This window comes from Lontra canadensis, unplaced genomic scaffold, assembly GCF_010015895.1.
Source record: "Lontra canadensis isolate GAN:19392208 unplaced genomic scaffold, GSC_riverotter_1.0 scaffold13, whole genome shotgun sequence".
In the NCBI taxonomy this organism is placed as follows: domain Eukaryota; kingdom Metazoa; phylum Chordata; class Mammalia; order Carnivora; family Mustelidae; genus Lontra; species Lontra canadensis.
In genome coordinates this window covers 26120253-26264431 of record NW_022631007.1, presented here as the reverse complement: position 1 = coordinate 26264431, position 144179 = coordinate 26120253, and the positions used below count along the sequence as shown (strand labels likewise).

The 144179-nt window shown below is 37.6% G+C and overlaps 2 protein-coding genes across 4 annotated transcripts in view; both read left to right on the top strand.

Moving 5' to 3' along the window:
• Nucleotides 1–4108, top strand: part of ACVR1C (activin A receptor type 1C) — a 71052-nt gene extending 66944 nt beyond the window's left edge. For both annotated transcript variants that reach the window (XM_032857853.1, XM_032857854.1), the window contains exon 9: nt 3517–4108. In XM_032857853.1, the coding sequence (XP_032713744.1) occupies nt 3517–3642 (126 nt within the window). In that variant the 3' untranslated portion in view covers nt 3643–4108. The remainder of the gene's footprint in view (nt 1–3516) is intronic.
• Nucleotides 4109–42639: 38531 nt separating this feature from the next.
• CYTIP (cytohesin 1 interacting protein) lies at nt 42640–115760 on the top strand. Of its 2 annotated transcripts, XM_032857852.1 has the most exons (10): nt 42640–42753; nt 43697–43793; nt 44288–44390; nt 93254–93303; nt 93514–93568; nt 98621–98723; nt 98934–99027; nt 101913–101982; nt 111831–111897; nt 114499–115760. In XM_032857852.1, the coding sequence occupies exons 3-10, from the start codon at nt 44388–44390 to the stop codon at nt 114954–114956; spliced, it is 900 nt and encodes a 299-aa protein (XP_032713743.1). In that variant the 5' UTR covers nt 42640–42753; nt 43697–43793; nt 44288–44387; the 3' UTR covers nt 114957–115760. The 2 variants fall into 2 exon arrangements, with proteins under 2 accessions (XP_032713743.1, XP_032713742.1); XM_032857851.1 differs by lacking the exons at nt 42640–42753; nt 43697–43793; nt 44288–44390 and adding an exon at nt 85798–86096.
• The last annotated feature ends 28419 nt before the right edge of the window (nt 115761–144179 follow it).

Sequence of the window (144179 nt, the reverse complement as noted above, 5' to 3'; positions counted from 1 at the left end):
TCTTACATATGTTTTATCTGTTATAATTTTGAGGTAAGTATCGGGACGATTTTCAGAGACCATACAGTTCTACTGTCTTCATCTAGGCATCCAGTTCATTCCACATGTATAAGTATATGTCCTTGTATCAGTCTTCAAAAAGATTTTATTCCTTTCAGCCATATGTACACAGAACACCAAGATAAGTGGCAGCAACACGTATCCCAGTGACTTTACACAAGACTGTTTCTTGCTATGGACAGTCCCCTATGGGTCAGGCAGCTGTGCTCTCTGTGGTGATTCAGTGATCCAGGTAACTTTGATCTCGGGGTGCTGCTATCTCAACACAGTTTCCAAGTGTCTAGGTCAGGAAAAGAGAGGAGCTGGAGGGTCACCCATGGCTTTTAATGCTTTGGCTTCAGGTGACTCACCTCACTTCCGCTCATGATTCACAAACCAGAGTCAGTCACACGGCCCGATCTGCCTGCAAGGAGACTGGTAACTGTAGGAGCACAGACAGGTTTGGTCGTCAGTGTCCATGCAAGTGTTGCAATTTCGATCATCTTTACAGTTCGTACATTTGCCAAAGTTTGAGCTTCTGTTTTTAAATCAGAAAAGCTTCCTCATGGCAGAGACCACTGTTATCTCCTCATCTCCAACCATGCATCCAGTAAGCATCATGTCATAGGCATAGATTGTTTATCCCAGTGCTTGTTCTGCCTTACGTGAAGCGAGAGACTTTTCTAGTTCCCGCAGGAAGGAGGGGAAGAAGAGGGAAAGACTGCAAACCATCTGACTAATTCCACAACTGTTTTTTGGCTTTACTCTCCCTCAACCCCATCATTACTGTTATATTCTACCATATGTAATTGTAATATTTCAGGTCTTTTTATAGTGACATTTTTTAGCTGGACTTCATCATAAGGGTTATTTCATACAATACTTTTTCTCCTCATTTCCCCTCTCCTTCATGTTTCATACAATTCTTTTTCTATTTAAGGGAGGAATTATGTCTTGATGTTTCTATTTTGTATAGATATCTTACTTACATACTTATTTTAGAAGCAGAATTTGAAATATTTATAACCAAATTGAAATTAAATTAAATTATTTCTATTGATAATAAATTTATGTATATGAAAGAATATGAAACATATATATAACATTTAAGCATAATAATAAAGTGGCAGTCAGTGAATTCACTACTAAGTTTAAAAAATAGAACAAAGGTCCCATACTGCTCTGAGAGATTACTATAGATTAGTAATAGTGATTATTTATTATTGCTTTGTTTTTCTTTAGGAGAAAAAAAATATATATATTTATGTATAAATATGTATATATAAATATATATATATACTCATGCTAAAAATATATTGTTTACTTTTTTGTAATTGTGAAACATATTTTTTTTTTTAGATTTTTAAAAAAATTTATTTATTTGAGAGAGAGAAAGAGAATGAGAGAGAGAGAGAGAGAGAGAGCATGAGGAGGAGGAAGGTCAGAGGGAGAAGCAGACTCCCTGCTGAGCAGGGAGCCCGATGCAGGACTTGATCCCAGGACTCCAAGATCATGACTTGAGCCGAAGGCAGTCACTTAACCAACTGAGCACCCAGGCGCCCTGTGAAACATATTATTGAAACTTACTGTAGATATTCTTCTTAATTTCTATTCACTTTGATTTATATATGTAGCTATAATCTGTTCATGCTCATATCAGTGCAGTAGTCCATTATATGAGTAGAATACAATTTTTTTTCTTATTGTTGATTGTCTTATGTGTGATTTTAATATTTTTTAAACAATGCTGATATATATACATATATGTATATATACATATATGTGTATATATATATGCATGTGTGGGGGGAAAATGTCTTAGAGTATAAAACTGTAGATTCTTTTGGGGTGTCCACATAGATGATCATATCTCCAAATAATGAGAGTTATGGGACGAATTCTTAAGCCTTTTCTTTACTTCTTCTTGAGTTTCTAGGACTTCCAGTATAGTGTTGCTTAAAAATTGGTAATGGATATCCATGTTTTACTCCTTAAAATTTTGTACATTTCTCCTTTGAGTATGCTGTTTGTTGTAGGTTTTGTTTGTCAAAACTTTAATCACGTTAAATAAAAACTGACTTTGTTTGATAAAAGCTTTTTTCCTACCTATGAGGTAATGATATAGCCTTTCTAGTTTTGTCTCTTAATGTGATAAATTGCGTTTATAAATTTTCCACTGTTAAACCAATCATACATTCCTAGAATAGAACTAACATAGTCATTTTTTATGTGATCGATTTTGTACATTGCTGATAAAAGCAATTTTTGTCCATTTTAATCCAATATTTTAGTTCTGTTTTATTCTGTATTAATCCTACGTATTAGATACTAGTGCAATTTTATACCACTATTACTTATTTAAACTTAAGAAGATATTTATCATTTTCTTTGTTCAACATTCCTTTTTGCCTCTCAGAGCTTCCTTCTAAGATCATTTTCTGATTTCCTAATGTGCATTCTTTAAATGTATTTTATTTAAATAGATTTTTTAGAAGGACCTAGAAGTGATGAGTAGTGATGTTGAGCATCTCTTCATGTGTCATTCTAGGACATTAATTCTTCTAGGGCATCAATTCTAGCATCTAATGTTTTGATGGATTTGATTTTACTGTTTGTTGTTTCAATAGATTCTTGCTTATGATACTTTATTTTCTACTGCCTTGTGACTTTTTGTTTTGAGCTTAGGCTTATTGTAGAATTTTAAGGCCTGCGCTTGATTTTTTTTCTTACCAAGAGTCAAGATTTAGATAATATTCTTTACAAAATTCCTTATAAGACTGATTCAACTGTATATTCAGGACTTTGGAAACAACTTGACCTGATACTTCCTGTGTGTTTTGGCTGTGTTTCCTGTCTTTCCCATGTTGTTCATCAATTCTGAAATTCTAGACTGTGAGATCAGCAGATGTTACCAGAGTGGACGCCTGGTTCAGTGATTTCTTCCATCTCCGGATTCCTGTGTTCTCTGATTGTTTTCCAGTCTGAGTATTTATCTTATTTGTTTAGCAGTTCACTTATACTATTTTTTGATTCAAATTTTTGATATTTACACCCAGGTCATTATTTTATTATGGCATAAATTAAATGTTCAAATGCACAAATCTTAATATGCAGCTCAATGAATAACAAAAAGAGTATGCATGTATGTACTTAATATCCAGATCAAGGAATTTGCAACTCATCCTGTATGCCTTTTTGTCTTTCATGTCCCTTCTCAGAAGATTTTAAAAGAGAGCTACTCTACCATATTCCCAGAAATCAGTGGATCGAATTTTCAATTAAAAGTTAGTCTCCATAAGGTTAATGTGTGTGTGTTGACTGGATTTTTAAAGAGGTTTGGTCCTGATCTTCTGATACCGTTTTAAATTTACTATTTCTTCATCAGAGCTTAGCATCAATTCCTGGGTTTGTGGTTATGCTTCTCTTGGACTGTGTTTGTGTGACTAGCTAAAGTGTTTGATATTTTCTCTCTTAAAGGCCCTCCGAGTCATGGGGAGAATAATGCGGGAATGTTGGTATGCCAATGGGGCAGCCCGCCTAACGGCCCTTCGTATTAAGAAGACTATCTCTCAACTTTGTGGCAAAGAAGACTGCAAAGCCTAATGATGATTCTGTTAAAAAGAAATCTCTTACAGCTTTTTTTTTTTCTCATTTTCCCTCTTTATGTGAATGTTTTTGCCTTTTTTTGGTTGTTGTTCTACCTCAAAGATAATGCAGTACAGTATTTAAGGGCCCAAAGGCAGCATGGAAAAAATAACTCTGAAGTCAAGCATGGGCAGGAATTGACTTCATCCCATCTCTGTGTTGTCTTTAATTTTCTTTTGAAAAGCACCACATCAGTTCATCTTTTTATTTAATAAGAGAGATATTGCAGAAATATAAAATAAGCTATATAAAACTAATACAAGTCATTAAGATTTTATTTTACTTGAATCAAGAACACATGAATGAAGAAAAGGAAATGTAAAAGCTTTTTTTTTTCTGAGATGAAAACACCTTCATTAAAAGTGTGAACTAGAGCAAGTTATATCTCAGCAGAAGTTTAGATTATATAATCTGCTGTTTTCTTTTCTTTTCTTTTCTTTTTTTAACTTAAGAAGGGTCTTTGAAAAAAATTACATATTGCCCTGAACTTCAGTGTCTAAAACACTTAAAAGGGGAGCCATTCAGTTGGAAGATAGAACTGAGGTCCCAGTAGCCACTGGCTTGGCCTCCTTTCTACCTGCTATCCTGTTCTTCATAACCCACTACCACAGCAGCCCCCAAAGCAGTATGAAAGCCACTATGATTGCTACTTCCTCCTATTTACAAATGAGACATCGGACAGCTTGGATATTGAGACTTCCTGAAAGTCACATAACCAGTGGTGGAGCTGGCACTAGGTCTAAATCTTGTGATAACCCACAGTGTAGACTTAGCTAACTTCCTGCTTTCCCATTAATTCCCATATAGTACTTTTCTCCTTATGCAGAAACAACAGCTTTCATGATGGTATTCATGGTTTAGTCAAACAGAAGACCAACTGGGTCACTCTGCACAATCATAATGGGCCTGCATGAACTCTGAGGACAATATCCCTTGACGTTTTCCTCATAGAAATTTCATAGTCTGACTATTTGTGAGATAAATATTAAGGTTTTCTGAATACTTCCAGAGATTAATCAGGTATAAAGATGCATTGTTAGGAGGGGTCCTTAAGATTTATTTCAGAGGTTCCCACTACTTTTGTACATACACGCTTAGAAAGAATATATAGGAAGTAGAGGGAGGAGGAAGTAGAAAATATTTTGAGAAAAAATAAGAGAACTCTTCAGTAACTGTAAATAGCTATTTCCCTACCTTTTCAAAATGAGCAAGTGGATGCAAAAGAAGGCTCATGGTACTCTTGCTTTTATTCTACTTCCTGTGGAGACAGAAGTGATGAATTCTGAATAATACTTGGAACACTGAATCTTTCTTTCAAATCTGTAATTCTACTTGGGTAAAGGAGATTTAACATGGTATCTTTTGTTGTTCTACAACACTGTTTCCTAAGCTCCTATTCTTAGAACAATCTTCTGTTGAGACGTTCCAAGACCAAAAGCATTCTTTGATAGATTCTTAAACAGTGATAGTATACATTAGCATATCATGTACTTTGAGGAATCTAGCAATAAAGAAATGTTGTGGGAGCTTCTTTTAATTAGATTTCCCAAATTATTTGATCATGGAATCCTTTTATTAAGAGGAGGGAAAACCTTTTTACTATCCCACATTTTAGTGTTCTACAAAACATAGCTTAGGTAACAGTGTTCAAAAGGATATAGCTATGTATTTTCGTGCAGAGCACAATCTAGTGATTATAGTTCATTTCACTATGGAAATACTTTACTGAACCCACCTTCATTTGATTGGAATGAAGATAATCAAGGGCAAATATCTGATAGCTGTGGTACTCTCTTTCAGGCAGTCATCCATTCATTAAATAAGATAGGGGACCCCATATCTTCATTGCCATAATATTGGGGTCAGTAGAGAACAGATGCATCATAGGTTCTGCCCTCAGGGATTTTAGAGACTCATTAGGAAATGGGAATAATGATGTAGGTATTGGTTTGTGAGAAGGAAATAAATTGACAATGTAGGAAGTCTTGAGTTCCATATGATAGTGGGTTCTGGAAGTTATTTTCAATTTGCAAAACATTTACAAGGTATATCTAATGGGCCAGTGAAGACAATCTAATTATATAATCAGTTTTTTAAAATGCATATGGGAAAGGATTTTAAAAAGAGCTTATGTGAAGGGGTGATCTGATTTCTTATAGGTTGTATTTGAATATATGAAAATGAAATTATTTATTTACTATGGTTGTATTATAGTTAAATGGCTGTTGAAATAAATAAGAATAATATTTCCTGTTTTATTCACTTATGTTGGGTGAATATACTTATTTCAGTGTTTAGAGAATGTTTTAACATTTCCATTTTCCTCTACATTATGTTTTATAATTTATTTGGGTGTGTCCAAATAGAACTGCATATTTTTATTGGTTCAACTTTTATTCTAGAGAAATTTGTACATTTTGAGATGTTTTTCTTGTTTTCATGTTAGTTTACTGTAGCTTCTAACTGACTGGTCTTACATCTTAATTACCAAACACACTTCTTAAGAAAAGAGGTTAACAAAAATGATAAAAAAGATAAAAGTTCTAATTTTTCTTAACTCTCAACATGATTATAAATAGAAAATGCTCACAAGAACAGGATAAAGTTTAGAGCATAAATTTATTGTATATACCTATCCTGTTAAACTTCATATTATTTGTTTTTGATGGAGTGTCATTGTGTAATATTTATTTCTTTTGAATTGTGTGATAAGCAAAAAATATTCTTAGGCTCAATGTGTCAGTGTTCTTTGCTCCTTTCAAATATTTTGACTTTGGGTATAATACAAAGCTTGGGAAATTGCTATTTATGAAATGCCAGTACTGTATAAAGTGGTGATGGGGTTTCTATGCAGCATCACTTTTTAAAATAAGAGAAACATTATGTGTTGTCAATATTACAGCATGAACTTGTTGCCTTCAAGCTACACGTTTAAGTGTGTAATTGGTACGAATTCTGTTGTGTGCTTTCTTCTTTGTCTAAAATATTTGGCATGTCACATCTAGAATTCTTAATTTATGTTCTGACTTGAAAGTTAAGTGAAACATGACTGTGTCGTGCACTATTTTAGGCATAGCACTTGCTTTTCATCTTTATACTTTCAATTAACTTTGCATTTTAAATTTCCATGATTGTATGAAAATAGTAACCTGGTTGCAGTGTCTGAAGACTTCAAAATCAGCTTTTATTTTAAAATGAATATCTACAATAGATTCATTGGGTTATAAGTTCCATAAGAATTTATTATTCTTAATATTCTACTTTAGTAGAATATTAAACAAAACTACTACTGTGCTGAAATTTTGCCACCATGTGACTTACTGGGGCAGAGAAAACTCAGGGCTGTCTTAGAGTTTACGCAGAAATACCAGGGAACCTACTGAGAAATCATCTGAAAGCAGGAAGCCCACGTTTGCCATTATATCAAGTTCAACTTAAAATTTCTTAACAGGGAATATTTTTTGATTACTTATTTAAAATATATAGAGAGGGTTTTTTTTGTTTTTTTTTTTTTAAGATTTTATTTATTCATTTGAGAGAGAGAGAAAGCACTAGCTGAGGGGAGAGGCAGAGGGAGAATCAGACTCCTTGCTGAGCAGGGAGCTCAATGTGGGGATCGATCCCAGAACCTTGAGATCATGACCTGGGCCAAAGGCAGATGCTTAACCATCTGAGCCACCCAGGGACCCTGGAGATGTTTTTTGTTTCAATAAATTTATTTAAAGTATGGACATTTTATTTCCCATCAGGAAATTGAGAAAGTAACAGTAACAAGTGAGTCAGGTTGATGGTGGGTGATTATTTCAATAAGCATCACTTTAAGTAAATTTACAAATATAGCATTTTAAATCACTTGAAAATATTTAAGAATTCATATCTTAAAATGGTGTCATTGTGGTTTTTGAAGATATTCTAAATACCTTCTTTCATGAAACATGCTCCTGCTGTGTTTGACACTGCTCTCTATTAGCTCCCTCCATAAGGTAATACCTACAGGGACTTTGTGTACTATTTAGTGATGACAGTCATCCCTTTGCTTCTGACAGCTTCTTCTAAACAGAAGAAAAAATGTTGGTTGCAATATAAAAGTTTCATTAAAAATGTTAATATTAAATAGAATTTCCATAATAGGCAGTTTTTCAAAGTATGTCAATGCAAATTTTCAATATTTGACACTCTTTTTTTCTCCTAGCTTTGCTTTTATGTTTTGTTATTTTTCTCACCTCCTTTTAAATTATTCCCTACTGTTTTCCAAAATTATATTTAGTCCCTAATTTAAAAAGCAACTAGACATCATTTAGCTTAATCACTCTAATATTTAGCCTTCTAATGAAAGGGAATCCTTTGGTGGTCTAAGTTATTTCAGATGTGTCACAGACAAAAACAAAAACCAGAACTTGGAAATTATAAAGAATGTAAGAGGTTTTATAATTTAATTTCCATATATTATAGATAGAGACACTAAGGATCAAAGGTTACGTGACTGCTTGTTATTAGCAGAACTGATTGGGAAACGCAGTGGTGACTCCCACCCCAGGACCCTACTACAGTCAACATTTGCTAATTAAAAAATGATTAGCATGCCTCTAAACCTACCTTGAATGTACACTGATAGAATGCATCATTTAATGGTGTTGATCAAATCTCACTTCTCTCTCTCTCTCTTTTTTTTTTCCTGCTAAATATTTTGCTCACTCCTAGTGGGGTCAATGAGAAGAGCTAAAACAGACCAGGGAAAAGTTGTAAAGTAATTGTCAAGCTAGGTAGGCAACCACTGAAGTACTGAATAAAATTTAGGAATTGGGAGAACGTAGTCTTTCTTTGTGCAAGTAGCAAGTAACGATGAGACACTTCATGCCTCTGTTTCTCCCTTTTCGGTAACGATTGTTCTTTTTATGCCTGGGAATGGGAGCGAGAGACGATTAGCCTTTGAATCTCAGACCATGGCTAGTAGCATATTTTCTTCTCTCTTCTCAGTTTCTCATTACTTTTTCTTCTGCATTCATTTCTTTAGATACATTAAAAAATCTTTGCCGGATACCATCAGTTCCAGTCACTCTGTAATTTCTGTTCTTCTAGCCCATGTTCACATTTGCTCCACATTGAACTTCCTGGCAAGATTGTAATTTGCCATAACCACGTGTGAGAGGTTTCGTCTTGTGCCTTTTCCAGTGGTTTTTCATTTGGGCACAATGAAGAGAGGATTTGTTAATGGCAGAGAAAATTATCTTTCACATTTTAAAAAGACTACCAGTCAAATTACATTCTAGCTTTTAGCTAACATACAAGGAATGTCTACTTTTGCCTTAATGCCAAATTCCGCTTCAAAGATGATGACTTTGGACAGAAAATGTGAAATTTTTGTCTCCTAATGCAATTGCTAAATTTATTTCTGCTGCTTCATACAATCGCTTTGTTTTGCTTTGGTCATCTTTTAAATTAAGCTGTTATGGCATATGGTTTGTAAATAAGATTGTATGGAAATTAATTATCCCCATTTTAAACGCCCTCGATTAAAAGCTTCCTGTACTTCTTAATTCAGATATAGATTAACACAACATTTGGGAGGATAGGCACACTGTCTCATCTTAGATTTTAATATATTCTGATATGACTGTATTTTCTTACCGCTGGTCCCCGTTATTGTGCAAGAAACTTTTCTCTGCAGATCTAACAGTTTTAACTGCAAGATTTGTACATGGGCTACATGAACCTGAATGTCAACAGTGCCACTGAGAATCTGAATATATTAGGAAATTGGCCTTCTACTAAGTGTCGCCAGACTGAGTAGGCTATATAGTGTCCTGCATGAGTCCTCTCCTTTGAGGGGCAGATTGGAGCTGAAATCTAACCCGCAGTTGGCTCCTCAACTCAAATATTTTTATATTTTTCAGAAAAATATCTTACATGCTGTGTATCTTCAGAAAAAGGGTCCCACTTCTACAACCTCAGAAAATGATCATTAAATATTCCAAAATGCTTCTTGACATCTGCAAATTGACTAGAGAACCTAGGGGAAAAAATTCTGTAGATTTTCATCCTAGTATTTCTAAAAGAGTGAAAGAGACCGTGTGTTCAATCTGTTGATTTAATTTTTCAACCCAGATAATCTGAAGCAAGACATGTGGGCCCTCATTTAATATCTCTGTTGAGTTTTCCTTCCATGTGCAAACTTGTTCATTGACTTTGTTTGTGAAGAGGTAACTACATGCCTAAATTCTGTCTAACTAAGGCAGGTATAAAATGAAATTTACCAGTATCTCCATTTCCTTCAGTAGGCTAAAGACAAGTAATTAAATATTTTCCAGAATCCAACTCTATTTTTCCTATTTATATAAGGTGTGTTTGACCCAAAATATTAAATCCTAGTTTGTTTCCACAATCACTAGTGTCAAGCTCTTGTACTCTTTTGAACCTAGGCTGGTGAATATTATTCAAACTTGATCTGTATTTGAGGCTTTAAAATGTCCTAAATACAGAAAATTAGATTCATATCTCCAAAAAAAAGGGGGATTTTGGATTGACTTTCAAAGTACTAATACTAATTATACTTTTCTTTTGGTAGTGTGACTCTTCTTATACCTAAGAACATATTACAAATGTCAAAACCATTGCATTTTGACATTGCAAAACATGCCTTGAACTCTTGAACTACTGTGAAAAGAATCACTGTTGTAAAGACTTATTGTAAGCTGGCTGATATTCATAGATATGTAAAAAGTATTACCCTTCAACAGACAGGCCCAAATGAATGTACATAAGGAATATGAAGAAATAAATTAGGTTTTAAAATGAGAATTGGGCAATAAATTGTATAAAAAATGCAGATGGTGATTTTAGAAGTTACAATTTTAATTGTTGAAGCTGAAGAGAATTCCAAATTCCAAAGAGAAATGAATGATATTCAGATGTTTCATTAGCTTCTAGCTTATGGAAATATGCATTTTGTAGTAATATGTATACTTATTTTCTTTAGAAAAATAGTATTTTAGAATTTAGTAAGAACTCAGTGATAGCCTTCATACCAAAATGTTTAAATCTACTAACAGCAAGTCATAAAGTATTTATTTTAAAGCTTTTTAAATATTATTGCATAACTTTCAGCTGCCTCCAATGTAAATACTTATCTGCCTAAATGTTATATTTTTATGTATGCATTTCTGGAAATGTATTGTTTTGTAAAGTGGCAAAGTTAATAAATCAATCACTCCTTGCACTTGTTTCTGTGAAGCATATAGAGCTCTATTTTAAATAAAAAGAAAATGTGTCATATTTTGGTTTCTATGTTCTATTATTTTAAAATTGCCTTTATATTTGCCTGCAGTAAATGGAGGGGTTTTGGAAATTTAAATGTTTTTTGCAAATGGACTTTTCCTTCCTCCCTTCCTTCCTTCCCTCCTTTCTTCCTGGAAGAGGAACCTGCTTCTTCAATAACCATTTCTCTATGTGAAAGTTAGCACAATGGTTTTTGTCTTATTTTTCCTGTAAAGTAACAATTCCTTGTACTTATTTAGGCATTTATTGAACGACTTTGGGGTAAGCCTACTCTCAAACAGAACATAGCTTCCTTCACATTTAGATAAAATCCTGAGCACTGATGTGGTCTATAAGCACCTTCAGGTTATGGAACCGGACAACTTCTCTGCCTTCATTTCTGGTACCCCCCACCTCCAGACTGCTCTGCAGTCTTCTGTTCCTTGATGTTCCTTGAACTTGCAATACACCTGCCTGTCCCAGGGGACTCATTCTACTCCCTCTGGCTGGACTATCCTTCCTGCAGATAGTTGTAAGTATAGGTCTCTGTTAGTATACCATCACACCAAATGGGCTTTTTATGCCATGCTTTCCAGAGTAGCACCCTTTATCACTCACTGTCCACTTAGCCTGCTTTCTTTTTCTTTATGGTACTTTACATTAACTGGCATTATATTATATCACATACCTTGATCTCTGATATTAAGGATCCTTGCACTTAAGTTTGAGGATGCAGTTTTAAACATTTTTTTTTTAAGATTTTATGGATTTATTTGGCAGACAGATCACAAGTAGGCAGGCAGGCAGAGAGAGAGGAAGCAGGCTCCCTGCTGAGCAGACAGCCCGATGTGGGGCTTGATCCCAGGACCCTAAGATCATGACCTAAGCCGAAGTCAGAGGCTTAACCCACTGAGCCACCCAAGTACCCCTTGAGGATGTAGTTTTAAAACATGAAGAATTATATATTGCACACAGTAAGAAGTACTCTGTGGCAGTCATTATTTACCCATTTCCTCCCCCATGTCTCATAAACCTTAAAGGATAGTTACAAACTCAATCAAGAATAGTTTATCCAAATTCATAGTGGCTGTTGCAGAATGACATGAAAAAATTAGGTTGTGTGGTTTATACATTCAATCCTACAAAGGTGGATTTTTTCCGGGCATTAGCGTAGAGAGGCAAAACACTGCATTGGTTTTACTTTTGGTATCGGTTCTTCTGTTCTTCCACTTCGTTTTCTTTTTCTACGTTGAGGGCAATCTTATTCATGTGTCCTCATTGCATTAAATAGGTACTAACCAGATTCACACTTAAATATTCTTCCCCAACAATCATTAAATCAGGTTTTCATTTGGCTTCATGATTAGATTTTTCTTGGAGTTGTAGAGAAAAGCAAAAATATTATTTTTGTTAATCTGGATTGTGAAACCATGCCTGAAATAAGACAAATACTTTTGTTTCAGCAGGCCTGGTAGTAGTTGGTTTTTTCGGTTGTAACTTTGTAATAACCTCTCAGCATTTTTATTTTTTAACACTAATGTGAGCAAAAGTCACAATGATGAAATAATTTACCTAATGAGTGAACTTAAAAGTGGATAGTCAACTTTTGTTCCCTTAGGATAGATTCTTTGAGTTTGGGGGATAACTAAATCCAGGCTGTTTTATGGGGTGTTCTGCAGGTGCGATTTTAAGGAAATGTTCAATGACTTTGAGCATATGCTGTGGTTAAATAGAGTATTTGAACTTTGAATAGTTTCTTTAAAATCTGTTTAATGAGAAAAACTTCTATAGAGAAGATTTTTTTTCTTTTTCTTAATGCTATATGTAACAAAATTGTAATTACTATCAATCATTCCTATAGTTAAAATAGGTTCAAATTCTTTCCCTCTCAAATGTTAGTCAACAAATCTTTATCCAACGTTGCTGCCAAGCACATAGTATCATTGCAGTTGATATAGGTGCTACTAAGAAAACAATATGAAATGCTCCTGCATTTCAGAAGATAATTGGTTTAAGAAACACAAGGCAGGCACACAAATAGCCTATCTAACCTCAGAAGCTAGTAACAGAAAAGATGTCATAAGGAAAAAAGTTATTAAGGCTGAGTGTGGATACAGACATTAAGTGATCACAAAGACATAGCAACGAGGTATGAGTTACATTGGAATATTCAAGAAAATTAAGGAGTTGATACTGTAGGATGGGAAAGATTTTTGTAAGTGGAACAGAGAAGTCCCTGGTAGGAAAAATGTCTGAAAAAAACGGCAGGGATGATCAAGGCAGTGAGTAACTTAGAGGAGTAAAACAGAGGGTTTTTTATAAGGTTTAGATTACGGCATTTAAACTTGATCTTGCCTTTGAGGGAGACTGAGATTTTAAAGCTGCAATGGTAATGGAAAGTTAGGACAGGCATACTTCAAGAGACTGCGGGTTTGATTTCAGAACATTGCAATAAAGCAAATACCATAATAAAATGAGTCAAAGAAATTTTTTGGTTTCCTAGTACAAATGAAAGTTATGTTTACACTATCCTGGAGGCTTTTGAGTGTGCAATAATATTATGTCTTAAAAAACAATGTAAATACCTTAATTGAAAAATAGTTTATTGCTAAAAAATGCTAACCATCATCTGAGCTTTCTGCAAGTCCTAGTTTATGACCGCAGATCACCATAACACATATAATAATAATGAAAAACTCTCAGATATTGAAAGAATTATCAAAATATGGCACAGAAGCACAAAGTGAGCAAATGCTGTCAGGAAACTGGCACCAATAGACTCCGTTAACACAGGGTTGTCACAAACCTTCAATTTGTAAAAAGCACAGTATCTGAGAAGTGCAATAAAGTGAAGCACAATAAAACAAAGATGTACTTATATTTAATAAAGGAATTTTAAAAGTTACCTTCTTAGAAGATACAGCAAAGAGACTCGGGGCATCTGGGTGGCTCAGTGGGTTAAAGCCTCTGCCTTCAGCTCAGGTCATGATCTCAGGGTCCTGAGATCGAGCCCCACATCGGGCTCTCTGCTCAGCGGGGAGCCTGCTTCCCCGCCCCCCGCTGCCTGCCTCTGCCTACTTGTGATTTCTGTCTGTCAAATAAATAAAAATAAATCTTTAAAAAAAAAAAAAAAGAGAGAGACTTGAAGATTCCTCCATTACCTTTCCTCCCTAATTGGTGGATATTTAGAGATAGCAATGGGTGAAGAATTTCTTTTTTTAAGGATTTTACTTATTTATTTGAGACAGAGAGTAAAAGAGAGCATGAGAGGGAAGAAGGTCAGAGGGAAAAGCAGACTCCCCATGGAGCTGGGAGCCCAACGTGGGACTTGATCCCAGGACTCTGACATCATGACCTGAGCCGAAGATTGTCACTTAACCCACTAAGCCACCCAGACGCCCAGGTGAAGAATTTTAAGATGAGCTGTACAGTTGGTGTGATGTAGGTGTCTTTATATGGTGCTTTTTTCTACTCTTTCATGTGTCTTAAGAGCAGACTATATTCACAAGAAAGATTAAAAAAAAATGAAAGATTTCATTCTTACAAACTTAGTTTTATTGCAACTATGAATTTTATCTCTCTCTCTCTCGCGCACGCGCTCTCACACACACACACACACACACACACACAATAAATCATTTTAAAAGTTCTTCCTCGTAATTCCATCTCCGCATGAAAAATTTCCAGGTGCCACTGAACTGTGTGCAGTACATTTCAAATATAATCAAATTGGGTTTAGAAATACTAATGGTGATTTCATAGAAGAACCCTTGCTTCAGCAACTTAGGAAATTACACTTGATTTTCTTTTGAGTGTTACTCAATTGTGCTTGAAATTGTTCGTTTGAACTCTTCTAAACAAGAAGCAGGTGGTTAAATGTGGGCACTGTTTAACATTTACACAAAACATTCCAAACACAATGAACTTTTGCCCTTTGAATGTCAACCGGCTTTCTTCTCTCTCATAGCCTGTCCTTCCTTGGCTATTTGATTTGACCTCACTACATCCCTGAAAGGAGAACTGGTTCAAAAGTAGTTACCTGCTAGAAAGCATTAGGCTATTTTTATAATCTTCCAGCTACAGCTTTTAATGTGGCAACTGCTGGCTACTGAAGCAGTTTAAGAAAAAGGAACTGCTGAGTTGGACTTTTCTTTTTTTTTTTTTAAACAGTAAAACACAAGGTGACACAGAGATATAAGTGAACCAGAACCAGGAAATAGAGCCAAGTTATGCACAGAGCAAAAACAAGGCTGCAAAACACATTTCAATTCTATACCGCAATCAAGATCTTTGCTTTTATATAATACATGAACTAGTTCATGAAATGTACTTTTCTCTAAGTCAGCTTTTCCTTTCCCAGAAATACATGAGTGATATCATGAACTTCTTACTGAGAATCTATTTGCTACAAAGTACTTAGTAAATACTCCCAATTTACAATCAGGTAGGAAAATGACATTCAGAAACATAGACGTGACTATTTCTTTGCTGCTTCTTTCTTTCCAGAAACACACTTTTGTAGAAGTAGGGAACCACTTTCTGATCCCATCTCCTTTCTGCCCTTTGACTTCTTCATCCACTGTAGTGAAACTTTTGCTCTCATTACTCTTCTATCTGCCTTCTCTATGATCACAAAGGACGTTATATAGCTTAGGGCATCATTAATTTATCATAATCTACCTTTAATACTGTCATGTCATGATATATATCAAGTAAGAATTTTACAAAACACATTTTCATTTTCTCCCTCTTGTCCTTTGTGCTTTTGTTGTTGTAGAACTTATTTTTTTATATGTTATAATTTCACAATATACTGAGTTATTTTTTCTTTAAACTGTGAATTATATTTTAAATAAATTAAATTATAAAATTTATTTTTTGTTTTTTAAGATTTTATTTATTTATTTTGAGGGGGTGGAGGGGCCCAAAGGGAGGGAAAGGGAGAAGTAGACTCCCACTGAACATGGAGCTGGTCCTGGGGCTTGATCTCACAACTCTGAGGTCATGACCTGAGCAGAAACCTACAGTCAGCTGCTTAAATGACTGAGCCATCCAGGTGCTCCTAGATTTGAGTTTTAATCTGATATTATGTTTTTCAGTCAGAAGATTTTCCATTAACATTTCTTATACATGGAGGAACCAGATTTCCTCAGCTTTTGTTAAACCATAAATATATTTTATTGTTGAAGAGTATTTTCACTGGACATAGAATTCTAAATTAACAGAATTTCTTTTATTGTTTGAGTCTTTTCTGTCAGTGCTTTAAAGTCATTGTTTTGTTATCTCCCTGTTTGCATGGTTTCTGATAAGAAAGTCAGCACTAATTCTTGTTCTCCCTCTGTATTGTGGCCTTTTACTGCTGTCCTAAGATTTTCTCTTTTCATAGGTCTCTGCCAATCAAATTATGATGGGCCTTGGTGTAGTTCTTTATTTTTATTCTACTTTTGTTTCAGTGAATTTCTTGGATCTATATGTGTACAATTTTTATTGAACCTGGAAAATTTCTGATTCCCATAGTTTCTTTGGAAATTTCCTACCCCACAAACTGACTTCTTTTTTACAGAGACCTTCAAATACATGCATATTAGATATCTTGGCATTGCTCTGTTGGTAACTGAGTTTCTATTTTTTTTTTTTTCTGCTGCTTTTTATCTCTCTGTTTTTCAGCTTGAATTGTTTTGATTGCTTGTGACTTCAAGGTCATTACTCCTTTCCTTTGCATTTTCCAATCTCCTGATACACCATCCTTGCGAAATTTTCATTTCAAATATTATATTTTTCGCCTCTAGAAGCACCATTTAGATCTTTTTTATATCATATCATTGTTTTTATGCAACTTTTAGTCCTTAAGTACTATAATACTGTTATAAAGTCTTGTCTTTGTCTTCCTCTAGTCCTTTTCTTTTCTTTTCTTTTTTCTGAATTGCCTTTTCTCTTGTTTATGGATCATATTTTCCTTATTTGTATGTCTAGTATTTTTTTTTTTAATTATATGCTGGACATTGTATAGGTTGCATTATTGAGTGTCGGGATTTTATTTTCATTTTTTCCCCTGGAGATTTGAAGTTTGATTTAGAAGTCATTTAGAATAGTTTTATTCTGTCTAGTCGTGTTTTAATACTTGTTAGGGTTGGGTCTAGAGTAGCCTAATCCTAGGGCTAGTGAGTATTGTTTGTTCCAGTTCTGTGAAAAATGCTGGTGTTATTTTGATCAGGATTAAATTGGTTGTGATTGGGGCACCTGGGTGGCTCAGTGGGTTAAAGCCTCTGCCTTCAGCTCAGGTTATGATCCCAGGGTCCTGGGATGGAGCCCAGCATTGGGCTCTCTGTTAAGCGGGGAGCCTGCTTCCCCTTCTCTCTCTGCTTGCCTCTCTGCCTACTTGTGATCTTTGTCTGTCAAATAAATAAATAAAATCTTTAAAAAAAAAATTGGATGTGTAGATTGCTCTGGGTAGTATAGACATTTTAACACTATTTGTTCTTCCAATCCATGAGCGTGGAATTCTTCTGCTCTATTTCATAGTAATGGTGCTGCCAACTTTGGTTTTCTTTTTCAACACTCCATTTCAATATCCAAGGCCTTTTCTGGTACCATACAAATTTTGGGATTATTTGTTCCATTTCTTTGAAAAAAAATAGATGGTATTTTGATAGGGATTACATTAAATGTGTAGATTGCTTTAAGTAACATAGACATGTTCACAATATTTGTTTTTCTAATCCATGAGCATGGAATGTTTTTCCATTTCTTAGTATCTTCCTCAATTTCTTTCATGAGTACTTTATAGTTTTCTGAGTACAGATTCTTTACCTCTTTGGTTAGGTTTATTCCTAGGTATCTTATGGTTTTGGGTGCAATTGTAAATGGGATCCACTCCTTAATTTCTCTTTCTTCTGTCTTGCTGTTGGTGTATAAAAATGCAACTGATTTCTGTGCATTGGTTTTATATCCTGACAATTTACTGAATTCCTATATGAGTTCTAGCAGTTTTGAAGTGCAGTCTTTAGGGTTTTCCACAAAAGGATCATATCATCTGCAAGGAGTGAGAATTTGACTTCTTCTTTGCTGATTCAGATGACTTTTATTTCTTTTTATTGTTTGATTGCTGAGGTTAGGACTTCTCGTACTATGTTGAATAGCAGTGGTGATAGTGAACAGCCCTGTTGTGTTCCTGACCTTAGGGGAAAAGCTCTCAGTTTTTCCCCATTGAGAACAATATTTGCTGTGAGTTTTCGTAGATGACTTTATGATATTGAGGTACGTACCCTCTATCCCTACATTGTGAATAGTTTTGATCAAGAAAGGATACTGTACTTTATCAAATGCTTTTTCAGCATCTATTGAGAGTATCATATGGTTCTTGTTTTTCTTTTATTAATGTATTGTATCACATTGATTGATTTGCAGATGCTAAACCAACTTCACAGCCCAGGAATAAATCTTACTTGGTTGTGGTGAATAATCCTTTCAATGTACTATTGGATACTACAGGCTAGTGTTTTGGTGAGAATTTTTGCACCCATGTTCATCAAGGATATAGGTCTGTAATTCTTCATTTGATGGGCCCTTTTTCTGGTTTTGGAATCAAGGTAATGCTAGCCTCATAAAGTGAGTTTGGAAGTTTTCCTTCCATTTCTAATTTTTGGAACAGTTTCAGGAGAGTAGGTATTAATTCTTCTTTAAATGTTTGGGAGAGGGGTACCTGGGTGGCTCAGTGGGTTAAGCCTCTGCCTTCAGCTCAGGTCATGATCTCAGGGTCCTGGGATCAAGCCCCACATCAGGCTCTCTGCTGAGTGGGAAGCCTGTTTCCCCCTCTCTCTGCCTGCCTCTCTGCCTACTTGTGATCTCTCTCTCTCTCCCTGTTAAATAAATAAATAAAATCTTTTTAAAAAACATTTGGTAGAATTCCCCTGGGAAGCTGTCTGGTCCTGGGCTCTTATTTTTTGGAAGGTTTTTGATGACTGCTTCAGTCTCTTTACTGGTTATGGGTCTGTTCAGGTTTTCTATTTCTTCCTAGTTCAGTTTAGGTAGTTTATATGCCTGTAGGAATGCATCCATTTCTTCCAGTTTGTCAAATTTGCTGGTGTACTGTTGCTCATAGTATGTTCTTATAATTGTTTGTATTTCTTTGGTGTTGGTTGTGCTCTCTCCTCTTTCATTCATGATTTTATTTATTTTGGTCCTTTCTCTTTTCTTTTTGATAAGTCTGGCCCAGGGTTTATGAATCTTATTAATTCTTTTAAAGAACCAGCTCCTAGTTTTGTTGACTTGTTCTAGTGTTCTTTGGTTTCTATTTCATTGATTTCTGCTCTGCTCTTCATTATCTTTCTTCTTCTGCTGGGTTTATGCTTTCTTTGCTGTTCTTTCTCCAGCTCCTTTAGGTGTACAGTTAGGTTGTGTACTTGAGACCTTTCTTGTTTCTTGAGAAAATCTCATATTGCTATATACTTTCCTCTTTGCTGTGTCCCAAAGATTTTGAACAGTTCTGTTTTCATTTTCATGTATTTCCATGAGTTTTAAAAAATTATTCTTTAATTTCCTGGTTGACCCATTCATTCTTTAGTAGGATGCTCTTCAGCCTCCATGTTTTTGAGTTTTTTGCATCTTTCCTCTTGTGGTTGAGTTCTAGTTTCAAAGCATTGTGGTTTGAAAATATGCAGGGAATGATCCCAATCTTTTGGTACCCATTAAGACCTAATTTGTCACCCAGGATGTGATCTATTCTGGAGAATGGTCCTGTTGCACTACAGAAGAACATGCATTCTGTTGTTTGGGGATGGACTATTCTGAATATATCTGTCCATCTGTTCCAGTGTGTCATTTTAAACGTTTATTTTCTTGTTGATCTTTTCTTAGATGATCTGTCCATTTCAGTGAGGGGGCTTGTTAAAGTCTCCTACTATTATTATTGATGCGTTTCTTTGATTTTATTATTAATTGGTTTATATAATTGGTTGCTCCCACGTTAGGGGTATAGATATTTAAAATTGTTATATCTTCTTGTTGGACAGACACTTTGAGTATGATATAGTGTCCTTCCTCATCTCTTATTATAGTCTTTGGCTTAAAATCTAATTGATCTGATATAAGGATTGCCACCCCAGCTTTCTTTTGCTGTCCATTAGCATGGCAAATTGTTATCCACCCCCTCACTTTAAATCTGGAGGTGTCTTTGGGTCTAAAATGAGTTTCTTTTAGACAGCATATTGATAGGTCTTGTTTTTTTAATCCATTCTTATACCCTGTGTCTTTTGATTGGGGCATTTAATCCATTTACATTCAGGGTAACTATTAAAAGATATGAATTTAGTGTCATTGTATTGTCTGTAAGGTGACTGTTACTTTATATTGTTTTTGTTCCTTTCTGGTCTGTTCCTTTTAGGCTCTCTCTTTGCATAGCGGACCGTTTTCAATATTTCCTGTAGGGCTGGTTTGGTGTTTGCAAATTCTTTTAGTTTTTGTTTGTCCTGGAAGCTTTTTATCTCTCCTTCTATTTTCAATTACAGCCTAGCTGGATATAGTATTCTTCATATTTTTCTCATTTAGTACTCTGAATATATCATGCCAGTCCTTTCTGGCCTGTCAGGTCTCTGTGGATAGGTCTGTTGCCAATCTAGTATTTCTACCATTGTATGTTACATACCTCTTGTCCCAAGCTGCTTTCAGGATTTTCTCTTTGTCACTGAGACTTGCAAGTTTTACTATTAGATGATGGGGTGTGGACCTATTTTGATTGATTTTGAGGGGGGTTCACTGCACCTCCTGGATTTTGATGCTTGTTCCCTTCACCAAATTAGGGAAATTCTCTGCCGTAATTCGATCCAATATAACTTCTGCCCCTCTCTCTCTTTCTTCTTCTTCTGGAATCCCAGTTATTCTATTGTTTCATCTTATGTTATCTCTTATCTCTCAAATTCTCACCTTGTGGTCCAGCAGTTGTTTATCTCTTTTTCTCAGCTTTTTTATTCTCTATCATTTGGTCTTCTATATCACTAATTCTCCCTTCTGCCTCATTTATCCTAGCAGTAAGAGCCTCCATTTTTTATTACACTTTATTAATATTTTTTAGATTGCAACCTGGTTAGATTTTAGTTCTTTTATTTCTCCAGAAAGGGATTCTCTCATATCTTCCATGCTTTTTCTGAGTCCAACTAGCACCTTTATAATCATCATTCCAAACTCTAGTTCTGACATCTTACTAATGTCCATATTGATTAGGTCCCTAGCCATTGGTACTGCCTCTTGTTATTTTATTTAATTTTTTTTTCCGAGGTGAGGTTTTCAGCCTTTTAATTTTTCCAGATAAGAATAGATGAATGAGAGAACAAAATACTAAAAGGGTAGCAACAGCTCCAGAAAAATATATGCTAACCAAATTGGAAGAGACCCAAAACTGGGGGAAGATTAGAACAGAGACAAACACTTGACTTTGGGTCTATTTTAGTCTGTTAGAAGGAGAAGCCTCCAAATATTTTAAAGAAAGGAAAACTTATACCTATACAAAAATAAGGGTAAACACAATAAAGGTAAGGAATATGACTGTAAAGATGAAAATTTTAAAAAGATTCTAAAAAAGGAATTGATAAGATAAGAAAGATAAGAAGTTGGTTGAAACAAGAAAAAAAAAAAAAGAGGAAAGGATGTGATCAGGCTGGAGACTAGAACAGAGCCATGTGCTAGATTTAGGGTATACTTTGATCTGTTAGAAGAAATTGTATCCCTAAATTTTAAAGAAAGAAAAACCTATATGTATACAAAAAATAAGGTTATATACAATGAAAGGATAGAATATAACAATGAAAATTTAAAAATATTTTTAAAAAGGCATCAATATGTTAAAATAGTTGAAAATGTTAAAGCAGGAAAGCAGAAAAAATTTTAAAAATAGAATAAGAAAAAATAAAATTAAAAAATTTAACATTGAAAGACTAAAGAATCACGGGGAAAATGCCATGAATTCTATGTATGTGTTGCATTCCCCTAGCTCTGGAGTTCTGCAGTTCTCATTGATTGATAAAGTTGGTCTTGGCTGGATGTTCTTGCTAATCTTCTGGGGGATGGGCCTGTTGCCATGATTCTTAAATGTTTTTGCCTCTGGCATAACTGCACAACCCTTGCCAGGGGCCAGGCTAAGCAATCTGCTTAGTTTTGCTCTCAGTAGCTTTTGTTCCATGAATGCTTTCTGTAGAATTTTGGAGGACAGGAATGAAAATGACAGCCTCTTAGTCTCTGGCCTGGAGGAGCAGAGAGCTCGGGGGCCCCACTCCTCAGTGCACCCTCAGAAAAAAGCAGTCAATCCCTCCCGTGTCCCTGGTTTCCTACCACACTCTGTGCTCACCCAGGCTGTGACCAAGCATTTCTGTTTCTGGTGTACAGCCCCGTTTGGAGTCTCTAAACCCAGCAGATTCCTGCAACACACTCCTGTGCAACTCCTTCCGGATGAGGAAGGAGGGCATCTCCCCAGATCTGCTGCTTGTGTGGGGTCCCTGCTCAAAGAGCAGTGGTCCTACTGTGCCTTGGACCATGATTTAAGGTAACTCCAAGCTGAGAGCCCCCACCTCAGCTCCATCTCTGTGTCCAGCTTCCCTGCTCCAATACCTACAAGCTCTGCCACACTCAAGACACCCCTGGTCTTTTTGTAACCCCGTGGGTCTTGAGACCACGCTGTCCCCACAAGGGCTCCACCCTTCCACTTGGCCTCCAAAGTGACATCCCTCAGTGGAGCAGACTTCTAAAAGTTTTGATTTTGCACTCCACTGCTCTTTCTTGCTGGGAGCCAGCCCCTCCCTCTGCAGTCGTCTTCCCCTATATCACCTTGGATTCACTTCTCCACACATCCTAACTTCCAGAAAGTGTCATTTTTCTGTTCCTAGAATTGCAGCTCTTCTTCTCTTCCATCTCCTATTGAGTTTGTAGGTGTTCAGAATGGTTTGATAACTATCTAGCTGAACTCTTGGTACCCAATGATACTTAGATCTATTCCTCCACCATCTTGCTCCTCCCCCAAGTCATTATTCTTGTTGATTGTCTCTGTTCCTTTCTGGTCTTTGATTCTTTTGGTCTCTCTTTCCTGCTTAGAGTGTCCCCGTTAGTATTTCTTTCAGAGCTGGTTTGGTGTTCATGAACTCCTTTAGTTCTAGCTTGTCATGGAAACTCTTTATCTCTCCTTCTATTCTGAATGACAGTCTGCTGGATAAAATATTCCTGGCTGCATATTTTTCCCATTTAGCCTGTTGAGTATATCATGTCACTGTTTTCTGGCTTGTCAAGTTTTTGTGGACAGGTCTACTTATAACCTTATGTGTCTACCCTTGTAGGTTAAGGACTTTTTGTCCCTAACTGCTGTCAGAATTCTCTTTATCTTTGTATTTTTCAAGTTTCAGTATGATATGTCTTGGTGTTGACCTGTTCTGTTGATTGTGAGGGGAATTCTCTGGGCCTCTTTGACTTACATGCCTGTTTCCTTCCCCAGATTAGGTAACTTCTCAGTTATAATTTGTTCAAATAAAACTTCTGTCCCCTTTTCCCACTCTTCTTCGGGGACTCCTATGATACAGATATAACTGCACTTTGTGGAATCACTGAGTTCCCTAATTCTATATTTCTGATCTAATAGCTTTTTTCCTCTCTTATTTTCAGCTTCATTATTTTCCATAATTTTATCTTCTATATCACCGATTCAATCTTCTGCTTCTTCCATCCTCATCATGATTACATCCAGTTTTGCATCTCAGTTATAGCATTTTATAATTTTGTCTAATGAATTTTTAGGTTGTTTTTTATTTGTTTTTTTGTTTGTTTGTTTGTTTGTATTGGTTTTGTTTTGTTTTTGTTCTTTTTAAATCTCTCCAGCCAGGTTTCTCTGGTGTCTTCTATGGTTCTTTCAAACCCAGCTAGTATTCTTATGTCTGTTATTTCAACTTCTTGTTCAGATATATTGCTTATACCTGGCTGTGATTTCTTCTTGACTTTTCTTTTGGGAGAATTCATCCATCCTGTCATTTCCCCTAGGTTTTTGTCTTTTGCATATCATGAAAACATGTTATGTTTCCTGCTCTTGAGAGTAATACTATATTAACAAGGTGTCCTACACTGTCCAGGGCCTGGTGCTTCAGGAAGTGTTTCTGCTATACTCTGTGTACCCTCTGCTGCTGTATTTTGGCTGCTCTTTCTACAGGTCAGTCCTCTGCAGAGTTCCTCCTTGCTTGCAGGGGGCAGTGTTTGGACCTTAACTAAGTATGCTTTAATTTGTTTGTTAGGCTGATAAAAAAACAAAAAATATCCTGATCCAAGAAAAGAGAAGAGAAAAAAGACAAAAAAAAAAAAAAAGGCAAACAAACAGACAAACAAAAATCTAAGCCTGATTCCAAAGAATAAAAAAGAAGGAAAAAAGAAAAGAAAAAAAAAAGAAGTCTGATCCAAAAAAGGAGAAAAGTAAACAAACAAACAAAAAAACCTATAAAACTATAAATCTGATAACAAGGAAGAAAAAAAAGGAAAATAAAAAGAAATGAAAAGAAAATAAAAATTAAAAAGCAAGCAAGCAAACCTGTTCCTATTTCCACCAGAAGTGAAGATGATCTTTGGAGCATCATCAGCAGACCTGGTAGATGTTGAGGGATGGGGCAGAGGGGCCCTCTGTTGGTCTTCTGAAGGAGAGGCTGGCTGGAATGGCCTAGTAAGGATTCTCCTGCAGAGCAGAGGGGTGTGGGGTTTGGTGTAAGTGACACCAGCCTCCACTGGAGGCTTTCTGAATTCTAACCATGCTGCTGGAGCGGAGGGTGGAAGAAGTCTTCACCCTGCTTTCTCATCCCTGAGGAGGAGAACTCACAACTGCTGCTGCTCAGGAGACCTTCACTGAAAAGTGAAAAATCCCCTCCTGTGTCCCAGGCTTTAGTCAGATTCCTGACCTCAACCTGTCTGTGTATAGGCCGTCAGCATACTGGCACCAGAGCTCTCCTGTGTTCTATCTCTGGCCCATGACAAGGATTCAAAACTCCAAATCTTCAAGGGCCCCCATAAGGCACAGACCCACTCTCCTCCCCCAGAGGAGAGCCTCCTGGTATGGCACCATTCTGTCCCAGAAAAGGATTCTATTGTGACTCACAGCAAAAAAACTGCAACCAGGTTACCTTGTGCTCTGTGAGCACCTCTGTCCCCTGCTGCTGAACAGCTATCAATCGCTCCTGGTGAGCTCTTTGTCTTTGGAGAGGAAAAATACCCTTCCAAATGTACTCCAGGAGGGGAGAGAGCTCTTCCAGTATGACTGACGGGATCCCCTCACCACAGTGTATTGTGTAAAACCTATGCTCCACTCTCTATCCTGCTTTTTCGCTTTCTCTCTGGCTTCTGTCTGTGAAAGGGCTCCCTCCCCTTTACGGCCTTGTGGATTTTCTCTCCCCCAGTAGACAGCTCTGAGCCTCACATCTGTTCTCTCCCTCTAATTGTGCAGATTGTTTTCTTAATCCTCTGATCAACTTCCTAGTTGTTCAAAATAATTTGGTGTTGATCTAGTTGTGTTTGAGGGATGAGGCAAGCCCAGGGTCCCCCTACTACTCTGCCATCTTAACTCCTCCCTCTATTTGAGATTTTTAACTGTTTATGGCAGGAGGACAATTACAGTACCGACAGTCTGTTATGGATGGAAGCAGACGTCTTTAATTTTAAAGTTTTTAATGTATTATATATTTTTTTCCAATTATTTATCTAAAAGCTTATCATTCTACAGATTCAGATTCTTAAGACTAAATTAGGTCAAGTGCAATGGAATAAATACCTAACATAAAATTTTGGACATGTTCAATTGAATAAAATGTGTATGTAATATGAAGAGTGACTGAAGGACAAGAAATGAGAGAAAGATCACAAGAGCTTCATGATCATTTGTTCATGCTGAGGGGTTGGTATAAACAGATGATGGAAGATAGTGAATGATACCAGCTTTTGAGGAATGGGGTACTTGTCTACAGTGAAAACATGTCCAGAATTGTACCTCTGATGTTCAATTTCATCATAACGAAAATATGATGAACATAATATTTTGTACAGTATCTATATTACTTGGGTCTTTAGTATTCATTCTCTATAAATTTGCAATTTTTAACAGAATTCTAGAACAAAACCATTGATTATTATTCTAAATGAATGTAGGTAATTATATATACTTTTGACACCTCTACCTTATTTCTGACAGTTTTCTTTTCTCTTCTTTTTTTTTTTTTTTTCTCCTCTGTAATGGTGGGGGTTGGATTGGCAGGTGCCTGACATGGTTCTGAATGTGACACTTATGCTCCTCTTTATTGCTTCCACTTTTTCTTCTTCTCCTTCCTGATTGTGTGTATTCTTTCATTTCCTACCCTTTGTTACTCAAGTAGAAGTGGATATTGGGAATTACAGTGGTGAGAATTGGTATAGAAGAGGAAAAGGGTTTTGATTCATTAGTTCTTCCTTCGTGTCCCTTGGTCACTTCTGAATCATGATCCATATACATGGATCCATATAAATAGATTCCTAAAACCAGAGCTTGTTTATTGAAATTTGAGAAAAAAACAACTCTAGGAGCAGGTTGACCCAATCTCCAGGGGCTTTTGAAACTATCATAATATACCTTCTTTCATGTCACTCTTATGAAATAGGAATGGTGAATTACTGCAAATTGATTTTGTTTTCAGTTACAAGAGCTTATTTAGGGGCAAGATGGAACAAAGAGACAATATGTGTTTGCTTAAGAATATACAGTGCAGATTGATTGACCATAAAATTATATAAAATTTAACTTTTGTTTTACCAGAGCTTTCTCCTTCTGCTAATTTCTCCATAGGAAACATCTGTAAAATTGGCTTTTAGCACTGTAGGAGATAGGTTCCTTTTCCAAAAATATATATTTTTTAAATAGTGTACTCTATGATGCAGACTGTAGTAATAGTTTTAATTCATGTTTTTCCTGGTCATTGATATTTTAAGACTTTAATGGGTTCTCTCCATATTAAAAGATATATGTACACAGATGCATACTAAACAGATTTTACATTCAATCCAAGTTATCTTTAAAAATCATGAATATATGCCATGTTAAGGCCATATTTTGAGTGAAGATAGAAGAGAAATGTGTATTTTCCTTGAGACAGGAACTGACATGTGTTGCATATTTATTTTTTTGGTGTGTGTGTAAATTATTTTAACTCTTTGGAGGCAGACTGTATTTTCCAAAACTAGTGGGATATTTTTTGGTCTCACATGCCCTTCCAGAAACTTGTCATTGTCCCATCTATGGAATCTATTTTTCTGTCACTTGAACTTAGAGCTTACGTCACTATCCCAATGAAAAAATCAGCAGCAGAAGTGACATTCATGCCATTTGAGGCTAAGTCATGAAAGGCAATACATATTCTTTCTGGATTACTATTTTTCTCAAAATTTTCACTCTTGGAATTCAGCCACATAGTGGAAGCTTAGGACACATGGAAAGATCACGCATAGGTGTTCTGGCCAACAGCCCCAGTAAAACAGCTAATAGCCAGTATCAACCACCAGACATGTGAATTAAGAAGCCCTCAGGGATGCCTGGGTGGCTCAGTCAGTTAAGCATCTGACTAAGGCTCAGGTGGTGATCTCAGCTTCCTGGGATTGAATCCTGTATTGGGCTTCTTGCTCAGTGGGAAGCCTGCTTCTCACTCTGCCAGCTGTTCCTCCCTGCTTCAGCATGCTCTCTCTCTCTCTCTGGGGATTAAAAAAAAAAAAAAAAAAAAAAGCCCTCAGATGATTCTAGGATCCAGTCTGAGAGTCATCCACAGGTTTTAGGTCTACCAGTTGAGGTACCAAACCCATCATGGAGCAGAGCAAAATGTTTAATTCAATCCTTAGTCTTTGAGATGTCCCTACTAAGTCTGAGTTGAGCAGAGATGAACAAGCCACAGAGTCTTCCTCAAACTGCAGTTTTTTGAATAAAATAAATATCAGTCCTTTAGGCCATTAAGTTTTATGGTGTTTTTATAGACAGCAGTAGATAGCTGGAACACATTTTAATTTCAGGCAGTAAAGTGCGGCCAACATTAAACTTAATATATGTGGTAGCAGCTTTAAGACCAGGAGGCAGGCAGAAATAAGAAACATCTTTAAAAGTGTTAGTAAAATCCTAAAGAGGTCAAAGAGACCAATAAAGGAAGCCTCATTGACCTGGAAAGGCTGTTGGTAAAGACTCAAAAGAAAGAGAGGAAAATGGCATTGGAAGCTGGAGAAGCTGGAGGAAAGGGGACTCTTGTTACATAGTGATAGAAAGTTTAGCAACAATGTCTCCTGCAGTAAGGTGGAAAATAAGAAACATACCTATTTTCTAGCTAAGAAGATTTGCAGAAAGAGGGTTGAGAATGCTTTGCCACCTGTCTGTTTCTAACCGCCTGTAGTAGAATGTAAGGAAAAGAGATGAGCTAAAGAAAGAACTGTTATATATAAAGTCTCCAGGACTTGCTGGGTTGGAAAAGAAAACTGTTTCTCATTCCCAGCCTCTCCAGATGGCAAATGATACTAAAATTAAGATGTGGCTTCTGAGCAGAGATCAAATCCAGGGTGCTGTCAGGAAAACATGGTCTAAGTATAAAATCTTTTGTGAAAGCCTCATAAAATTTTCAGATAGTGCCTTATAGACCACTTCAAATAAACAAAAGTACCTCTAAGGATATTAAGGGGTGCCTTATAGACTCCTTCCTTAAAACAATAGGGTTTCTAAGAATATTAAGATAGATGTCTTTAAAGGGAACCCAAGTTAGAAAAAAAGGCTTATCTCAATAAGATTTGGACATATTACTTTTGTATAATGGGGTGGGTTATAAAGTGATTCATAAGAAACCCACAAATTGTTTAAAGGAATTTTGTTTTCTTCTACTAAAAAGGATAGAGACAGTACAAAATTAAGAGGCATTTGTATCCCCAAAAATCTGTGACCAGGAAGCAGATTAAGAAAATCACCCAACTACAAAGATGATCTACATTTTATGGAATAGAAAAGATAAGGTAGTGGGTTGAAAGAGCCAAAGGCAGAGCAAAGAACCCTAGAGACCTCTTAGGTGGTAAGACTGAGCCCTGGTCAAGGAACTGGTAACCGTTTCTGGTTTTATTTTAGAATAAACCAGTGACAGCTCTGTTCTATCTATTTTTCCCATTTGAATGTGCATATATTTAATGGGTTTCTTCCATATATCACATCATTATTGGATGTCAAGTGTGTGTGGAATAGAAGAATCATCTCTTTAGTTCACACATCTGTAGATCAAGAGGAATGTCATTCAAGGCTAAACCCAAGAAACCACACCCAAAGATCTTCATCTGATTTAGATGTCAAGATCCTAGATCTTAAACTCAATCCTGATGAACTTGATAGAGGGATCATGGTAGAGAAATGAGTTTATTTTGCATATAGATATGTGAATCAGAGTGGCCAAAAGTGGATTGTGGCAGATTTTAGTTTCTAAAAACAGTCTCCACAATATTTCTGGTCCCAAATGCTCTTCCAGGATCTGCCATTCACCCATTAATGGAATGCATATCCCATCCCCTGAAACTTGAGTAGACTTTAGTGACTACATTGGAGAGTAAAATGCTGCAAAAGTGATGCTGTGTGGCTTTTGAAGCTAGAGCATGAAAAGAAATGGAGTTTCCACCTAACTTCTTTCTCTTGGAATGGTGACTTTTGTAATCCCACGCTATGAGGAAGGCCAAGTCACAGGCAGAGGCCATGTGTAGATGTTCTTACTGATGGCATCAGCTAATATATCAGACAGCACCCAGAATCAGTTGCAAGACTTGTGAGTAACTGAGCCTTTACATGATTCTGCTCCCAGCCTTCAAGCTGCCCCAGCTGACATTGTGTGAAGCAGAGATGAGTTATCCCTACCAGACTTTGATCAGCTTAAAGAATTACAGGCCAAATATATATAAAGAAATTTAAGCCACTAGATTATGAGATGATTGTTATGCAGCAATAGGGAACTCAAATGAACACCAAGAGTACTGTAAGCTGAGTACGATCAGCTACTTTACAGATGAAGAAATATGCTAACAGCCACATAGCATGTAAGTGGCAGAGTTGAGTTGTGGATTCCAGGGTGCCTGAAGCCACAGTTTGACTTCTTTCCACTCTTTGACCCACGCCTTTGAGAGGGTAGAGGTTGATCAGAAGGACATTGAGCTGAACTAAAATGTTTGTTAAGCTCTAGCCTGAAAAGATTGAATCCAGTAGAAAGGTAACCTGCCAAGGGTTCAGGCCTTCCTTGAAAACAAGGCACACTTTGCACTCAAGAAAATTTATGGTCAAATTCTGCCCTTATATTTACGAGCTTCGGTGTGACCTCGAGAAAGCTATATAATTTCTCTGTGTTCAAGTTTCCTGAGTTGAGAAACGATGATATAATATCTGTCTTGCAAAATTGTTGTAAGGTTTACGATTGTTGTATGGAAATATGAGAAACTATTATTATGAGTCTAGATGTCTGAATGTAGTCATTTGAAAATCCTGCTGGAATATGGGTGGCACACATCCATTGCGCTCTGATTTCTAATTAAAGTGTCAGCATTGAACTTGGCTATTACCTCTTTTTCTTCTGGAATCCTGCTGCCACATGTCGTCTCTTTGCCTAGTTTCAGATACTCGCTACCCTCAGAGCCTCTAGTTATCAGAGTCTGCCACTTCCCCTATTCCACAAAGAGGTTCTTCATATCTCCTTCCCTTACCACAAAATTTCCACCTTGAATTTTAGCTAAAAGCAATTATTTGTTTAATGACATTCAGGTGCAAATGAGGCTTAACCCCATGAGACCTTTGCTCTTTAAAAGAACAGCTCATTAAATACTATGAATCTTTAATTGTTAGAAGTAGTGGGAGAGACAATTTTGTTCCCAGAGTTCTTTGCCTACTCTCTCTTTCCACCCACAATAAGCAAAAAATACTCCTGAAAGCTACTTTGTAACCTCTCTGCACCCCTTTTGGAAAACACTTCATAACCCAACAGGGCCCAATAGAAATAAATTGTTGCCTGGGGAGATAACAGAGATTGGCAGCAAAACACAAATGAACTTTATTTTTAATTGTGACATTTTTTCTTCTATTTCTTATTCCCCACAAATAGTGGATGGAGTTGGGTAGGGGAGGAGGCTACTATTTATTGATCACCTTGACATAGCAAGTGCTTTATTATGTAGCTCTCATTTAAAGTCATTGTCTGCTTGTGTATTTACTTTCTGGATTAGCTAAACTTTTTTCTCTTAGAAATATATTCACTATTAGTAATTATTTGAGCCCTATGAGACACTCAAGGAAAAGAAAGAAAGAAAGAAAGAAAGAAAGAAAGAGAAAGAAAGAAAGAGAGAGAAAATGAGAGAGAGAAAGAGAGAGAGAAAGAAAAAGGTAATTACGTTTTTCTTTTGACTATGGCAGAGTGACTTTACTCTATTTTGTTTGACAAAGGCATTTCTCTATGCTCAGCTGTAGAGGCTCATGTGGTAGAAATTACAGAGAATGAAGTGTATAACTGGAAGTTCTTTTGAACAGCCATTTGATTCACTACTTAGGAAATATGCAAGAGAGGTTTAAACCGCTCAGGATAATGAGGAAGATGAAGAAAGGGAATAGGAGTAGATAGAGCTTGTATCATACCACAGATATTTTTATTCACTGCTAGTGTTCTCTAAATACAAAAAAAAAAAAAAAAAAAAAAAGCCCAAAACTTAAAAGACATTATGATTGAATCAAGATATGGCAGTAGTTTGGCCTAAACAATATTGAATAATCCCATCCGAATCTCTGGCTCCATTTCCAGTCAATATAAAGTTGTTAATTTCATTGCATTTCCTTTGGATTTATTACTTCGAATTTTTATTTTGTTTAAGTGCTCTGTCTTAAAATAATTAAACCCACAATTTTATTATGGTAACTTGCCATTTTCTTTAGTCTCAATCTGGTTCCCTTTGACCACAGATTTCCCCATCCAGGGCTCATGTCTCAATAATGTCACTTTATAGTGCCAATATGTGTTCTAGTCTCAAAGTTCCCATGGATGGCTGTGTTTCAGAATTTTCTCGAGAGATTTGAAAATTCTGGCTTTCTAAGGCCCCTCCAAAGCTAGTGTACCATAATTCTCTTCACATCTGTCCCTTCCTTTCTATTCTCCTTACTACCTAATCCACATTTTCACTTGCTGGGTTGGCAATTATCCATTAAGCTGTGTCTCCAGCTCATCTCCTATCTTCCCAAGAATGCTTTTACCAGACTAATATTCCTAAAAGAATATATCACACATTTTGTTCCTATTTTCAACAACTGTTAATTTATTCCAGTTGCTCTCAGGAATACAATTACCTTTAGTCTGACATTTAAGGCTTCTACCACTTGTCTTCTACGTACCTTTCCAAAATATGTCCGTTTTTCACTGACTTGGGTTCTCTCTAGCATATAAGTTTGATGAATCTTTTTGTCTTAGTTTGGGCTGCTATGACAAAATACCATAAGGTGAGTACCTTAAAATCAAAACTTTGTTTTTCACAGTTCTGGATGCTGGGAAGTCCCACAATAAGGTGCTAGTAGATTCAGTGTCTGATGAGGACCTGTTTCCTGGTTTGTAGACAGTTGCTTTTCTAGCTGGAAGCTCTGTTTCTTTTTCTCTTCTTACAAGGACACGAATCCCAGCATGCGGCCTCCAACCTCATGACTTAATCTAAACTGAATTACCTCCCAAAGGCCTTGCCTTCTAATATCACCGCGTTGAGGTTTGAGCTTCAATATATGCATGTGGGAAAGACACAAACATTCAGTCCATAGTACTATCTTTCCTATTAAAAGGCTTTCTTCCCACGAGCTTTTTGACAACATTTTTCAAATTTTATGATGAAAAATCTTCAGGCTTACAGGAAAGTGCTAGTATAAAGAATTCCTGATTACCCTTTATTCAGATTCCTCATGTTAACATTTTACCACATTTGTTATGTCATTCTCTCTCTCTTTCATGTATATGGCAGACATGATGCTTTTTTACTTCTACCTACTTAATTATGTATCTCTTGAACACAAGGGCATTCTCCTAGATAACCATGGTACAGTGATCAAGATAGGAAATTAGCATTGTACAATACTATCCTCTAATCAACAGAAAATGAAAAGGCAAGACATTAAGTAGAAGAAAATATTGGCAAAATATACATGTGCAAAGACCTTGTATTGAGACTATTAAAAGACCTGTTATAATTTAACTATAAGAAGATAAATGTTCCCGTTAATAAGTATATGAGGAGGTACTCAGTATTAGAAATGCGAGTTAAAACTACAGTGAGACTGCTATACACTCAGTAAAATGTCTAAAAATATGAAGATAATATAACAACCCCAAATGTTGTAAGACTATGAAGTGATTGGAGCTATCATGCATTGGTTATGGAATATAAAATCATTCAGTCACTTTGAAAAATTTCTTGGCAATTTCTTAAAAAGATAAACAATAGATTTTCCATATGAATCATCAATTTCACTCCTCTTTAACTGAAAAATGAAAACATATGTTCACAAAAAGATTGCACAAGTATAACTGGTAACATTTTTAGGTATAAAAGCCAATAACTAGAAACCACTCAAATGTCCATGTTTAGGAGAAGAGATAAATTGTAGTCTACTCATACAATGGAGTAAGACAGTGAAAAGAGATGTGATTCAACTATATGATCAATTGATAGAAAATGCAAGACACAAAAGAATAAAAACTTTATGATTCAATTTTTATAAGTTCAAAATAAGTAAACATAACCTATAGTGATAGAAATCAGAATATTTCTTGCCTTGGCAGACAGTGCATTGACTGGGCAGGTTCACGAGAAAACTTTCTGGTGAGATGGAAATGTTCTATATCTTGATTGGAATGTAGGTTTTCTAGGTGTCTATGTTTGTCAAAGTTGATTAGCTCATGTGCATTTCACTGTGTCAGTTACACCTTAATAATAAATGTAATACAAAAGATGTAGGTAGGGTGCACTTGAACTACAGAGATAGTCAGAAAGTCAGGTTGACTGGAAGTAGACCTACTAACATGTCTGGATGGGAAGACCTGGGTGGGACTGGAGATTTCCAAAATTCAGGAGAGTGAAATCCCTACAGCAAACCAGTGAACTGAGTTCTCTTAGAGACACAGACAACCTTCTGTGTATTTGCAGGGATGGAAACAGATAGAACTCAATTATCCTCTATCCTTTTCATTTCCTGCCAGCCCTTTCCATTGCTTGAACCATTTGAAAGCCAAGAGGGCATGGTTGCTGTGTAGTATGTAGTCCCTTTTGGTCAGCTATAGTGTAGAGAAAAGAAAGAAGGAGATTTGATCTTAAGAAGAAAACAGAAGATATCTGCATTCACCTTGTTTTTACTCAAATTTAAAGGGCCTCATTTAATTGTCATAATGGTGGCTTGGCCAAGAGATTCTATAGATTGGGTGGCGGGGGGTGGTAAGTGAGTTGAGGCTACAAGAAAAAGTGATTGGAATGATTGGTTGTAGAATTTAAGCTGTTTAGTAATGGATATGAGCACATGATGGGTTGAGGGATAGGGTGATCCTGGTGGTATCAGTGGAGTATAAGGCCTGGTAGGGTCACAGGATTATTGGAGTTGGAGTACTAGAAGGGGATTTTGCAAATAAAACTATGGAGGGATTTCAATTAATAGTAGCAAAAATCAAGTATATGTCCATGGGAATCAGTGGGTAAGGTAGCATAGAATACAAAATGATTGCAGAAGAGGAAATCAAGGAACCAAACAATCAGGGTAATGGAAGAATTGTTTGCATATATCTTGAAATCATCAAGAGTTATCGCAGGATGGTGAGAGCAACAGAGAGTGAGGAGCTCAGAGTTTAAAAGAATGATGAGGAGTAATGAGAGGAGAACCAGAGATGACTGCAGTCAGGAGGAGAGTGGGTGGTATAGTCTGTTAACTTGAGTCATCCTTGATACCTACTCTTTCTCAGCCCCAGAATTAACCAATCATTAAGTCCTGTCAATCTATTGCTTTTCTCAATATTGCACTACTCTAGTCACCAGCCAGATTTAAAAAAAAAAATCATTTCTCCCTGTTTCAGAACACTTGTTTTCTAATTGGTCTTCCAGTGCGTACTCTTGCAGGTTTGTTTTCTTTGCTGTTATCACAGCAAACTTTTTTCAGTAAATATGATCGTGTAGTTCACCTTTATCTTCCTCTGATCCAACACTTAAAATTTTTGGTGGGTCTCTGCTAATTTTAAGTTAGGGGCAAAATCCTTCAGGTCTAAAAGGGTCTAAATGAGCTGACCTCAGGTCTACCCATCCAGACTTATCCAGTGACACATTCCTTATCACCTCTCTGTGCAATCACAGCAACTTTGCTGTTCTGTCCTCCAACTGGCTCTTTGCAGATGCCGCTTGCTTTGCATGGAATGTGCACTCCTTTACCTCCCTGTGTTACACCAGATTAATTAGGAGTCATCAGCTGAAGCTCTGTTCAAATATCACCTACCTAAGAAAATAATTCTCAATATTTCCCAGACTGGGTCAATGCTGGTGAGACCCTATATATATATATGGAACTGTATGAGTGTTTCTTAAGGATGACATCCAAAGGGCTATCTCATATGGGAAATACTTAAAATTTATATTGGCTTCTCCTTTGTTTAGGGTTATGCTCAGCTGGTTGCTGGGACAGTAAAGACCAGACATGAATAGGAGAACACCTTTAAAGAAGTCACAAATGAAGTCTGGTGTAATGGTCTCACAGCACAAGAGTCTAGTGGAGGAGAACTGGTGTGTAACTTTTTAAAAAAAATTATTTACTTATTATTTATTTGACAGAGAGAGAGAGAGATCACAAGCAGGCAGAGAGAGAGGGGAGGAAACAGGCTCCCCGCTGAGCAGAGAGTCCGATGTGGGGCTTGATCTCAGGACTCTGGGATCATGACCTGAGCCAAAGGCAGAGGCTTAACCAACTGAGCCACCCAGGTGCCCCAAGTATGTAACTTTTGCTGGAAGCTCACTCCAATGCCATTTTTTTATAGCTCAGTGATTCTAATTCCACACTGAAGAATAAAGGCTGACATTGAGCCACATGCTTTTGCTGGAAGTGTAACAGTTTCCACTAATCTAAACCAGTAGGGGCGCTGCAATAAAGGAAAAGACCAGTGCCTCCAAGTAGCAGCATGGGCCTTTAATAATGACACCATGTGGTACCATGTGGTACCAACAATAATGTAGCAATTAGTGGTCTGAAACTTCATCTTCATTAGCTTTGAAAACATACCAATACTGGTGATGTTTGCACAACTCTGTAAATGTACTTTAAAAATTATTGAATTGTACACATACAGTGTGTGAATTTATGGTATAAATTATACCTCAACAAAGTGATAAAAATGTACTAAGTAATGATACCAATCCTTGGTCCCATTATTTAGTCAATTATATCAGAACATCTGAGGCTAGGGTTTGGATATCATTAGGTTAAAATCTCCCCAGGAAAATTAAGCAATATCTAACAAAGGTTTACATGCATTTACCTTTTGATTTAATCTTGTTTCTAGAAAGTTGTTCTGAAGACAGCAATACAAATAACATGCACAATGTTATTCATTGGAGCACTGTTTGAAAATTTAAAATATGGAAAACCATCTAAATACCCATACATAAGAGGATAGTCAAATAAACTGTGGTGCATCCACACGAATACCACTGCCATAACAAATGGGAAAAAAAGAAAATAACAAGCATAATATGGAAATATTTGGCCTACAAGGCCAAAGACACACAAATATGGCACTCTTTTTAGTAAATTTGTTTTTCACAGAAGTTTGTATTAGTAATTCTGAAACTACATATATTCTAAAATTGAGTAAATAAGTAAATAAATTGTGGATAGTGAGAGCCAATTTATTACTGTCAGAGAAAGGAGTAACAAATGAAGAAAGAGGGAAGGCTAGAATGAATCCTGTGGATTAAGGTCATAGGGATGAGTTTTAACTAGTGGAGAGGGAGATACAGAGATAGATACAGATGTGTATGTATTTGTGTATTTCTGTATATATTTCTTTGATCTCTTCACTTAGAGGACCTAAAAACAATAACATCCCTGCAGCAATGAGTATATCTAATGCCCAAAACTTGGTTTCTAAGCACTATTTTTAAATAAAATAGCCGAGTCCAAGGCTGAGTGCAAGGTAAGCCTGGCTTGTGGTATCAGAAAGCAAATGTTTAAAACATGATGGAAGCATATTGAAAAGGTCAGATACCAACCTGAAGTAGTTCCCAACTGTCAAAGCTGGGAATATTGGATTATAATTCATAGGATAAAATAAATATCCAAGTCTGCACAGATAAAACACATAATTGAACAAATAACTAAATACATACAAAAGAAAGGGCTGTTTTTCCTTACAGTGAAATTCCAATGAGTAAATGTAATAAGAACAGTGGAAATATAAAACCGACATTTGGCAAATGCCACTGTAATAATTGTTTTAGGGAAACCTCAATGGATGCTAAAATTAGTGGGCAAACATATAATTAGAAACAAGATATTTGCATAATCTCAGAATATCTCACCACAAGATATGAATTACAAAGAAAAAAGTAGTATCCTTGCAGTGGAGAAACGTGGCAGACACTAACTTCACCAAGAAATCAAAATTAACATCACCAATAGCATGACACACTGACATCCTGGACTTCCTAATAGGATGGCCTGGGAAGGGCATGACACCATTTCTGTGGTTTCTTGTGAAAAGTACATACCTTTCATTTAATCATGAAGAGACATCAGACAAACTCAAACTGAAGAACAGTATCCTTCAACAGTGTTAAGGTCATAAAAGATGAAGGAAAAGAGACAGGACCAGTCCCAGACTGGAGGAGACTGAGAAAACATAACAGCCAAATGCAATGTGGGATCTTCAATTACATCTTGTTTGGGGATTGGGCAAGGCTCTCTGGAGGGCCAGGCAGGATTTGGTGCTTTTAGAATAGGTGATTGCTTGAGTAATTGAAAAGGTAGGGCCAAATGCGTAATCCAGAATGTGGTATGAGCCATAGAGTTTAAGAACAGTCTTGTGGCACCCTGTATTTTCCAGTGTAGCATTTATCAAATTATAATCACATATCTGTTTCTGCTACAGGAATATAAGCTCCATTAACACAGATAGGTACCCATCTATTTCATTCACCACTCTGTCCCAGTGCTGAATCCATTATTCAAAATATGTGCAGAAAAACATAGGCTCAGTCTTCGTTTGCTGGTCAGGCCCCTGCAAGCACATTTGTCTCTCAGTTTTACTCCAAGTACCTCCACTAGTTGGAATGCTCTGTTCACAGGTAACTGGGGGCTCTATCCCTTTATTTAATGCCTCTCCTTCCTTTGGATTCAAAGCAAACCCCATTTTTATTAGGCAGCATCTTGGGCTTTGGAGACTAGATATACGTATTCAGGTGCCTGTTCTTTCGTACTATAGCCTACAATCCACCTCAGGACTCTCCTCCTTTCCAGGCATGGCTACTTCAACAGTGACGAAAGGTCTTTGTATTTTTGAGCAGTGATTATCAAACTGTTTTAAAAATTTGTTGTTTTGTAATTATTGATGAATAGATTGTTTACTTATGTTTACAGGCTCTGTTTCTTTAAAAATTCATTGTATGATACTCAGATGTGTACATAAATAATACAGGTAAAATGGAACTACTCCCATCTGGTTGGAGGAGGGGAGTGAAGGGGAGTGAGCTGGGGAATAATGCAGAGCGTTCTCAGCTGACCACCCCATTCCCAACCACCACTCCTCTCTGGGAGCCTTTGAGGTATGGGAGACAAACCTTTTGTCCATAGTTTGAAATTCTGGGATTGCTACAATTTTGCTGCCATCTTTAGAAACACTGGTTGATATCTCCTGAGAACTATGGCACTCATCCTGCTCCCTTCTATTTTGTATTTACCATGCTACAATCTTGACTAGAAAAAATGGAGTGTATCTTTTTAGACCTAAGACCTAGTACAAAGCCTTCACCTCTTGGTTCACTTGATGAAAGTTTCTTGATGATGATCACAGGACCAGGATTTCCAGAAATTTTCCTGAGATGGCCCCAAAATTGGGCCTGGGGACAGAGAGAGGATTTTAATTAGTGGGCAGAGGTCATTATCTCTTATCAGTGAGGACTGTGCAGTAGTAATGTCAGAGGAGGTCATGGAACAAGAAACAATTAGGAGTTTTGGAGGACACCAGGAGATCTCATAGGTGCAAGATGGACTGAGGATGGGGGGCTGACAAGGTCCATGAGTGTAATAGCCTACTGCTACCCAAGATGGCCTAAATCTAGAAATGGAAGTGATCACCCCACGGTGACCTCTTCAGCAAGTTATTTGGATTCCAAGGTAATTGGAACTGGCTAGTTTCCAGGTACCTGAAAGATCAAATCCCAACAAAACATGGACAGGCTCCAAAGCAAAACTTTCCCCGACATTCCCCAGTCCTCATCTCTTAGGCCCTATTCTCGGCTCAAGCCTGAGTTCCTTTTCAGATCTAGATGAGACACCAGATCCAGATGAGAAAATGATGACGGCTGGAACAGCTGGAACGCTGGAGCACTCTCCACTAGGGAGTTGTGCTGGCTTTATGGGTGGCACAAGCTCACTGGCTGTTGGTGGGAGCATTCTGCCCTCTGCTGGATTTGGCAAGAAGAATGCATTTGCATTGCCTGCTAAGGAATTAATTAGATGGAAAGTTTTTTTTTATTATCTCTGAAAACAAATATTTGCTGGCATATTGATGAGGTTTAATTAATCAGGGAGCACATCCTTTAAACGACATGGTTTCCTAGGGGATTTCCAGGTATCCAGGAAAAAAATCCTTTTCATATGTCTACTTCCCGCTTAGAAAGCAGAGGTGTAAAATATACAGTGCAGACATTTTTAAGGAAATGTAAAGTCTCAAAGCCACATTTCTAGTAATTTTTAATGCATTTGTATGGTCTGATGTGATAGAACTTTGGAGTATGTTCGGACGGGCTGCTTGGGTTTAATTCTGCAAGATACTGAATCTCCCTGAAACTGAGTCTCTTCATGTGTCAGGGATCAAACCCACTTTGAAAGGTTGTCATGAGGATCGAGTGAGCTAATCACATATGTGAAAGGACTTGAGTGTGCCCGCTAACACCGTGGCATTTTATACATATGCACTGTGTGCAGGTTCACACAAGAGTATGCATGCACGTGCTCACGCACACTCACACACACACTCATGCACACACACATACACACACACGGTTCACACAAAAGCATCAAGCAATGTTGTTTGATTATTGACTTTTATTGACTTCCTGAAATTGATTCTGAGTAAAACTAGAAAAAGGACACCAATATTTCAAATCTAGAGAATGAAAGGAACCTTCTTAAACATGTTGAAAGAAAGCAAGATGCCCTTAAATAATTTTTGTAAGATGGCCTGGAGACAGAGCAACTTTTTGCTAAGTACTATTTACCTTCGAGTGCCTGTCATCATGTTCCATATAATCCATAAGAACATATGTATTTCTCACTTTCATAAACAGAAAAATGGCCAAAATGAAGTCTCAGGACAATCTCGTATAGGTATCCAATCCTTCCCTTCCTCCCTTTCCTCTTTTGTTCTGAGTCCTTCTTTATTCCTTACTGTCCTGTTCTTTTCCTGTTTGATTTGAAAGCATAAATAAGCTATTTCCACTAGCATTGTCATTGCTGGCGAGGCTGAGCCATTTCTTGTCCCCTATAGCAATTCTATAAGCAAACCTACCCTTTTCTCTTCAGTGCTATTATTACTATTGGAGTAGAATATGGTCCCAGCTTCTAAATCATTGGTCATCCAAAGGGTAAAAAGTTGAATGACAAAGGTGTTGATATTAATGTAGTAGCTCTTTAATTAAAAAACCAAATTTTAACTGAAAATTTGTTTAACTGATTTTATCCTCTCCATTAATATATCTACTTAATAAAGGGTTTTAAACCTCCCATTTGTGCTTGCAGCTGAAGAGCAAACCCAAGTAATTGATCTCCTTGCCAGCCTCAATAAGTGCTATATTGATGTTTTATAGAAAATTTAACTTCAAGAGAAATTTAACACTAGTTGTTGAAGACACAAAGGAATAAGATATGATCTTGATACATGAGATATTCAGGCTTTATTTACCTATATAAATAAATATGTGATAAGGTGGTGATGTGGAAATTGAGGAAGAAATAACCAGAAGAAGTCATTTAACCTTGAAGAGCGAAAAATTTTCCAGGTGGGCAAAGTGTGTGTGTGTGTGTGTGTGTGTGTGCGCGCGCGCGCGTGTGGGTGTGTCTGTGTCTGTGTGTTTGTGTGTGGTTGGAATAGTAGGCAGGGGAGCAGCCTTCAAGGCAGAGTGTACCAGATAAGGATGATATAGTATTATGGAAATCTGTGCTGTCGTTAGAATAACAGGGCTGGTGAGCTTGAGTCTAGAAAGGTAGTTTGGAACCAAATGAAAACCCTATTTAAATGCTAAGATATGGACCTTCAATCTCACTGGGTATGTGTGTTAACCAATACACTTGAGTGATGGATTGATACGATGCCTCTATAATCTGTTAGGGAAGTGTTTACTAGGGAGGAAAGTTGGGTTTAGGGTGGTATTATAATTCCCTAGTCTTTAAAAATACGTGTGACTTGCTGAGTGGGAACTGTACTAGCCTCTATGTTCCATGCAAACTGGGTTGAATTAGTGACTCCCAGAACAGACTCGAATCCTTAGCATCTTTAAAACACAACAGCTTAAATCCCTTTGGATGCATCAGAGAGTCATGCATTTTTTAAAAGTAGTTATGTCTTGTTAGTCTCAGATAACCATATACTCTAAAATATCTGGAATTCAATGCCTGAAGAGAAGGGTTTGCAAACGGCATAAGTCATTTCCTATATCCGACCTGCCATTTTTTTTCACGTAAAATAAAAAGGAGATCAAGAAAGGACCTGTGGATAAAAGCTTTCGGCTTTTCCAAACATGCTTGCTCACCTGACCAATCATTTTTAAAAAGCCAGATTTTTTATACAAACTGCTTGTCGTGGCATTACTGATCCTAACTCTACTTGTCTGACTATAGTCATTCCATAAACATCATGAGAGACAGGATTGCTTCCAATAAAGCTTCGTTTATGGCATCTTAAGGGAAGGCACTTTGAATTGATATTCCCAATCCCTATCCTCATAATGAGATATACCGGTAGCTTAAAAAATTTTTCTTTTGTATGTTTGCTCAGCACTTAGCTCATTATAGACATTCTGAAGAATGGAGCACATTCCATTAAACAATTTGAGCAAAAGTAATGTGTAAATAAGTATAAGTGGCATAGCTTGGTGCTTAGTGCCCCCGCTACAGCTGTAGGAGCACAGACCGTGTCTGTCTTGTTTGTGCCTCTGTCTCTATTCCCCGGCACATAGCAGGTGCTCAGTAAACACCTGAGGAATAACGAGACAATGCATAGACTCCCTTTCCTTGTGACTTGGCTTGCCATGGTTATCCTAAGGGCAAAAGAAAGTAATACTTGCTCTATGACTACTTGGGCTCATGAGTTAATGTTTGCAAAGAGCTTTGAACTTCTTGGGAAAAAGAATGGTGTTTTTGTTGGCACCGCGTCATGTTTGCAGTGGCTCATGAATTACTCCTCCTTTTCTTCCTCCAGCTGCTCGCACTGTGCCCTCCCCCAGCTCTATGCCAGGCCAGGATCTCACAGAGGACAGCTGCACTCCTCTTCCTGCCTTCCTCCAGCCACCTCCAGTACTCCAGGAGAGGTAGGGACAGAGCAAACACTGGCAAGATTTCTCTCAGGCCTCCTAAGAGACTCCGGGGTAATGGAATTCGGGTCAATCCTAAGGACTCTTAGAGCAGCAGGAGTAGAGAGGAATGCAGGTTCTTGTCCCGCCATGGAAGAAGCTGTTAGGTTAGACAGGCAGATCTGTGAGGACTAGATTTTGAAGGTGAACTAGAGGCCATCATACGGGCAACTAGGAGTAAGAGCCAGCACAAGTGGTTTCTTTTGTGTATATAGTTTTAAATACATAATACAAAGCTTTGACTAGTAACTGGCAGAAAACACAGTTTCATTACAAGGAACTCCTAAGACAAGCCCGATTGCTTTTATATGGGTAGAACTTTCGACTGTTAGGACTACTTTCTCTATAATTCTTAAATATTTGATAGTGACAAATAAAGGGGGTCTATTTCACAACAGATACTGGCTTCAGTGTTTTCCAATGTACTTATGACTACAAAAATCGTGTTTATTTTTAGGAACTCAATAATTAAGCAGTTCAAGTGTGATTTAGGAAACAAAGAGATTTTGATTTTGCTTTGTTTTGTTTTAGTAAGAATGGCTGTCCCTTATGAACAAATTCGAGAAAAAGAGGTTTGTGTTTTTGTTTTTGTTTTTTTCAGGTTACCATATATTGACTTTCAGCTGATCACACACAACAAATATCTCAAAGGAATGCAGGGAGAGCTGGTTACAGGCAGAATAACCAAATTGACTATCAGTGACAGGGTTTGCCTTAAAGGCAGGAACAGTTCCCATTTTCCACAACTTTGAAGTGACTTGTTTTCCAAACCAGCTCATGAGGTTTCCTCTGTGTGTGGAAAATTCTTTATTACATATATTTATTTTTTTTCCATGATACACATTTGTATGATTGTTCCTGTACAGGTACCAAATATGTTCTCTCTCTCTATTGTTCCTAGGGACTGGAAATGGATGTCATGTGGACAAAAACGAACCTGGTATCCTGTTAAAAAAGCCACATAAATGATGCCTGTTTTGTTTCCCAAAAAATCTCAGGTAAGTCTGGCTTTAGTTGACATCATGAAGTTAACCAAAAGTCTTATATTTTGTTTTAAAAAATTACGGAAGGGAACTTTTCCGCAATTAAATTGGGCTCAATAATCTGAAAACAAACACAAGCAGAGTTTATTGTATAGTTATATAAGCAGCATTGGAAACTCTGAGAGTTTAATGTCCCCATTAAAGCCACATGTGAAACATTTATTTGGGAGTGACTCCGGATAAGAAATGGTTTCCTTCTCCACTTGATTCATTATCAAATGAAGGACCCTGATTTTCCATTTGTTTGGGGTTTGAGAATCGCATAGGCATTATTGACTTTTTGTTGGTTTTTTTCCTCTTTATTTGTGAGGTATTTGATACTACGCAGTTTGCCCACATCGTAAAATAAACAGAAGAGATCCCCCTTCAAGGAAAGAGGAGGAGGGCAGTATGAATTAGGGAGAGATCAAGTTTCTTTTTCAGAATGTTAGTGTCCTGTGATATTGCAGGGGACTGTAAGTTCTCGGAGAGAAGACAGCAGGAAATCTTGGGAGCCCCAGCTCAGAGACCAGGAGGAATCACTGTCTGAGATTTGCCACCCAAAGTTCTATGGTAAGTTTGAGTTTGGAATGTGTGGGTTGATTCTCATTTTGTGTTATTTTCTTGTGGTCGGGAGAGGAGGAAGTGAACACGTTTTAATGAAGTGTAATATACTAAGATAAATAAAATATTGGAGGAAGTATTGCTGGGAATTCCTCATTCGCATGTTTCATGAGTAAACTGACTGACAATTTTAAGGTTTCTTTCCTAAATATTTTGGACTTCTACTCTTTGTTACTCAGTCTCTTTTTTTTGTTCTTGTTATTCTTGTTACTAGAATTCTTCCACTTTTTCTTTACTAATAGGGTAGGTGGATTTGCTAATAGGGTCAGTGAATTCCCTTGGTGGTGGGAATGTCTTCTGTAAAAGCAGATGTTAAGTTTGTGACAACCTGACTATTTTTGGTCATAGCTGGAAGGTCCAATAAATATGGGAGTGCGAAATTACATCAAGGAAAAGGGAAAAGAGAAGAGAATAGACTAGAAAGGTGGAAGTTCTTATGTAGAGAAAAGGAAGATGGTGAGGAGCCAAATTTAAGTTGGCTAAGCACTGGACTCAAAGACGATACCCTAGTGATGAAGAACGTGTAAGGCCACTCATGGAAATTCACTGTGTGTGTGTGTGTGTGTGTGTGTCCTTAACTTTGTATCATCTACAAAGAATAAACAATCAAATATTTATTGAACAGGGGCACCTGGGTGGCTCAGTGGGTTAAAGCCTCTGCCTTCAGCTCAGGTCATGGTCTCACGGTCCTGGGATCGAGCCCCGCATCAGGCTCTCTGCTCAGCAGGGAGCCTGCTTCCTCCTCTCTCCCTGCCTGCCTCTCTGACTGCTTGTGATCTCTATCAAATAAATAAATAAAATCTTTAAAAAAATTTTATTGAACAAAAAAGCTATCTCTTTTTGTAGCTGCTACAAGAATTATAAAGTTTAGCAAGCTAGTTGCTCTCGGGTCCTTTCTGTGTGATGGGCCTCAAGAAGGTAAACAGAACTCAGACAGAGGCAGCTGAAACCCAATAGAAGTTGCAGCCGAAAAGTGAGCGAGCAGTGAGCAGATCACCCAGTGCTCCCTCAGATCGTCATGAGGGCAGTCACACTTTTGGGTTACACCACCAGGGGTCAGGGCATTGTCGTCAGGGAAGCTTTTTTAAAGGACATTGGGTGTCAAAGGCACAGGGCAGTGGATCTCACACTTTTCAGAATGACAAGTGTTTAAGTTCCTGGGTCTTGCCTGTAGTGATTCTGATTCAGGAAGCTGGGGTGGGAAATTGGGGTGGGAAGTGGGGGAATATCCCTGGGAATCTTCAGCTTGTAAAAGAGGCAGGTACTGAAGGACCTCACGTTCCAGATAGATGTGTGGGGTTTCTCTAGCTTGTTAATCTTATTAGAGGACCATTGGTTCAGAGACCATCAGGAAGGAGCCTGGCTCTGAGAGACACTCACGGCAGGTGAGTTGAAGAGGTAGTGTCTTTGTCACACAGACCTGGGTTTGAATCCCCTGTGGCTTTGCACAAAGTGCTTTTCTTGGCTGAAATTCAGGTTTCTCCTTTTTAAAAGAGGGCAACCATATTGTTTACCTCTGGGATTTACAGAAAATAATGGACGCGAAGCACTTAGAAGAGTGGCACAAAATAATGCAATTAGTAAATACTACCACCTGCGGTGGGGAGAGAAGGGGGAATATCAGTGATAAGCCCTCTGTGGCCAGGAGAATGGTTTGGGGCAGACAGAGCTCAGGTGTGACCAACCAGAAGGCTAGTTCTTAGATCTTGGGGGTCCAGGGGCAGGTTCTGAAGATAGACCATAGACCAGAAAATGCATAAACATGAGGGTGGGAGAAACACTTTCTCAAATGTTTTCCAGGAGTGGTAATAAGGAACCCAGATGGCACAGTTAATTGGAATTGTAATTGATCCCCAAATAGTATTTAAGTCAATAGTTCATTGATTTTCCTCAGGAAAACCTTTATAAGAACTTCTAGAAGGGAACAAAGTGAAATGCATCAAATGCAGTGATTTGTTCATATCTGCCACTCACCCTACATGGAAGGAGTAATGAATGAGGAGAAAAATGGAAAGGAACAGGGACCATAAATCATAAGGCTGTAATGAAATGAAATCCTTTTCTGGTAATTCAGTGTGATGTCGGGTCGTACTGAACTGGCTGGCTTGCTTCCATGTGACTGTTGCCAAGGTACTCTCCCAAGATGAAGCGCGAAGGGTAGAGGAAACAAGCTGATGCCTTTCTTCAAAGACAAAGATAAAATTTAGAGACACTTAAGTGTACGCTGTGACTGAAACAGCCAACAAATTAATGGATGGGGGGAAAGAGGAACCGGTGGGAGTGTGATGCAACCAGACTATCCCTAGAACTTCCTTTCTACCCTGAATGCCCTTCTGATCCTGAGGCACTGTGATAAGGCATAGATGGTGAGACAAATCCCAGTAGCTTCATATTTTCACCTGGAAGATAGTCCCTAAACTGGGGTACCTAAGGTATTGCCAAAGCCTAGCTATTTTGAAGAATTTTGCTTATTCTGAAATACAAATTTTTCAGTGATTTTCCATAAACCCAAGTTTCAACTTAAATGTATTTTAACCAGTGCCGTTACTTCTCTGAATGCTACTGCTATATTCTCAGTAAATAACCTTGATACTGCATGACAATGACAAATAAGTGATGAAGAAAGAGATGTTAAGAGGAGTCACCATTTTGGGGGCTCTCATGCTCTCCTAGGTATTAGGCTGGTTTTATTTCCTCCTTGGTCCTTATACTGACCCTGTTAGGAGGCATCATTGTGGAGAATTTCTATGAAAATTTTAAGAAGTCACAGAAGTAGCAAATAGTAAAACTGAGGTTCGAATCCAGATCTTTCTAACTCTAAAATCCATGTTTCTAGTCCTGTAAGATACCGTATATCTGTCTACTAAGTGCATTTGTAGTAAGCCTGTAGAGATCGCTCCTTGATCCAGGGTGTTCTATTGTTCAAAAATACAATGCAAAGTGTGTGTATTGTCCCCCTCCTTCACTTTTCCCTTGTGAGCACTTTAAGGGAGCTCTTTTCCTAACAGCAAATATATATAAAATTTATTTATTTACTTACTTATTTATTAATTTGAGAAATGAGTTACTGACTGGTCTGAACTTGCTTGCTGGCATATACATGAAAGTGACAATTTTTTCTTCTCCAGTTACTTAAGCCTGGTCAAATTTCCCTTTTCCTTGGGCAGATACCATCATCTTTGTTTTTTCTATAAAAAAATGAAAACAAAACACACTGATTCTGTGTTACAAAAATTCAGTCTCGGGGCACCTGGGTGGCTCAGTGACTTAAGCCTCTGCCTTCGGCTCAGGTCCATGATCTCAGGGTCCTGGGTCCTCTGCATCTGGCTCTCTGCTCAGTGAGGAGCCTGCTTCCCTCTCTCTCTCTGCCTGCCTACTTGTGATCTCTCTATCAAATAAATAAAGTCTTTAAAAAAAATTCAATCTCAATCCAATTTAAAAGTTCTCTTTTGACATCATCTGTTAGTATAAGGTCTTAACATGGAAGGATGGACTGTGGTATGCCTCTGGGATACAAGGCTCTCTCTCCCTCTCCCAGGCTATAATTTGAGGAGATTTGGGACAGGGAGGAAGGAGAAGGAAAGGACGAGTTTCTTACATTTCATGGTGAAGTTTTCATCCTTCTGTTCAAGATTTTGACTCTATCTCTGGTTAATGTTGAGTAGCGGGTTGTGGTCCTGTGTACAGTAGGCATCCGTATGATAGTTTTCAGAGTGCTTTTTGGGGTCTCTCCAAATTACTGAGCTGGGAGATCCACCTCCAGTAAGATCTTATCCACATAACACCTCACTTCCCCAACCCTACCACCCAGCCTCCTCCTGCTGGGTCTTCTTGGTCGGCAGCCCATGCTTGCTCATGGAATATGGGAAGACAGGACCAACTAGCATCTTCCCCTGAGTCTGCGTGGTCCACAGGAAAAGGTTGCAAGTTTCCCCAGGGCTCTGTCCTCTCTCCACAGCTCTTTTTACCCTCAGTTTAAATAGATACAGTAAGTAAATTGACGAGGCCATGGCTTATGCAGATGTCAAAGTTAGCCAGGGCACACTGACATTCCCTTCTCACAGCCTCCCTCCCTGGATTGAAGAATAGTTCTCTTGGTGCCTCCTGAACTGGGCTCAGCAGTGAGAGTGTGTCTTCAGGGAGTGGATCAAATATCAGCACTCTCTTCCACCCTCATCAAGGGGCCCACACAGCTTTGAAGACTTGCTACTTCTCTTTTCTGGCTCCAGCCATGCTTTTAGACTTCCCTGGGGAAGGGGAGGGCACAGTCTGAGGTGGCAATCGAGACATTTACCCTCTCCTGCAGGTAGCCTGGAAGGAAATGGAAGCCACAGTTGTTCTCCAGCTTCTTTATCCCAATATTGGAGTACTAATGAGTCATTGCAGGGTGGCAGAAAGACTTACACTTAACAGCTTTGTTACATGTGTATACTTCTTGGGGCAAAAATTAATTAATTGATATAAAATGAAAAATGTCTTCTTTATAGAAGACACTGTGAAGACAATGAAAAGACAAGCCAAAGACTGGTAGAAAATACTTCCGAAAGACATATCTAATGTAAGACTGTTAACCCCAAAATACCGAGAACACTTAAAACTCAATGATAAGAAAATGAACAAACTGATGAAATAAATGTGCAAAAGATTTGAACAGACTCCCCTTCAAAGAAGATATACAGATGGTGAATAAGCCTTTGTATGATGCCCAATATCATATGTCATTAGGGAATTGCAAATTTAAACAACAATGAAATACCACTACATACCCATTAGTACAATGAAATCCAAAACATTGACAACACTGAATGCTGGCCAGCATACGGAGCAACAGGAACTCTCATTCATTGCTAGTAGGAAGGCAAAACGGTACAGCCACTATGGAAGACAGTTTGGCAGTTTTTGACAAAATTAAAAATACTCTTACCCTCAAATGCAATGATTGCTCTCCTTGATATTTACCTAAGTGAGTTTAAAAAAAAAACACAAAAAACTTATGTCCATAAAAATCTGCATAAAGATGTTTATAACAGTTTTATTCATAATTTCCAAAGCTTGGATACAACTAAGGTGTCCTTCAGTGGGTGAATAGATAAACTGTGGTATGTCCACACAATAGAGTATTATTCAGTACTGAGGGGAACCTGGGTGGCTCAGTGGGTTAAGCTTCTGCCTTTGACTCAGGTCATGATTTCAGAGTCCTGGGATCGAGCCCCATAGAAGCTTCTCCACTCAGTGGCGAGTCTGCTTCTCCCTCTCCCTCTGCCTGTGTGATATCTCTAATAATAATAATAATAATAATAATAAAATAATATTATTCAGTACTAAAAATACTCATTAGCTAAAAATATCTCTAAACATAGCTAAAATAGCTCATTAGCTATCAAACCATGAAAAGCAATGGAGGAATAATAAATGCATATCACTAAGTGAAAGAAGCCAATCTGAGAGGGGCACCTGGGTGGCTCAGTGGGTTAAGGCCTCTGCCTTCAGCTCAGGTCCTGGTCCCAGGGTCCTGGGATCGAGCCCTGCATCTGGCTCTCTGCTCAGTGGGGAGCCTGCTTCCCACTCCCCTGCCTGCCTCTGCCTACTTGTGAATTCTGTCTGTCAAATAAATAAATAAATAAAATCTTAAAAAAAAAAAAAAGCCAATCTGAGAGGCTACATACTGTGTGATTCCAACTATATGACATCTTAAAAAGGCAAAGCTATGTGACCATAAAGAGATAAGTGATTTAGGAGGAGGGAGGGATGACTAGGTAGAGTGCAGAGGATATTTAGGGCAATGCAACTAATCTGTACATATTACAAAGGTAGATACATGTCATTAGGGTTTTTTTCCAACTCACAGAATGTATAACAGTAAGCGTGAACCCCAATGTAAACTATGGACTTTTGGTGATAATGATGCACCAGTGTAGGTTCAGTAATTGTAACAGATGCCCTGTTGTGGGACATTGATAGTGGGAGAGATTGCCCATGTGCAGGGGCAAGGGGTAGAGGAGAACTCCATACCTCCTGTACAGTTTTTTTGGCTCTAAAAAATAAAGTCTATTGAAAATTAACTTATATTAAAACTATTCTAATAAAGAGTCACAGGTAGCCAAAAAAGAGAAATCTGCTTTCAAAATGCATAACAGATTTCTTCACATCTGTACGGAACCAAGTAATCTGTTCTATGTTTGGCTATCCCTTGGACAGAGAATGCCTAGCAAATGATAGATGCAGTTTAGTCTTCTACCTCCTCTCTGTATTTCATGCTAGGGGATGCTGATCCTGAGATGACTAGGCAGCAGCACAGGTGGAGGGGTACAGACACCTCTTCCTGGAAGCCTTCTCTTCGATAGTGCAGCCAGCCAACCTCAAGGCTGCGGAGAACTCTGCATCAGTTACAGTTCTGAATGATGTAACTCTACAGTGAGTCATTATTACCTAAAAAAATGACAGCTGGGATTCTGTTTTCTTAGAACACTCTTTTCTCTGTTCATGACTTCAGTTGGTCTTTAGTCGGTACGAGAAGCCAAGGAAGACGGAACTGAACTGTTAAGTCAGACATGGTATAGCTCTGAGATATTTAGTCACTTGTGCCAAACTGGCATTTGGCTACAGTAATTTTTTTTCACATTTAGTGTGGACATCCATTTTGTGCTTCAGTCTCTCAGACACCCACTATCAACATGAGATGTGGCACACAACTAATGAAGAGTTAATATCTGGTGATTTCCTACAAGTATCTCTAGGTGATGGGGTTATAAGTGATTTTAAATTACATTCATGCCTTTTCTGAAAGTTGTTCCTATAGTGACTATGTATTGTTTATCATCAGAAAATAAATAAATCTATTTCCATTTGAAAACTTAATGCAAGGAAAAACAGCTAAAGTAGTTATGAAAATTTTGAAAGATGAAGGTTACATGGGCTTGCCCTGTTAACATCAAAGAAGGACAACAACTAGCCTGCACTTTTGTGACACTCTCTATGTTTCCAGCACTGGTCTGAGCTCATTATTTTACAAACTAATGTAAGCTTCAGAACCTCGTGAGGAAACGAATATTGGTATGCCCATTTTACAGAGAAGGAAACTGAATCACAGCAAGGCCATAACCAGCCCATCGTCAGTTAGCTAGTAAGGGGTAGAATTAAAATCTGAGAACAAGCACTTAGCTCCAGAGCAGAGTTCTTTATCACTCTACTAGGTTACAAAAAACAAAACAGTAAGAACAACATTGCATTAGCTAAAGATCGGAGCTCTTAATGTAATAAAAATAAATAGACTGGAAATAGAATGTAGAAAATCTTAATAGGAAAAATGAAGCACCATAAATCAGTGAAACAGAAGGTGGGTAATTTTGCAACATTATTTGGGGAAAGTAGTTATTTAGACTTTAAATATTCAGTTTAGCATACCCCCCCTCCATAAAAATAATTATCCATTTTATCCCAAATAAATTCAGGAGTTAAATCTAAATAGTTAAACCAAAATAACTTCGAAGAAATATAGATGAGTATCATCTGATCTCTGGACGAAAAAGGATTTTCTAAACTTAAAAGCAATTACGAAAATCACAGAGGAAAATACTGATGGAAAAGATAAAATTTTTCTGTATATCATAAGACTGGAAGAAAAGATAAACAGCAAACATATTTAAGAAATTGTAATTTGTCATACACACCTGTAAGGAAACCACAAAGGAGGAATGGAAGTGGCTAATAAAATATGAAACATACTCATTAATAATACAAGAAAGGCAAATTTTCAAAAATTCAAATTACAACAAAAATTATGTAGCATTTTTCACAGAGCAAGTTTTAACTGGTAATAATCAAGGTTGTCAGGAGCTCTGCAGGATGGATGGGTGGTTTCAAGTACAACCTTTCTTTTTTTTTTAATAACAAAATTACAGACTTCATTTAGATTTCCTCAGTTTTCCCAGTATTTTTCCCATAATTACTGTTATTATTTTAATTTATTATTTATTATGTTATTATTTAATGCGTCATGTTAATCACCATACAGTACATCATTAGTTTTTTGTGTGGTATTCCACAATTCTTTGTTTGTGTATAACACCCAGTGCTCCATGCAGTATGTACCCTCCTTGATACCCATCAGCGGGCTCACCCATCCTTCCATCCCCTTCCCCTCTAAAACCCTCAGTTTGTTTCCTGGAGTCCATAGTTTCTCATGGTTCATCTCAATGTACAATGTAAAACCTGCCTAAAAATAATTTACCAATAGCCATCAAAAGTTTGAAAACAGCCATATTTTTTAAATCAGTATTTTTATATAAGGATTTATCCTAAGAAAATGGTCATGTGGACATATATTTATGTTCAAGTTTTCATCACATCATCATTTCTAATAGTGAAATGTTAGAAACTACTTAATATTTAATAAAATTGGATTAGTTGGTAATAACTGGAAAATATAGCATAGCTATAGAGTACACTATCCCACCACAATTAAAATCATGTCATGAGTAGTTCTTAGTGAGAAGACAACATGGCCATTAGATAGTGTTTTAAGTGTAACAAAAGAGGATACAGAATTATTTACACATCCAGTTAAAAATAATAAGAAGAAAGGACTTGAAGGATCGTGAAAAGTGTTCTCCATGATTGTAAGTAGTGGTAGGGATTTCTATGTCTTAGAAGCTGCCTAAAACAGAGATAATAATGGGGAAAAATTTATTTCCAATAAAAAATAAGAAGTAGAGGGGCAATACAGGGACAAAGGAAAAAGGGCGGATCATTGAAAATGGTGAGAGGCATACAAGTATGATCTCAAATTAGAGATGATGACAGAGCAGGAAGAAGTCTAGAGTGAATAAAAATAATGAAACTGTTAATGCTCTTGGTCAGCCCCTTCAAAACAATAGTCTTTTTGAATAATTTTTTAATTTTTTTATAAACATATAATGTACTATTAACCCCAGGGGTACAGGTCTGTGAATCGCCAGGTTTACACACTTCACAGCACTCACCATAGCACATACCCTCCCCAATGTCCATAACCCAACCACCCTCTCCCTATCCCCCTCCCCCTGGCAACCCTCAGTTTGTTTTTTGAGATTAAGAGTCTCTTATGGTTTGTCTCCCTCCCGATCCCATTTTGTTTCATTTAAAAACAATAGTCGATAGAAAAACTGCAAGGACAGTTAGCTGCTTCTCTCTCTCAACTTTGGTCAGAGCTGCCAATCCATCCCCTGGGATATGTTGATAGAAGCTAGTGTTTCTTTAAAACAGACCAGTTCTCTGTCCAAACTCTTGTTTTTACAGATGTCACATAGATTTTCAGTGTTACCTCTAAAATGTCTGGCTAAGATGTTTTCAGAGAAATGAATCTTGGAATTTGGTCTGTAACATTTCTCTTTGTTTAAGTCTGTGAACTTTCTAATTCACATTATATTGAAAATTGGGGAGGAGGGCTGCAACAAAGGTAGACATAATTGGTCTATTAGCTGTTGCCTTCATTTTTCTATAAATACACACAGAATTGGCCAACTTTTCCCCCTGTCATTTCAACTGGATTTTCTAAAATGTCTTAGAGAAATTTGAAGGTCTAATTACACTTTTCAAATTCTTGTCCCCCCTACCCCCCACCCCCACCCCCGGGAAGTTGGATATATTTGTCACGTGTAGTCTCTGCTCCGTATTCAGGAGGATTTATTTCCCTGCATTTTTAGTTCTCATCTCAAACCCTTCCAGAGTTGGACGCTAATATGCTTGTTTTCATCATAGTGGATCCCTGCTCCGCACTCAAGTTTATGTTCTCAGTTTATGTCTCCTCAAGTTACTCTGGGATCTCTTCCTATGTTCCCTTGCACTAGCCTGCCTACCAGCACCTAATCCCAGGTGTCCATAGTGAGTGGCCATGTGTGTAGGCATGGTAGAAAAGAGTGCTGTTTTTCTATTCCTTTTTGGGAGGTATTGATGTAATTGGTTCAAACATGACTGTAATCATTTCTAATAAACTTGAACAGAAAAAAGGTGTATCTAAAGCTGAAATTTCCATTGAGTCATCGCTGAGATGTTTTATATGGAGAAGAATGTTTTCTTTCTCCTCCTCTAGTAACATCCTGTGGGCTTCTCCATCAGCCCAGGATAGGAGATTCTGGCTGTTGGATCTGAAAAGGTGATGTCGCCGATGCCAAAGCATGAGTCATCGTGGCGTGAGCATTGTTTCACTGCTTTGCTCTGTGGCTCATAGGAGATGGTGCATGTGAATTCACACTCCGCCATGCTCTCTTTCTTTCCTCTTCATCTCTATTTTCTCTCTAAGGGCAGTTTTGGCTGTCACCAAACACTGTCTCCCAAGTGCCAAATTTTCAAATGGTGTTGTGCCTATTTATAGGACCGTCTTGTCACTTGGGCCAGTTCGACTTTCAATGAACACATGCCTACTGGTAGTAGAGCTGTGATTTTAGCTACTGTTTTTGTGAATATAGAAGTCACGAACAGAATTGTAAAATGCTAATTTAAAATCAGAATGTCTATAGGTGGGTTCAAATGCCTGTGGAGTCACTCAATCTCTTCAGAGGTGTGGGGCTACTTTAGCCTGGGGTTGTACTCCATGTCACATAAACTGCTTTGTTTCCTGTTAGAAATCCTGGTGCTATGGACCTGTCAGATAACCCTGTTGCTGCGTCTACCTCTTGCATTCATTAATTCGTTTAGCGAATCTGAAGAGAGCGCCAATCGCCAGGCATTCTGGTAGGTGTGAGAGACACAAGTAAAAAAGAGTTGAGACTCTGTCCTGAGGGAGCTTACAACGTACTAGAAAATATGGAAAAGAAAGAGCCAGTTAATAATACGGTGTGGTAAGAAAAATCCCCCATGCTGTGGAAACGTGTTGAAAAGAGGAATGCTCAGAATGGCTTTAGAAAGGATTGGCCAGGGAAAGTTTCCTGGAGAGGTAGTCTAGAACCTAAAGGAGAGAGGCTAAACTGTGTGGGTCTGACACTTTCAGGTCCTTCCTCCATGGGAGGCACGTACTTGCACAATGTAGATGACCAGAGCACACACAGGGATTCCAGAAGCACCAGGGTGAGAGGGCAGTAAATCATGCAAACCGAACTTGGTCAGGCTCAGGGAAAACAACAACCATTAATCTGCTGGTTTTGGGGGTGTTTGGCTTTGTTAAAATTTGGGGGCATTTTCTAAGTGTTACTAAATACATGTTGAACAAAAACTATATATAAATGGTGATTTTTTTTTTTTCCTTTTGTGAACAAAAGTTCTGAATGTGTCTTGCTGGATCCTGGGTTTCTTCTGGTGTCGGGCTGCAGATCTCACTTTTTTGGAACTTAGTGTGAGGCCCAGACTGACCTCTGAGAATGGACCCACCTCATGAGTAACCCCATCTGAGAGGATCTGTGTGGGCAGTTCCCCAGGATGCCTTCTGTAAATTCTTTGTTCTCCTCAGATTCTTTGAATCTTCCTCTCCTAATGCTTGCCATGACTACTCTTCAACTTGATCTGCCTGTAATGTCCAGGGTCTCCACTTAACTCCTCCCTTCCCAGCATTCTTCCTGTAGTGTCCAAATATCCTCGTTTGTGTTACGATTACCCACCCCCTGCTATTACTTGCACAACTACTACAACCACTACTATGGTTTCTACTACTCCTGTTATTTGTACTTCTATTCCTCCCACTGCTGCTACTGCTAGTAAACTACTATTTGTACTACAACTACTACTTCTAATACTACTTCTACTACTATGGCTGTTATATCAACTGCCACTACTTCCACTACTGCTCAGAGTCCTACTACTTCTACTTCTATGTCTCCTACTACAGCTACTACCACCGCTATTTGTACTACCACTACTATTTGTACGTCTTAAAGATTTTTTAAATTTATTCATTTGAAACAGAAAGAGAGAGAACAAACATGAACAGGGGAGGACCAAGGGGAGAGGGAGAAGCAGACTCCCCACCAAGCATGGAGCCTGCTACGGGACTTGATCCCAGGACCCTGGGTTCATGATCTGAGCTGACAAAGGCAGACGCCCAACCATGCATCTTCTGTACTTCTACTACTATTTGTACTGCTGATGCTACTACTACCACCACTTCTGCCCTTCCTCTTCTTACCAGTACTGCTAAAGCATTTTGTTGTTGTTGTTATTGTTAAGTGACTATATTCTAGGCATAGTCTGAAGAATTTTCTCATATCTGCAGAACAATCCTGCAAACACAAATATATTATCTTCATTTTGCAGGTGAGGTTACTAAGACACAGAGAGCTTAAAAATTTTTGGTTCATGGATTATTATTCTCTGTTTATGGAACACATTAGAAATTAATATACAATATGTAGCAGCAAAGTGCTATTGGGCTCGGTATATAATCCCTGTGATTTAGAAGCCCCATGGGTCCTCGCAGTGCTTCCTGGTCTGTGACTTACTGGCAGCAACATGACTAGAACGGCCTGGTGTGTTGAACAGTTCTCATTAAGTTTCAAGTATTTTAGTTTTGGGCTGCTATAAGAAATACCACAGACTCGTTGACTTCACTGGCAAACATTTATTTCTCCCAGTTCACCCAGTTCATGGGACTAGGAAGTCCAAGATCACAGGGCCAGCATGGTTGGGTTCTGCTGAGAGCCTATTTCCTTCTTGCTCTGTGTCATATGCTGAAAATATCAGAGAGAGAGGCAAGCTCACTTGTCTTTTCTTATAAAGGCACTAATTCCATCATTAGAGCCCCACCCTTATGATGCAATTACCTCCCAAATGCCTCCTCGTCAAATACCAGCACATTGGGTATTAGGGTTTCATTATATAAATTTGGCAGGGGTGGGGATGTCAACATGCAGTTCATAATACAAGCCTAACAAAGGGTCTTCTTGGGGGCAAGTGGGACTTATTAGAGGAGAAACACAGTCTGGAAGACTTTAGAGTCAACGGTCAGTGGGGAGCCCTGAATATTCCATCCTGGGGCAGGAGTATCACTAGGAGTTCATTTTCTGTTTTGTTTTCTTTTTGTTTTTGTTTGTACTGTCTGCTGAGTGTTGGTTGTCATGGGCTTAGAAATGTTATTTCTTGGCCAAAAATGTAATCTGAGGTACTGTCATTGAAACCACAGCTTCTTGGGGACAGGGAAAGAGGCACCTGGATTATCAGACAGACATTGTTAACACAGGCGATTTCCATGTAACCCTGTAAGTATAGGGACTCTTTGACATACTCTAAAAGTTTTATTATTTTTTAGAAACAACTTTTTATGGAAAAAAATTTTACTTATTTTAAGAATACATAAAATAAAGAACACTAACTCATTAAAAAGTTTCTGCCTATGCTAGGTGAGGGGCTGTGTGCATGTGTGCACTTTGACAAATGGATTAGAAAGTGTAGAAATTCCTTACCTAGAGGGGATGAAGATAGAGCAGGTGTTAAATTGGTCCTAGTCAGATCACTGAAGAGGCAATTGTAGTGGTGAAGAAAGAGGTATGGACTGCGTGGCTAAGAATAGAACATGTACTCAACCTCAGGCCATGAGTTAGTGGGGCGCTATCTCTTGTTGTTTTGAAGTAATATCAACCTCAATAGACATCTTTCTCCCCAACTTTAATGAGGTATAATTCACAAAATTGTAAGATATTTAAAGTGTATAACAGGATGATTTGACACATATATACACTGTGAAAGGGTTTCCCTCCTTTCGCGGCCCCTATTTATCCCTTTCTTTGGTGTAGGAGAACATTAAAGTTCTACTCTCCTGTCAAATTTCAATTATATAATATAATGTTAGCAACTACAGTCCCATTTTTTACATGAGATCCTCAGACCTTATTTATCTTAGACTGAGAGCCTTCTTGTTCATGCAGACTTTGTGCTAAAGACTTGTGATAAAAGGGTACTTAAGAGATATGAAAGAGATTCATTGACTCTTTGCTATCTGAACATGAACCTTCCTTTTACTTCATTTTCCAGAATGTTTCCATAGATAGAGACAATGGAAAGCAGGGGAAAATGGTCTGGAGGAGGGCTGGCTATGAGTGGAGTATCACATCAATCCTGTGTACAATGATTATTATTTATTTATTTATTTATTTTTTTTGCTGGTGGTTTCTGAACCAACTTTCAGAAGTCCCTGCTAAGTGTTGTCACTGAATCGTTGTAGATAATGCTTTTCCCCTTCAAGAACTTCATAAAGAGCTAATTAGGGATGCTTTGTGTCCCTACCCAATCCCACCCTATGTGTCAGGGAGAACTCGGAGTATACAGCTTGTACAGTTTGTATATTCATTACAATTCACACGGACATTTGTTCATACTCACTACCCAGTGATGGAATCAGCAAGATTTGTTTGTTACATAGTCATTCTCTTGGCTTATTTAATTTTATCCCTGTTGATACCAAAAGGGATTTAAAGTGGCTACATTTTAGTAAAATTGAATAAGTTGGCTCTTGACCACATTTAGCATGATTTCTTTCTTTTACTATTTTTGTTGTTGCTTATTTCATTGTGAGCGTAGAAAGTTCTCTTGCATTTGAGAAGCTGGTATCATCTCTAAGTAAGGAAAGGAAAATGGAGCTTTGAAACTGTGCCTGAAATGCCAGAAATTTGGAAGAGATCAAATACCTGATTCATTAGAAAAGACATCAAGCCCAGTCGCCTTTAAGGAGCTGAAATAATAGTTCATCTGTTTCTAAGATACTTGGGGAAGTTAAATCAAACAGGAAACAACAGAAGTTTCTGAGTCAGAGAGGAACTGCTCATTACTCATTTGACTTTGCAAGCATAGTGATGATGCCATTGCCCTGAAACATACAGCACTTTAGATAACTCATTGTCAGTTATCAAAATACTATAACACTCTTGCATCATGTCATCTCATGGGCAACTTCACCTTCTCCATTTCTTTTAGAGTACTCCAACCCTTCACACCCTTAGAACTAGACCGTTTTCACAAACGTTTTAGAACATGGGGCACTCTAAGGAAGGAGAGGTTAACTTAACCCTCTGTATCTTTCAGGTGACCTACACCATCCTATATAACTCCAATGGGGAAACTACACATGAGAACAAATGGAAAGATCAGTGCTCCTCTGGTATGACTGAAACAATGCCCAGCTTCTCAAAATACAGGGAAAAACTGAATGTTAGATGCAAATGTACTGTAAACACTAATCTTGGCCTCCTGTGGATGGCAGTCGTCTGTAAGATGCAGGCAACTTGTTACACCCAATGAAAACCATGAAAGGGAAGCAGAATGGGGAAGTGGGATGGAAAGTTTTAAGTTAGTGGTCTCTTCACATTTTGGGAAAGGAGTTAGTCAATGTGGCATTGGCAGAAGTTGTTATATTGTAGTCACTGCTGTCATACGCTCTCTTTTGAAATGTACCTAAGAATGCTGGTTCTTTTTATTCTTTCATCTTCAGAGGAGAGAGACTGTCTCTCTTCCTAAAGCAACAGTCTGATTCTGTAACCTGGGACCCTCTGTCCACATGCCTTGACAACACTCAGCAGCTCAGAGGTGCTTAAAGTTTTGTATTCATGTTGGTTGAGTCCTTCCTCGGGTCAGGCACTTGTGCAGCACTTGAACGTTCACAGAACCTGACAAGGCTGGCGCTGTTTCCTACAGAGGTGAATGCTGAGGCATGGACAGGAGATGCAGCCCTTCCCAGTAGCTCTCATCGTTTCACGGCACTCTGGCCCCATAAGGTGCTTGACGCACTAGTTCATTTTTCCCCCCTTCAACTTTTTTTATTATTATTTTAGACATTTAAACTGTTTTTGAAGTTATAGAAGTAAGTATGTGTATAAATAAGGCAAGGCTTAAAACATACGAGGAGATAGAAAGAAGTCTTCCCTCCCTTCAACCCAAGGGCTACTCCACAGAGGTAACTACCATTAATTTTAGTGTATTCAGAAACTGCCTCTGCATAAACCAGGATGTACACACATATGTGTGCACATTCATTTTCATGTGTGGATCTCTTAAGGTCCTTGTGTTATACCTTGACATATGATAGTTGTTTGTGAACGTGCTTATTTCTCTAAATTGACTGTGAGCACTTGAGTTCATGCTATGCAGTCTGTTCTGGTTATCTATTATTAAGTAACAAGTGATCCCAAGATTCAGAGGTAAAAACTAATGACAACTTTTTTTTTTTTTTTTTTTAATTTCTCATGGATCTGCAATTGGAGCAAGGCTTGGGGTAAAATCATCTTTCCTCCACTCATAACCACTAGGGATGGCTCAGACACTGGGGCTGGAGTCATGTGAAGGTTCACTTGCTTATATGTGGGTGTTTGTGTTCTCTTCCAGCTGGGACCTCAAGTGAGATGGTGGCTGGGATTCCCACACATGGTCTTTCTGTGGAGCTGCTTGGCTTTCTCAGAATATGGTGGCTGGGTTGCATGCATCCCAAAACAGGGCAGAAACTATATATATTTTTTATAATGTATCTTTGGATGTCACAGAGCATTATTTCTGTAGTGGCTATAGCCTTATACAGACTCAAGAGGATGGAATGTATATTCTGCCTTTCCAAAATCACGTGGTAAGGAAAGTGTGTGGGTAGACTATGTCTGTGAGTCCACCTTTAAAAAATACAATTTGCCTCAAGAAGCTTTTCATATTAGGCTCATCCCTCTACTGTCCTGACTTATCTCATAGTTTTGTATATAGCAGATGCTCAGTTAATGTCCACAAAATTGAATTGTTGAATCCCAGTTAGGAGGAGGAAGAGGAAGACATTTTCTACACTGTGTTGGGCTACCAAGGATGGAGAGGTGGTGGCTGGTGCCCATTACCTCAAAAGGATGATTGAGGTATAAAATCTCACCAGAGACAATTGCTAGGGGTTGCTGAGAAGGTGCTTATAAAATGACTTCCCTATGGTAACTGGCAGATGCCTCAGAGCTGTCTTCTTTATCCAAAATGTGTGTGAAAAGTGTCATTTGACTGTGCAGGAGAAACTGGGACTAGTGCTGTGGTGAGTTTCATGTGAGCAGGTGCACCAAACCTGCATCCTCTAGGGACCACAGGCAGAGCATAAAGGTCTGCCCTTTCCTAATGAAGCTCACATGAATTCCTCAAAAGCCTGAACAGTGGTTTGGCAGTGGCTAAATGAGGATGAAAATGAAAGCCCAGGTAGAAAAGATGTGGCCCAAGGTCCAGGCTGTGTCCTATTGGCTCTTAGACTTTGTAAAAATAGTTATTATAGGTGTATATGAGAGAAAAGCCTGGACATGATGGTATCTCTGTTGGCCTTCTGGTACCAACACAAGGTCTATAACACCCACGAGGTCTGGCATCAGAGAACGTATCTCTCGACGAAGCAAAGCAGAGCAAGCTACATATAGGAAGATGTGAACACAGAGCAAAATCTTTATTCACAGAATTTGTTTCAAAACCCATTCCCAGTATGTCTTATTTTGTCTTTCTTGTTTCTCTATTTTCTCCTCTCCTCCTGCCCTTCATCCTCTCACACGTGGCTTCCTCACTCAGCTCTTTACCTCCTCTGCTCACTAGGCATTGGCACATTTGTTGTCCTTTGGAGTCACATCACTCAAAGCGAAAATCCCAAATCAGACCAGGCTGACCCCTGGGAATAATCTTTCTCCCACCCCCCCCCCCCCACTCTCATGTACACCTGCAATACACAGAGTTGTAGTCTCCCTCATCAGGGTTTTAATTGGGGCATTTGAGCTCCAAGTGTTCTGTTCTTCCTCCTAGTTTGGCCTTGGTAGAGTGAGAACATGGAATCACTAAGGTTCTGAGACAATGTGCTTATAAGAGCTTAGACCCCAAAATATAACTTTAAAAAAGTTTGTACTCGTATTTAAGTGCATTTGGAAAAAAATCTATCAGAGAGACAAGGGCAATATCTTTGGCCAAATGTTTCTGGCTACCTGTAGGAGCTTTCTGTCATATTGCCTATGTTGACTCCTCCCCCTATATGGGTACCCATTGTATTGTTTGATTCTATTTCCCTTTTAGTTTATTATTTTTAACATTTAAACTACTTTAATAAAACATTACTTTTGAATAGGTCATTAAAGGCCAACCTTCAGTTGCTTACCAATCACTCCACATTCTTCCTCTACTGATAAGATTCACTAGTAGAGTGTTACTTCTTGGTAACCAGTAGGAGTTGTCTCATATAGAAAAAGGAAACAACTGAAGCAAATTCGATGACAGTCTTTGGATGCTCAACTCAGATTTTCTGGTTGGACATTAGTCTGAAGGGATGGTCAGACTGGAATTATCTAGTTAAGTTCCAGACATATATTTAGTGTACCTTTCAGAACTATTGTTTTTTAGAAAACTACAGAATCTTAATACTTTCGACCTCCAGAAATGGCTTCAGTAGTACTGGATAAAGAGAGAATTAGATTTCCGAATGTGATTTAATTGTTGGACCTCAGAGTTTGAGCTAGAATTTGTTGTTTACTAGAGTTTAGCTCCAGAGGTGGCAGTGAAGTTGGAGTCAGACAGTGGCGTAAAATCATTAAGCTCCTTGCCATCACTGTCCATGGTATCATCATCCTTCCTATCACCCAGAATGTATCAGAATCCAACTCCCACTCCTGTTGCACCTTATATCTAAGAGTCACTATGTAAGTCCTATTCCTATCCTTCTTCTATGCTTCTTCTATTCTTTCCCTTTTTTTCTCCATGACACTGCTCTAGTTCAAGGCCTTATTGTCTATTTCTAAGATTATGGCATTAGTCAAACTAGACTTTAGCTTTCTCCCTTCCCATTATCTTATAATCAAGGCAATCCTCCTAAAATTTCCATCTAGTTGACTTATGCCTCTGCTAAAAAAATCAGTGATTCCCCTTTTGACTATTGAATCAAGTCCGAAGTATTTAGCATAGTTGATAGAGCCCCCATCCATCCAGTCCTGGTAAGGTGTTTGGTAGCTCTCTCTTACCCAGCAGCCCACGCTTCTGAAACACCAGCCTTGTTGCCACCTCTGATCAATTCTTTGCATTTTCTCCTCCTGACGACTCTCTCTATACTCTCATCCACAAGCAGAATGTTGATTCTTCCATGACCACCATATCTAACTTTTGAAATTATACTAATATCTCTAACCTTACCTTCTTCAAAGACAACTCCTGCCCCATCCTAAGGAGAAATTAATCTCTTGGTTTTGTCTTCTTGAAATTCTTTGTACCATTCTCTGTCTTTTATTCTGTGGAAGTAGGTATATTGATCTCCTGCTAGGTTATAGGCTCATTCTGGGCAAAGATGATGTTTTTAAAACTTCAGCATTTCTTTTCCTTAGCTTAGAGCTGGATATACAGTAGGCCTTTGCTAAACGTTGTTCTTTTGGATTGAATTTTTACAGATTCTTTCTAGGGGTAAAAGTTAAATTTAATCCAGACTATCAACTCAAGTTTTTCTTTATATGAAGTGTGTAAAGCAAGTGTGGAAAATGTATGATTGGTTTGTTTTCTTACAACTATGGTTTTATGTTCCAAGTCAAACATTTTAAGTATGATTGAATAAAGAATACTTAAGGGATATAATTGTTGAAGGACGATAAGACTGTTTGCTCAAACACTGGATGTACAGTGACTGCACTTATGTGTTAGAATTTATCAACTCTGGTAGGTTAAAAACACCTAATATGTAGTAACACCATTAGTTGCTCACTGGATATGCTGACATTGGAAGCCCTTGAATATTTTCGGTGTATATACATATCTAATGCTTTTATTTTCCTCATCTCTTTTTAGAGGTGATTCTGTTGTATGGTGTGCTTCTGAGATGTGAGACCACAATGTCGATCTTCAACTATACTGTAAAGATCCAACCAATGTGTGAGCTAGCCTGAGAATTAGGGTCACAGAAAATTGCATAATGAAATTGCACAAAATTGCTGTTTAAAAAAAAAACAAAACTGCTTTTGTGATGTGTTGTTCTGAATCTTTCTTCCCTTGCATTAAAAATGATCATTTTCAGAACTGATTCTTTTTGCACCTTGTAATAATATTTAGTTATCCTGTTTTCAGTTTTGAATAGTGCATCGTTTTTCCATCCCTACCTTCAGGTAATGTATACTTTCTTGGGGGTAATGTTATTCATAATGGACTTGCTTTTTTCAGTCCCCACCACACATTTAACTATTTCTCTTGGGCACAGATCTCTTTTTTTTTTTTTGAAGCCAGTGGGAACTTTGTTCACAGATGAAATATGTGGCAGGAAGGGGGACATTTCCCACCTTCCTCTCTCTCTCTCTCTGACTCTTTCATCATGTGTAACAATGTTTTCCACTCTTCTGTAGATAAGAATCTTTTTGTGAATTTTCTATATTTAACACCAACACTAAATGCTGTTAAGCAACATCAGCCATTCTCACCACATCCACCCAGATTAAAAGTGAGTCAAAGACAATTAGGTTACTTTAGCAGGAACTGTCATGCCACAAACTGATAATTTTTGACAGTATCCTCCAGTCCTTACAGATGCAAACAATGTGCTCTCTTCTGCAAATGCTAGGAGACAGACTAATGTAATTTCTTTTTTTACTGCTTAAAAAAATTTTTTTTAAGAGAATAAAATATATTTTTTTTAATTTTGCATTCTTGATCTTTTGCTTGACTAGTTAGGGTGAGAAGGGTACTTGATGATACTCGGTTCTTCTATGTAATCACTGGGTTTCATCCAACCCCCCTTCCCTAGATGTCTTGCCTAATTTTATAAAATTTCAGGAAAAGAGAGTTTACAAATTCCTTGACAGTATATGCTAATGTTGTGTGGTCTTCCCTTTCCAGAAAATGTCACCTCAAGTCATCATTTAAGAGTAGTAATAACTGCTCTTGTCTGGACATCTGAGGATGTCAAGTCTTGTCCTCTTTTAGTCCATCAAAAAGCTAATATCAGGTCAGCTCTCGTCCTTTATCCAAACCATGTAATTCAGGTCTTCGCTGCTTCCTGATTTCTTCTCAACTTCTTCTAAATATCCACAACTTATGACAAGCTAAACTTGGGGCTTTCTTTACTCTAAAGTTAGTCTCCATATTTAAGTGTCTTCTATATGAAATAAACAAAGTGGGGGAAGTTTGCTTCTCACCAATCAGTTCAACTCTGGCTTTTTTGGTTAAGAATAATGAAGGACATCCTTAGTCCTACAACTTGAGTGTTTTCAGGTACATGGGATAAGCACTTGAAGTCTAGCAATATATAATATCTAAGTATTCAGCTGTAAATTATTGTAAAACTGGTTTTTTAAACCAGTGCCATCACTCCCTTATCCTGAGTAATTTTGTTTTGGCTTAATTTATTTCTTCTAATTTATTTAGAATAATTTTCTGTGTTCTTGGGCAAATCTAATACCAGATATGCTGACATGGGAAGTCCTTAAATATTTTGGTATATGTACATATCTTAGGCCTTAATTCTCCTCAGCTCTTTTACAGACAAATTTCCTTGTCTGTCAAATGTAGCAGAGGAAGGGGATGTCCTGAGGACTTTTTTGCTTTACTAATATATATTTTTTTGATTTTGTGATTCTAGGTGAACTTTAGTGCGGATAGAAAGGTGATTGAAAAGGACAGCAGGGTAGACAGACAATAATCATAAAGCTAAAAATGATTTGGGTGTTAAGTAGAACCATCTTCCTCCTTCTGAAAGACTCTTTCCCTAACTCAGGAAGTCTATGACTTTTTCTCTTTCCACTACTTTCCTTCTTATTCTTCTTTATTTCTTATTTTCCTTCTCTTTCCCATTGTGTTCTGCTTTCTTTTTCTTTCTTTTCATTTTATTCTTCAAGAGGCAAAAACACATAATTTTCTAAGCAGCACACTTGGAACATTTTGGGAATGACCATCCCGAGTTCTTAGTCTTGTGTAGACTCATATTGAACAAAAAGACTGTGGCAGTGTCCATGTGTATTTTTTACACTTTACTACTAGTATATTAAATTGAGTTTGCATTTCCCTAGTTTTCCACTTGAGACAACAAGGGCTTAGGAGAGGGAATATTTATTAAAGTGCAAGACCCCTTCCATACTCATAGCTTTTTTTCCTTCTCATGAAAAAAGGGCATGTTAATTTGGTGTACACTTTTAGTTCAATGGATTTTTATTACTTCAATTATATTAATCTTATTTTCTAATGAAATTCCAGTTACCATGGTTGAATCTATCTCCTTTCCTACCCCACATCAAATAATCAAGTACAAGGTAGTATTTTAGATAATTTAATTTGAAAGAACAGGCAAAAGAAAATCAGCATTTCAGGTAGTGTTTTGTTTTGTTTTTTTCCATTTTATTTTATTTCTTTTCAGTCTTCAGCATTCATTGTTTATGTACCACACCCAGTGCTCCATGCAATACGTGCCCTCCATAATACCTACCACCAGGCTCACTCAACCTCCCATCCCCTGCCTCTCCAAATCCCTGAGTTTATTTCTCGGGTAGTGGTGTTTTATCTCAGACTTCTTCCAGGTGCCAAAGAGTAAATTTTTTTTTTTTTTTTTTGCTTTCCTATAATTATGTTTTAGTATTGAGGGTTATTTTTTGTCAGAGTATATTTCTAGCAATTTGGTTAAAAGTTGTAAATCAGTCAGAGTCTTCAAAAAATTTGTCCTGCCAAGACTGTGAAATACATTCCTACATATTCATTTTTGAATTGATGGACGGCTGACAGGCAGTAGGCAGCAGGATTGAGTACTGAACGACTCTTGTGTCAGGCTTCAGAAATTGTAGCAGTCTGATCTGTAGCACATGAGAAGAAGTAGGAAAGGAGCAAAAACAGAAATACGTATGAAAATTTAGTTTTAAGTCAGAAAATAGCAGTAAAGAACTATTTTTATTAAGAGGAACAGAAAAATAGTAAGGTTAGACAGCTAGAACATTAGATACCATTATAAGCAAATGAACTGATTGTTCTATAGTTTATTGAAAAGTTACCTGCTATCTTACGTCATGTCAAAGTCTTAGAGGTTAATTGAAAGACCATATAAATGGTGGAGGGTTTAGAAGGCTGGATTTATGCGGAAAGAAGGAAAGAGGCAAAGTAGGTTCTAATGATGATGGTGCAATTTGACCATCGAAAGAACTGGTCTGGGAAGTGGAAGTCCTGTGGCTTACTCTGCAGTAACTCCCAGGGGTCCACATGTCTCTAGGCAAGTGGCTTCACCTCTTTGTTCAAATTGTACATAGCAGTAAAACGAAGGCATTGTATTGAGTTACTTTTAAGATACCCCCAGGTCAAACTTTCTAATGGCTTTTCATCTACCAGGAATACAGACAGAATGCGCAGAGTGTATGAAGTTAGCTTTAGTAACAGAAAAATGTACAACATTTTTAAAGCTTGGGAAGAAATAGTTATAAAATTTGTGAAAATTTTATTCAGTCTATGATGTTGGCATTTGGGTGCAATGCTTATCTTCTTTTCCTTTCCTTTGCAATGCCCATTGTGTCTTGCTTATTCTTAGCGTTTTTCAAATACCAGCTTTAAAAAAAACCCAAAAAGATAAAAAAGTATGTAAATAGAAAAATTAATGCCAAGTATAATTTCTTCTGGGGAGTCCACTGGTTTCCTTTCAGCCTGCCCCACTTTTTTCTCAAATCTTGTTTGCATGCCAATTTTATGTTTCTTTGCAAACCTTGTTATAGTTTTTGCAAAAAAGTGGAGGCAAAAGGAAAAGACAATTAGAAAATTAAATAAAACTAACAGACTACCAGTACTTAAAAATAAAGTAACACAGAATTACATTCCTATCTAAACCTAAATCTGTCAGGCACCCATGGAATTAAGTAAATAATTAACTACTGCTTATTTGGGGAGCGACAAAGAAGGTCTCAGAGTTTGGTAAGCAAGGACTAGATGATCTTCAAAATCCCATTTAGTCCATAGTTTCCATGACTTGATTCTAGCTCACAGGGAAATCACATTTCAAAGGTGGTGGAAAAGGGAAATTTACACTAAGCCAGGTGGTTCATTTGAAAATGACTAGAGCCCTATTACCTCCCATTGTGTCCCTAAACATTCCAAGCATTTTCAAGTACATTGTTTTTCCTGGGGAGTTCTCTGATTTAGGTGGTTTGATTTTCCATTTGTTCATTGGGAGAGTGAATCATGTTCCAGAAGCTAAACCATTAAGCAAAGGAGAGCAAACAGTAAGCGATACAGTAGAGAGCGACAAATCTATAATGAACCATTGACTCTTGAAGGAAATTTTTACCCTTAGAAAAATTCAGAGACATAAGTTTAATAAAGTCATCAGTTAGCAATTGCTGGAAAACAAATCAAAGTTAATTGGAGTGAATACCATTGCTCATGTGATCCCTGCGTTTTGGAAAGAATATTTCAAAAGCATTTATTCTAAAAAAATCTACTAGAGAAGCCAACTAGTAAATCAACTCTCTTGGCCAAGGGAAGGTGGGAGTAAACAGCCTGGCAAAAAAACCACCTTGTAATCCCTGGTTCAGGAAGTAAAACCCTGAGTCTGTTTTCTGGAGTAAAGAGGGAAGGAAACATTCCATTTTTGGCTACGTATCAGTGTGTAATATGTACAGAATTTTTTTGCGAGGTGTTTGAGTGAGACAGATATGAAACACAAACCAACTTTGCCCCTATGATTGCTGTTATATAGGGAGATGAAATGCAGTAGCATGAGAAAGACCTAGGGAATATTAACAATCTGCTTACCGGGAGGGAAAGTGTTGTCCTACACACTGATTATGAGTTGAATATCGTAACATAGATAGGAGTGACAGATCGATACAATCTGGCTTTTCCTTCATTCACTTTCTTAGCTTGTGGCTAGGAGCCAGTGATATATTTTGCTGTCTTTGTTCCTCACTCCACACGTGCTCTGGAAGGCAGTAGCGATGCTTTCCTTTCTTTGCTGAGCCATGATCAGTGCTTCTCTGAGGTCCTAGTGAGAATTTTAATCAGTCCTGGCCAATAATTACTGTCTCTCTGCAGATGCATCTCATATACAGATTTCATTTTTATTCTTCTCCAGTGTTACAGAGGAGGGTGGTGCTGAAATTCTCCGTGTTATAGGGTTTGTCTGCTGAAGTTGAACTACCAGCAGGGAAGACATAAAATGCTTCCTTTGCTTTTTCCATAAAATGGTGTATTTTTCCTTCCTTTTTTCTTTTCTGTAAAATGGTGGAAACTTTTTTTCGGACACTGCTAACCTAAAGCAGGTATTTTAGTGATTACCGACACTTTAGTGTTCCCCCTCCATGATCCCAAGAATTTTTAATATTTTATCACTTCTACTTTGTGTATTTTCTTCTTGGTCTGAACAAAAGAAATTGGTCAGGAACAATGGCTATTTTACCATCTAGTGCGTCCTTAAGTATCCCGACTGTTCCTCTACCACACTTCCGGGTGCCTCAACAAATGAACATATGAGATAGCTTGAAATAAAATTCGTATTTTGAGTAATTTTTATCTGTTCTGTCTCTCTCCACATCACCTCAGAAACCCCCATGTGACATCTAATCAACTGAACTATCTGTTCTAAAAATCTTATTCTTTCATTTAACATATATCCATTCAATTTTTACTTAACTAACATGTCGTTTAAGCCTATGAAGGTGACAAATATATATAAAATGGGGTTCTCATCCTAATAGGAGGATGGCTATTCAAATAAACACCTAGAATATATGGTGTTGTGGCAAGGGCTGTGAGAATGGGGCAGATACTAAATTTTATAGCAGTTCAGTAGTACCAGTGAGATATGCTGGCGGCCATCATCAGGGAATAGTTCACAGAGGAGGTGGTGTTGGGCTTAGCTCTTAACAGTGAGGGAAATTTCAATGAATAGAAATGGGGATGGGTTTTAGGAAGAGAGAGGACAGTTTAAACAAAGATGCAGAGGTATGGCAGTGCCAGATGTATTCTCAGGAGGAAGGCTTGTATGTCTTGGGGCCTCTAAATTTATTTAAATTAAAAGTTAAGACTGGAAGATTGGGTGAGAACTAGATAGTGAGTGATTTTTAATGCAAGTCTAAGAAGTCTAAACTTAAATTCAGTAGGCCTGCGCTGTGACACACTGGATAGGAATAGTTAGGTGACAAGACTGTCCATAGGGAGACCAGTTGCCTGCCATTTTGTTGTGTTGAAGGCTGAACCCAGGGCCCGAGCTTGGAAGAGGCAGGTAGGGGGTCAGATGTTAGACATTCAAGAGGCAAAAGTGACAAAAACATGAGGTTCAATCAAGTAGAAAAAGAGAATTCCGAGACAAATGAAATGAGAAGCTGTGTTCCGCAGCATCTAGGCTGGGGGAATCTAGTTTAACGTGTGTAGCACGGAGCACTGAGGACCTATGTTGTATAAAAAGAGCCCTGGTTGCACTCCCTCTGTTCTAAGGCATATCTTTTCCACAGTTTACAATTCTGATATTAGGATGCTTCATACAAGCTATGGGTACATTTAAGGTAGAAGTTTTCCTTGAAAAATATAGTAAGTCCATGGTACATCTTGCAGTTGATGGCACCTTACCATCATAGAAATAAAGTATAATATGTATATAAGTGCTGTATTACATTACCCTTTCAAACTGCCAAATTATTTCATACTCATTATGAGTAAGCCAAACAATCCAGAAAACCTAAATTACATTTGAATATTAAAAACACAGTAAATATTATTCATCAAATACCTACATTGCCCAAAGTAAAGAATCACCAGGAGAATAAATCAACTGCCAGAGCTTTGGGCAGGTTATGAATATATTCATCAAATGCTTACTGAGCAGCTCTTATGAGAAAGTCACTCTTCCAAGTGCTAGAAGGTTACAAAGAAGAATGAGGAAAGAACTCTGTCTTGGGGTGGGGGTGGGGAGGTGAGCTCACAACTTATTAAGGGAGAAGAGAAAATGTAATTCATCATAAGAGAGATCTCCAAGTTGTGTTTTGGATGCCCTAAGGAGGTGATGTTCATATTTGCTTGGGGATATCAGGCAAGGCTTCATGAAGGATAAGGCATTTAAGTCAGACCTGAGAAAATGGGTAGGATTCTATCCTCCAGATAGAGCTAGAGTAGGTAAATTCAGGTGAACAAAGGTGAGAGGGTGGACAGGGTGCCTGGGTGACTTAGTCATTAAGCATCTGCCTTCATTTCAGGTCATGATCCCAGAGTCCTGCGATCCAACCCCTTGTCAGGCTCCCTGCTTGGCGGGAAGCCTACTTCTCCCTTTCCCACTCCCCTTGCTTGTGTGCCTTCTCTCATTGTGTCTATCTCTGTCAGATAAATAAATGAAATCTTTAAAAAGAAAAAAAAGGTAAATAGGTGGACAAAAAACATGTGTATGAAATGAAAACAGCAACACAGGGTAGCTGTAAGGCAAATGTGAGTAACAATAATAATGATTGTGGGAGGCATTTATTGAACAATACTATTGCCTGAGTACTCTTGTGTTTTACTTGGTGATATGTGGTATACTTGGTCCTGTTTTATAGGTGAGGAAAATAAAGCACATATCTGTCCAGGGGCCTAAGAGCTCAAGCTGAACAGGGTGACCTTACTCCTTTCATAGCAGTGTACGTGTAAGGTCACACACAGGGGCACATAGCTGTGAAACACTGCTGGGCACAGGCCAGGGAAGGTGCTGCAAACTATTTGAAGGCCTCTGAGGTTTAGTCTGTAGCTGATATGATGGCATTCATACAACTTCCCCACTGGTGTGTGTAATGGTATTGGACCAAAATGGTTTTTAGAAATATTGTACCGGAAAAGTATGGATTGTGTGTCAAATGCCAGTACCTTCCAGGGAACTTTAAGACCCTCAAATTCCTATAAGACTGTAATCTCATAGAACTTTTCCATTTCCTATGTCATTTATTTTGATCCTCATAATGATGTGGCATTCCTCCCTGCCTTGGGTCAATGGAGAAACATACCCCCAACTGGCACTGACTTTGCCAAAGCCCTAAAACTGGTAGGTGGTAGAGCTGGGAAAGGAAACAAGATCTTCTGGAGCCTAGATCACTGCTACTGTACTTACTCAGTCCTTGCTTACTTTTATCTTAATAATTAAGATACTTTTATCTTTTAATTTATCTAAATTACTCAAATTAATTCAAATTATTTATTTATATAAATAAATAATTTAAATTGATATAATTATCTTTAATTAATTAACTTACTTTTATCTTAACAATTCCTCTTTACAATCAGAGTTGTAAATGGGCGTACAAATAGTAATAGATGAGCTTGCTCAACACTGGAAGTCAGCACTCTTTGACATAGATCGCATCCTTGCCCAACAAGACAAGTGGTCTGCTTTCTTTCTGGCTGCCACTGGCAAGACCATGTGATCAGGTGCTCGTCCAGAGAAGCAGTAGGTTCTGTATTTTTCCACTGGTGAGGAAGGAAAAGCTCTAGCTGGCTGCCTCTGGTGACTTAGTGTCCAGCCTTCATGGCAATTTCCTAAGGCTTTTGTTTTGGGAACCAGTCCAGCTGTCCACCTATCTTAGATTAAATCATTCATTTCCACAACCTTCCTGCCAGCCCCACCCAGGTCATTAGCAAAAAAAGGAATATTCAGAGCTTGGCTAAAGAGAAAGTGTCATTGTTTCCAAGTTTAGCATGATTCTTTGTCACGAATTTGTGTATAAAATGTCAATACTTGTGACTTCAAAGCCCTTTCATGGTGTTCCGAGTCAATATGCAGACCAAAGAGGTGATGAATGATCATCTGCTCTTGAGACTGACAGCACATTTCACCTTTGACCTTGTTATACGATCTCTAAATACAGGAAGAATGGATGCGTAGGAGTTTCCTAGGGCTGCCATGACAAATGACCACAAACTTAGTGGCTTAGCTTAGAATTTTTTTCTTTCATATTTCCAGAAACTAGAAGGCTGAAATCAAGGTGACATCAGGGCCAGGTACCCTTTGAGACTCTGGGTTAAGTCCTTTCTTGCCTCTTCCCAGCTTCTGTTGGTGGCCATTCATTCCTGGTATTCATTGACTTGCAACTACAAAGCTTACCATCTCAAATCTGCCTCTGTCACCTTGTTTGATTCCTGTGTGTCTCCCTTCAACGTGATGTTGTCTTCTTATAAAGACACCAGTCATTGCACTGGGTTAGGGCCCACCCAAATTCTCATCTTATCTTGATTATATCTGTAAGGCCCTATTTTTAAATAAGGCCACAGGTACCAATCATTAAGACTTCAACATATCTTTTTGGGAGATACAATTCAACCCATAACTAACAATTGGCACTTTTCCCTTTATTATGGTTAATATATACAAATCATATCACTATCTGATTGCAAATTTCTTGGGCGAATGAGCTGAGCTACAATAGAGGAAATACTTGACTCCTCTTTGAAAAACCCTGGTATTTTTTAGAATTATTGTTTTAACGCTATCATACTGAAACTTTTTTCTATATCTACCTGGATTCTGATCTCCATGAGGGCAGAGGTCATACCTGGCTCATCTTTATGTCCCCACAGTGGTAGAGCAATTTTGTGGAAGCAATATTGACCAGAGGCTTACACTGTTGTCATTGAAAGTGTATGTTGTGGATTTTAATTTTGGCTGTCCTAGGTATAACATTATGCAACTTTGTTAGCTTCAGTATCATCTGAAAGAGGATGATAAATATAATACCATTCTCATGGATTTCTGAGAGTAAACACTTCAGGACATCACTTAGCTATTACTATGATTATATATTCAGTAAATGCTTACAGAATCGAAGGACAGCAAGTAGTTTAGTCATAGTTCTGCCATGAAATTACTCTATCTCTTCAGTGAGACTTATATTTCCTAGGCCTTAGTTTTTTGTTTGTCTGTTTGTTTGTTTAACCTGGAAGTTAAGGGAGTTAGATGAGATGGCTCTTAGGTTCTTCCTATGACTTCAAGGATATATTTTTTTTTTCAGTTCTATATTTAGTTGATTCTATAGTGAAGTTTCTAACAAATACTATGGATTTACCAAAGAGGGATGCATTGTTATTGGTTTGTCTCCTATGCTCACTACCTATGCTGTATCTACTTGACTTTATTATTTTAATTAAATAAAGTTGGGAAAAATATATTGGTGCCCATTGTTAGTCAGGCTCTGTGCTAGGTTATGGGCACATAGAAAGAAAGGACAAATATACGATTCCTCTCTGTATTACATTTGAATCTCTGAGAAATTAAGAGTTCATGTCTCTTCTTCTTATTGTAAGTAGACAGGGATAGAAGTAAGATAGAGGATTCTGATATTTCAAGAAGCTATCTTATTGCTCTTCTGTAGTTCCTTCCACTGCTCACATATGAACACGTACACCCCACCTCTCAAGACTCTAAAGACTAAAATGGAGAAGGTGAGGAACATTCCATTAAGTTGTTCCCTTCTGGTCTCTCTGCTGACTCTCTTAGTATTGTCAGAGCAAGTCTCTTACAGGCGGCAGGGTTGATCCAGGCAGCTCTGAATGTTTAGCACAGTGGAGAGTTGTCCTCTTGGAGAACTCCTAGGCAAACACTCTCTCCAGAGTTGTTCCATTTGGATGTGACTTATTTAACTTCTTTATCCATGCAGTTGGGAATAGTTGGGGCCTCTCCAGTACATAATATGTGTGCTGACATTTGAAGAGAGAGAGAGAAGGACAAGACACCTGAAATTTGATGGGGAGAGCACTGTTTCAGGCACAGGGGAGAGTGAATGCAAAAAGCCATGAGGAGAAACTGATTTCTGTTGGAGGGTCAGAGGAAAGGCCCCTGTAACCAGGATGTGGTGTGATACGAGGTCATAGGATCTACTAAAACATACACAACCTTAAAGGACAGGCTAAGGAGTTTGGATTTTATTCAAAGGTCAGGAGGAAATTACCTACCTGTTAGGTAGGTGTTTTATTTTTCCAAGTAGTACACAAAATTCCAGTCTCAAATAGGTTTCTGGTTTTCTAAGAAGCTACTTGGTAACCACCCCCAACCTTTCCCTGCTCTGTGGAGCTGGCACTGCCCGCAGGCCCTGGGCAAGTGAAGAAAAAACCGAGCACCAAGAGTGATGCAGGGTGTTAGCTAAGGAAAGAGGAAGGAACACTGTCACTTGTTTATCTTGAATTTTGATGAAAGATTTGGATTTTGAAATAGAACTCTGCTTGTGTTGTGGCGAAGGGGAAGGGTGATAAATGACTAACGAGAACTGAACTAGGCAGCTGAGAAATGCCCTTTACCTGCATAAAAATTGGTGGCCTGTGATTGTGTTCCTCTCCTTTGCTACACTGTAGTGGGGACTTTGGCAGTCCTTTCTGAAGAAGAAGTCTACTTGGTGGAAAGAAAATGATAAAGAAATATGAAAGAATTTTCTTAATTGGTTAAAAAAAATCCCATTAAGCAAACGAAAATGTTAGCTCATCAACAAACAGCAAACATCCAATAATTCTCATCGATAAATAAACAAGTACGAGGACCCAGAAAATGCAAAGATATTATTATCAACAAAATATGATTGGCTTTTAAAAATTCTCTGTGAATTATTGGTATTTTTTTTTAAAGATTTTATTTATTTGACAGACAGAGATCACAAGCAGAGAGAGAGAGAGAGGAGGAAGCAGGCTCCCTGCCTAGCAGAGAGCCTGATGCGGGACTCGATCCCAGGACCCTGAGATCATGACCTGAGCTGAAGGCAGAGGCTTAACCCATTGAGCCACCCAGGCAGCCCTGAATTATTGGTATTTTTAAACCTGACCAACTAATATATGAACACATACTTACTATAAAAGGTTCAAACCATACGTAGAATAAATTTTGTCAGTCTTCACACTGCTCCCTCCCTGCCACCACTCGCCTTCTCCAGAGGGAACCACTACTCACAGGTTGGCATGTATCTGTGCAGAGTTGGTTTTTTTTTTTTTTTTGTTTTGTTTTTTTAGGTTTATATATGTTAGAGTACATATACATATGTGATCTTTCTTTAAGGAAAAAGCATGAGATTCTATTACTCACATTGTTTTTATCTCTTGCTTTATTTGCCTTAACGCTATTTATGCATAAGGATGTCTCTTTCACATTTTCTAATGGGTGCAGAATATTACATGGAATTACCATTACTTGTTTAGACACTTCTCAGTTGATATACATTTAAAACTCCAGTTTTTCAAAATTACAAACAATGCCACAAGAAACGTTCTTGCACTGTTTTCTGCATGTGTGAGAGTACTTCCGTAGGGTAAATTCTTAGAAGTAGGATTCCTGGTATGTATGTTTTAATTTCAAAACTGTCACATTACTAATAAAACTTTATTGATTTATGTTCCTACAAAGTGCGAAAAGCCCACTTAATTATAACTTCACCAATACTAGACATGACCCATTTTTATTTTTTGTTCATCTGGTGGGCAAAATTTTGTATCTATTATTTCAAGTTTAGTTTCCTCATTGCTAATACATTTGAATATCCTTTAATAAATGTGCCGATGCTTTGTATTTCTCTTGCAGATTATCTGTTCACAGCTTTTGCTCATTCAAGTACTTTTTTGTAAAGTGTAACTTTAAGCACTCTTTATAAATTATGGCCTTAATCTAATGGTACATCACAAGAAATTTCTTGTTATCTGCCCCTCTTAGCTTTAACTCATGTAAATTATAGCTTTCAGTAAACACAGATTTTCAATCTTTATGTTGCTAACACTGTCTGGACTTTTGTATTGTTAGAAAAACCATTCCCAACCTAATCTTACTAAAATATTCTGTATTTTCTGTTATTATTTCACCTATGTAAAATTAATTTTATATTTAACTGTTTAAGCCATCTTGAATTTATTATTGTATTGTAATAAAAGACTATGACTTAATTTTTTCCAGGTGGGTACCAACCCCATTTATTGAAAGGTCTACTCTTCTCCTAATGAAATAAATTACCTTGATGATATGATACATTTCTGAATATACATGAATGTTTTGGGAATCTCTATTCATTTGCCAACATCATATTTGTTAACATTCTTTTTATTGAGCTATTCTACGTGACAGTTTTAACTCTTACAATATGTTTTGATACAAGTAAGGCAGTTTTCTCAATGCCCATTCTCACCCGCCACTATTATTTTCAAATTCTTCTTGACTAGTCTTATACACTTTCTTGTTCAGATAAGGCTATGAATGTATGTCAAATGTGAAAAAGAAGCCAACCAAACCTGTGGGGAGTTTGATTTGCAGTACATTGGCTACCTTAGAAAACTGGGGGATAATAGCTTTACAAGAAGGACTCTTCTCAAATAGGAACATGGTATTCCTTTTGCTTAGTTTGGACTTCATAAACTTCATCAAATCTTAAACACCCTAGGTTCATTTCTATTTTATAGCTTTTGGCTATTTTGATTATGTTTCTTTCCCCCCCATTAATACAGTTCTTTTCATCCATTGCTGCAGTATGATAAATTCATTTCTCTTTATATGTTGTTCTTTGAATCCTACACTTAAAATCATCGAAGTCTGTTCTTCGGTGGATTGTGGTTTGTCTTAAATATTCCAGTTATGCAACCATATTATCACTAAAGCTTACACTTTTGTCTTTTTACACATTTTCTACCTCCTATCTGTGAAGCAAGGTACGACAGTGACAGGCATGAAGGTTATTGTCATCACCGTCTTCTTTCTCACTCCAGTGGAAACACATGTCAACATTGAGGATGATATTTGGTGGGTGTTTCTGGCAGATACTCTTCATTATGTTAAAAAAGTTTTCCTCCTATTCCTACTTGGAGTTTTCAAATCCCTACTTGGGATTTTCCAAAGCAAAGATGAATCTTGATAGATTTACCATCTATTGCATTGAAACCTTCTTTCATCCAGAAACATAGTGATTTCTGTTAATATTTTATGTCCTAATGTTGAACAACCCTTGTTTTCCTGGGATACATCCTACTTGGTTGAGAGGTATTATTTTTAATTCACTAGTGGACTCAGTTTGATTTTTTTTAAATTTTATTTATTTACTTGACAGAGATCACAAGTAGGTGAAGAGGCAGGCAGAAAGAGAGAGAGAGAGAGAGGAGGAAGCAGGCTCCCTGTTGAGCAGAGAGCCTGATGCAGGGCTTGATCCCAGGATCCTGAGATCATGACCTGAGCCTAAGACAGAGGCTTTAACCCACTGAGCCAACCAGGCACCCCACAATTTGATATTTTAATTAGGATATTTGTGTCAGAATTAATAAGTGAGATTGACTTAATTTTCTCCTTCCCTTTCTCCCCTTCTGTTTTTTTTCCCCCTTCCCTCTCCTTTCTCCCTCCTGTCTGTCCTTTCCTCCTTCCATCCTTCCTTACTTTTCTCCCTCTGTATCTAGATTAAGATCAAATTAGTTAGCTTTATAGAATGCACCTGGTTTTATGCTCTGTGACAATTAATATAAAACTATCCCTATCTTGAAAAACTGGCATAGCACTGACAATCACCGGGACCTCAATATTTTTTTTTAAAGATTTTATTTATTTGACAGAGAGAGAGAGATCACAAGTAGGCAAAGAGGCAGGCAGAGGAAGAGGGGGAAGCAGGCTCCCTGCTGAGCAGAGAGCCCGAAGCAGGGCTGGATCCCAGAACCCTGAGATCATTACCTGAGTCAAAGGCAGAGGCTTAACCCACTGAGCCACCCAGGTGCCCCTGGACCTCGATATTTTTTAAAGGTTAGACCTCTGGTTACTTTCTCAATTTCTTCTATGATTTTTGGTCTATTTATGATTTCTATCTCATCTCTCTCTCTCCCTCTCCTTCACACACACACACACACACACACACACACACACATGCATATATATGGATACACACATATGTATATATTATCTATTTATAAATATTTTATCTTTTGCCCAAATGCTTAAGGTCCTACTCTTTGAAATGGATTTGAATAAACTCATTTCAATGAATTACTCCTATATACAAATGGAAACCACCCACTTTTTATTAGGTTTGGCTGATATTATCCACTTATTTCATGGTTATTAGAGCAATAATATCTATGTATCTATAGAGATATAGATACATATATATGTATGTTGTTTTGGGTAAGATAATACCTCTCAAGCAAGGAAAAGTACTCGTAATAGGTGGCCACTCTATTTCTCTTAGAGATTTAATACTTCTCAGAAAGGCATCTTCATTTCATAGTATGAGTTTTTTGGGATGCAAATGTACCTCAATTTGGTTAAACCTTCTCCACCTTTGTCGTAATAAATTCACAAAGAAAAGATTGTTTAAAAACTGTTTTCAACAAATCCTGACTTAGGAATCTTTTGACTACTGATTATGCTGGTTACTTTGCGTTTATGCTTAAAGAGGTGTTTTTTTTTTTTTTTTTTTTTTTACTATTGTTATAGTAGTAAGAGCACCTACAGGCAGTAGCTAAGCAGGAATCCCCAAACCCAAGGCAGGACCCACTTATGTGGATAAAGTGCCTTCTTTCTAACCAGTTAGAAGAGCCTTATCCTGATTGGTTGTAAGGGCCTCTTTCTGATTGGTTGGAAGAACCTTGTCCTGATTGGTCAATATTGGCAGGAGAATCAGGAAGATCCTTGGTGTTTTTTGGAGCCAGGGGTCCTCTGTTTTTGAGTCTGGCTTGTATATGAGGCTGTGTCCCGGCCACGTCCTGGTTCTGCTCTGTAGCAGAAGCAGTTTAACAACAGCAGTAGACAGAAAGTACCTAGGTTCCCAATGTTTTTCATCTGGGGCTTGTTTCCATGGACCCTGTTTCACTATTAGGGCTTTTCCCTCCAAAAGGGAGACATGTTTGGATTTTGGGAAACTCATTTGTGGATCGACACGTTCTTATAAAGTGACTTCAAAGGCTGATGATATTCACACAGTATGAGTTGATTCCTTTCTCTCTACTCTAAGCCTGTTGTTTTCATTCAGTTTTAATCTTTTAAACCAAGAAAACCATGTGGTATAAGGAGGAACACAGTCTAAAGCAAATAAAAGCAGAACGACTGTGGTTAAGGTCAGGGCTAGAAATCTCAGAAGCTGTCACGTCTACTTTCTTCTTTTCTCCAGGTTACAAAAAGGATTTGCTTGTATTTGGAGGAGTACGCTCTTAAAATTATGGTAGAGACCATCTCCCAAAGACTTGTCTTCTTTACCTACAGTGCATTTTGTATAGATAACATTGACACATCTGCAAAGATGCCATAAAAACCCTACACACATACCTATCATCTCCAAGTGGCCCACGTATAACTTTATAGCTTTAACATGGAACCTCCCAGAGATTGATCTTTGTTTGGTATGTTTCACTACACTCAGATGACTCGCCCTAAACCTGAAGAGGTTAAGGCAAAATAAATAAATAAATAAATAAATAAATAAAATAAAAAATTAAAAATGCAGTTAATGATTTTTCTATGTGATAAATACACAAAATGAATGTATCAAGATCATGTACTTTTACACTTAAAAGAAGGCTTAAAATTATTTTACTGCGTGGATTCATGAAACACTGATTTAGATAATCTGTTTAAGGCCCCAGATGAATTCAGTAGCTAAATCTCTTGGCTGATACTATAATCTACCCATAGCTTCATGATTTTATTGGATTAAGCTTTAAAAGATCAGAAAATTGTTTCCTTGCACTTGTAGTAAAACACAATAGATATGGGGCACCTGGGTGTCTCAGTGGGTTAAAGGCTCTGCCTTCAGCTCAGGTCATGATCCCAGGGTCCTGGGATAGAGATCCGCATCCGGCTCTCTGCTCAGCAGGGAACCTGCTTCTCTCTGTCTCTGTCTGCCTCTCTGCCTACTTGTGATCTCTGTCTGTCAAATAAATAAATAAAATCTTCAAAAAAAAACATAATGGATATGATCTAGTGTTAGCTATTATTTATATTAGATTTAAAGTTGTACGCATGTGTATGTGTGGTTTTATGTCACAACTCTAAGTTAATATTTGGTTTGTACCCACATTAAGATTTCCCATACAGGGACTCATGACCTCTTCTTCTGTTATTTCCCTTTCCTGAGTTTGCTATTTTTCAGAACTAGGCCTGATTGTAATTTACCCTTTTCTGAAAAAGGCTCCTCTCCTCTTTCAGGAATGCTCTCAGAATCCCAGTGACCCACACTGAGTGTTTGGGGAAGACAGAGAGCCCCATCTACCCAGTTCGGTAATTCAAATAAGGTGAGAAATAGGAAAAAACAGTTGTCACTGGTGGTTGGCGCTCAGATATGAGAGTAACCTTACCAAACTAAATCTACTTTACATAAATTCAAACATAAAAGAATCAAATATTGTCTGGAGGACTTTATCCTGTCTTTTTTGTCAGTCCATGTAACTAAATATGGGCTTCTTGTACAAAGAAAGACAAAATTATAAAATAAAATAAATAAGCAAAATGAAAAACCTAAATGAAACAAAATCCTATGGTATTCCAGGAACCCAATAAAGGCCGTCTGTGCAAATAAAGGCAAAGGGCCAAAATAAATCCAAAAACTCAACAACTATCTTAGAATCTGAAGGACACAGAGAAATTCTTATTTTTTGAACAACTTACTTCTCTCCCATATCTACACTAATGAAGAGGTGAATTGGGCTAATGGTAATCTAGAAATTTCAGACATTGGCTCTGCAATGCTTTGCAAGCATAATCTGCCTGGTATATGACAGTAAGGATTTTCACATATATTCTAGCCTCTAGACTGCTCTCAGATGGATGAGGGCATTCTTGCTGCATATATGAGCATTTGGTAGTAGGTAATTCTGTAGAGAATTCAAGCAATTTCCTCTGAAGTTTTTCCTTTGAATTCTTATTACTTAAAACTCAGTAGTAATACTTTACTTTGTATCAAGTGCTATGCTTGGACAATTTGATCTGTTTCTCCCTACATATTTTTATTTTAGATATGTAAAAACTGAGGTTTAGAGAGCATATTAGTCAGCTTGGACCAATACCACAGACGGGGCAGCTTAAACAACTGAAATTTATTATAGTTACTATGGTTTATTATAGCTGGGAAGTCAAAGTACCCGAGTTCCTTGTGAGAGCCCTCTTTTCTGGCTTGCAGAAAACTACCCCCTCTCTATGACCTCACATGGCAAAGAGACAGAGAGCAAGCTGGCAAGCACTAGCTCTCTGAAGTCTCTTCTTAGAAAGACATTAATCCCATGGGGTCACGACTCCATGCTATGATTTTATTTAATTTTAATTACTTCCTTAATTATAAGTCCTATCTCCAAATACAGTCACCTTTGGGTTTGGAGCTTCCATACATGACTGTAGAGGGACACAATTCAGGCCAAAGCAGAAAGATTAAGTGACTTTTACAAGGTCACAATACTGTTGAATAGTAGAGCCAGGATTTGAGCAGTTAGGCACTGAAACCCCTGTTGTCAACCTTCCTATAACTGTCTGTGAGTCTCATGGAGGTTACAGAGTGGGCCAAGATTGTCTTCTAGATCCTCTGTGTTTCTGTGTTCTGTACTTTTGTCATACCCTTCTCACCTGCTCTAGTACAACATCCCCATGTTCCAGCTCCTCAGGATTCATCTGATTTGTACTAAAGATTGATTCATTCCAAGAGTATTTGCATATTTATGAACAAAATACCTCAAATAAGAATGCCCGCCCTGCCAGTAATGGGATGTTAGTTTTCTGAATAGATGAGAAACATATTTTAGAAGAGATTCTTTTCACATCTCTCAGATTACTCCTTAAGAAGATTGTGGCACTTTGGAATATGGGTGTGTAATACAAACATTTTCTGCTAGTTTAGTTTTTCTTCTTTGATGCCTTAGAAGAATATTGTTTAATTCATTTTGTTAAATATCTACTTCCCTGTCCTTTTCTTTTTAGTAACAAATATTTCTAGCCCTGCACCAGGCACCTTGCTCAGCAGGGGAGTCTGTTTCTTCTTCCTCTGCCCCCATTCACAGGCTTGCTCTCTCTCTCTCTCTCACTTTCTCTCTCAAATAAATAGATAAAATCTTTAAAAACAACAACAACAACCAAAACCCCAAACATTTCTTGAACACTTTCTATACATAGGACATGAATATAAATTTAAAGATACAAAATGGCCCTTGCTTTCAAAGTATTATTTAAGTATAATATGCTAAGTCTCAGAGAAAGATCTAAGAAAAAGTAATATGACATTTCAGAGAATGAAGTTAGATAGAACTGCAATTTTTAAAAGTTTTATTTTATGAACACTGAGGCATTTCTGAAATCTTTTGAGTAGGTAGATAGCTTTATCTGATTCACTTTTAGAATCACCTTTATAATATAAAGGCGAGGATGAAGAGGAAGAGAGTTCAGAATAGTGTAATTATCATGAGGTAAATTCTATAGAAAAAAGAAGTTGTAAATAGTAGAACACATTTGTGAGTCTAGTGTTTGAGGCTTGAAGTCATATTTGTATAAAAAGTTTAGTGTTTCCCCACATTTTATCATAAAGGATATGGGATGTTATTCAAAATATTTAATAACTGGTATGACACAGGACTTTAACAATCAGAACAGGAAACTGGCCAATCAAAATAGATCTGGTCTAAATTTATAATTAACAAATGTGACCATACTGGTATGTGCTGGTTGAATGTCAGATCTGCTTTTGTCTCTGGTTGTATAGCCATGGATCTCATGATTTGAAAAATTTTACTCCTTAAACACATTTCAGGGGTACCTGGGTGGCTCAGTGGGTTAAGCCTCTGCCTTTGGCTCAGGTCATCATCTCAGTGTCCTGGGATTGAGCTCCACATCAGGCTCTCTGCTCAGCAGGGACCCCACTTTCCCTCACTGCCCCCCGCCCCCGCCTGCCTCTCTGTCTACTTGTGATCTCTCTGTCTGTCAAATAAATAAATAAATAATCTTTAAAACAAACAAACAAACAAACCACATTTCATAAATTAGGTAAAAAAAATTCATTTTCCAATTTCTTGATTTAATAATATACTTTTGTAATTTATATTAGCTTAAGATCATTATAACATACTAAATTGATACAATTTTAGCATTAATTTATGACACTTGGTTGTCAGTTGGTCTATGTGGTCTTATATCAGGCAAATGTTTAATCTCCACTTGGTATTTTGAAATGCTAAAATATTTACCTAACTTCATAAATCCCTAGGGAACAGGTGGACTGTTGTCCTCAATTAACAGTGTTGATTTAAGTCTTGTACCTCACAGCCTAGAGATGTTTTAAAATCTCTCTCTCTCTCCTTCTCTCTCTCTCATACACACACACACTAAATGTTTTCATAATTGACATATTATTTAGTTGTCAAAGTCTCTACCACTCTCTTTTGTTTTATACATTTATGTTATAGTATATTACTCACCTTGTCCCTGAAGGCAAACACATGATTTAGATATTTTTGTGTTTTTAGAGACATCATTTTGTTCATGTCATAATCCAATTCCAATTATAGTGAATTATGCTGTGATCAGGTTTTAAAAACTCCTGAAGTAGCTCTATCTCTTGAAGAACTGTTAACTCAGAAGACTTTACCATTTATAGTTGGCAGGTTCTGCTTGAGCTGAATTCACCTTGACTTCCATTTTAGTTCACAACTTTCTACTCTTTTACATTCTACTTTTGACCTTCAAAATTATTTTGACAATCACAGTTGACTTTTTGTAGTATGTAAAACTTCTCTTTTTGATTTTTGTTTTGATTCTTTTCTCTACTTACTTCCCTTGCTCTTCCTCTGAAACCAGTCCTCTCGAAACTACGTGTCCCAATCCCCCACTGGAAAAAGTATCTGTGATCTTGTGTACTTCATGATGGTGCTCTTGGCCCATCTGAGCCTTCAGGGACCAATAGGCAACATTCTTGTGCCATCATAATTTGCCTGATATCTTCCTGTCCTTTCCATTCTTCCCCCAGGACCATGCTGTTGCTGCTAAAAAGTGCTGTCTAAGATAGGGCCAACTTTGAGCTCTGAGTGTGCTGGTCTTCCCCTCTCATTGTTCCTTATAAAGATGATGGATCATTTTAGTTAGGACAAAGTAGTAGAAGGGCAACCAGAAGAATTCTGAATGGTTACAGCCCAAGTGGCAGATATAATGTGTTTCTGATGAACATTAATGAGCTAAGGTGTACTTCAGGGAAAGTACATTACAAGGACTCCATGAGAGACATTATGACTGGACCCGTGCTTCTTGCTTCTATCCACAAAACTCAGTGTCTGCATATCCTGACTTTGACACTGCACTGCCATAGTGAGTAGGAGAAAGTGTGGGTAACACATGGCAGAACTTGGGGAAATTTTTCTTTCTTCCTTTTAAAAAAAAAGGCAGATGGTGTTTTGAACACAACTTGCCGTAGAACATAAAAGCGTGAGAGTTCTGGCTGTTTGAAAGAGAAAAAAAATAAGTTGCTGTTTTTTAATGGTAAAACTAGTTTCTTCCAGGAGCTTAAAGAAAAAAAACATTGAGAAATGGGAGTGAACTGCAAGATAGGGTTTGTGTAACAAGTACCTAAAACCACAGAAGTCACATGGGCTCTTTCTGCTTTGCTACTTTTGACTGCTTGTCAGAGAATTAGACTTTTAGCTTCCCCTGTCCTGCAAGGCCACTCAACCATGTGCGAGCTGGAGTAATCTTTATTCACAATGTCTTTACAAAGGCTCATGCAACAGGGCAGCAATGGCAATTTGGCGGACTACTGTGCTGGTCCAGTGTTTAGCTCTTACCCCCAGCTCAAGGGCAGCTTGCGAATGGATGATAATAGACGGATTCAAATGCTGGCAGACACTGTGGCTACTTTGCCTCGGGGAAGAAAGCAGGTATGATTACTGTTTTGTATTTTCTAAATGTTCATGTTCTCTTGAGCGCAGAGTTGATATATCTGTCTGGCTTCACACCGAAATTGTATTTTAGAGGCTTTGGAATTAGTCACTAAGAGTATGGGTGAGGAAGGAGACAGGGAGCCCCCAGAGCTCATGGACTAGTCCAAAAGATTTAAGACCATAATAAAAAATTTTTTTCCAGGCAAAAATTTGAAAGGAGATTCTTTTTCTCGTGTGAAGAGGTATTGAGGTAAAATGAAAATCGTTAAGTACATCGAACTTACTTAGTGCATATAGACATGGCCAGTTTAAGAAATATTGATCTTTTCCCCCTGGATGTGTCTCATTGATTCCTTCCCTCCCAGGTGCACTCCTTGATAGTTATTTCCAATCCAAGGAGAGTACTTTTCCTTCAGGACAAATTTTGTTGACTACATTATTTTCAGTGCTGGGGCACAGACACTTTCCTAATGTTTTTGGGAATTAAGGCTTTTATTGGATGTGTGAATGGCTGATTGAATACCAGCTTAGTCACTTCCTAGCTGTGGGACTTTGGGCAAGTTATTTGCCCCTCTAAGATTTAGTTTTCTTTTTTCTATAATGCTGATAACAATAGAACCACCCCAAGGAGTTCTTCTGTGGCTTAAGTGAGGAAGTGTACAGTACTTAACACATGACTGATATGTAGTATGTGCTCAGTAATTATGCTATCGTTTTTCATTTTTATTGCAAGGTATTTCCCTAGAGACGAAAACTTATTTAGAAAAAACCATGTCCAGTTGAGTTTGTTTCTTTCATTCTATAATTTCCGATTTTTCAAACAATATTTTAAACTCTTCAGGTTTTGGTTATGTAACTTGTTATCATGCTGCAAGGACATATCTGAATTTAGAATTAGAATTGCTTTAAAGCATGAAGTTTTGTCCTCAAATCCTACTGTGCATCACGGGATCCTCTTAAGCTTCCTAATTTCAGGATTAGAGAGTTAGGACGTAGAGGGAGAGTCATGATCTTTTCTCAGTGATGTATATAGCTGATTCCTCATTATTTTTCACAATGAAGATAAAGGCATAATTTGCCATGGCATGGATTTTTGATCTTTTTAAATCCCAAATGCTTTTATGACATTAAGCTTAATCAAATGATGAACATTTCTATCAATTTACTACTTGCCTGAAAATAAAGCAGCTGTGGGAAGAACTAAGATCTTTATTCAGGTTTCAGATATAGAGCAGTGTAGGAGGTACAGAGATGAGAAGAACACGTTTCCTGGTCTTGTAGGGTTAAAAATTCAGTAGGCAGAGCCAGTAGGCATTATACAACATAAATGCTCAAATCCAAGGACATGCCTTTTAAGATAACCTTGAAGGATACATATTCCAGTGATTGAAAGGTATTCCAGAACAAGGCAATAATTAATGCCTAGGCACAGGGGCCTAGGAGCCTTCAGGGCACCTTGAGGTAACAGCACATTACTGTGTCCAGAGCACCCAGTAAGTGTCTGTGGGAGAGGAGGGGAGACCTCAGAGTTGGGCTGCTTTATGAAACACTTGAACACTTCCCCTGATGAAGTCGTCATTTGACCAACACAGGGAGCCACTGGGTGTGTTTGAGCAGAAGAGGGTTTTAGGAAACTCACTTTAGAAACATAGTGTGTCGGTAAGTGGGTAGGGGTGAGTGGTGAGGGAGAAGAAGTGGATGGAATGGAGAGGAGACCCAGAAACTTGGGTGTGAAAGGCAGTGAAGTTGGAGGAGTCACATCTGGTTTTAAGCATGGGTGAAGACACATGGACTAAAAGAGGGCAAGCAGGAGGAGGTTATCGGAAGGAGATAATGAGGGGGATTGAGGCAGATGAAACACACTCACTGTGCATACATATATAACACATACAAGTGAACATATACATGCACACATTCCCACACTGATGAATTTATCTGATGTTCTCCTCTTTTTAGGTCTTCTCTTCGCCCTTTTCTTGTATTCTTTCCCATAGGAAACCCTACTCAATTGGGTTTTTCTTCCTGTTGTGAGAATTACTGTAAGAAAAAAAGAAAGCAAAACAAGCCTCTTCTCCACGATACTTATGATTCTGTCCAATTATCATCAATGAGACTCGATGCAAGTTTATCCCAACATTTCAGAAATTTCCAAATGGATGATCATTTCTTTTAAGTGGTTTTTAGACAATAATCACCCATTTGGCACCGACTAAATTGCAGGCAACAAGATCCCTGTGAGGCAATCCCAGGAGCAGGTGTTTCTCTGCCCACTGTTATTTTCGACACTTTCAGGCTGACGTCAACAATTCATACTTCTCGTTATTGTTGGCTTTGGTTTCTGCAAAGCTTTATCTGGTGAGCCTCTAGTTTCAGATGAATCTTCAGAAGCATTTGGGTGTTTACACTCAAAATTGCTTAAAAATAGACTTCTGTGTGTGCATATTATCTCCATACCTGTATTTGTAGGAGGTGATAGACATCGCAGTGCAGCTTCTACTTCTGAACATGGTTTCAGGGGAAAAAAAAAAAAAAAAATCCCTGCAATGGAAGACACAGTGGGAAGGAGACCAGAGGAAATAAGGAGAGGCTTTATAAATGTGGTGATGCCAAAGGTATAGTGATTGTGCCTGATGGGACACTTGTCTGAGGGTAGTAGGTTGCATAAGGAAGGCAGTGTTCACCAAAGGCTGTCACGAGAGCCAGGGGCCTGAGGACCAGTCCAGAAGCTGGAATGTGCCTCAGTAGTACCACAGGCTGCCTTTGCCTTCCAGTCTTGGGGTTATTGAATTATTGCTCAAACGCAGCTTCTGAAGGGTGATTTCACGTAAAAGCTCAGATACAGAATTTTTGTTAAGTGTATTTCTGGGGTGGACTCCGCCCTCCAGGAGCTTTCTCCTCATTTCTGGCTCCAGCCCCATCTGGAGCCAAAGCTCCCAAGTGTTCCTAACTGCAACAAAGTATTTTAAGCATCCAATGAATACTTCAGGTAGAAAACTATAGGAATTTCACTCCAAAAGAATTTGAAAAGTGTCCTCTAATCTAATATTGTGACACACCTGGAATCAAGAGCCCATAGTTTTTCTTAGAAAAGACGCTCATGAGTCTACAATGAGACTTTTGTGGGAAGCTGCGACATATCTTTGGGTTCCTTAAGAGCACTTACGAATTAGGAAACTGAAGTCCACTCCATTAAGCAAGTATCTTAGCATAGTCTGCAGCACCCTGCTCTCTCAAGGCTCCTGGCTTAAACGGGGAACAGGGAAAAAAGCTATATTCATGGAAAGACATCAGTGAGAAGGAGGCAGGGACTAGAAAGTGAGCAGGGCACCTAACTTGTAGGCTTTTGAAACAGTGGAAACAAAAGAAACAGCTTCTCTGTTGATAAGAAACCTCTCCCCACCCCAGGACTTTCAGGAAATGAGCACACTGAGTGGGGACCAGGAAGTAACAATCTGTTACTTAGCAGCAGAAGTGGCTACAGGATTGAACTTGGAGCTCCTCCCAGCCTGCGGCTCTTTGGCTAACCCTAACCCCTATCTTTTGCAAACTGACAGCTAAAATATCTGGTCTTGGCATCCTACTGAAGAGGAGCACTGTGAATCACTGCACAGTAGCAAAAATTACATTTTGAATATTAATGCCTGAACTTTTAAGTCATCTACCTAAAAACAAAAGAAGAGGAATCATAAGCTCACCCCCCAGGCATCTTTCTATCAGTGGCAGCGAGGGGTTAAGAAGCTTTGTCTAACCAACAGCGGTAATTGAATGTGTAATTTGCAGGCCTGCCAGATTGCCCAACCTAGATTTCCCATATTAGATAATGTGTAATAAAAGACAGCTGTTGCCAGCATATGCTGTTCATCACACACCGGTTTCTCATTCGTGTGTCTCGGTGTCATCGCCGCAACCCTGAGAAAAGGCTCTGGCTGTGAGGGCATTCGGGAGCACGGCCTTCACTGGTTATAACCCAGAGCCGGACCACACACTCTAGGAGAAGGGCTGCAGGAAATCATCTTCCAAAGCTGAGACCTTGCATAAGGCCGCAGGCACACGTCTTCCCACTTTAGCAGGTAGTCTGGTGTGTGAGCAAGGTTGAACCCTGAGAACATTCCTTTCCACATCGCCTGAGTCTGACAGCCCAGATCAAAGACAAGGAGGCTTTGTGTCAAGATGTGGCACGTGTCAGAGAATTTGATGGTTCCTAATTTATTTAAATTCTTTTTTATTTAAATATTGGGTGCCTAAAAGAGGTTCATCGCTTATCCAGAGTAGAAACTAATTTATAATTTGACTTAGTCTGATTTTTTTGTGTGTCACTGATAACCCAAATCAGTCAGTCCACAGGAACCAAGTCTCTGCCATGTGTCTCACATTGTGCTAGGCAAATATTTTCAGTCAGACAATTAGATAGAAAGGTTAGGAAGAGAAAGGTGGGGCAGTTTCCTTCTGTGTGGAGGTCTTGGATTTGTCTTCTGGACTTACAGATTTTAGATTTGAATTTAAATAGAGTGGTTTTTTTATTTAGAAGGCAAGTTTGCAGGTGGACCAGATGGAATCTTGAGGTTCCCATCAATGCTATGATTATTTGTCTGGCAAAAGGGCATTTAAAATTGCTGAGGAAAGAGTGGAAATTTTAATAACTCATTAATTCTTGCTATCATTTATTCGTTTGGCAGTTATATATTAGGGCATTACTATCTTCCTTTGCTTTCTATTAGTCCTTTCTCTATGGTTCTTGTTGTTTTTGGATTGAGATTTTTCTTTTTTTGTTCTTTTTTTGTTTGTTTGATTTTCATTTTTAAAGTTGCCACATGTTTTGGAATTTTTTAAATTTAATTTTATATTTTTAATGATTGCCCTTGAGATTTTCCTGTGAATATTTAAAATCTGCTGAAGGACAAAATTGAAAAGTATTTTAACTCAGTGGATATCTTTAAAAAAAAAATTTCCCTTTATAAGAAGGCAAAAAAGGGTACCCAGAACTACCTTCCGCCTTCCAAATGGCAATACTCATCTGACATGAGAAAGGCTCATTCTCATTTGCAAAACTGTTTCATTAAACCCTCTCAGTCGCCCTGGAAAAAAGCATTAGACTGTGTAGCTCCATCCACTACTTAAAATGAAATGTTCTGCTTCTCATTCACACACACACACACACACACACACACACACACACACACAAATTCCTCCTGAATTTGAGAATTTGATCTTTCACCACTACTTATTTACTTATATTGGTGTCTAGTAGTTTTACTTCTGTTTGTCTATTTAGCTATTTTTAAGTTTCCACTCTATTCCAGGCCCTGCACTAGGCACTGGGGTAGAAAGTAAAATAAGTACATTTCCCAAGAGACCCAAAGGATATCGGTAATTATGTATAGAAGGGAGGTATTTGATCCACCTTACCCCTTATATAAACACACATACTTGTCTCTCTATATATGAATATCTGAATAATATGACTATTGATAGCAAAAGTAGTATTTTTAGAATAGAAACCCTAGTTATGATAACAGATAATGTAAGTAGGTATGACCTACCTAAGTATCTTAAAATTGGAAATGAAGGTAAAAGCCAGGCAGATAGAAATAATGAAAATAGATTAAGACAATGTGAGTGCAGTGTTCTGGAGAGATGAGAATGATGGCCAATGTCAAGATCATCTCCTCCATAAGAAGGCACCCCATTGCATAGCAGAGTGTTTCCTGCCCATGTGTGTGTTAGGTAGGGCAAACAGGCTGAAATAAATCATATAAATTGTTGGAGGCCTCGTACACTGAGTCCTTACAAATTGAAAACAAATACTTTTTACCAAATTTAGAGAATTTTCTTGGATCTGGGCTAACCTAGTGCCGTCTTCAGAATGATATACACAGTTTGAGGCCTAGAACTGAAAAGACAAGGAATTACAAATGTAATTAATTTAAACCAAATCAACAAGGAAAGATCAGCTCTTCTTTACAGTAGCTTTATTGATCAATAAGCAAATTCTGAACACTGAGCCATTTCAGAAAGTTTGTGAGAATGCTGGCATTTGGTACTTGGTAATTCAAACTCATTAGCAGTGATAGAGGCTTCTCTCCAAACAAATGCCTTAATAAGGATTTTTTTTGTGTATTAATTTTTTTATGTGTTTTTTTCCCTGATTTTTCATCCCCTTTTGGTCTTATTTGTAGTTGTTTGGACAATGTGTTGCTCTTCTGACATTTTGTAATGTATCCATTGATAGACAACAAGCATATCACAGTGACAGTGAAACACTATGGGTTAGCTAGTACCATAAGCTGATTTTTGGGCCCCTGGACCAAGACTTGAGAAATGGCTAATTAATTTGTGTTAATTCCTAAAGGAATAAAATAAAAACACACACAGACTCACAGCAATCACCTGAGAAATAAGATGCTTCCTTTTGCTTATTTTTCCTATTTACAAGGGTAGAATATATCCTGGAAGTTTATGTGTATATAATTTTTTTCCATAGCATGCATTGGGGATGAAGGGGCCAGTATTCATACTGTTTATAGCATTCTGAGGCTCCCTTCCTTTCTAGGCTGGAAATCTCATTGACTTTTCCAAAACTATTGCAAAAGTAAGTCATAAAACAGAATTGAGATTTTGAGTCCCTGGTTTCACCTGAATTGTATTTCTGTATATGTATTGGTTCTTTACAGATTATTATAGCCTTCTAAAAACAGTAACATATTGAATATTTACAATAAATACAGTCATTTCATCAGTATCAAAAAAGTATCAAGTATTTGGGTTTTATATGCCATTCTATGGGTGTTGTTTTCTTTGGATTTCTGTGTGATTATAAATTGCACTGGTTGCACTGGTTCATTTTTCAGGGGCTATTTTAAATACAGATTAGATATGACATTCTTTTGGAAGCTTTAGAGTTTTGCCACATTACATGAACTCTTTTGCCGCAGTATATTATTATCTGAGCCTCTTTTAGCCTTTTAATGCTCGAATGTTCCCTTTCTCGGCTCTCCTTTTCTCCCAGTAGAGAATGGAAATTACTACCCTTACATAACCATTTCCCAAATCTGGGCCAAGGAAGGTGATAAAGAACAAATTCCTTTGTGATTTCGAACATTTTATAGATGTGTCTTAGGACCTTTTGATAACGGTGTGCTTGTTATATTTTTCAGCTTGCTTTGACGAGATCAAGTTCTTTAGGTGACTTTTCCTGGTCTCAAAGGTAAAGAGATTCATGTATTTTTTGGTCTCCCACCAGCATGCACTAACACACACAGAAACACACACACACACGCACGCACACACACATAGTCTTACATACTACAGTTTACCTGAATGTCAGCCATCTGTAACTGTGACAGTTACTTCATGGTAAGAATGTGCCAAGTGTGAAACTTTGATATTCATGTGTATTTCTACTTTATTATTACAGAAAGCTCATTACTGTGGAAAAACAAGATAATGGAACATTTGGATTTGAAATTCAGGTGGGCAGCTTTCTATTTTCCAGATTTTATTTTTTTTTAAGATTTTATTTATTTATTTGACAGAGAGAGACACAACAAGAGAGGGAACACAAGCAGGGAGAGTGGGAGAGGAAGAAGCAGGCCCCCTGCTGAGCAGGGAGCTGGATGTGGGACTTGATCCCAGGACCCTGGGATCATGACCTGAGCTGAAGGCAGATGCTTAATAACTGAGCCACCCAGCCACCAGTCAATTTTCCAGACTTTTCATAAAGAAAGTGGCTCTGGTAGTTTGATATTAACAAGGAAATAGTGAAGTCAGGATTAGAGAGTGATGAATGCTGTGACTTTTATTCAATGTGCTGTGGTTTGTTTGGGGTAGTTTTTCAGGATGCTAGGTATCATCAAGGAAAGAAAACATCGAAGCAGTTGAAATAAAACCCCTGAGAAATGCTCACCTCCTTGTTCTCAGTTGCTTTAAGTCTACCGATTAGAAATGCTGGGTATCCACCATGTCTCAAATGAGAAAGTGAAAGACTCTTTACAAATGTGCATTTTTTAAAAAAGGATTTTATTTATTTATTTGACAGAGAGAGAGAGAGAGAGAGAGAACACAGGCAGGCAGAGAGGCAGGCAGAGAGAGAGGGGGAAGCTGGCTTCCTGTTGAGCAGAGAGCCCAACATGGGGCTCGATCCCAGGACCCTGAGATCATGACCCGAGGCTTAAGGCAGAGGCTTAACCCACTGAGCCACCCAGGTGCCCCTGGATGTGCATTTTTATATTATTTGCATTTGAGATATGTTTTGCATCATCATTTTTATACTGTATATGAGATTTTAAATCTATACTTCCGTATTCAAGAAATACTTGAAAGCATGTAAATTTGTGTGTATGAGGCTGCATGTATTCATATCTATATCCTGTTACATTTGAAATACTAAAACTTTCATCTCAGATATACAGAAGAAACATGGACATTTTTCTTTTTGTTTTTTTTAAAGATTTATTTATTTTGAGAGAGAGAAAGACAGAGAGTGTGTGTGTGCGTGAACAGGAAGAAGGGTAGAGGGAGAGGGAGTGAGACTCCCAAGCAGACTCCGTGCTGAGTGTGGAGCCCCATGTGGGGCTCAATCTCACAACCCTGAGATCATGACCAAGCTGAAACCAAGAGCCAGAGGCTTAACCGACTGAGCAACCCATGTGCCCCTGGAGTTTTTTCTTAATGACAACACCTTACAATTATTATTTGAAACATTTTAGAAAAGTTGGGTTTACTTGCATGTTGTCTCATGCTCTAGGATGTTTCCAAGAGTCTTTATAGGTTTCTATTTCTAATAGCCTAAGAATTTCATTTTCTCATTTGCTCTCTGCTCTTTCAAGGCCATGTTTGTAAAGATGGTGAATCAGGTCAAATGAAACCTAATCCAATTAAGTGCAACAGTAATAACAGCAAAGTATTATTATTTTTTTTCTTCCATCTTTTGCATTTCTTTTAGATGTCTTTTGCATAATCATACTTTTACACTGCATATCATCTTTTAGGTCTTAGCTTTGATGCTGCTTTCAGAAAATTTTTGTGACTGAGTATCAACCCCCAAATTGGAAAGTCGGTGTGTATTTGAAGATGAGGAACAGGAAACAGCCAAGTAAAATATGCGTTCTGAATAAAGAAACAGAATGAGTAGGGAGAAGGCTGCAAGAGGAAGAAAGATACTTTCTACTTTCTTTTCTTTTCCTTTTTTTTTTTTTAAAGATTTTATTTATTTATTTGACAGAGAGAGAGAGAGAGAGATCACAAGTAGGCAGAGAGGCAGGCAGAGAGAGAGGGGGAAGCAGGCTTCCTGCTGAGCAGAGAGCCCAATGCAGTGCCCGATCCCAGGACCCTGACTGAGATCATGACCGGAGCTGAAGGCAGAGGCTTAACACACTGAGCCACCTAGGCGCCCTACTTTCTACTTTCTGAACTATTCTACTTTTAAATTTGGTGTAATCTGTAATTTTTCTCTCCGGGTTTAGAAGCATAGTACTCTCACTTATTCCCCATTCACACGGATCACTTCTTTTCCATTGGAGAGATGTGGCGCTCTTTGTGACTGCTTTTTTTTAAATGAGAATTATCCACAGGATGTGTAGCTTTGCTACTGGCGACAGGATCAATGACCACTCACGTATTCTATTTAGTGTGACAAATAGGGATCTTTTTTCTCATTCTTTTGTGATATATGTCACTGTTTCCCTGTGTTTCTCCCCCATACCACGAATGCGGACTCTACATGAAGCAAGAGTCAAAACTGTCCATAGTGGACAGCAGGCTGCAGCACCTTGAACCTTTGTAGGTCAACACTGAGCTGATGATTTCACTTCAGAATTGCATCATGTGCCAGGGAATCAGGAACCTTCTCCTGTGCCAATTCCCATTTAGTGTGTGCTTTCCATTGCCAGCTCTGCCCCCTAATCTAGTCTTTAGCAGTCCTCAGATTTGCAGTTGTCACCAAATGGGGGAAATGCCCTGGGAATCTTTGGAAGACCAGATAGAGCCATAAGTACCCCTATTGAGTGCCCACTGTTAACATGTATTTGGGTACTGGTCTCCCAAGTGAAGGGCATGTTGGAAAAGAAACAAGTCCACCTCCTCTTTGAATTTCCATGGGTGCTAGGTTTATACTGCTAATGAGAATCGCATGGTATAGTAGCAGACAAACATCAGATTCCCATATATCAAGTTCATACTCTCTCAGTGCTGCCTTGTGGGGTTTTTAGGAGTTTCAATGAAATAACACATCTTAGAAATTACTGAGTAATGTGCCCGGTACCAGTAGATCAGCCAATGGCAGGCATTGCATGAAGGTCACTGGGTCTGAGGGAGTGCAGTGTGACTTTTGTATCTCTAAGAAATACAGGCGATTGTTATGTCACTGGCTTCTAAAAATGGGACCCAGAAGACCAGGTGAGAGAGAGGGAAATTATTTCTACCCATAACATTGGGTGCTCTGCCTTTTCTTCTCCATCCCCAACCCACACATTTTACACTGGTTGCAAATGTTGGGTCGGTGGCTCCAGGAATGCAGGAGAAACAATAGAAATGACCCCAGGGCCGCCATCTTCCAGGCCCCCTCCCCCACTTTCCTAACCCTTTACTCTCCCGCCATAAGGATGTATGTCCAGGTCACGTCTCCACAAGTAACCCAATACCTACACAAGAAACCGGAACATCAGGACTCCCCCAACCCTCCAATCCCCGAATACCATACCTTATATGGCTGTGAGAACCTATTCCCTGTCTTAACCCAGATAAAAGACCCACTCGACACCCTCCCGGTGCGACTTCCCCAACTCTCCTCTTCAGAGTCGGGGAACCCCACCGGAGGGCACCTTTAATAAATCTTGCCTTGTGCCTACCTCGCCTGGTGTCGTGTTTATCTCACCTGTAAAACCTTACAGTAAACATATAAGCCAACTGTGTAAATCAACACATTTGCCCTCCTTGTACTCACTTTGGTCACTGGACCTGGAGGGTAGATGCTCACTGCTAACAAGAATTGCTATAACAGTGGTTTCCCAAAGGAGTGACTGTTAGAGCTTTGGCCCATGTACCCCATGAACTGGATCACCTTTCCATTCCTGGAAGTGTCCAGGCTCTAGCAAGAACACTTCCTGGCAGAAAAGCTGTTTAAGAGGTCTCTGCCATAGATGGGAAGTATATTAACTGATCTTTAAAAGGTCCTGTCTACCTTTACGATATGGGGATTCAACATGCCTTGCAGAGAGAATAGAAATTCCTTAGATGTTAACAAAATCAAGTTTCTAGGAGTTGCTTGCATATGATTGACTTCTGGTTCTGGAGCCTGTATGTATAACAAGAAGGAACGAACATCAGTCATTAACTTCTCCACAAGGAAGCGGTGCTGTAATGTGGTTTAATTTTAGGAATCACATTACTTCACTCAGGTGCTGATTTTGATTCTCAGTGGAACGAGGCTTTATAACTTAAATGTGTGAAAAAGGCAAATATGTTTGTTATAGGTCATTGGGCCACTCTATCTAGCAATATTTATGCAGTGTTCTTGGTACACTTAGACACAAAAACAAACTGCTTTTGCCAAACTGAGGCAAGAGATGAAGCCTAAATTTTTCTAATCTGGTTGGGGGCGCTAATGAATCGGTGAGTATTCAGGGCAGGCGTAGTAGAAAGCACTTAGACAAGAAGGTAATCGCGTCAATTATAGTACTTTTGAAAAAATGCAGGGCAGATTGTCATTATTTGCAGAGCTCTGATTTAAAATAATTATTGTTGGCATATCTCCCTTCCTGGATGTGTAGTGTTCCATATGCTGCTGTAATGAGTGCTTTAGCTTGGGAGAAATACACAGAGATTTTTCTCTTTGCTTTTGGCTACTATTGTTTTATCCCATTGGGAAATAAAAAACCTGATTTTTCTTTTTTTAAGATTTTTATTTATTTATTTGACAGACAGAGAGCGTGAGCACAAGCAGGGGGAGAGGCAGGCAGAGGGAGTAACAGGTTCCTTGCGGGGGTCGATCCTAGAACTCTGGGATCATGACCTGAGCCCTTGAGCCGAAGGCAGACGCTTAATGACTGAGCCACCCAGGTTCCCCAAAACCTGATTTTTGTTTATAGATATATAATAATGAGAGCATCGGGTGGTCTTTTAGGCTTGAACATACATAATCTTGAATCAGAGTGATCATGAGTGGCGTGGGGGAGTGTCAGGCAGAAGGAGAGGCAGAAGCACACTCCCCACGGAGTAGGGAGCCCCATGGGGCTGGATCCTGGGATTCTGGGATCAGGACCAAAGTCGAATGCAGATGTTTAACTGACTGAGGCACCCAGGTGCCCATCCCCCCCCCCCTTTTTTAATGGATGGGCCTGGCTACAGATTGCACTATAGAATTTCAAGTTTGGTATTTTTGATTCAGTTCATATTCAAGAAAGACTTTCCAAATTGTTCTTGGTATTTACCTACTATACTGCTTAAGGTAATTAATACCATTTTATTTTTTGACACATAGATTTTGAGTTTTGAATAGTAATTATGTATCACTTTAATTTTTACAGACTTACAGGCTCCAGAACCAGAACTCGTGCTCCTCAGAGATGTGCACTCTGATTTGCAAAATCCAGGAGGACAGCCCGGCACACTATGCAGGCCTGCAGACTGGTAATTTGTAATTTTGCTCGTGTTAGGAATTATTTAAATGGCAAGAAAAATTTTATGATGTCAAAGGTTGGGATATGATTGCTGCTGCGAATTTTCTTCACTCCTTTATGTTGCTAGGGTTTGGGGCTTGCTTCTTTTGTTTTATTTGGGTGTCAGGAGGGGTTATTTAAGCAACTGTTCTAACAACTCACTTTTCTTGGCATCTCCCAGGTGATGTCCTTGCAAATATCAATGGTGTGAACACAGAAGGCTTTACCCACAAACAAGTTGTTGACCTGATCAGATCTTCGGGAAACCTGCTAACGTAACTATACATCTGCTTCCTGTGGGGGCTTCAAAAATGTTACGGTCTCTCATAATGCCTGTTGAGTGAATGAATAGGCTTTTGTTCAGGATCACAAGAAGGGAGGCCATGCACCATAGCTTTGGGACTGGGTACAGACATTCTTTATCAGTTCCTTTTGTTTCTCAAGGTTTCCTCAAATTTGAACATACTGTCAACATCTGAAGTCAGAGGACATCAATAGCTCAAACGTCTGTGTGGGAGGGATAGCATTTAGAAAATTTATTTTTTTATGTCAGATTCAATGAAACTGGCACACATTCTCTTTGGTCAGAGAGGAACTGGTCCAGTTTCCATGGTTGATACGATCTTGTGGTTAGAACAAATGAAAGGTCAGAAGGGCTGAAGTTTTTATTCTGATACCACAAGCCCATTGTTTTTCTTTTCTAGTGTCCCATTTGGAAGGAAGGAAAAAGTCTGCTCAATCCTTTCTGCCCTGCAATACACACATTCACACCTACTAATATTCCAGACTTACTAATAGGAGAGTGGCCTCCTCAACTAGAGATTTGACTGACTTTTCCACCGTACCATCCTTAGAATCTAGTAAGACTTCAGTAATTAGTAGAAAGATGGAATTTGCTCAGTCATTTAAGTGATATTTATTGAACAAATACTATGTTCCCAGCTTTGCGATAGGCTTAGGAAAGACATGGGCAAAAACTCTTGTACTGCTTTATTGATTGTGGGAGGAGATGGACAAGGAAAGCCTCCAGAAGAAGTAATCTTGATATTTCAATGATGATAACTGCTGTTAAGAAAGTAAAGTAAGGAATGGGATAGAATACTGAGTAAGAGGACTGCTGTGTAGTTTAGGTGTTGAAAGGGATCTTATCTGAGGAGAGGAAATCTGAACTGAGACCTAAGGAAAGAGAAAGGGTGGTCATGTGAACTCCTGCTGAAAGCATTTCAGGCCAAGAGGGAGGTCTCTGAACTCTCAAAACGGGCTTGGCATGTCTAATAGAGAGAGACAACCAGTGTGATGGGTGGTTGGTAGATTAGGGAGAGTCTAAGAGACGAAGGCAGAGAGGAGAACATGGGCCAAGTAGTTTAGGATTTATTCTGCCTAAGGTGGGTCTTGCATCACCTCCTTCATTCTTCTCAGCCACCTTGTGAGGTTAATTTTATTTCTATTTATAGAGAAAGTGACTGAAGCTTAAATTAGGTAGAGTGGAGATCAGTGATCTAGTAAGTGACTGGGCTAGGATGTGACCACCTGCTCTGGATGCCAGGATCCATTCTCTTCAGCTGCCCCACAGTTGCTCCTTGCAAGCTGCCCATAGAAAATCTGCGGGATGCTCTTCAGTGATCCTCGTCTAAAACTTCAGAGATGCTCTGGGTGTGCGTGGGAGTAGTTTTGGAAGATGACTCCTGATGGTAGAGGACTTAGTCCAACTCTGGATCTTGTGAGCTCAGGGTGGAGGATGGGTGTGCTCTCTCCTCCAGAGAAACGATTCTGTGAGGTTGGAGCCGTGCAGAATCCAAAGGGAAAACGTGGCAGTTAGAGTCAGAAAGCTACGTTCCAAATGGGTGAAGTGGGCAGAATGCAGGGATATAATTACTGAGTAATGGATGGAGACGAATGGAGATCTAGAGACCAGGAAAGTGAGAGACATCTGTCTAAATACTGAAGAAAACAACCAAGGTGTGCCTGTGGCTCTGCGCATAGACATCTGTTGCTTGGGTGGGTCAGATGGGCAGTAGGAGTCCTATTGAAACAGATTCACAGGATCCTCTCTAGTGCCCAGAGACAAGACCACCCTCATGAGAAAGCGGACAAAATCCTGGCTTGCATTATCATCTCACTATCTTGGGAATGGTGTTATTAGAAACAGAGAAAAACAGGTCTACTCTTTTACCATGACTTGAAAATTTCTGCATCTTAAAATAATATAATATATCTTAATATAGTTTATATTAATATATTAATATAAATATTAATATAATATTTACAGCTTACTTATCAGAAGGAATTTGAACCATTATTTTAAAAATGCCTAGGTGTGTGACTCACACATGGAATTTGTTATCTTATTCAGATTGCTGACTTAATAGTCAAAATAAAGGTGTCAGCATGAGCCCACAAAATAAATCAAATCAGTCAGGATAGAACAAGTCTTTTTATTTTTAGAAAGACATTTGGTGTAGGGAGAAACGAACACCTTTAAACTGATAATTCTGAGATTGAAGTTTATAAACTAAAAAGGTTCTGAGATGTGAGAATGATACGAAGGTTATTATCTCATAGTGGTTCTGGCTCTGTTTGTTCTAGTTGACAAATTAAGACAATTTACAGAGGTACAGTTTCTTAGAATCCTAGGGAAGAAGGAACTTTATCCCTTTTCCAAGAAATGGCATGATGATTATACTGTTTGCAGATCCCTATTATATGTTGTTTTCATTGCTGGATCCCTCATGCTTAGCACAGGGTCTAAAGTCTGGCACATGGTAGATGCCCGGGAAGCATTCACTGAATAAAATAGGTGATTGAGCCAGAGCCCATAAGGATAAATTCCAGTAGAGACCAGTAGTCATTGCCATGTAGTGGCATCTATAAAACAAGCTATAGTTTACAAGTTAGCCAACATCTTTTCTTTCAACCACCCTCTCCAGGGGATTTTTGTTGTGTTTTGTTTTGTTTTGTTATTTCCTTTCCCTACTTATTGTCAGAAGATTCAGCCTAGGTCCAGATACTTGAAGTGCCGTGGGGATTATAACATTTATGTTGCTTTTTAAAGTATAGTCTACTCTCCAAGTATAGTACTTCATAAGGATGCTACATTTTTGAAAGGATCACTCATGCTGCTCCTGTCCCCCCCCCCCCCCTTTTTTTTTTCTTAAAACAGGATAGAGACTCTTAATGGAACAATGATTCTCAAAAGAGCAGAGCTTGAAGGAAAGCTGCAAGTTTTAAAGGTAATTTAATTTAACACAGCGAGACACATTTTCCACCCTTGAATGTGTGAGTGGTAGAATAAAAATGTATTTGAGGGCTTGAAACAGCCCTTGAAGATGAAATGTCGTGATGAGTCTAAACTGCTAAATTATCAAGAGCCACACAATGACCATTACGGGACTATTCAATTCCACAAACCAGGGCAAATCACTTTCTTCCTTCCTCCTTCTGTGTTTCTAGGAGGCTCAGGAAGGCAACAGGAAGGCACATCACTTGAAGAACTTTTCACTAACGCACCTGTGATCTCTCTTGATTTACATTTTGGGGGGCGGGGGAACAAAGGAGGAGTTGCTGGTTTTTCCTTGCTTTTTCCAAGTGCTGCATGTGTGCAGGAGGGCCCGGAAGCTTTGCTTTTCCATTGTCCTCTTCTAGGTCCTTCTGCCCTGCTTCATTCTTCCTACAAAAATCATCTCCCTCTTCCCCCGTGTCTGTCGTTGAACCGACCTTCATGGGCAAACACGCAAACAGCTTTGAAGTGGAAAAAAATGAAGTTTCCTGGAGGGACTACACAATGCAGAGAGTTCAGAGAAAATTCCCTGGGAAGGCCCTTTGAGGGTCTTGAAAATCTCGGTTTGCTAGACTGGTGAGGCTCTGCCAGGCTGTGGAGTGCAGACCCTCATTCCTGTGCCTTTGAATCACGATCCTGCAGACTCCATGACCTCTTTCTCCCAGAGATGGCTGCTGCGTGGCACTGAGGTGGCCAGGCTGAGCAGAGACCCCAGGGCTTACAGACAGGCTGCTCAGTTGGACTGCGTTTTGCAATAGTTGGCATTTATGAATTTTCTATATGAAGTACGTACTTCTTAATTATTGAGCCCATGAGGGTAGAGTTACTATGTTCATCTTTTATCTTGTATTCTTCCTCCCCTCATACCTAGTTCATCGATGAGCCCTGTTTCCTTCTGCGTCAACACTGATTTTATACTCTTGTCATTTTACTTGTCCTTGGGATATTTTGAATTAATTTGTAAAATTCCTTGAAAGGTTCCTCTGTTCAGAGTATGATAGGAATTGACATTTATAGAATAAATATCAGTTGACGCTTTTATGGTTTTCACCTTTCCTACTTCAAACACAGGATCCTGACCTCTTAATTCAGGTCTTTTATGCACTTCAAAAACATTTTATCTTTTCTTTATACACTTTTATGTAGCTTTTATTATGTTTATTCTGAGGTGCCTTCTAAGTTTTCTTGCTACAATAAACATGATTTTTTAATTTTCAAAGATCTCTTAATTTGTCGCTATTAATTTTTGTGTAAATTTTTAAATCCGGTAGTCTTGCTGAACTCTCTTTATTCCAGTGTTTGTAGATTCCCTTAGATTTTTTTCATAGAGGCATAATATCTGCAGATACTGAAAGTTTTGCCCCTTTAGCCCTGGTTATTCAACTACAGTTGATTCTTGAACAGCACAGGTTTGAACGCTTGGGTCCACTTATATGCAGTTTTTGCTCTTTTATAAATGAGGTCTGACATTGCAAATGTATTTTCTCTTCCTTGTGATTTGTTTAAAAATATTTTCTTTTCTTTAGCTTACTTTCTTGTAGGAATACAGTATATAATATAACATAAAAAAATCTAAAAAAAAAATCTGTGTTAATCAACTGTTTATGTTATCAGTAAGGCTTCCAGTCAACCCTAGGCTATATTAATGAAGTTTTTAGGGAGCCAAAGTTATAGATGGATTTTTGATGGGGCAGGGGTCAGCACCCCAAACCCCTGTATTATTGAAGGGTCAACTATATAATTTATTTTTCTTCTCTTACAACATTGATCAGGATTCCTGCAAATAGTGATAATCTTATTCTTGACTTTAAAGGGAATGCCTCTAACATTTTATCATTTAATTTTTGTATGGAATAAACAGGGCTTCGTATTACAGGTATGTTTTAAAACTGTCAAAACTGAATTTATTTTTACAAAAAAAGACAATATTAGTAAGGATCTTTTTTTTTTTTTTTTAAGTAAACCTGGCTTTTTCACCTTCTCATGGAAAAAGGAAAGAAATGTACAAAATAAACTGGTGGTGTTATTTAAAACATAACTGAGCAATAAGTCTACATTTTGTGGAATAAAGCATCCTACAAAAAACACATTTCATGTTTCTAAGCAATTTCTGCTCCTTCAGTGTTTTCTCTGGAAATTTTAAAATTCGTAGCTACCAATTTTTTCAAATGAAGTATACATTTTTCAACATACCCGTCCTTGCCCAGAACATCATGAGGACATTAACATATTTAAATGTTCATCTTAAGGCCCCATCTTTCCTATTATTGCTTTACTTTGGAGAATTTTATCAATTTTTAGAATGGAAAACTACGTATTTTTGTTCTGAGTAGCTTGTAGTGAACACATATGCTAATGAATTGAATTGACGTGCTTGCTGTTTTCTGTTCCTTCTCTCTGGGTTTACTTTCCTTTTTGCTGTAGTACTTCTTGCAAGGGTAAGCAGGGCTTTCTTTGTCCAAACAAATCTTTCACTGCTGATGTTGAAGGAGAGTTTTATTAGGTGATTGAATTATTCTCAGTTGATGTTTTGCCTCCTTAGCCTTTTAAATGTATTGTGCCTTTGATATTTTTGCTTATGGAAGAGATTTTATTGTTTATCCTTTGTAGGTAATCTGCATTTTCTATATTTTCTTCCAAAAGTTTTAGGGTTTTTCCTTTTTACACCTAAGTCCTGGATTTGTCCAGAATTGATTTGTATGTGTGGTATGAGAGGATTCTAATTTTCTTTAATTTCCATATCAATACTCAGTTCTCCTAGTACCATTTTTTTTAGTCCTTCTTTTCCTCCAAAATGACCTGCAGCGAAGTTTTTGTTTTTAAGCAAGTTTCAAATATGCATGGATTTTGTTATAGGCTCCTTATTCTGATCCATTGTTTCTCTTAAACTCAGTTATTATACCTTTCTAATAAATATTGGTATATTGGTTGAGCAAACCCTCCAGGTTATTCTTAATTCTTTTGATCATCTATATAAATTTTAGAATCAGATTATCAAGTTCTATAAATAAATTTTGGAATTTTGATTGATACTACATTTTGTATAGCTAGCTCAATTTGAAGACTTAACATCTCTATAGTATTGTGTTTTCTTAGTGATAGATGATCTCACCATCTATTTTTTTTTTTTTTTTTTGCCCATGCCCCCACTCCCTTCCCCTTCCAGCAACCACCCGTTCTCTCTATTCATGAATCTGTTTCTGCTTTTTTTGTTTGTTTGACTGGGGGTTGTTTTTTTGTTTTGTTTTGTTTTTGCATTCCACATGAAAGTGAAATCATATGGCATTTGTCTTTCTCTGACTTATTTCACTTAGCATAATACCCTGGAGGCCCATTCCTATTGTCACAAATGGCAAGATTTTATTCCTATTTATGGTTGAGGAATATTCCATTGTGTATGTATACCACATCTTTATCCCTTCCTCTACTGATGGACATTTAGGTTGCTTATATACCTTGGTTATATTTTTAAGTGCTACAATAAACTTAGGAGTGCATATATCCTTTTAAATTAGTGTTTCTGTTTTCTTTGGATAAAAACTCAATAGTGAAATTATTAGATCATATGGTATTTCTATTTTTTAATTTTTTGAGGAAACTCCATACTGTTTTCCACAGTGGCTGCATTAGTTTGCATTCCCACCAATAGTGCATGAGTATTTTTTCCTCCACATTCTTGCCAACACTTGATATTTCTTGTTTTTGATGCTAGCTATTCTGACAGGTATTAGGTGATATCTTATTGTGGTTGTGATTTACATTTCCCTGATGATTAGTGATGTTGAATGTCTTTTCATGTATCTATTAGCCGTTTGTATGCCTTCTTTGGAAAAATGCCTATTTAGGTTCTTTGCCCATTTTAAATGAGATTATGTGGGGGTTCTGATGTTGAGTGGTATATAGTTTGGATATTAATCCTTTATTGAATATATTACTTGCACATATCTTCTCCCATTCCATAGGTTCCTTTTTGCTTCAGTGATGTGCAAAACTTTTAAATTTTGTTGTCGTCCTATAGTTTATTTTTACTTTTGTTTCCTTTGCCTGAGGAGACATATCCAAAAATAGTTTTTAAGACCAATGTCCAAGAGATTGCTGCCTATGTTTTCCTTTAGGAGTTGTATGGTTTCATGTCTCACATTTAGGTCTTTAATCTATTTTGAATTTATTTTTGTGTATGGTGTAAGAAAGCAGTCCAGTTTCATACTTTTGCATGTAGCTGCCCATTATTCCCAATTAATGAAAAGACTGTTTTTCCTTCATTATATATTATTAACTCCTTTGTCATAGATTGATTATCCATTAAAGTGGGTTTGTTTCTGGGCCTTCTATCCCTATTCATTGTTCTATGTATCAGTTTTTGTGCCAGTACCAAGCTGTTTTGATTACTTTGGCTTTGTAGTATATCTTAAAATCTGAGATTGTGACACCTCCAGTTTCATTGTTCTTTCTCAAGACTGTTTTGTCCATTTGGGGTCTTCTATGGTTTCATACAAATTTTAGGATTATTTGCTCTAGTTCTGTAAAAAAATACCACTTGGATTTTGACAAGGACTACATTGACTCTGTAAATTTCTTTGGGTAGTATGGACATTTTAATAATATTAATCCTTCCAGACCATGCGCATGGTATATCTTTCCATTTGTTTGTGTTATCTTCAGTTTCTTTCATCAGTGTCTTATATTTCTCAGAATACAGATCTTTTCACCTCCTTGGTTAAAGTTTTTCCGAGATATTTTATATTTTTTGGTGCACTTATAAATGTGATTGTCTTCTTAATTTCTTTTTCTGCTACTTCATTATTAGTGTATAGAAATGCAATAGATTTCTGTACTTTAATTTTGTATCCTGCAAATTTACTGTTTATTTATTAGTTTTTTGGTTGTATTCTTTATGGTTTTCTATATATAGTATCACATCATCTGCAAAAATTGACAGTTTTACTTTCTCCTTAATCAATTTGGATTCCTTTTATTTCTTTTTCTTGGCTGACTGCTGTGGCTAGAACTTCTAGTACTATGCTGAATAAAAGTGGTGAAAGTGGACATCCTTGTCTTCTTCCTGATCTTAGAGGAAAAGTTTTCATAATTTTAACCATTTTTAATTTTTTATGTCTTTCAATAAAGTGTTATACTTTTATGCAAATAGATCCTATACATTTCTCACTAGATGTATTCCTTTCTACTCATGATTTTTGTTCATACTACAGTTTCTTCATAAAAACAATGAATGTTTTGATTGAGGTTGATGTATAGATTTGTAAAACCAATTTTATGCTATTATTCAAATTATAGGATTCAAACTATTTCTAAACTATATAATTTCTAACAAATTATCTGTAGATTATTTGGAGTTTTCTGTGAAGATAATAACTGTTAAGGATGACATAAAATTCTCTTTCTTCACTCCACTGGGTAGGGCTTACAAAACAGTGATGAATAGAAACTATAATTATAGGTGTCCTTGTTTTGTTTTGATTTTAAAGGGAATTTCCACTTTTTCCCATCAGGAATGAGCTCTCTCTATGAATATACTTTTCAGATTTGAGATGCTCTCTTCCATACTAAATTTCCTGGTAGTTTTTATAGTGTTTGTGTATTGAATTTTATCGGACACTTTTTTGTGCATGTGTTATTCTTGCTTATTTATTTTAAAAATATCTGTCGATATGGTGAATGACATTTAAAGATTTTCTAATGTAAAACCACCTTTGCATTTCTAGAATAATTCAAACTGATCATAATTTATACTGTTTTTATATAATTATAGATTTGATTTGCTAATATTTTCTTTTGGATTTTTGAAGGTAACTTTATTTTATAGGTAGAATGGCCTGCAATTTTCTTTTCTCAAACTATCTTTCTTTAGTTTTGGATGTATCATGTTTACTGGACTCTTAACATGAGCTGGGGAGAATCTTCCCCTTTTTCTTTTCTGGTAGAATTCTTGTAACTATCTGAATCATCTGGGGTTAGGGTTCTTTTTTGGTGGGAATTCTTCTAAACTGTTTCAGTTTCTTTATTAATTATAAGCTATCTCAGGCTTTCTGCTTTGTTTGTTTTGTTTTATTTGGGCCAGTTTTATTGAATTAATATTTTTGTTAAATTTTTAAAATTTTCAAATTTATTTTATGTGTTGATAAAAAATTCTATTCTCGTGGTTTTTTATGCCTTCTAGCTCTCTCTTTCTCTCTCCCCCCCCCCCCCCCCCCGGTTAAGTCCAACTAGAGGATTTTCTATTTTTGAGTCTTTTGGCAAAAACTGGTATTTCAATTTGTGGCATTCTTTTGTCTGTTTCTGGTTACTTTTAAGATGTTCTTTTGTCTTACTGATCTAAAAAATACACTGAAATGTGATTAGGTGTAGATTCACTTCTAAATTTATACTGCTTAGAAATTGCTGTACCTTTTCAATCCAAGGACTTGTGAATTTCTTCAGTTTTGGAAAGCTACCAGCTTGATCTCTTTGAATATACATTCCTCACCATTCCTTGAATTATCTTCTGGAATTCTTGTTAGGGATATTTTTAGAGTCTTTTGATTTATTTTCTTTGTTTCCTAACCATTTTTTCATATTTTGTATGACTTTATCTTTTTTCTTATGTTCTTGTTGAGTTCTTCAGTAATGTCTTTATTCTGTATAGAATGAGTTGTTCCCATGAATTTTAAGAGTTAATTCATTTTTTATCTTCAGATCATTCTTTTTCATGTCTATCTGTTCTTGCTTTATTTCTTTGTTTCAGGTTTCTTGTTCTGATTGACATTAATCTCATTTCTTCTTCAAAGGATTATAAATATTTTTGTTTTTAAATCTTCTTTGGACACTGTTCTGTTTTCTTTCTTCTTTCTTTCTTTCTTTTTTTGAGATAATCTATGTACTGACTGTCAATTTTGTTGTCTTTCATACCATTTGGAATTCATATTGCTTATTTCCCATGCATGGTGGTCTTTGCCTTCTACTCCATATTGTACTTGGGTTGCCTCCACCCTGCATTTTCAAGGCTCCCAACCCAGAGCCAGGTCTGGCAGCTAGCCTGCCTTTCTAGAGGATTCGTGTGCTGTTTGGCTCAAGTCATAGGCTGCATTTATGTACTCCTGCCTCTCCAGACACGAGCTCTACATGAGCCATGGCCACCATCAGCAGCTTTTCTCACCTCGTCTTCATGGTAGTAGAGCTTAGCCAAGGTTCAAACAGGAAACTTGTCTCTGTCCTGTGCCCTGATAAATAAGTGCATTTAAACTATAGATTGCTTGAGGATCCAAATTCCTAGCTACCTGTTTCTGCTTCTCCAGTTCTGGCAGATCTTTGGGTTCATCCTTGCTTATCTTCTTGCATTTCTTTTCCTTTTCTATTCTTGAAATTATGTGATTTCCAGTTTACCTCCTGAACCAGAAATGTCTGGATCTGACCTGCAACCAGGGTCAAGTTGCCTTCCCCTTCACACGATGACATTTAGTTTGTGTGTCCTGTATAAGTATGCATTCATCTTTTAAAGACTCCAGAGGCCACAAGCTCTTCTTTAGAAATGGGGGTCCATTCCGAGCTATGTTTACAGGGATTCCCTTTCTTATAACCTATGATTCAGTTGTTTAAGATGAAAACAGCACATCCACTGTGCTAGCTAGAGGAGCTGTTTTTTAATCTAGCTCTCCTTTTCACTGGGTTTATAGCCCTACATCGCACCTTTATTTTCTAATCTGGGACTTTGTAGGACTGATAGGAAAATTAAACAGCATGTTATCCACGAAAACAGTGTAAAAGTAATAAAGATGGAAATGTGTAGCTATATGTCTCATGTATATTGAAAACATTGGAAATATATCCAACTCAAAATATCCATCTGTGATAGTTGAGTTTTATTTCAGGAGGCCATTCTTTGATATATTCATTCAACCAATATTTACTGAGCAGTTGCTATATACCAGGCTCTGAGCTCTGAGCTAGGTACAATGAGGTGATAGGGCCCGGTATGGTTAGATTTCCCACATGCTTTAATTTTCTTCTAATGGTGAGAGGTCTCATTTGTCCAAATAACAAATGTAATGTTAATAACAAGCAGAAACAGATTGTAAGGGAAATGGAGAAGCTGAGAGAGAGACTAAAACTCTTAGTCACTTTGGCACATCTGCTCTTTACACTGGTGTTTTCTTGGTTTAAGTGATGACGTACTTAGATGACTGGGCCAAGTCAACAGATTAGATATTTAAAAACCTTTATTTTCACAAAAAATAGCTATCTGGCAAAGCCTGACTTTGTATTTCTGAATAGCTAGTGCAAAAATACAATTTCCTTCTCTCTCCATATTTAGTTTTGACTGTCAACCTATCTTATGCTCCTCTCCTGAACTCTATTCTATTGCAGGAGAAAGACCCCTTTAAGAGAGAAGGAAGGGGTTAGATCCTTGCTGGTTCTGTTTGTTCTCTGTGGTCCTTAACTCTGACCTTCATAGGACCACAGTTGGCACAGATAAAAGGAGCTGTGACTCAGAGAGCCCAACAGTCTCATAGCCATACTGACTATCCTATAGTGAAGAAAGAACAAGCAATTAACTAAGTCAGGCATTTTATGGCTTTGATTTACTGCTTGCAAATTATATAGGTAACCGTAAAGATTGACGCTAAACGCTACCGTGATCAAGGCTTGGAGAATCCCGTCCTGTGATTGTTCAGCCCCCTTGAACTGAGGAACCAGCCATTCTTCCCTTAAGCATTTGATGACATTCTTAAAATTGTATGATTTTCTTTTCCTTCGGTCTTCCCTTTCCAAATGTACTTTTTCCCACTTTTCCTTTTTAGCCTGCATCTACCTTTCCCAGACTGCTTCTTACAAAGGAGTGCTTGTTTCCAATGGGCTATCTTTCCGTGTGATGAAGTGTCCATAGGCAAAGGCAAAGCTGAGCTGGGCCTGCCTGCTGGGCTTGCTGTGGGGATCTCAGTTGGCAGGGAAAGGGGCCGGGCAAAGGCCAAAAGGTGGGAGGGAGAATGAGCCTCTAGGTGTCCTTGACAGATGGCCTCTGCCTGGTTGCTTTGTCTCTCATCACCTCAGCCCCTTTGATGGGCTGGGCCAGGCCTTGTGAGCAGTCTGGACCGTGACAGCAGCCCCTTCATTACCATCCTGGGCCACTGCTTGCATGGGCTGGGCAGCGGAGGAAGGAAGCAGTTAAGAAGTCACAATGCTTATCAGTGTTCTAACTTTAGCCTACTAAGGAAGCTTTTCAGACAGGCTGGCTTCCCCTTTTTGCTGTGAAAAATAGATAGGTGTGTAGCAATAAACAGAGCTTTAATGCCCCAGGCTTACAGTATGATGATATTTGCTGAACAATTTACTAAGCTCTAGTGACTGTTCTGAACATTTTACATCTACTAACTCTCCGAATTCTCAGTACAGTCCCAGGGTTTCGATTCTGTTACTGCCTTCATCTTATACATGGGGGAGGGAGGGAAGCCTGGAGAGTAGATCCTTGCCTCGACAGCTGGTAAATGGACACAAATCCAAACAATCTGGTTCTGTAATATTTTTAAAAATATACAAATAAATAAATGTCATGGTTTCTCTTGTCTGTTGTTTCTATTGAAACAATGTTATTGTTTTAACTTGATACTACTAGATTATTTCCTGAGAAAGTAGTATTCCCCGTATCTCCCTTTTATGTAGAAAATAATCTTCCAATGAATGGGAGAAGTTCTAACACTAGTTAGAAAGAAAGGAAAAAAATTATGATAAATCTCATCATCTAGAAGTAAATTGTTATCTTCAATGGGGATTCCCAGTTATTAACACTTTTTTTTTCTTTTTTATCAGCAAACCTTGAAGAAAAAATGGGTGGAGTTCAGATCTCTGCAGTTACAGGAACAGCGTCTGCTTCATGGTAAATGTAATTTCCTGTTCAGAAACCACACTAACATTCATCTTTTTGGTATTTCTGCCTCTAAGTTATTGCAAGATTATCATGATTATAGTAAAAAATTGTCTAGCATGGATCAAGAATACTAGACTGTATTTTTTGGCCTGACCTTTGGAGTGACCTATGTTTTGGGAGGGTGAGTAGGTCAAGTCACATCCCCTCCTCCATACACATAACACATATGCACACAAAAACTTGCGCACACTTGTATATATGCACATACGTGCAAGAGGTACCTAGAGTAGAAGAGCGGTAGGAATGATAGCCTGGTTTTCCTACTACTGCTGTAGATGAATTAAATTTCTGAGAATGTTTGTGGCTCCGAGGTTGTGTAGTTCTCAGAAATTATTGAGGCTGGAATGGTAGCATGCGTCTTGGGTAGAGCTCCTATCATTTGTTCATATTATACAAGTTATGTGAATGCAGAGAAATGCTTTTCTTGGCCTGTAAACCCGTCAGAAATACCAATGATCATTCTAACAGTAAAGGCAAGGCTCTTGCCACTGTGTGAATTCTAAAGGGAAAGGTTGAATTCAAATGTTGTTGATTTGGGAGCACCTGGGTCAGTCAGTCGGTTGAGTGTTGGACTCCTGATCTCGGCTCTGGTCTTGATCTCAGGGTCGTGAGCTGGAGCCCTGCATCAGGCTCCATACTGGGAATGGAGCCTGCTTAAAAAAATAAAATAAAAATTTGTTGGTCTGACATTTGCTATGTGACTGGTGTTACCTGAGGAATGAACTTTTTTGTACAAATAATTCACTGAAACCACTAGCTATGTGAGTGTGAAATGTAGGTTCTACCTTCTCAAGATACCACTGAGCTAAAGTCTTTATTTATAACCTAGAATGTTTGTTTCAAGTAATAATTTATTTACAGGAAAAAAAGATACATTTAATTCATAATTAGGCACTAATGAATGGCTTAGAGGTTTGTGTAGAAATTTTGTTTTTTAAATGAAACTTCTATGTAAGTTACTTCTCTTTGGTATGTTTTTAAATTAATATGCTAAAAAATTCTTAGTAGATTTTTGGGGGGATCTGAAACTTCCTAGCAGGATAGAGGTATAAAATCCAGCCACTCCTGGATTTTTGTAGACTTGAGGGTGTTTGGGAAAACTTTGCCCCCACTTCTGGAACTTTCTGGAGTGGAGATGGGGTTTGGCCTAAAATGTATAGGCAGTCCTGGGGTTCTATAGGAATAGCTTGTATAGAGAAGGTCTTTAGTTCAAGATGAAGGGGAATGACTCCTCATTAAAGCCATTGTTGTACACATTTTTTTTTTTTTGAGAAATTGAAGGAGTTTTGTAGTTTACTTTTTCTAGAATAAATATATAGGGCTTGAGATTCTTAATTGCTTTCTGATCAAAAGCAATTCATCAACTCGTTACCCATTGAAATAAGGTAGGTTTTATTAGTAAAGAAGGAAAGCATTCTGGCTAGTCAGTGCAGAGCTGGCTGTATTCAACCTTGCAGATTAAGTGGAAAATCAGTCTCTTTTTGTATTGCTAATTAAGGACAAAGGAGAACAACAATAGAGAAATAATCAGCACAAAGTATAACCATTTCTGAGTGTGCAATGTTCTGTTACTTTTCCTGAAGTAGAGTCACCTTCTAACTATGTTGTTCTCAGGGGGGTATAACAAATAATCCCCTTCCTTTAAGTAGCAAACCAGCCAGATAGTGCCCAAGCAAGTGGGGGTAGGGATAGGATGTTGGTGGTGCGATTAAAATTTGAGTTTGGAGAGCCCAGATACAGGTTATGAAAGGTTGATTGGGAAAAAAAAAAAAAAATTCAGCTAAGCAGATAAAACTCAACTTCTACAGATAAATTGTTACTTATTTGAAGACAGGGCTGTTTTCTGGGTACTGTACCATTCCAGAGCATTTCAGTATTAAAGTATTCTAGGAAGAAACATGGAATATTGAGACTGGAAGATATCCTCTCTGTTGTAAACACCTTTGAGTTCTCTATAAATCAGTCTACAGGTACAGGTTTTATAACTGTGTTTCCCACATACTTCGAGTGATGTTATGATAATTACATAATTATTTAAAAATTTCAGTAACTGAAAATCAGAGGAACTTAATGGAGGAAGTCTATAAGATGGCATTCCCTTAAGTATATTATATTTTTTGTATTTTTCCCAGTACATTCTTTAGAATGCCATTTCTGTGAGGACTTTAGTGAAAGGTTGCAGGGTCACTTCCGTTTAAGAAATGATACTTTTGGAGGTTGACAAGTCACACTGGCATACTATCAGAGGAGTTGACTGTTCTTATGTGAAGAATCTATTTACATTTTTTTAATTCAGCATGACTGTTTCTGTGACTGTGGAACCCTTTTACATGAAAGCTAGTCCATGAACAATGGTTTGGGAAACACCACTCTAAGGTTTATCAAGTGGCCTCATAAAGAGTCACTTACTCATACAGGTGAAGTTCAGTGAAAAATATTTTTCACCTTTACTCTTTCTTGCACCCTTTCCAGAGAAATTTTGGTGTATTTGCTGGTAGAGGTTGATGCTCCTATCCATTCCACAGAAGTCTTTTGTTTTCTGCATTCTAGGTGACACAGGTAACTGCCCAAGCTTCGAAAACATGGACATAGATGAATCGGTTTTGTTTGGAATGCTGCCGGGGTCGGGCTCAGCCCTCCTGGACCGGAATCGACTATCCAGTGAGAGCAGCTGTCTGAGCTCCATGACAGTGGACAGCGAGGACGGCTACCAGACGTGTGTGTCTGAGGACTCAAGCAAGGGAGGCTTCAGTCGACAGACAAGCACAGATGATGAGTGCTTTGTCCCCAAGGATGGGGATGATTTCCTGAAGAGGTCTGTTTCCAGGAGGGACCGAAGTTTTAGTTCTGCCAGCAGTGGGTCCATGTCACCCTTGTGGGAGGGCAACTTCTCAAACATGTTTGGGACCCTGCCCCGGAAAAACAGAAGGGGAAGTGTCCGGAAACAACTCTTAAAATTCATCCCTGGCCTTCACCGTGCAGTGGAAGAGGAAGAGAGTCGCTTTTGATGGGTTGTCTTGACCTTTCATAGTAGCTTATTTCGTAAATATCTTTAGACTTGTTTAGACTATCTCCACTCAGCCTGGTGGGAAATTGCAGATGGATTGCAAAACTGAAACACCATACTATGACAGTGTGACCTTTATTTAAATTTTTGTACCATAAGTTTTGCTTCTTAAATCTTTTTTTTTTTTTTAACCAGAAAAGCTCAGGTTATAAACAGAAAGTAAGGGAATTGAGTAATAAATTGGAAAATATAACAAATTAATGGACATTTCTGTTCATTCTAATGTTGCCTGGGAAGGCAACGGTAAATATTTATTTTCTAGATTATGTGGAAAATTGAGAACTTTTCAGAGTCAAGGGTAAATAAAAGAGTGAAGGAATATAATTATTTGGATTACCTTCCATACGTTCATTGTAGGTCATAAAACTTTGTTTAAGATCAGTAGCCTCCAGGGAGGCTTAACAATAGGTGATTTTGAATGTTTCTGTTTACATCTGTGAAGGATCATAAACCAGAGGATCATTAGCTTTTTTTCACATCCACATCAACAATAAAGCAGGAGGTATAAGATACAAAAAGAGCAGGAAGTATAAGATTCAATATGAGGGTTTGGGATCCATGGGAACATGTTGTCTAAGATGGGTGCTGAGCAAGATTATGATAAGGGTTTTTAGATAGACAGCCTAGACAAAATGGGTGAGAATGTCATTCTTACTCAATTTAATTTTTGTTCTGCCTAAACGTTAATGGGGAGTCTAGAATTCTCAAGATCCTGCATATAGCTTTGTATTTTTTTTTTTTTTTTGAGCAAATGTCTGTAATTTGAAAAATTAGAACCAGGAAATGGATTTTTCTCCTGTAGATTTTTTCACACTATTCCTCACCTTATATTATATATTCCAAACACTTATTGCCTCGGCATGCTTTTGTCTGTTGGTTATGTTGGTATCACAATACTTCCAGCCTTTCAATCACATTTTTATTCAGTACCCATTTAAGTCCATGATTTCTCTGTTCTGGTGATACAGCAGCTCATGACTGCTCTACATTCTGGTCATATCATGACTACTCTATATTCTAGAGTAGATAATGCCAACAATGTAATAAATAGTCTTTACTGATTTAAAGCTGTGTGTGTGTGTGTGTGTGTGTGTGTGTGTGTGTGTGTTTGGGAGAAATAGAGACATTTGATAAGTGACTTTGAGTGTAACCACACTTAAATAAATTGAGTAAAGAATGAGTCATTTTAAGAAAAAAAAGGGGAAAGTAAGGAAGCTTGTAGTGTAAGAAATGAATATTAAATAAAATATAAAAAGATTTCTAATTGGAACCTACTTTCTAGGGGCGCCTGGGTGGCTCAGTGGGGTAAGCCTCTGCCTTTGGCTCAGGGTCCTGGGAATGACCCCCGCATCGGGCTCTCTGCTCAGTGGGAAGCCTGCTTCCCCCTCTCTCTGCCTGCGTCTCTGTCTACTTGTGATCGATCTCTCTGTTAAATAAATAAATAAATAAATAAAATCTTAAAAAAAAAAAAAAGACCCTACTTTCTATTAACTATTTGAACTCTAAGTTATCCAGTGGGCTCAGCTAGGGAATCGTTCATATGAAAAGCAGGGTGCATTGTTTTGCAGGAAAAATAACAATGCTGTCCACAATTTACTGAATACCTAGTAACTTAAAGACGCTTTCCATGTGATCCCTGAAACAACTCTGTTAGACAGGTGTTAGCCATACAGATAAGGAAGAGGAATTCAGAGAAGTTCCCATGGGCAGTGGCAGGACTGAAATTGAAAGCCAGTTCTTTTGGGCTCTGGTCCAGTCTCAGTCTATCTAGATACTGTTTATTCTTTTGCTGGTTCTGTGTAGTCATCTCCGCAGGACTTCCTCCCAGCCCCTGCCCTTCATGGAATACTTACAGCATACAATTGTAGATACTGCATGGGTAAAGGTTGTCTTTGGTAAATAAGAGAACAAACAGACTTTTAGAATGACTCACTCTCTTGGCCTCCACAAGCAAGTTTTCAAATAAAGGCACATAAATACCTTCATGGTTAACAATATATTTATGTATTGCAACAAAGGCTTGCAAATCCAAGTTGTGGTTGGACTGATACTGCTTCTTTCCCATCAGTAGACTAGAATTATCATGTTAAAGATCTGCTTCCATGAATGCAACATATCTTGTTAATCCCGTTTTGCCAAATCCAGGGGGAAAGAAAGAATCCCGTTTATTTAGGGAAAGATGGCTTTAAATACTTGCACAACAGATCAGTGTTTTGAGAACTTGCACAAGTCATCTGGGAAAGCAGATTATGGGTTATTTGCTTTCCTCATGGTTTTAAGTGTTAAATATAGTGTAATTCTTCCTCCTTACAGTAAATATCAAACCCAAAAAGGTTCAGGGAAAGAACAGAGCAAAGAACTAGAACTAGAACTAAGAAGAACTAGAATTAAGAGTTTGAGATGTTCTGGAAAAAAAGAAAAGCAGTTTTTAACCAAAGTACAGGAAGTAAGGGTATGTCATGTTCTGTGTGTTCACAAGTTATGAGAAAACTAGCTATTGTTTAGTGGAAATGTGGGTAAATTTCTCACAGCATAGCTTTTCAGACTATCTGACCTCGGCGGGACTTTAGAAGATTTCATTTCTCTAATCTTCTGGTGCACTATGACTCACTTTGATATAACTTACTGGGAAAAGAATTGAAAAGTGAAGCGTTTTGTTTTTGCTGAACTGAAATTGTTAAATATGTGGTATTGGTGGATTTCATTAATTGACAATTGGTCATGAAAATGCATTTTTGTAGTATGGCATTGATAAACCAAATTTGAATCAAACATATTGAGAATTACTCTGTCCTGTGGCTAAAGGAACACCACCCCCCATGTCAAACAGGTTGGTACTCTATTTTTTAAAATGATCTTTAATTTATCACTTTCCATTTTACAGTACTTTTATGTCTGAGTTGCATGTAAACAGTGTTAAAAATCAAGTTTGAACTGAAGAAATCAAACGGGTACAGTTTGTGTGTACTGATCATATAGTATAAGTATTTATGGATGTGTATAATCTAAGCATAGTAAATAATACATAAAAACTGTATTGAACCCTTCAGTTCACAAGATTATTGGTACTTTGCATCCATTTTCTTACAGAAATATGGGCAGTAAAAAATGTCGATAGCTTTCTGAAATAAAGAATACTATTTTTCAGTGTCAGAGCATTCTTCTCTCCCTTTCTCTCCCCTGCCCCATCTCTCTATCACTCAGTCTCTATCTCTTTACCTACCTAACTTAACTGAGATGATTGTTTTCAAGGCAGATTTTTAAAAAATCTAGGACGATGTCTTCATACTTACCTTTTTGAGGTTTTTAAAAAGCATGACCTACTTAATTGAGGCTTTGCACTTGTATTAGCTTTCTGATGTTTAACAAATTGCTACATACTTAGAGGTTTAAAACACATTTATTACCTCAAAGTTTCTTTGTGGGTCAGGTGTCTGGGCAAATATTAGCTCAGTCTGCTCAGGGACTCCTGGAGGCTTGCCTGGAGAATGATACACTAGGGAGCTCTCTCAGGTTGTCAGAATCATTTCCTTGTGCCATAGGATTCCTGGCAGCTTGTTTAGTAAAAGCCAGCAGTGGAAAGAGAGACTGCAGACAAGACAGTCTTAAATAATGCAATGTAACCACAGGAGTGACATCTTCTCATCTTTGCCGTATAGCAGGATATATTTACATAAGTACCATCCTACCAACTATGTCATGTTACGTTTGTTAGACACAAGTCGTATGATCTGTCCACACTCAAGGAGCAGGGATTATGCAAGACATGAACATGAGGAGGTAGGGATCAAGGAGGTAACTTAGGATCTGTTCACAACATAATTCAAGGAGCTTACAAACTTGATAATATATTGAGTCTTTTCTAAACTCCTTTGAGCAAATATAAAGCAAATATAAAAATGTTATAATTTTTAATAGAAAAGTAGTAAGATCTCTGAAATTAAAGAACCTGGCCAAGATCGTATAACTAGCCAAAATGCTGAGTAGGAAACTGAACCCAGGTCTGTTTCTGATCTGACTTTGTCCCTCAAGTGCATGAAATGATAGGAAATTTTAAAAGAATATTAAAGTGTGAGCTAGTTACTTGTCTTAAAATTCTTCTCAGGGAATTTGAGTGTATTTAAGTGAATCAGTGATTGGCATGATGAAATTTATCGCCTGTATATGGGTACATCTTTATGAGCACGGGACAGGAATTCTATGGAAAAACAAAATTCTCATAATCAAAACTACAAAGCACAAAAAGGAAATGATTAACCATGAACAAAAATCAGGAGGTAGTGCAAGTACCGGAATTATCAGAACTAGAAAAAGTAAAGCAGTTTGAAAGAATATAGACATATATTTCCTAGGAATAGAGGACAAATAAAGAACATAAGCAAAGAACATGTGCAATTCAATAAAGAACATATGTAAATATCATAATGGTGAGAAACTGGCTGTTTTCCCCCCGAGATTGAGTACAAACCCAGGATATCCTCTTACCACCTTTATTTCCCATTGTGCTGAAAGTTTTAGCCAGTGTACTAATAGAAGGAAAGGAAACAAAAGGCATACAAAGTGAGAAGGAAGAAATTAAACTTTTGTTTGCTGATGACATGATTGTCTATCTGGAAAATGATGAAGAATGAACAAACAAAAAGTCCTGGAAGTAATAAGTGAGTATAGCAAGGTCACAGAATACAAATTACTACACGGGCAATGAAGAACTGCTGTTTGAAAATAAACGAACAGTAACTTTCTAATAGTACCTCCCAAATGAAATACTTAAAAATAAACCTGACAAAATACATATAGTATTTATGTGTGAAAAACTCGAAAACTCTGTCCAAGAAAATATAAGTAAGTAGAGAGATATTCTGTGTTCATGGATTAGAAGACTTAATAATGTTAAGATGTGACTTCTTAACTTAACCTATAGATTTAATGAATCCCAATCAAGATTCCAGTAAACTGTTTCATAGGACTTGACAAATTGATTCTAAAGTTTATATGGAAAGGCAAAAGACTTAGAATAGCCAAAGTGAGGAAGAAGAAGGAGAATGAGGAGGAGTAAGAAAAAGAGGAGGAGGAGAAAGTTAGAGGAATACAATACTCAACTTCTAGACTTTCTATAAATCTGCAATAATTAAAAGAACATGGTATTGGCAAAAGAACAACATATAGATCAGTGGAACAGAATAGAGTGCCCAGAAATTGACCCATACACATATAACCACTGACCTTAGACAAAGGAGTAAAGGCAGTTAAATGGAGAAAGAATAGAGTTTTCAACAAATGGCTCTTGAATAATTGGACATCCATATGCAAGACCTTACACATTTCATACATTTCATAAATTATAGACCTATATATAAAACATAAAAGTATAAAACTTCTACAAGATAACATAGGGGAAATCAAAATCAGTTTGGTTATTGAATATTGGGTTTTGTGATGAATTTTATGTACAATAAAAGGATGATTTATGAAAGAAAGTGTTGATGTATTATACTTTATCAAAAGCAAAAAACTTCTGCTTTGGGAAAGATACTGTAAGGAAAACCAAAAGAAAAGACATAGACTGAGAGAAAATGTTTGCAAAAAACATATTTGAAAAAGGACTTGTGTTCAAAATATAAAAAGAACTTTTAAAATTAAAAACTAAGAACACAAGCAATGTAATTAAAACATGTTCAAAACATCTGAACAGACACATATCCAAAGATAATACATAGATGACAAATAAATGCATTGAAAGAATACAGTATCATTTGTCATTTGGGATTTGCAAATTAAAACAACAATGAGATACCATTATATGGCTGTTAGAATGACTGAAATCCAAAAAACTAACAATGCCAATTCATTAGCAAGGACGTGGAGCAACAGAAATGCTTTTCATTGCTGGTAGGAATGTAAAATAGTATAGCTACTTTGGAAGAGAGTTTGGCATTTTTTCTTTCTTTCTTTCTTTTTTTTTTTTTTTTAACAAAGCTGAAGATCTGAAGATAGCTTTACCATATGGTTCAGCAATTGTGCTCCTAGGTATTAACTCAACTGATTGAAAACTTATGTTCACACAAAAACCCACACACAGATGTTTGTAGCAGCTTTATTCATAATCACCAAAAATAGGAAGTAGCTGACATATCCTCCAATAGGTTAATGGATAAACTGTGGTATATCCATATAATGGAATATGATCAGGTCTAAAAAAAATGAGCTATCAAGACAGGAAAAGACATGATAAATCTTAAATGCATATTGGTAAGTTAAAGAAACTATTTGGAAAGGGTTATTATTATATGATTACATTTACATGACATTCTGGAAGAGGCCATACTTAGTAATAGTAAATAAATCAGTGGTTTCCTGGGGTCTGGGGGTAGGATAGGGTAGGATGGAGAAAGTTGAATAGATGGAACCCTGGTGAGTTTTATAGGGTTGCTTAAGTCTACTTAGTCTACTGAGATAAAATACTACACACTGAGCAGATTAAATAAGAGAAATTTATTTTCTCACAGTTCTGGAGAACTGTGAGAGAACCATGCAGGGGGCAGATAGGAATGGCCATTTGAGGACAAAGCAGACATCTGCAAGCCAGAAGAGAGATCTCCTCAGAAACCAAACACCATGGAACATTAATCTTGTACTGGATCTGGAAGCAGCCTTCAGAACTGTTAGAAAATTACTGTTTAAGCCTGGATTGAAAGCAGAATGGGACAAGACACTCTGAATGTACAACTAATGTATGAAAAAGCCTACTTAAGATAATAGAAGGACTTTGGAAATGATTTGAGTCTCTAACTTAAAGGCAAAAGAAACCATACATAAACTTTTTCATCCAGTTGAGAATATTGTTTCCCATGGGGGTGGCTGTTAACCATCTGATACAGCTGTGCATATATATTGGAATTGAACAACTGATAAATGACTGATGATAGAAGCCAGGATATTTTCTGTTGGAACAGTAGTTTACAGGTAAGTAAGGGAAGAGGCTAGGATGATCCATGCAGAATTGGGTTATTAGAGATAGGGACATCAATATGACTCAATATTAGCTTAATATGGATACAGATGGTTACATAGAAAAATATTTATAGATATGTTATATACAAGGGTTAATATACATACTAATTTGCTGTCAGCAGAAAATACATACAAGGAATGAGCAAACTTACTATCAAGATCTTGGTTCCCTCTTTTTTTTTTTTTTTTAAATTGTGTTCAGTAAACTAGCACATAGTACATCTTGATTTCTAACACTGTTTCCAATAAAAGAAACCCAAGATTCCTTGGGTAAATGATTGATTCTAGGGGCAGGAAATATACAAGAACCTGGATTATTTTACAGTGCCAGAATTTAAAGAAGTATTTAAATATTTTTATTTTAAATATTAACATTTAAAGTATTTAAAATATAAAACAAAACCTCACAATAAGAGGGATATATCAAAGGGAGAGAGATCAATTGAATAAGACTCCAATCAATGGCCAAATTTGGAAGTCTGAGCAAAAAACTAAGTAAAAGAGTAGCCTCTTCTACTGTAGCCAAATATATAAAATAAATATTCATGGATGGGTCCATATTGATATAAATAGATGAATATTTACTATATTTATTTATTACATAGTATTTATGAAAAAATAAATAATAAATGGAGTGGAGAGACAAATCTTCCATGCAGAAGAATTTCAAGGAACTTATGTAAGATATTCCACTTTCAAGGAGCTAGAGCCTAACAGCTCACTCCTTAAAAGAGTACTGCATAGAAAGGGAAGAAAAAAAGCAACTCTACAGCAGAGTTATGAGACAAACAGAGTCAGGTGATCAAGATCAATATCAAAAGTGACAGTTTATGTATGCTTGAGATATGATGTAGTGAGAAGGGGTACATATTTGTGGTCTTCCGCCTCAAATCCATAGCCTGAGTCTAATAATGAGAAAAACATCAGACAAATCCTAGTTAAAAGACATTTTTCAGGGGCGCCTGGGTGGCTCAGTGGGTTGGGCCTCTGCCTTTGGCTCTGGTCATGGTTTTCGGGTCCTGGGATTGGGCCCCACGTCAGGCTGTCTCCTTGGTGGAGAGCCTGCTCCCCCACATCCTGCCTACCTCTCTGCCTACTTGTGATCTCTGTTAAATGAATAAATAAAATCTTAAAAAAAAAATAAAAGACATTTTCAAAATGCCAACTGATACTTCTCAACATGATCGAGGTCTTAGAGAACAACTAAAGTCTAAGAAGCTGTCATAGCCAAGACAAGTCAAACTGTGCATGATAACTAAATGTAATGGGCTATCTTGTGTGGCACCCTGGAACAAGAAAAGGACAATAAGTAAAAGGAAATTCTGAATAGAGTATGGACTTCAGTTAGTAAGAATGTATCCATATTGATTCATTAACTATAGCAAATGTACCTTAATAACATAAGATGACAGTAATAGGGGAAACTGGATACAGGGTATATGGAAACTCTGCAGTATCTCCAGAATTTCTGTGTAAATCCAAAATTGTTCAAAAAATAAATTTTATTAAAAATAAGTATGTGTGTGGGGGTGGCACAGGGTGGTTTAGGTGGTTGAACTTCTGACTCTTGGTTGCAGCTCAGGTTTTGATCTTAGGGTTGTGGTAATGAACCCAACCTCAGGCTCGATGCTGAGTAGGGAGTCTGCTGGAGATCTCTCTGCCCCTCCCCCTCCTGCTCACCTGCACACACCTGCTCATTCTCTCTCTAAAATAAATAAGTAAATCTTTAAAAAAAAAGTACATGGAAGTTAATTAAAGAGAATAAAAGGAGGGAGTAGAAACCATAGTGGAATTTTTAAAATATCAAGATTAACTAGTAAGATTTAAATAAATGTAAACACATTTTTATTCTAAAAACGTTGTCATTGAAATTAAGTGTTCTGGATGGGAGGAGCTGCACATCCAACATAAATACGGACAATCTGTGAACTAAAAGATCTAGGTAATTACCTTAATGTAAAGAGAGAAAGATAAAAAGAGCAAAAGGATTAAAAACAGGTTACAGATAGGAAAGAGAGAATGTAAACATCTAATATACATTGAATGAAACAGAGAAATGAGAGCAATGCTGTATTTGAATAGCTGATGGATGAGAATTTAACAGAATCCATTAAAAACAAACAAACAAACCATGAATTATGAGAGTGAGAAAGACTGCATTTTGATGAACAGGGTAAATAAAATAAACCCACACTCACACATTATGGTGGAACCATGGAGCGCTAAGTCAATGAGAACATCTTTAAAACTACCAAAGAGAAAAGGCAGATGACAAGGAACAATAATGATCCTGGCAGAATCACGTTTCTAAATCTCCAGCAGTGAGGACACCTGCTACTAACTGAATCCTCCATGATAAAGAATGCCACTTTGTGACATCTTTCGTGAGACTGTCTGCTAGACTTTTGTAGGTGCACAACTTAATTTACCTTTGGTGGCATGTACAATTCTCCTTCTTATAATCGGTAGCCACTAGCTAAAGAAACATTTATTAAAGGGACAAGAATTTTGACTAGCAAGAATGCTTATGTTCAATTTTCTTTTGTTTCTTCAATCAGTCAAGAAGTCAATGAACAATGGACCAATTTTAATTAGTGGGAACTGTGTTAGAAACTCAAAATGAAAGTCTCTCACTTCAATACTTAGAGTTGTGTCAGAAGACCCATATTAGAGTATGATAAATTCTAAAGTAAAGAAGATACATAATATATTTTAAGAGTCTTTTCAAGGGCCACCTAACTCAGTTTGAAGTTATAAATGTGATCATTTTTGTACATTAACCAGTTAAGGAAGGAGTGCAAAGAATTTCACTTAAACTATGACATCAAGTCAGATATATGATAAGGGAAATTAAAAAATTGTTCATCCAATGGAAGTAGAAGGTATTATGCTTAGTGAAATAAGTCAATCAGAGAAAGACAATTATTATATGATCTCCCTGATATGAGGAAGTTGAGAGGTAACATGGGGGATTTGGGGGGTAGGAAAAGAATAAATGAATCAAGATGGGATCGGGAGGGAGACAAACCATGAGAGACTCTTAATCTCACAAAACAAACTGAGGGTTGCGGGGCAGGGGTGGTAGGGAGAGGGTGGTGGGGTTATGGACATTGGGGAAGGTATGTGCTATGAAGTGTGTAAACCTGGCAATTCACAGACCTACCCCTGGGGCTAATAATACAATACATATTAATAAAAAAATAAAAATTAAAAAAAATTGTTCATCCAAGCAAATAACCTGGATTTAAAGTAAGCTTTCACTTTACTTTACAATAGTGTCAGTTTGGTGGTTATAACTTGGGAACATTCTGGCTGGATTACAAATTCTTTACTGATGTCCATGCTCAAAATGATGAACGTACAATATACTGCCTATTACCCACTGCCCTTTTCCATGGATGTTTGAAGACAGTGTCTTCCATTCTTGCTACAATTGTTTATAACCCGAATCTCCAAATGCTAATGAACCCATAGTGCCAGCAAGAAAATAAGATGAACGGTATTTTCGCTGTTTGGATAGTGAAATTATCTAATTGCTTTTTCCTCAAATGTTCAGAATTGAGATAATGTATCTTTCAATCTCATCACTATCTCAACTAAAGAGTTGAGAACAAGGGGCGCCTGGGTGGCTCAGTGGGTTAAAGCCTCTGCCTTCAGCTCAGGTCATGGTCCCAGAGTCCTGGGATCAAGTCCCACATTGGGCTCTCTGCTCAGCGGGGAGCCTGCTTCCCCTGCTCTCTCTCCCTGCCTCTCTGCCTACTTGTAATCTCTGTCCGTCAAATAAATAAATAAAATCTTAAAAAAAAAAAAAAGATTGGAGAACGAAAACTAATTGACTAGTCAATGCAGTTTAATGCTATAAAATTACATAATTATGCTTAATTATGGTAACTGTCTTTCTTGACCATCAGTAGATGATGTCTAGACAATTTTTTAAAAGTGTTTTTATTTGAATTTTCCTGATGACTAATGATGATGAACATTTTTTCATGTGTCTGTTAGCCATCTGTATGTCTTCATTGGAGAAGCATCTATTCATGTCTTCTGCCCATTTTTTGACCTGATTATCTGTTTTTTGGGTGTTGAGTTTCAGAAGTTCTTTATAGATCTTGGATATCAGCCCTTTGTCTGTAGTGTCATTTGCAAATATCTTCTCCCATTCTGTGGGTTGCCTCTTTGTTTTGTTGACTGTTTCCTTTGCTGTGCAGAAGCTTCTGATCTTGAAGAAGTCTCAAAAGTTCATTTTCACTTTTGTTTCCTTTGCCTTTGGAGACATGTCTTAAAAGAAGTTGCTATCTATGGTGAATGTCGAAGAGGTTACTGCCTATGTTCTCCTCTAGGATTTTGATGGATTCCTGTCTCACGTTGAGGTCTTTCATCCATTTTGAGTTTATCTTTGTGTATGGTGTAAGAGAATGGTCGAGTTTCATTCTTCTATACATGTCCAATTTTCCCAGCACCATTTATTGAAGAGATTGTCTCTTTTCCACTGGATATATTTTCCTGCTTTGTCTAAGATTATTTGACCATAGAATTGTGGGTCCATATCTGGGCTCTCTACTCTGTTTTTATTAAATAAATAGGTAAAATGCAGAAGATGATAATGGGTAGGAGTCTGATCCTAACTAGCTTGAAGACACAGTTGTCATTTCCTCACCACAGTGTGTGACTCTTTTTATTTTAGTTTTAAAACTATAGACAGCCACTGATTCAAAACAGGATGTGGGTGAGTAGTCATGCATAAGACATGCTGGACTAGACATGAACTAAGAGTGGTTCTAAAACAACAGTCTTCAGACAAGTACTGCCTTGTTGCATAAGAACCACCTGGGAAATTTGCAAAATGCAGATTCTGAGACATTAGAGCCCAGAAATTCCATCAGATAGGTCTGTGTGGGGTCCAGGAATCTTCTTTTTAAACCAGCTCTTCAACAGATTCTTACACAGATAGCCAAGGAACCACTTTTTGAGAAACACTGCTCTAGAAGCTCATTATTTTCTACCAGCTCTGTTATTGTTAAAGTATTGGACTCTGAGTGAAAAAGGAAAAAAGTATAAAAAAATTGTGAAAAATGTCAAAAATCAAGTGTCTTTAGAACACAACTACCCTCTAGTAGTTTCCTATTAGATTTCCCAACATGGTTGTGTGAAACCTTTACTCTTTCCAATCTCAATTTTTCCCTCAATTTTCAACAAGGAGTGATTCTGACTCCTACTTCACTGAAATGGAAGGCATCTGAAAGGAATGCCCTCAATTCTTTTATCTCCTATGATTTCTGTCTCCCTTTCCCTCTGCCCCTGTTTCTGAAAAAATGTACTAATTGATGTGAATCCATGTTTTTCCCACATTTCACATTTTTTTACTTACCCACAGTTTCCTTCCAATAGGCTTATAAATGTTTGCCATTTTTCTTTGTTTGAATTTAATCTGCTTTTCCAGCATAGAGTAAAAAGAAGGTCATATGTCTTCAACATTATAATTAATTTTGTGAGCCTCTAATTTTCTCAGCCTAGCAAAAGGAAACTATCATTCATGGATCCTATTCCATCTTTTTCCCCAAATTCTCTGAGAATGTTGGGGCCTTAGTCGGTCGTGCTTCCCAACTTCCTAAAAAGAAAAATGGAGAATGTGAAAAGTTAGTAAGCAGCCCAGGTTCAGCTACTGTTGCTTCTTTTGGTGTCACAAAATGTTGTTACTGACATCTTGCCTTCCAGAATTCAAGGCACTGATATTGTTTCTGGTCCCAAGGCTTCAATATCTTGGGATTTTTTGGAAAGAGGACAGTTTAGGTCATCTGGTGTTTAATTCAGCTGGGAGAATGTGAGCTTCCAAGATGGCAGTTCTTTTAAGATTTAATTTGTATGCTTAGTCTTTTGTTCTCAAGATCTATTTCATGATAAGATGGCTGAATTGGAAGGAGTTATGGTCTTGAATTTTCATACTGCAGCAACCCTCTTTGAAAGCCTACCAGGGTTCTGGTGTTGAGCAAAGACCATTTGTTGAGACTACTCCTTTCCTTGTGTGAAATCTCCTTTGGATAATTTTCCTGTGAGTGGATCTCATTAAGGATAATCTCAATGTATCAGAGGTCTTAAATCACTAATTTTAGAGCCTAAAGAAAGGGATCAGTGTTTCTTTCCTGATCTCTTGACTCAACAACAACATTATCCAACTTTGCATATCAGGAACAGCTGTTGTTAGCTGATAAAAGGTCCTATTATTTCTTTACATCTAGGACATTAGGTTACATTTAGTAATTAAAGAGCCACTGTAGTAGCTTCCCTTAATAACAAAATCATAGCTGAAGATAACTTGTCTCCACTCCTAGGCTTAGGGAATTCTGTCATAATTTTATATGTTTTAAATATGTGTGTATATCTAGAGATGTATGTAAATACAAATACACATAAAGGCATGTATATGTATATATCTGTATATGTGAATCCTCTCTTGGCTGATTTCCCCTTGAATCTGTTACTGTATCTTCTTCCTTCTCTTAACATAACCCATCTTAACTGTCTTCACATCCTTCTAACCCGGTTACTTGTTGGCTCATCCTTTGTGATCTAGTTTCTGTCCAGCTCAATGTCATCACTCATTCTCGTCGTTGATCACCTTCTAAAGAACAATGCTAAGATTTTTTTTTTAATTAATCTAGGTCTTTCCAATCTCTTAGTAATATTTGCTATCTGCGATCAGACTCTCTCCATTACGAAATGCTGTACTCCTCCCTTCTTGATTATTCCTTTTCTAATTCCTCTTTCAGAGATCTAAATAGAGTCAGTCCTTGGGTTGTATCCTCTACTCTCTGCTTTTCCTTCTCTCTGTTCTTTTCTCTGGGGTACTCATCTTCTATCATAGTGTGAAATATCACTTGTATTCCTCAGTCATTTTCCCAGGCCAGAATTCCTTGCTTCTATTTTTTTTTTAAAGATTTTTTTTATTTATTTGAGAGAGAGAGTGAGCAAAAGAGAGAGAGAGAACGAGAGAGTACAAGCAGGAAGAGAGGCAGAGGGAGAAGGAGAAGCAGGCTTTCCATTGAGCAGAGAGCCAAATGCAGGGCTTGATCCCAAGACCCTGGGATCCTGACCCAAGCCAAAGGCAGACTCTTAACTGACTGAGCCGTCCAGGTGCCCCAAATTCCTTGCTTCTAATTTAACTATCTGACCCCATGACTCCCTCTCTCCCCTAGATATCTTTTCAATTATATCAAATGGACAAACTTTTCTGTAACTACAAAGATTAGGGTGAATACAATACATGAGTGAGTGGTGTGGGCAAGAAAAAGACAAATCAGCCTCAGTGTCAGGACAACAGAGAGAGATGGGGACAGCAGGGCTTCTGGCTAGAAGGTCAGCTACTACTCGGCTCCAGTGAATTGTCTTCCAGGTTTTCTGTTTTTAACTTAGCTGCACATGGTTTCTAGACATCGACAAGTCAATTCTGAATTTTAGAAAACATGGTACAAGCCAAAGGAAATATATTTGTTAGCTGTATTTAGCCTCCTGGAAACCAGTTTGCAATTTCTGACCTAAATCTAGATTGTTGAAGAAACTCCTTATGCAATCCACACTCCTACTCCACTTTCTGCCTACTCCTGCTCACCCTACTCAGTTGCTGGATTAATCTTTCCAAGGCTAAAGTGAACTGTAGAACATGTCGTTTCCCAAGTAGAATATTCCACTGCCAAGAAGATTAACCACAAAACCTTATCAGACATCAGAATGCCCCCTTCAACATAGTCACAATTTTATTTCCCCTTGCTTCCCTACATGCATCTCATGCATCTGGAGTGAAATAGAGGCTTTTTAAAGAGACCTCTGCATAAGTGTCTCATCAGACCAACACAAGCTCTCTATGTCCATGTTAACTCACACTTGGTGTGTTCATATTACTTCTGCTTTCTCTTGTTGAGGGGGCGTACACTTTCCAAAGTTTGGTTGTGTTCCCAACTGTACTTGTCATTTAAAAATTTTTGCTGAAATTGGACAGAACAATATAAAACATAGGGAGAAAGGAGTAAAAATCCAAAATTCTGCACTTAGATTGCTTCATGAGGGTCTTTTAATTCTCCTCTCACTTTAAAGAAACTGGGGCTGGATATTCTGGATAATATGTTATACGAGAATGATACTGTTGGCATTCAATTAGTGAATCCATACTCGAAGGAGAGGACTTGGTTTTAGGTCAAAGTGTTGGTGACTGAATCTACAATTGTGTATTTTAGGTGAAATTTTGAGATTTCTATGATTACCTACTTTAACAAACTTTGTAGATTGATGAAATGGATGTCAAATTATCTTGGGTTAAATGTGGTATTTTATACTCTCTTTTCACCCCAAGCTTTCTTGACATTGTTGTCTTATTGATGCTGTTCCTATAGTCTATTGGTCCCCCTCTCTTCATTTCTAATTTTCTCAATTTCAGCAAATTGTTTACAAATTGTCTCAGATGCCACCTTCCCCACCACCTTACAGATGCACAAATACACACATGTACACACACCCATACACACACCTACAATTTTCCCTTTGATTTCTCCTCCTTGATGTGAGCTCTCCATCCTTTAGCTTTCCTTGGCCTTTACCCTTCATTTTCCTAAAAGCACTAATTACGTTTTTCTTTGTTATATATGACAATGTACAATATATAGTCATACATGTTCTTATGCCCCTAAAAATGCCATCTTCTTTAAAGGTAGATTTGTTTACTTATTCATTTTCATGTTTATCATGGTACCTAGCATTGTCTATGCACATAGAAAATGTTGGTTTCTTGTGCCTCAAACCTCTTTCTTACTTGGGATCAAATAATGCTGACTGGCAGTCTCATCTGGGCCTCAGATAGGTGCTCAAACCTATTGTTAATCAGAAGGTTTTGAATGGATTGTATTTGAAAACTCAAGAGACTTAGAATCTGTCTCAGAATTTGCAGGCCAGTTATAACAAATGAATGTCTCCCCCTTCCTCTGTCATTGGTGATGACAGATGAACCAGCCTCTGGTAAAAAGATGCACTGAAATTAGAAACGATATGTTGTCAGACCAATGCTGAGTTCATTGCTTTTAGCAAAATTTTTGGATTTAGTGTGTGATCGATCATGTTTGCAGTATCTAGGCTGACTTTACCCTTTGCGGGGTTGTAAAAAAATCCATATGCTTTACCTTTGTGTAATTGAAGGGCTTTGATTGTTGCTATTTTAAGGGAAATTTTTAATACACAAAATGTTCCAAAAGATATTTATTGGCATTTTTGCCTTAGAAGCAAAAAATTTTTAAAATGTTGTGTATGCATCACTAAACATGGGACACATGAAAATTTAGCAGTCATTTAGAAAGCAATAGAAACATGAGTGCCCTTTGGGCTTATTTTAGAAACAAAAAAAGAATTCAAAACATCAGGTTTGTAAGAGCAAAATCCCCTGTGAGGTGTCAGAAAAAAAGAAGAAGCATGTTACCAGGAGTCAAGCATGGATTATCAGACTATCCTCCAATGAGAATGTCCACAAACATAGTTGCTTGGCAGTGACTGAATAATTTTTATGCTTTTATTAAATCAAATTAAAAATGTTTCCAGGTAACTTCAACTCACATCCTCAGAGGTATTGTTGTTAATGTTTTAATGAGTTTTCCTACAGAACTTTGGGCATTTACAAGTTAAATGGTACTTAGAAATATTTATAATTTATATGTTAAATTGCAGTTTTTAATATCTAAAAACCATAAAACATTTAAATATAGTCAAATAAACTGAATTTTACCATTTATAATGTTATGCAACTTTATTTTTAAATTTCACCAGATGCATGTTTTCTGAACCTTTGATACATCAAAACGTCTCTGCTTTGCTTTCTCACATGCTCTGTTAGTGGGATGGTGCTTTAGGATGGCAGCCCTTTCTCAGGATGGTAATGAATATTGTTGTTCTTTTGTCTTCTCATCTTGCATGTAAACAATCCAAAGCCAGCCTTTCTTTTTTTTTCCTCTTACAAAGTATATTTTGTAATACTTATTCTTGGAATTCTTGGATACTTATTCTTGGAAAACTTTTCTGAAAAAATTTTACCTATGAATCAGACTAAGGAGTGTGAGTGGTGTGTCTGTATGTATTAAACGTGTTTAGATTGATCTTTTGACCTAAAAAATTCATCTTCTTTTTCACTTCATTGATAGTTTACTCCTATTTTGTTCTGTGACTATTGGCTCTGGTTTATATTTTCTCTTTTTCTTGAATTCCCACTTTTTATAGTTTAAAAATCTGATTATTCTGTTCTCCAAGTCTTTTCTCTTTCCCCCCCCCCTCTGGATTGACATTGTTTTTCTTCATCTTTCTTTATTTATGTTGGTGTTTCTTCATAAATCAAAGTCTACTTTTCCTTTTGGTACATTGACTTATTTTTGTAAAACTTAGAATCAAGTTCCTAATATCTAGAACCCTTTAAAATTGAATTCACTTTTACTTTTTACTAATTAGTAATTACTTTTCTAAAGATTCTATTCTAATTAGTATATTAATTGGATCTTAATAAAAGTCCTGTTCACTGTGATCATCCCTGCACATGCTGATGATTCCTGATTTTCTTATTCCTTGTCTATGTTGCAGATATTCAATCACACACATCCTTCCCATCCCATCTGAGGTTTAAGATTATCCCAAATTTCCTGGCATCTGCCATGAATTCTTCTCTGAATCATCTTCATTTTTGTTGGGGAAAGATAGCCTTGGGGACTATCAAAATAATGCTAGTATAATGACTGAATTAAGGATTGTTCCCTTTTTCTCTTCCCCTGGGGATTTTCTGAAAGTTTGGCATGATCTATTCCTTGAAAGCTTGGTAGTACTCAAATATAAAGTCATCTGGGTCTATTTACTTTTCTGAAAGATCTTTAAATTTTTATTTTATTTTCTCCTCTAATTATAGGTCTATTCAAGAATTTTGTTTCTTCTTGAGCTGCCTGGCTGGCTCAGTCAGTAGAGCATGTAACCCTTGGTCTCGGGGTTGTGGGTTTGAGCCCAGACCTGGGGGGAGATTACTTGAAAAAATAAAATCTTTAAAAAAAATTGGGGAGGAGTCAAGATGGCAGAGAAGTAGCAGGCTGAGACATCAGGTAGCAGGAGATCAGCTAGATAGCTTATCAAACTATTCCAAACACCTACAAATCCAACAGGAGATCATAGAGAAGAAGAGCAGCAATTCTAGAAACAGAAAATTGACCACTTTATGAAAAGTAGGACTGGCGGAGAAGTGAATCCAAAGCAATGGGAAGATAGACCACGGGGGTAGGGGCCGGCTTCTGGCAAGCGGCGGAGCAACGGAGCACAAAATCATAACTTTTAAAAGTCTGCTTCATGGAGGGACATCGCTCTAGAGGCTAAATAGGGGTGAAACCCACGTGGGGACAGAATGGTCTCAGGTCCTGTGGGGTCACAGAAGGATTGGGGGTGTCTGAGTGTCACAGAGCTCACAGGTATTAGAGCAGGGAAGCTGGCTACAGAGAGAGCTGAGGGGTGAGCTCTCAACTCAGGGTTACCTTATCATGATCTGTGGCACAGGTCACTGTTCTGTGAGCGGGAGCCCCACAAGATCTGGGGAGAATCCCCTGGAAAAGCTCCGGGATTTGAGGGATTTGAGGACTCCAGGTGGGGCTGTGAGCCAGACAGAGACACTTGGTCACAGGTTGGGTGAGCTTGGAGTGCAGCCTGAGGCCAGGTAGACGGGAGTGATTTAGTGCTTTTCTCTGAGGGTGCACTGAGGAGTGGGGCCCTGAGCTCTCGGCTCCTCCACGCTGGAGATTGGGAGGCCGCCATTTTCATTCCTGTCCTCCGGAGCTCTACAGAAAGCGGAAAGCATTCAGGGAGCAAAAGCTCCCAAAAGCAAACCCGAGCGGATTACTTAGCCTGGCCCCTGTAAGGGCGGTGCAATTCCACCTTGGGCAAAGACACTTGAGAATCATTACAACATGCCTCTCCCCAAGAAGATCAGCAAGAAATCCAGCCATGACCAAGTTGACTTACCAAGGAGAACAGTGGAATTCCAGAGGAGGAGAAAGCAAAACATGGAATTCATGGCTTTCTCCCCATGACTCTTTAGTCTTGCAAAGTTAATTAATTTTTTTAATTTTATTTTTTTCTTCTGCTAATTTTTTTTAACTTTTACCCATTCCTCTTTTAATGTTTTTAAATCTAGTTTATCTTAACAATACCTTTCAAAAAAAAATTTTTTTTGAACCTTCATTATTATAGTCACATTTTATCCTTCATTGTATCTAACTTTATTTTTTTGTATACACATAGGGTTTTTTTCTTCTAAAAAAATTTGGGATACAACTTCTTCTAATAGATCAAAATATACCCTAAATCTAGTACAGGGCTTTGTTCTAGTCTCCAGCCTGAGCAAATTCTCCCCACTTTCTTTTTCTTTATTCTTCCAAACAACTTATCTAATCAATTCCTTTTTTATAAATTTAAAAAAGAATTTTTTTCATCTTTATAGTCATATTCCATCCCTTCATTGTGTTTACCCTTATATATGTTTTTCATTCTTTAAAATTTTGGAAGATAGTTTCCTCTAAGAGACCAAAATACTCCCCAAATTAAGTGGTTGAACATGCTGTAGTCACCAGTCTAATATATATATATATATATATATATATATATATATATATATATATTTCTTTTTTATAGTTTTTCTTTATTTTTTTTCTCTTTTTTCTTTTTTATTCTGAACTTGTTTTTCTTTTTCTTTTCTCTTTTTTTTTCTTCCCTCCACGATTTGGGATCTCTTCTGATTTGGTTAAAGCACATTTTACTGGGGCCTTTGCCACCTTTTTAGTATTTTATTTGCTCTGTCATATATTCTTATCTGGATAAAATGACAAGGCAGAAAAACTCACCACAAAACAATAACAAAAACAAAAACAAAACAAGAGGCAGTACCAAAGGCCAGGGACATAACCAATACGGGCATTGGTAATATGTCAGATCTAGAGTTCAGAATGATGATTCTCAAGGTTCTAGCCAGGCTAGAAAAAGGCATGGAAGACATTAGAGAAACCCTATCTGGAGAAATAAAAGCCCTTTCTGGAGAAATAAAAGAATTAAAATCTAATCAAATTGAAATTAAAAAAAGCTATTAATGAGGTATAATAAAAAAATGGAGTCTCTTACTGCTGGGGTAAATGAGGCAGAAGCAAGAATTAGTGATATAGAAGACCAAATGACAAAGAATAAAGAAGCTGAGAAAAAGAGAGACAAACAACTACTGGACCACAAGGGGAGAAGCCAAGAGATAAGTGATACCATAAGACCAAACAACATTAGAATAATTGGGATTCCAGAAGAAGAAGAAAGAGAGAGGGGAGCAGAAGGTATATTGGAGAGAATTATTGGAGAGAATTTCCCTAATAAGGCAAAGGGAACAAGCATCAAAATCCAGGAGGTATAGAGAACCCCCCTCAAAATCAATAATAATAGGTCCATACCCCGCCATCTAATAGTAAAATTTACAAGTCTTAGTGACAAAGAGAAAATCCTGAAAGCAGCCAGGGACAAGAAGTCTGTAACATACAATGGTAAAAATATTTGATTGTCAATAGACTTATCCACAGAGACCTGGCAGGCCAGAAAGAACTGGCATGATATATTCAGAGCACTAAGCAAGAAAAACATGCAGCCAAGAATACTATATCCAGCTAGGCTATCACTGAAAATAGAAGGAGAGATTAAAAGCTTCCAGGACAAACAAAAACTAAAAGAATTTTAAACACCAAACCAGCTCTACAGGAAATATTGAAAGGGGTCCTCTAAGCAAAGAGAGAGCCTAAAAGTAGTAGATCAGAAAGGAACAGAGACAATATACAGTAACAGTCACCTTACAGACAATACAATGGCACTAAATTCATATCTCTCAATAGTTACCCTGAATGTAAATGGGCTAAATGCCCCAATCAAAAGACACAGGGTATAAGAATGGATAAAAAAAAAAAAACAAGACCCATCAATATTCTGTCTAAAAGAAACTCATTTTAGACCCAAAGACACCTCCAGATTTAAAGTGAGGGGGTGGATAACAATTTGCCATGCTAATGGACAGCAAAAGAAAGCTGGGGTGGCAATCCTTATATCAGATCAATTAGATTTTAAGCCAAAGACTATAATAAGAGATGAGGAAGGACACTATATCATACTCAAAGCGTCTGTCCAACAAGAAGATATAACAATTTTAAATATCTATGCCCCTAACATGGGAGCAACCAATTATATAAACCAATTAATAATAAAATTAAAGAAACACATCAATAATAATAGTAGGGGACTTTAACAAGGCCCCTCACTGAAATGGACAGATCATCTAAGAAAAGATCAACAAGAAAATAAAGGTTTAAAATGACACACTGGAACAGATGGACATCACAGATATATACAGAACATTCCATCCCAAAGCAACAGAATACACATTCTTCTCTAGTGCACATGGAACAGTCTCCAGAATAGATCACATCCTGGGTCATAAATCAGGTCTCAACCGGTATCAAAAGATTGGGATCATTCCCTGCATATTTTCAGACCACAATGTTCTGAAGCTAAAACTCAACCACAAGAGGAAATTTGGAAAGAACCCAAATACATGGAGACTAAACAGCATCCTTCTAAAGAATGATGAGTCAACCAAGAAATTAAGGAAGACTTGAAAAAATTAATGGAAAGAGATGATAATGAAAACACATGGCTCAAAATCTGTGGGACACAGCAAAGGCAGTCCTGAGAGGAAAATATATAGTGGTACAAGCCTTTCTCAAGAAACAAGAAAGGTCGCAAATACATAACCTAACCCTACACTTAAAGAAGCTGGAGAAAGAACAACAAAGAAAGCCTAAACCCAGCAGGAGAAGAGAAATAATAAAAATCAGAACAGAAATCAATGAAATAGAAACCAAAAAAGCAATAGAACAAATCAACGAAACTAGGAGCTGGTTCTTTGAAAGAATTAGTAAGATTGATAAACCCCTGGCCAGACTTATCAAAAAGAAAAGAGAAAGGACCCAAATAAATAAAATCATGAATGAAAGAGGAGAGATCACAATCAACACCAAAGAAATACAAACAGTTATAAGAACATACTATGAGCAACTCTACACCAGCAAATTTGACAATCTGCAAGAAATGGATGCATTCCTAGAGTCATATAAATTACCACAACTGAACCAGGAAGAAATAGAAAACCTGAACAGACCCATATCCAGTAAGGAGATTAAAGCAGTCATAAAAAATCTCCCAACAGACAAGAGCCCAGGGCCACACAGCTTCCCAGGGGAATTCTACCAAACATTTAAAGAAGAATTAATTCCTATTCTTCTGAAACTATCCCAAAAAATAGAAATGGAAGGAAAACTTCCAAACTAATTTAATGAGGCCAGCATTACCTTGATCTCAAAACCAGACAAGGATCCCATCAAAAAAGAGAATTACAGACCAATATCCTTGATGAATACAGATGTGAAAATTCTCACCAAAATACTAAATAGGATCCAACAGTACATTAAAAGGATTATTCACCACAACCAAGTGGGATTTATTCCAGGGCTGCAAGGTTGGTTCAACATCCACAAATCAATCAATGTGATACAATACATTAATAAAAGAAAGAAAAAGAACCATATGATACTCTCAATAGATGCTGAAAAAGCATTTGGCAAAGTACAACATCCTTTCCTGATCAAAACTCTGAAAAGTGTAGGGATAGAGAGTACATACCTCAATATCATCAAAGCCATCTGTGAAAAACCCACTGCAAATATTCTCAATGGAGAAAAACTGAGAGGTTTTCTGCTAAGGTCAGGAATCACAGCAGGGATGTCCATTATCACCACTGCCATTCAACATAGTACTAGAAGTCCTAGCCTCAGCAATCAGACAACAAAAAGAAATTAAAGGCATCCAAATCAGCAAAGAAGAAGTCAAACTATCACTTTTTGCAGATGATATGATACTATATGTGGAAAACCCAAAAGATTCCACTCCAAATCTGCTAGAACTCATACAGGATTTCAGTAAAGTGTCAAGATATAAAATCAATGCACAGAAATCAGTTGCATTTCTATACCCCAACAACAAGACAGAAGAAAGAGAAATTAAGGAGCCAATCCAATTTACAATTATACCCAAAACCATAAGATACTTAGGAATAAACCTAACCACAGAGGCAAAGAATCTGTACTCAGAAAACTATAAAGTACTCATGAAAGAAATTGAGGAAGACACAAAGAAATGGAAAAATGTTCCATGCTTATGGGTTGGAAGAACAAATATTGTGAAAATGTCTATGTCTCCTAAAGCAATCTACACATTTAATGCAATCTCTTTCAAAGTCCAATCCATTTTTTTTTCAAAGAAATGGAACAAAGAATCCTAAAATTTATATGGAACCAGTAAAGACCTTGAATAGCCAGAGGAATATTGAAAAAGAAAGCCAAAGTTGGTGGCATCACAATTCCGGACTTCAAGCTCTATTACAAAGCTGTCATCATCAAGACGGTATGGTACTGGCACAAAAACAGACACATAGACCAATGGAACAGAATAGAGAGCCCAGAAATAGACCCTCAACTCTATGGTCAACTAATCTTCGACAAAGGGAAAGAATGTCCAATGGAATAAAGACAGCCTCTTCAACAAATGGTGTTGGGAAAATTGGACAGCCACATGCAGAAAAATGAAACTGGACCAGTTCTTTACACCACACATGAAAATAGACTCAAAATGAATGAAGCACCTCAATGTGAGAAAGGAATCCATCAAAATCCTTGAGGAGAACACAGGCAGGAATCTCTTCAACCTCAGCTGCAGCAACTTCTTCCTAGAAACATCGCCAAAGGCAAGGGAAGCAAGCGCAAAAACGAACTATTGGACGGCATCAAGATCAAAAGCATTTGTACAGCAAAGGAAATAGTTAACAAAACCAAAAGACAACTGACAGAATGGGAGAAGATATTTGCAAATGACATATCAGATAAAGGGCTAGTATCCAAAATCTATAAAGAACTTATAAAATTCAACACCCAAAGAGCAAATAATCCAATCAAGAAATGGGCAGAGGACATGAATAGACATTTCTGCAAAGAAGACATCCAGATGGTCAACAGACACATGAAAAAGTGCTCCACATCACTCGGCATCAGGGAAATACAAATCAAAACCACAATGAGATACCACCTCACACCAGCCAGAATGGCTAAAATTAACAAGTCAGGAAATGACAGATGCTGGCAAGAATGCGGAGAAAGGGGAACCCTCCTACACTGTTGGTGGGAATGCAAGCTGGAGCAACCACTCTGGAAAACAGCATGGAGGTTCCTCAAAAAGTTGAAAATAGAGCTACCCTATGACCCATCAATTGCACTACTGGGTATCTATCCTAAAGATACAAATGTAGTGATCCAGAGAGGCATGTGCACCCAAATGTTTATAGCAGCAATGTCTACAATAGCCAAACTATGGAAAGAACTTAGATGTCTATCAACAGATGAATGGATAAAGAAGAGGTGGTATATATATACAATGGAATACTATGGAGCCATCAGAAGAAATGAAATCTTGCCATTTGTGACGACATGGATGGAACTGGAGGGTATTATGCTTAGCGAAATAAGTCAATTGGAGAAAGACAATTATATGATCTCCCTGATATGAAGAAGTCTAGAAGTAACATGGGGGGCTAGGGGGGTAGAAAAAGAATAAATGAAACAAGATGGGATCAGGAGGGAGACAAACCATAAGTTACTCTTAATCTCACAAAACAAACTGAGGGTTGTGGGGTGGGGTGGGAGCAGGGGAGAGAGGGTGGTTGGGTTATGGACATTAGGGAGGGTATGTGCTATGGTGAGTGCTGTGAAGTGTGTAAACCTGGTGATTCACAGACCTGTACCCCTGGGGCTAATAATACATTTTATGTTAATTTTTAAAAATTCTGTTTTTTCTTGAGACGTTCTTAATAATTTATATACTTCTGGGACTCTGCTCATGTCATATAAATTTCCAAAGCTTTTAAGTGTAATAGTTTTCACAGTATGAATTCATTTTCTTTTTAATCTCTGTTAAATATTTGGTTATCTTTAAAAATCCTAATATTCATTTGTTTCTTCTCATCTTCTCCTTCAATTTTGGATGAAGCTTACCTATTTCAGTAGTCTTTAAAGTACACATTTTATCTTTGTTGTATTTATTCTATTTTGTCTTTTATTTTATTGATTTTTGCTTTTTTTTTTTTAAAGGCTTTATTTTTATTTAACTGACACTGAGAGAGAACACAAGCACAAGCAGGAGGAGGGGCATAGGAAGAGGGGAGGCAAGCTCCCTGCTGAGCAAGGAGCCCAGTACGGGACTCAATCTGAGACCTCCGGGATCGTGACCAGAGTATAAGACAGACTCTTAACTGACTGATCCACCAAGCACCCATGGATTTTTGCTTTTTAAAAATGTTCTCCTTTTTGTGACTTACTCTTCATTTAGTCTATTTATATATTTCCAATTTGTTAGGATGGACTTGTGTTTTTAAAAGTAATCATTTAGGGGCGCCTGGGTGGCCCAGTTGGTTAAAGCCTCTGCCTTCAGCTCAGGTCATGATCCCAGGGCCCTGGGATCAAGCCCCACATTAGGCTCTCTGCTCAGCAGGGAGCCTGCTTCCTCCACTCTCTCTGCCTGCCTCTCTGCCTACTCGTGATCTTTGTCTGTCAAATAAATAAATAAAATCTTAAAAAAAATAATCATTTAAGGCTACAGATGTCTTTCTAATTCTTAGTTTGGGTGCATCCCATGGGTTTTGACAAATATTTGATATATGTTATTTTTATTATTGTTCAGTTCTAAACATCTTAGATTTGCATTATGATTACTTATTTTGTGAATGAGCTATACAGAGTTGTGTTTTATATTTCCAAATGCATGGGATACTTTATTTAACTTTTGTGTTATTTCATCCTTTAATTACAATGCAAATAATACAATTTTCATGATACTTACTGTTTAGGAATAGCTGTGATTTGTTTTTAACTTGTTACATGGTTGCCTTTTTTGTTGTTGCTCCATGTGCATTTGAGCAGATGTGTAATTTCTAATTTCTGGATGCAGAATTAGCTGTAATTCAATTTTTTATGCTTGGTTGTTAAAAGGAGGCAAATACTTAGAAGTTTTTCACTTTGTGTTAGATTTGTCAATTTCTCATGTTTAAAAAAATTTTGCTTTACATATTTTGAAATTATTTTATAGATATGTAAGTATCTAGAACTATTACATTTTTCTGACTACTGGAAACTTCTATCACTATGTAGATATATCTTTGTCTCTAATGTTTTTTGGAATAAAGTCCATATTTCTAATATAGAATAGCTATTATGGAATTTTTTTATAGCTGTTATTTATTTGTCAGATCCTTTGCCACAATTTCAACATAGTTAGATCTTTATTTTTCCGATGTGTCTCTTATAAATAGAACATAGCTGGATTTTTAAAAATCCATTCTTAAAAAGTCTATCTTTTATTTGCAATATTTAGTTCTTTTGTTTTGATTAATTATTTTATTAGTATGTGTCCCACTATCTTATATTGTACTATCGATTTGCTTTTTCTATGCTTTTAAAAATTCTCCTTTAAAAAAAATAAATACAGGGATGCCTGGTTGGCTCAATTAGTAAAGCAACTGCCTTCAATTCAGGTCATGATCCCAGGGTCCTGGGAGAGTCCCATGTGGATCTCCTGGCTTCTCCCTTTGCCCCTCCCCCTGCTTGTGCTCTCACTCTCTTTAATAAAATCTTTTAAAAAATAAATTCATAAAAATAAGTAAAATAAATAAAAATACTTTTTAAATGAATGGGTTTTGTTTTTGTTTTCTACTCTATTAGGTTGGAATTAAGGTTATGCATTTCTAATTTGTTCTTTCAATGGACACACTTGAACTTGTACCATGTGTACTTAATAACCTAGCAAGGTCGGAGGTTAACATACACAGTTAACCTCATCTTTTGAAGAAAGCAAGGATTTTACCTATTAACTGTGATCACACTTCTCTTGACTTGTATGCTGTTGTTTCTCAGGATTTCAGTTCCACCTTCTACCCATACAAATTAAATAATAACAATGATTATTTTGTAAACTTTTATTACTCTTATCTTTATTAATTCCTTACCTTTTCTTCTTATATCTTGGGCAGTCCTTCTGACATCATTTTCTTTCTTCCCAATACTGTTTTTTTTTTTAGTGAAAGTCTAATGAAAAACTCCCATTTTTTAATATAAAAAATTTCACATTTTTTGAAATGGGCTTAACTGTTCATGTCTTTGGTTTATCCTGAATGCCATTTATATCATTTTCTGTATCTAAGGCATCTTACATCTCATCAGATCAGGGATTATTGTATATTCCATTTCCTAGTTTCATCTTGCTTTCTTCAAAGATATCTAATTCTTGACATTTTTTTCAGAGGGTACTTTCATCTGTGCTTATCTCTTATTTAATCCATCCACTAAATATTTAAGTTCAATGCTTCTATTCTCTAAATGTTCTACCTGATTCTTTTCCAAATTTTATTATTCTTTCATTCCTTGTACATTAAAAGAGAAGTCAATCTTTTATTTGCAAAAATACCTAGCACACTGCTATTTAATATTCTGTATCTGATAGCTCCAATATATGAAGATCATAATGATACAATCTGTTGCTTCTCATGACTCTTGCTGAGGGTTACTTGTCTTCACAGTGTGTTCTTGATCACTGTAGTCTTCATTGACTCCTTTTTCAAAATTCATAATCTCTTTGATTTTATAAGAGCATAGAACATGATAGCTTGTCTTCTTAGTGTATAATTTTATTTGCTTGTCCTTTTTTTTTTTCATTTTGAATAAAAGGTTTTTTGTAGCTTCTGGTAGAGGGTTTTGTGCTGGAATCTTTATGTTTTTTACTCTTCTTGAATGACAAAATTAATGTTACTGGCACTTAGATTCAGAGCAGTGTGGAAAAGCACCAGTGACCTGAGCTGGGGCCATGGACGTCTTCAGATCAGGAGGGTTGCCTCACTAATCCTCATCAGCTCAACATTGTTTACTGACCTTGTAGCATGTTTCTTTTAAGGGTGAGCAGGTGAACTTGTCCAAGATCATCTTGGGTTTCAGCACAGCCTCTTGGCTTACTATGGTTTTAAAAGTGATCATTTTGGATTTATTTCTGCTCAGTCGCATTCATCTTTACTACAATTCTGATCTTTGTTCTCTTTTTATTCTTCTCCTCCTCATGTTACCTCCAGATGGTTTTTTGAGGTCAAATATCCCAGCCTTAGTGTCAATTTCTCCTACGCTCTTTGCATAGTGTTGACTTTGACTTTCTTAGGGCAATTTTCTAACTCTTTTGTGGACTACCATGCCCTTATTTTTTTCTTCTTTTATATAAAATGCCATTGGGAAAGTCTTTAGCAATCCTTTTACTTACTTTAAGAGGTATTAAGTTTATAGCTTTCTCCTTCATTTTGGCTCATATTTTACAGAAATTGGTAGGTTTTGTGTGAGTATGCTCCCATTATTTTTTTCTATGTTTGTCTGTTTTATAGCTCTCTCTCTCTCTTTTAAAGATTTTATTTATTTATTTGACAGAGAGAGAAGGAGAGGGAGCAAGTGAGCACAAGCAGGGGAGTGACAGAAGGAGAATAAGAAGCAGGCTCTCTATGAGCAGGGAGCCCAATGTGAGCCTTGATCCCAGTATACTGGGATCATGACCCAAGCCAAAGGCAGACCCTTAACTGACTGAGCCACCCAGGTGCCCAGTATAGCTCTTTTCTGAACTTATAATGTTTTTTCCCATTTTAAAAAGTTTTTGGAACTTTTAGTAGATTCCAATGAAAAATACAGAATAAATGTCTTTAATCTGCATTATTTCCCTGAAACTCCAAATCAAACAATTTTAGAAAGATAGGGCTAGATACAAGACCTGTTTCTTTCTCAATGTAATCCTGAGGTATAGCCATTTCATGTGGTATACTATGAGATGCCATCTAAGGTGGCCAACCTGAACAGCAAAACAAAAGAATGCATACACTATTAACTTCTTCCTGGAAAAACATTTTTAAGAGAGTCTTTCTGCTTCATGTTACTTTGATCATAAAGAAGTGGCA

Coding starts and splice junctions, on each gene's coding strand:
- CYTIP (XM_032857851.1), top strand. CDS start 85,923: ATGTCTTTACAAAGGCTCATGCAACAGGGCAGCAATGGCAATTTGGCG. Junction 86,097..93,253: donor TGCCTCGGGGAAGAAAGCAG/GTATGATTACTG, acceptor TATATTTTTCAG/CTTGCTTTGACGAGATCAAG. Junction 99,028..101,912: donor TCTTCGGGAAACCTGCTAAC/GTAACTATACAT, acceptor TTCTTAAAACAG/GATAGAGACTCTTAATGGAA.